At 39.9% G+C, this 144,179-nt stretch overlaps 6 protein-coding genes and 1 long non-coding RNA gene across 9 annotated transcripts in view; 2 read left to right on the plus strand and 5 right to left on the minus strand.

Moving 5' to 3' along the window:
- Nucleotides 1–13,042: 13,042 nt before the first annotated feature.
- lingo3a (leucine rich repeat and Ig domain containing 3a) lies at nt 13,043–57,609 on the minus strand. The gene is made up of 2 exons (XM_022191097.2): nt 57,040–57,609; nt 13,043–17,655 (listed from the first exon to the last, which is right to left on the minus strand). The coding sequence occupies exon 2, from the start codon at nt 17,593–17,595 to the stop codon at nt 15,763–15,765; it is 1,833 nt and encodes a 610-aa protein (XP_022046789.1). The 5' UTR covers nt 17,596–17,655; nt 57,040–57,609; the 3' UTR covers nt 13,043–15,762.
- An 11,037-nt stretch (nt 57,610–68,646) lies between these two features.
- LOC127533775 (uncharacterized) lies at nt 68,647–76,930 on the plus strand. The gene is made up of 2 exons (XR_007941651.1): nt 68,647–69,412; nt 73,446–76,930. It is a non-coding gene; the product is annotated as an uncharacterized LOC127533775 (long non-coding RNA).
- Nucleotides 76,931–98,063: 21,133 nt separating this feature from the next.
- Nucleotides 98,064–99,722, minus strand: org (oogenesis-related gene). Its single transcript, XM_022205834.2, has 6 exons — nt 99,666–99,722; nt 99,516–99,587; nt 99,215–99,434; nt 98,553–98,713; nt 98,198–98,302; nt 98,064–98,111 (listed from the first exon to the last, which is right to left on the minus strand). The coding sequence occupies exons 1-6, from the start codon at nt 99,720–99,722 to the stop codon at nt 98,064–98,066; spliced, it is 663 nt and encodes a 220-aa protein (XP_022061526.2).
- An 8,805-nt stretch (nt 99,723–108,527) lies between these two features.
- peak3 (PEAK family member 3) lies at nt 108,528–113,134 on the plus strand. Its single transcript, XM_022205821.2, has 4 exons — nt 108,528–108,797; nt 109,104–109,237; nt 109,566–110,125; nt 110,457–113,134. The coding sequence occupies exons 1-4, from the start codon at nt 108,742–108,744 to the stop codon at nt 111,432–111,434; spliced, it is 1,728 nt and encodes a 575-aa protein (XP_022061513.1). The 5' UTR covers nt 108,528–108,741; the 3' UTR covers nt 111,435–113,134.
- Nucleotides 113,135–114,438: 1,304 nt separating this feature from the next.
- On the minus strand, nt 114,439–119,700 carry oaz1a (ornithine decarboxylase antizyme 1a). The gene is given in 6 exon segments (XM_022205832.2): nt 114,439–115,076; nt 115,825–115,910; nt 116,296–116,471; nt 116,568–116,654; nt 116,656–116,722; nt 119,485–119,700. Coding segments are annotated over 6 exon segments (666 nt in total). The 5' UTR covers nt 119,604–119,700; the 3' UTR covers nt 114,439–114,945.
- Nucleotides 119,701–119,838: 138 nt separating this feature from the next.
- On the minus strand, nt 119,839–128,117 carry amh (anti-Mullerian hormone). The gene is made up of 3 exons (XM_022205830.2): nt 127,956–128,117; nt 127,457–127,872; nt 119,839–125,914 (listed from the first exon to the last, which is right to left on the minus strand). The coding sequence occupies exons 1-3, from the start codon at nt 128,087–128,089 to the stop codon at nt 125,508–125,510; spliced, it is 957 nt and encodes a 318-aa protein (XP_022061522.2). The 5' UTR covers nt 128,090–128,117; the 3' UTR covers nt 119,839–125,507.
- A 2,470-nt stretch (nt 128,118–130,587) lies between these two features.
- Nucleotides 130,588–144,179, minus strand: part of dot1l (DOT1-like histone H3K79 methyltransferase) — a 34,356-nt gene continuing 20,764 nt past the window's right edge. Inside the window, exons 27-29 of one of the 3 annotated variants that reach the window (XM_022205828.2) lie at nt 143,914–144,179; nt 142,445–143,255; nt 138,102–142,309 (exon numbers count right to left, since the gene is read on the minus strand). The exon at nt 143,914–144,179 is cut by the window's right edge and continues 418 nt beyond it. In XM_022205828.2, the coding sequence (XP_022061520.1) occupies nt 142,609–143,255; nt 143,914–144,179 (913 nt within the window). In that variant the 3' untranslated portion in view covers nt 138,102–142,309; nt 142,445–142,608. Of the gene's footprint in view, nt 130,876–138,101; nt 142,310–142,444; nt 143,256–143,913 lie in introns of those variants that run through there. The other 2 variants (XM_051947064.1, XM_022205829.2) reach the window with 2 other exon arrangements.

The raw sequence follows: 144,179 nt of genomic DNA on the forward strand, positions 1-144,179 counted from the left end.
TTCACAAACATGTTTAGGGGGAAATATTTTTGGAATAACTGTATGCTTCATTTTATAAGTATGTTTATAGTTGTTTTTTTTTTACACAAACATGCCTGCTTAAACTACTACTACTACTACATACTTTGCTTCCAAACTGCTGTGATGAAGATCGTCACAACAATTCTTAATATGAAACTTGGTGAAAACTCAACTCTTCTTTGTCTACTCAGTGTTTCCCGTCATAGTTTCTCATGTGGTTCAGACAGGTAGGAGGTGAGGTTACGTCAGGAAGAAGGGCTTGTGTGTATGAGGGTCTCGACAGAGTTTAATGAAACCAAGTTCACATTTATTACTTTTATTTCAGTAAACTGAGCACACTAAACTGTATTATGACAATGCAATTTACCACCAATAAGCTTGCTGACTTTTTGGAATTTTCTTCCCCCAAGAGCTTTTCTGACAGCTTTTGACTTTGGAAATCTACCTTTAAATCAATCACTTACACATGCAAAGAGACTGTTAGCAGCAGATTCCATTCAGAAATACGATGGTACTTTGAGTACACGCAAACCAATATACATTAAAACAAGATAAAACACAAGATCAGACATGGTTACCACTACACAAGACAGAATTACCCAAATTACTCAACTTCCCTTGCAAGATTAAATGGCAAGGTCACAACTAGGGCTGAAACGATTCCTTGAGACATTCGAGTAATTTGATTACTAAAATTCCTCGAGGCAAAGTTCTCTGAATAGAGGCTTTGTTTATTCCACTACATACTAGGTCACTAACTTGTCCAGACCCAGACTTCAACCTGAACCCGGACCTGCAATCAATAAATTATAACGGACTTTTAAATGTGATGAGAAACTTCTATTTTAACTGGTGCAGTTTTTCTAGGGTTTACGGCATTTAGCAGACCTGAGGACTGAACTCTGAAGTCAGTTTAATATAGTCAGACTTTCTTTGTTCAAGTCGGCTGGACAAAAACTAAAACCTCAGTCAGAGTTAACAGGTATGGAAGTGGTTATCAACTTTCTTTGTTAACTTGGACTTTCTGCTTCAAAATCGTCCAAACAAATAGCGGTATTTAACACATCATTTGACTCGTTTTCTGCAGAAAATGAAAAGATGGTGTTCAGGTGCTTCAGTCAACAGGTTGCTTTAAAGGAGAACAATGAGGAACATAAAAAGTATGACAGTAAAATGCTGCGATTGGAAATTAGGTAGGACAGGAATGCTGGTAGTAAACTTTTAAACATGCAAAATGTATTTATTGTACTGATCCACACGTGACAGTGGAACATTAAAACTATCAAACTTCATATATTCAAACATGATATTGCACTGAAGTGCATTTAGGCCTGACACTGTCCAATAATGAAGGAAATCCCTTTAATTTGTGGCCAAATCACAGTGAAATTAATGTTAGTGATTGAATATTCTCTCAAATAAATACTAATAAACTGATCAGTTTTCTTATTTGTGTTCTATCAGCTGCAGTACCAGCAGTTTAAATGGACCAAACATAAAAATATATCTATTAGATTTCTGCATCATCAACTAAATACAGGTGCAGACCTGCCAACCTTGGCGAAATATTTTGAGTACCACTTATTCTCTCACACGCACGCGCAAACACGCACGCACGCACACACACACACAGCTCGCGCTCAAGTCGATAGGAAAAAAAACTCTCGGTGCTTATTTCCCCGATATGACATCGTATTTTCAATGTGAAAGTAACGTTATTAACAGTACATATTTGCCAAAAGACACACACGTACACTCACACAAACACAGACACATACACCATTTTACCGTTTTAACTGCCAGCTGCTGCGGGTGGGGGCACGGGGAATGGGGAGAGAGGCGGAGGGAGGCAGAGGACAGAAGAGAGCGGGCCAACAAGGGTTCGGCAGACTCCTTATTCACCGCTACGCTATGATGATTGGTTGAAATTGCACCACTGCACTGCTGCATCGTGTTGTCAGTCATGAGTATTGCACGTCCACATTTCTAACAGCACTCACAGATGTCTGCAGCTTTTTGAGTAGTTTAATGAGGCGGAGCGTACCAGTGTATTTTGATGTCAAATTGCGTACCTGCTACACAAAATGCGTACAGGTTGGCAGGTCTGCAGGTGTGTTTAGTTGAATACCCCTGTACTATACCATACATGTACAAAACACCACAGGTTTCTGCCCGTGTTCCACCAGGATGGTTATTTGTGTTGCACACTGCGTTCACTTCCACTTTTAATGCTGTAACGCTCATGCCTAGTGTGGAATCCAATTACTCGATTAATCGCCAGAATAACTGATAGAATACTCGATAGCTGCAGCCCTAGTCATAATTGACAATTATTTTTTATAATCAACTAATTTTCCAATTGTTTTCTCAATTAAATTATTTTATCTCTACAACATCAGAAAAAGATTGCCAAATTCCCGCTATCATTTCACCAAACCCCAAAGTCTTCAAATGTTTTCTTTCATCTGATCTCATTTCAAAAACCTCCAAAATATTCATTGCTTAATAAAAGAAGACCCTCAAATCGTCACATTTAACAAACTTTCATAAAATATTCTCACATTTTCATTGTTCAAAAACAAAATGAGTGCAGATTACTTTTCTGTCAGTTGAAGGGGTGATAATTCAACTAATTGTGCAATTTTTTCCCCCCGAATTTTCAGGTCTTGGTTTATCATGGAGTCCTTATCGCTACCTTTTCATGGAGGCCACAACAGCCATGTTTTACAAGTGGAAAATGATCAGGCACGAAAAGGATCCCGTCGCAAGAGAGAGTTCATACCTGACGAGAAGAAGGATGCCCTCTACTGGGAGAAACGCCGGAAGAACAACGAGGCAGCCAAGCGGTCGAGGGAGAAAAGAAGAATGAATGACTATGTGCTGGAGACACATCTCATGGCTCTGAAAGAAGAGAACACCAGGCTTAGTGCTGAATTAATGGCTATCAAGTTCCACTTTGGCCTGGTCCACCCTGCAGTCTACACTGATCGCCAACCTAACCCACAGCAACGCAGCAGCACTCAGCCTCTTGCCGCCACCAGCGACCACTACCAAACCCTGCAGCGGAACTACTACTGGGGTGATAAGGACTCTCCTGTTGTGCCCAGCCACCAACCCTCTCACCCTTTGTTTATCCCTGCGTATGCCCTACATACCATACCGAGAGGCTATTCATACGTAAATACATCTGGTGCTACTGGCTCTGGAGTCCTTACTCCCCTTGTCCTTCCTCCAACTTTGGTGCCAACCCACTCATCTCATCCTCGAGCTCCCCTTGTGATGCCAACTCCTTCAAGAGTCGCCTCAGATGAAGAGGAGCAGCAGGTCCCAGGGCTGTTGTCCTACTCCGGCTCTGCTCCACCTCACAAATTCACCAGCAGAAGAGCCAGAAACCACTCTCCACAAAGACAATATATGTCTGATTGACAAAAACAGAGAAGTGTATCTACTGTACAGAAAATGGACTAATTGAGACATAAATTCTTAATTTCTTTTTCCTTACCGTCAAGTACTCATGTTGACAAGTTACTTTGGGAACTCTATTTCTGTGAACTGATGGTGCAATGTGCATATTGCTTTCAAAGTAATACTGTTTCGGTGCACAAAGAGTGGAAACCTCCACATGCTGCTTTTTGCATCATGGAAACCACTGACAGCTCTGTGTTGGATGTTAACTGCTCACTGTACAGCCACATACTGTATTTCATAAGCGTTCTAAATAGAATCGATTCATGCTGTTCAAGTTCACAGCACACATCACAAAAATAGAGCTTGGAGGCAGCTCTTCTGGCCATACTTTGAGCATTTCAAAACTGGGCTGACAGTTAGATATGGGTCATGAACAAGGCAACATTCTCACTATTCTCAGCTCAGTATTCTTAACTTAGAGGCCAGATAGCTATTCAAAGCATTCTTGCAAAAACATGGCTTTTTTGACATGTGTGAATGCTGACCGGTACTGTGACTGAACTGGATTGTCCAATGTCAGTTTGTGTTGAAGGATAAACAGTACATGGTGTTAGCACCCCTCTGTAAACCAGCAACTGTAGTCTTGACTAGATTAATGTAGAATCAAGCATTTTTCTCCTTTGTTATGTAATCCAGTTGCCAAAACAAACTGTGGGTTACAACCTCCCTCAAAATGGAAACAGTGAAGTATGATGATGATGATGATGTTCTCTGTTTTGCTGTGTGGGCAGAAGTAGTCATCTCCCCCTATACTGTGGCCACAGTCTGTTTGAACCTTCCAATATCATAATAAGCCTGAGGATGACATGTCAAGAATATGTTATTTAAAAAGGATTAAAGCTGTGAAATTATAGAATTGTGAACACGGTCTTAAGCTTATTTTATTTTTTACAGATCCAAACAGAACAGAGCTCACAAAAGGCCAAAAATCACTCCCTTCCTCCCTCCATATTCCAAAAGCCAATCTTTAAGTTACCATGTCGCTAACTGTTGAAATACAGAGGGGTGACCAAAGCTCTACTGTATATCGATGTCACCTTCATTATTCTACCTTGGACTACGGGCTTGAGGTTTTAGCACCAAAATTTGGCTTAAAAACTTAAAGTGTTTAATCAGAAACACGTGTTGTTACCCTCTTCTTTAGGTTGGCATCTGGTGATTCTTTCTGAGTATTTTTGAGTCAGCAGCCCTCCAGGCAGCAGCAGGTTGATGGCTCATAGCCTGACAGGGCTGATGGCAACACTGCTGCTGGCCAGGCAAGCAGCCAGTCCCACTGGCTCAAAGAAACAGTCGATGCCAACAGGAAGACAGCAGCTGACTACTGAGTTTTTGTAACATGACACTATTTTGTTTATGGCCAAGAAGGTAACAGCTTCTCAGCTGCTGTGGTTATGGCAATTAAACATAACTTATGAAGTAGTTCACAGCAGGCAAAGAGACCATAAGAAGATACAAGCAAACCGAGAGATGAGAATACAGTAAAAATGCAACATCTAGTCCCCCTTTCTTGGGAGTTTATATTTTGCCTTAGACATTTAACAATGTAAACAACTTTAAAAGATGGCTACTGGTCGAAACATACAGAACCTGTTAAAACTCACGTTATGTAAACCAAATAATTATTTATGTATGTTTTGAAAATACTACATGGTGCCCTTTTATTAACTTTCATTCAACTCACACAAGTTCAGTTGTTTGCAGGTCAAACTAAAGCTACAAACTGTTAGTAAGGCTGCCGAAGTTGACAGGCAAATTATTTTTATTCATTTGGGTTGTCAGTTTCTCTTTAATAATCTTTCCCATACAGTTTTCAGTGTAATGACAATGAATAATGAATTCGACGAATTTAGGTGCATAAGCAGTTAGCATTTAACCACCTAAATGGTGAGCAAATAGTAGCTATTTCACAGTGCTAGTTACCGGCTAGCTTGCTAACACTGGCGCAGTTTCGCTAGTTCATAACGCAAAAAACACAAACTTTTATGTATTCAACACAATAAGAGAGCAACTTATGTATTTCAGAGTGAGATATACTTACAATTGTGAAGGGGCAACGTGGCCAAGCCTGCCACGTTGGTATTCAGCTGTGAAAAAATGGAAACTAATACAAACAAACGAACAAACTAAAACGGTTAGTTGACAGATGACAACTGTCACGGAGGGATTTATTCCTGCCAGTAAACATGGCGCAAACTACGGCATCCCCCAAGGGTCACTTCGGGAATTACCTCACAGAAACTTTCAATCCACAGAGAAAGGCAGAGGTGTAATATATTACGCTATTATATTTTATACTTGACAGTTTATGGTTGTTACCACAGTGCGATTCGCTGCTGTCGCAGTTAAATAAAGAGGGACTAGTTTACTCAGCTCACTTTACACGTGTAGCATCCAATTTGGTAACTATTTTATTCCGTGACTGTAGGAGGTGCTGTTGCGTTTGGGCAGCTTTCATTCGTTCATACTGTCTATGTACAGAACATGCAGTCTTTGTATGTACAGTCTATGATACAGACACAAACAACATAGACTATAAACAAAGGCTGCAGTCTAATGATGACTCAGGCCAGGTATAGCAGGCCAAATTAACCCCCAAGAAAAACTATACCCAGGTATAATTTGGTTGAGGTAAAATTATAACCCTGGGTGTGAAATAACATAGACCAGCTTATACTCTGAGGTAAACTGTGGTTTAGGCCAAACTATACCCTCCTAATCCAGACTATGCTCACTTGTGTTTTTCATAAATAAGTCTGTATTTCAATGTTCAAAGTTTCTTTCCAGCATAAGTTTTAAAAAAACAGCATTCTACTGCAACATAGAAGATCTGCATTATTTTATAATTGGTTAATCACATAAAGGCTATTGGCAATATGGCACTTTAATCTGGGTTGTGACTTCACATGATCATAGAAAAAAAATCTTGAAATTGGACATGAGAAATTCTAAATTTGAGATTTAAATGTCAGCTTGTTGTTGAGCATATTTCCAAGACAAATGAAACTTGTTTGTTTCTGTAATGATGGGGGATTGTTTTGGAGATGATTCAGGGACTGCTTATCTGTTCAACAACAACTATATATTTTGTTTATGTTATAATTCATTGTTGTCTGTTCTTGATTAGTTTGCATTTAGGTCATTAAAATTATATTTTTGTAGATATGGTTGCATCATCAGCGTTTGAAATAAAATCCAAAACATAGTACTGCATCCTTGATTATTTTCTATGTCTGAGTGTGAGAGCCTTGGTTTTAAGTCCTCTGTGTGTCATTCAAGCAGCAGATCTACTTGCAATCACACATTTTACAGGAGTGTTTGCAAGAGAGGGCAACAGTTACAAGGCCTGTCATTATTGGCATCAATTCACTAATTCACTAAAGCAATGAAGGGAAGATTTAGGATATAAAAAGCTTTTTAAAGATAAAGGATTAAAGCAACAAGACTGGAGAAGGTGGAAGAAGAGTTATCTCATGTTGCTGCTGTTAGATACATTATTAGACATGGATATAATTTTCGGTGTCTTTTGTCAGCAACACAGACACCAGATTTACGCTGACTCTTCTTAGTTATTTTAATTCTTATGCTATGGGACTTTATGGGTTAACTCTATCCCTTCAGTGTTTTTGTGGTAGAGCAGCTTGTTCTCCATTGATAAAATGGCAGGTTTGACAGCAGGTTCCTCCTCTACAACAAGTTATTGCAAAGAAGATACAGCAGCTTGCACATTACCCAGGAATTGCTAGCTGTAGATTATCCATCCATCCATCCTCTATACACCGCTTTATCCTCATTAGGGTCGCAGGGGGTGCTGGAGCCTATCCCAGCTGACTCGGGTGAAGGCAGGGGACACCCTGGACAGGTCGCCAGTCTGTCGCAGGGCTACATACACAGACGAACAATCACACTAGCATTCACACCTACGGGCAATTTAGAGTAGCTGTAGATTATACTTTTAAAATTTTCCTTTGGGATTAATAAAGTCCTATAGTATCTTATCTTCTAATTTACCTTCATAATCAATTAGATCTCACTTGAGCTTGCCCAGAGGAAAAGAAAATTCAAAAAGAGATCTCAAAAATGTTTCATTTACTTCTCCTAGACAACTTTGAGATCTGCGTGACACCAAACTGAGACTAAGGCTTATTTCTCCTGTGTCTCATTTTTTTCTCCTGAGCAATAAGATGCACTAAATCTCAGTTTAGTCTCCTTTAAAGTTTCAGAAGAGATCTCAACAAGCTCTCATATAATTCTCAGAGTTTCTCAACTTTTGTGTCTCTTTGTGATCTCAGGCAGAGAAATCAGAGAGCTCTCTCTAAGAACTCAATCTGTTCTCATCCCAGCTTCAGTTCATGCATCTCATACTAAGCTCAGAGAGAACAAATGAAGAGATCTCCACAAGCGCTCACTGAATTCTCAGACTCAGGTCAACGTTTTGGTTGTTTTTAATCATCTATCATGTTGACTTTATTGTAATCCACAGGATATTTTTTTAAATTAATTAATAAAGATTCAGATTACTTTATTCATCCCAAAAGGGAAATTCATTTGTCTGTCAGCTCATCTGCTATTTGCTATAGAATTATAAAGCCTGATCACTGTGGGTACAAAGATCTTCTATATCTTTCCGTCCTGCAGTCCAGAGAGAGGCCCATCACAATATTATGAGTGGATGATCCGTGGTGTTTAGAATGATAAATCCAGTCAAGTGGGAGGACAGGGTGACATGATTGAAGTCACCATATATTATTATAAGTGCCTCAAGATGTTTAGACTGTATCCTGGCAACTTCTTATTTGTTGCAGCATTTATAAGGTGTGTGTGTGTGTGCAGAATAATATATGCATAGGGTGGCATAGCTCAGTGGGTAGAGTGGCTGTCTCACACCCAGAAGACTGGGGTTCAATTCTGAGTCTGTCATGCTCATGTGGAGGTATGAGTGAGTCTCACATATTGTTCCGTAGAAGCTCCACTATTGTTCATTTTCTTTTCCAGAGGAGAAATAAAGGAGCCATTAAACACACTGTATTGAGATTAGCAAGGTATCTCCCACAAGTCTCAAGTACGACTCCCTCTAATTATCCTGTCTCACCTATTTCTCCTAGTGAATTTTAGGAGAAACATATGAGAAACCTTTAGACAAAATAGAAACTAAAATGAGGCTGACATGAGAATCTCAAATTTGTCTCCTGAGTTGTAGAAGAGCAAGCTTTGAGCAGTAAAATTTTCCTCTGGGTGTAGCTAAAGTTAACAACTCTGGTGTCAGTGGTTTACAAACATTTTGGTCACGCCTATGATCCTGAAGACCATCACAAATTAGTGCATAGTCAAAGACACAATTTGAGAACCACAGGGGAAGCAAGACAGCACTAACTGGGCTGAGCACACAAAGAAAGTAAGGTGATCTTACTTTGTAGAGAGTATGGTGTTTCACATTTATACTGATTTAAAGATTTTGGGCTAAGCTAAACCACAAAGGTTTGGGTGTTATTTGAGCTAAATGAATTGGAACATTGTGCTGAAACCAAACTGCTATGCAGGCTGTCGATTGCTCATCAATCATGTCTGATAAAAGCATCACAGTGGCAAGTAGGCTAGTTACAGAGCTGAGAAATTTAGCATTAAAGATCGTATCACCACAAATGTAGCCAAAATTAGAGCAGTAATTTCAGCTTCACAGAGTCAGTGCTCACAGCGATATAATAATTATGCGTGTGTGTATATATATATATATATATATATATGTATGTATTTAAACCACATACTTTAGTGTGCACATCTTCTCCTGTTCTCATAGGCAAAGTGTAACCCCTGACAGATAGGAAGTCTTGACCCCATCTCATCTTATTTTGGCACCGCATATCATGACAAAATAAACTAGATAGTAAAGTACTGTCAATTTCAAGTTTTCTTAAAACAAAAGACAAATACTCATTGGGCTTTATTGCCTAGAACAATAACTCAGAATTATACAAGAACATGTCACTGATCCTGTTTAAACTCATATCCACTGACAGACATTTAAATGGTTTGTATGTGTCTTTTTTCTGTCTGCAGCTGGCTGATATTTAGTCCTTTGTGATGTCCCTATTCACAGGCTGCAACAGGTTTCCCATCTGCTTTAGTCAAAATGCAGATTTGATGTTCTCAGTCTAATGTGAAATTTTGTACTAAAACATCAAATTCTTTGTGATTCATATTATGACATATTCACAGTTTCATGAGCTTTGATGATGCAGGATTTTGCATTTTTGAAATAAAAGCATAACCCAGTCTTGGTGGTAAATTATCAACTCTTATAGTTCTTGGTCTTATGGTTTGTTAGCATCTCTTTTACTCTTCTGCAGCCTCCCCATCAACAGCAGGTTTATGTGACAAGAGACACTGTACAGGATCAGTCACCACTGAAACACCTGGGTAGAAACTAGTGAGCGACAAAGTTCAGAAACCAAAACTAAGCATTGTATCATAGCGATGAATTACACGACATTCAAGTCATTTTGACCCTGACTCTCTCAGTCAGAATGAGAATGAGGTAAAACTGGAGCTTCCAGTGGTCATGTTTTAGGTGATGTAACACACGATTTTAAAGTGTTAGATGAGCCTGGGGAATTGCAGAGAGAACGCATATGAATCAAAAATAAACAGAATGCCTTTTCACAGCATATATTTACTATTTTTGTAAGCAATTGTTTGCAGCTAAGCAACTGATCTACAAACACACGAAAAGAGGTGTGCGGGTTCCTTGCAGATGACCTGTTTGTTCAATAGCTTCTAACCACTACAGTCTCATTTTGATCACCACAGTGCAACACAACATTAACACAAAAAATGTGATGACTACCCACACATACAAAGACGTACACGCATGTTTTGTTATATCATTTTAGACACCCAATAAACGTTTCCATCGTATGGTTGGAAATAGCTTTGGTGAAGCAGAAGTTGAGTTTGTTCATGATACAAAAAAAATGTACTGAAATCATTTCCTCTCTGAACCAAGAGAAAGAGATACTGTAGGGGAGGGGTTTGGTTCATTTTCACACCGCTCTGCAGTCCAAGTAAACACCTTTTTCTGTGCATAACGTGCAGTCCCGACTGGTTTGGTTAATGATGTAATTTCACAGTGTGATGGTGGTGTCTAATGCTTGACTGATGACACATCTTTCTGTGGTTCCTCAGAAACATTGAGCTAATTTCTCCTCAGAGATCCCCACCTGTGTGTAGGTGTTCACAGTCAACGCTCAAAGTGTTCATGAAGTGAAATCCTTTCACAATCAAAGCCCATTTTCGACAAAGTTTTATGAGAGTTGGTCCTCATTGGGAAATCTTATCTAAGATATGCATAACAATGTGTCTTCTAATGAACATGACTGTACAAACGTGTCAATGCATGAATGCAAAGCTGCTCTTATCTGCACACAAAGTTTGTTTAGTTGCAACTGTTGTTTTGAAGAATGCACAGAAAATTGAAAATATGACATTTCTTTCACAGAATGTGCAGAATATATGTCCATGTAGAGTAGCTGTGAGAACACTGAACTGTTGCCTACATTTAAAAAAAAAAAAAATCTTTTTTAAATAACAGTTTTAAAATATAAATAGATATTTAAAAAGTATTATTTTTCTAATTTTCCACATTTTGTTAAAATACAGGTAATAACTAATAACATCACATTTAAAATTCCTAATTCACATGTTAACTGTAAACAAAAAGCAAGCCAGATTGTACATATTGATCACATTTGTTTTTAACATATAGTGAGTCATTCTTTTACAACATTCCACCCTAAAATAATTTTTTTCTATATTTAAATGAGAAAAACATAGTTATTTTACAGACATACAAGTGTGTAATTATTTGAAAGAAACATAATGTACATTAAGGATTTTGAAAAACCGGTAAATCATTTTTAACTGTTGTTTTACAGATTTTTTCACAGAAAAAAATATTAATTTACTAGTTGACTGTAAAGAAAAATGGGTTAAAATTGTACATAATGTCCAAATAAAAATTTATATTTCAAAGAGTAACTTTTTCTTTTACAATGTGTCACTGTTAAATCATACAATTTAGTTGTATTTAAATCCCGTTGAACGTCATTATTTCATATTTTCAGTTTTTGAATGATACACTGTTCCACTGCTGTTTTAATATATTTAGTATAGTGTTATGTGGATTTTTTGTACAGTATACCCAAATTCTTGTTCATTTAATCCACATGCATTTCAGATATTTCCCCTAATTTCAGAATCAAAGAGTTACTGGAAAGCAGCTATGATCTTTGCTATCTTACACATCTAAAGAAAGACCTCAATAAACGAGCGGAGAGTTATAATAAATGTAAATGCTTTGACATGGATAAAGTGTGTGAAACAGCTTTTCATGAAAACGTTTAACAGGTCCAGATGACTTTGATTTTGGATCTCGGTGACAAAAATGTAAAGATCTAAATGATGCATTATACATTCAGACACATACCGGTATATGATATCTCAGAGGTGTGAATTTCAAACCCAGACACTGTTCTACAGAGCTAATGAAAATGATTTCATCATATTAGTCATTCTTGACCATTTTCCTGGTAAGTGGAGGAGTGTAAACGTGGTAAACAGCAGCAGCGTAATACAAGTGTGAGCATGTGGTTTCCACGGTGGGGGGGTTTGGTGTCTGACTTCTGCCAGCTTGGGTCCACTTGTCTTCTGAGCTGAACGGCTCCTCTGCAAAGTTAACGTGAGCGATCACGTTTATCTTCTGATGGAACATTTCTATGCAGATGGGAGTCAGTTCTTCCAACCTGCTAATACCAGCATCCACATGGCATGATCAGTGAGACAGACATGATGTGAATTATGAAGTGAATCATCAGCCTTCATAGTGACTAAAGGAACACTTACGAGACATATTTTTGCACCATTGCGTGAGGGGAAATCTGTTCAAATGTCTAGTAGAATTCGTCATCTGTGCCAAAGTTCAGTGAGGCTGCTCTGGAGGCTCCTGATGGTGGAGCACCTTTGTAAGAATTCATGATCTCATTAGCTTACCTTTGTGTGAAAATAAAAGATATTTTAAGGATTAACTCCAGACATGACATAAAAAAAAGTCCTACAAATAGTTACCTAGTTAGAAATGAATAAAAATAACTGAACATGAAAAAAAGTTTAGCAATTAGACTGTTGATTTCCACACTAGTATTGATGTCAAAAAATCGTTTTGCACAACTTAAACTCATATTTAAAGTGAACACAGAGAAAACTCCTCCCTTCTGCAGCCCCATAAATTCAAACTAAGAGACACATTAAGGGTCAAAGGTCCTGGTGACTATAAGTAGAACATTTCTTTTAAAGCATGTGAACTTAAACAATCATAAGGAATAAATTCAAGTGTACCGGTTGTTCTAGATGTTGTCTTCCTCCTGAAGTGCATTCTGGTTTATATTTGTCTTTACCATGACCACTTACCAGTCAGAACAGAACAGTATCTATTCATTTACCTGGTTACAGTAATTCAAGTCACAGTCAGGATCTAGAAACAGACGACACATGGACGTGTGAATGCAAAGCTGCTTCTGTCTGCTCACAAAAATTTCATTTATTTTTGTAACTTTTAATGAATGCATAGAAAATGAATACTAACAACCCTTCTCATACAGTGTAACATGCTTTTTATCATGAACTGAAGTGGGTTATGACATGGATTTTTTTTATCTAAGCTGTATATGTGCAGTGTAGAGAACATCCCCATCCTTCTGAATTTAAAATATGGCAAACCTCTGGGGAAACAGACCTAAATAAAAACACAGAATTTGCAACAGAACTGTCACAGTGGGGGGGTCACAGGTCTATTGTAGACTCGATGGTTAATACACTTCTCAGACTGCCACCATAAAGACTGAGAGACCAGATAACTGCTATAAAAATGGATTCGGGGACAAGACATCATCATAGGAGATAATATCACATGCTCTATAAACAGTGTGCTTCTTTTTTTTTTAACATACAAAACAATACAATACAAAACAGTCTTGCACAATTTCCAGACACAATGGTTTCCATTTTACAGGATGAAATGAAGGACACAGAAATTACAGCTGTAACTTAATTTCTTATATATCTAAAATACAAAGAGGAAGCTTAACTGCTGTTAGGTTTGTACAGGAATATATTCACAGTTCATTATTAGTGACTTTGTTTGCAAAATTTCCTGTGCAGTGTATATCTGGGTAAACCCTAAATGAGGCAACATGGGACACTGTATTCTATTTGCATTTTTTTTAAAATAAACATTCATTTTAACTTGCAAAAGTTAAGTAGTAGAGAGGCAGGGTTTGCTGTATTACAAATGTTGAATTAATTTCCATTTCCAGCACTGCTGGATTCAGGTCAGCCATCTTTGAATGTTCACATTTGTCTGTTGGGAAATGAAAATGTTCATTAGTATTTAGTCTGCAGGTTAGTTGAGGTCAACACCATGTTTTCCTCTACAAGCAGTGGAAATTCAGTACCACTTACAGCCATAAGAGGGCAACAAAGTAACACTGTTAGAAACATAGTAGTTGAGGTTAAACAGAAAAAGGGTTTAAAATGATGGTAATGATTCTCAAGTGTGAACCCACAAATCAAGAGATACACCTCAAAGTTAGAATGCTAAGAGCAGTTTGCTTGTTTTATCACTGCCCTGATCCAAAATTAAATGTTTACATCTAATGCCACTTATTGCAATCACCTTCAGTCACTTCTGTTTCTACTACATTCTACACCTATCTTGTGTTTTCCAAAGTCAGCATGCAGTCATTTGTTCTCATACTTAGTGAGTCTTTCCTAAAATATCTCAACCTTCTCCTCACTGGTTCAGTTTCATTATGACCTCTGTGCAAGGTCTTCATCACATTTGCATTTTCCCTGCATGTCTCCAACACATTGGGGTCCTGATGAGAAACTACTTAACTCCTTCATCCGCTGGTCAGCTGAGCCTCCCCACTGTCACTCACACCCCCCAAAAATAAGTGAACTGAAACCGGATGTAAATGTCCTTTGTGATTTGTTGTGACAGCTCAGGCATGTTTCAGTACCAGATCTATATGAAGACACGATACAGAGAGACTGTAAAAGCTCTGTTTATAACTACACTGCTTTCAAAAGAGAGACTTTAACAGTTTAATTACAGTAGAACAGTAAAATCTGATTAATTACTCAACAATACTATAAAGAACCACAAGGATTTCAGTGATTACAAAATATATAATACAATCTTATACAGTATATATCCTACCTATACAAGTTTTGGGATGAATGCACCCCAACAAATGTTCAATTTACAAATACTACAAGTTATTCAAAGTAAGAAGAAGTTGACTCTGTACATGCATTCACTTTTACATACAGTTTTGTTTTTTAGAATGTAGGATTCTTGTACAGAAGTACTGAACAACAATGGAAAATCAAACTAAATGTGCATCTGCATGTACTGATTTGTCACCACACAACTGTGCATTGGGTCCGGTGAGGAGTAGCTCCTCTCTACCACGCCATTGGACTGACAGTGATATTAGATGGTGCTTTACGGTCATATTGGCAGTGTTGCAGAGTGTAGTGTCTAGGTGTAATCTATTCTATACAAATCAACTATCGGCAAAACACCTTCAAACAGAGCCTTTATCTATTTATGTCACAACGGCACTTTCAAGTCCTGACTATAAATGAGTCTAAATATGCAGTGTATAGCTGGAACTATTCGAATACATATTGGCAAGTACTTGGCATTCACTGAGCACCACCCTGTTATTACGTATTCATCGGTTTGGAGCCTGAATCATCTGAGATGAAGCAGAGAGGTGAAGTCCTTTTAAAGATGGAGAGGACAGAGTTCCTTGTACGGGGGGGAGAATGGAGTTGGCAAGAGCTTTCTAAAGGTTAAACACTGGTGGGACTCTGAGTGCTTTTGTTGCTTGGTCTTTTAACAGTCTATTGGAAATTTGGAGACATATTTGACTATAATCCGGCCTTCCTCTGCACAATAATGTGAACACACAATAAAGAGCAGTAGAAATATACCAAAGCGTCACAGATCGGATTTTTTTTTAAATACATACAATAGTTTTTCAATAGGAAAACTGTGTCTGGATAAAATGTCCTAAAAATTACTGATCTGAATTTTTTTTTATAGCATGACAGTCCGATTTATTGTCCTCTATGTCCCTTTGTGTCGTAGGTTGTGACTGCTTGTAAACAGTACCGGGGGAAAGAGTGCTAAAAAAGGAAAATAGTTCTGAATAATTAGATCATTTTCATGTTGAACTTGCGCGCTCCACCTTGTCCTCCACTGGCTGCGGGTCCATCCACTTTTCTGAAAGAATATTCTACTGAGAAATTGTTTTTGTGCTGCCCTCTGCCTCGACTCCACACAAACAGCAGAATGAAACAGAACAGGACCACTCCTAGAAACATGATACAGCCCATAGCTGTAGATATGAGGATGGTCTTGAGGTCCAGAGTAAACTTCAAGAAGACTCTGGTATCGTTCAGATTTGTGTCATTAAGATCCCCGGCATAGTAGGTACGGTTGGCCATGAGGGCTGCATCCAGCGGCAGCCCACTCACTGTAAGTGTGGCAAAATAGGTGTCGTTCCCCCCAGCATTGCTAGCAATGCAGATGTAAGTTCCACTATCCATCACCTGGGCATACCGTATTTCTAACGTGCCTTCTGGCAACACAGTTAGGCGGCCACTGCTCTTTGTGGTGATGCGGCGGCGCTGAGGAGAAATCCAGAATATTACGGGTGTCGGCTCACCTTCTGCTCTGCAAATGAAAGACACCACCTGCCCCTCTCGGGCAGATATCTGCTGCAGTTTCCTGTTGCGAATTTTGGGCTTCTGGCAAGTAAAGTGGTCAAAGAGAGCTGAGTCCGAGAACGCGTTGAGAGCCCGTCCCTGCACCTCAACAGGTGTCATGCACACTGGGGAGGCGCCGTCAAAATTAAGGGTCTTCCTGCGCTGAAGGATCCAGAGTAAGCGGCAGTCGCAGGCCAGAGGGTTTCCATCCAAACGCAGTGTCTCCAGAGTGTTGACAGACTGGAAGGCTCCCTCCTCCAGGGTCACCAGGATGTTAGTGGAAAGGTTAAGAAGGCGGATTTGTCTCAAACCACCAAGTGCGTATGGCTGCACCACGACCAGGTTAGTGTTGACTAGGTGTAGCTCTTTCAGCCGGATTAGATCTCGCAGCGCCCAGGACTCCAGCACAGAGATGGGGTTGTAGGAAAGGTTGAGGCTGGTGAGATGAGCCAGACTGCGCAGGGCAGAGGTGGGCACGGAGGTGATGTTGGTGTGCGTAATAGACAACCAAGACAAGTTGAGACCCTGCAAGCTGTGAGGGGAAATGTACTCCAAAAAGGGCCAGTTATCAATCTCAAGGCCCCTTAGGTTCCCCAACTTCCGGAAGTTCTGGTCCTCTAAGGCGGAGATACTGAGGTAGCGGAGCCGTAGAGTCACCAGGTTATGCAGGTAAGACAAAGACTGGCTGGACACTGAAGTCAGGTTGCACCTCTCAATGGTCAGCTCCCTTAGTCCCACTAGACCCAAAAAGGCCTTGTTGGAGATATAAACAAGATCATTGTCTCCAACCTCCAAGTTCTTTAGACTTTTCAAGTCCTGGAAAGTAAAGTCTAAAAGAATTACAATCTTATTTCCACTGAGGTCCAGTGACGTCAGGTTGGAGAGTCGTGAGAAAGCCCCCATGGGGACGAGTTTCAGCTGGTTACCCCTCAGTGAAAGTGACTGCAGGTTTTGGAGACTAGAAAAAGCATTTGGTTCCAGGACGCTGATCATGTTGTCACTCAGGTCCAGCTTTTCAAGACGTGGAAATGGGAGCAGGTCACCGTGCTCGACCCAGCGAAGTTTATTTCCACTCAGGTCCAGGATCCTGGTGTCGGATGGGATTCCGTCTGGCAGTGCAGATAGACGTTTGCCAAAACAGGACACAGTCTTGAGCTTGGCAATGCAATCGCAACGCTGGGGACAACTTTGGCTTTGTGTGGGCAACACTGTGATCATAAGCAACAAGAACAGGAAAGGCAGGAGCCAGCCTACATCCTGGCCCGGGCTCACCCCCATGGCCCTCCTTTCTGCCTCTCCTCTGTCACCTGTCTGGGGTTGAATCACTGGGCCAGACACCTGAGAAAAGAGAAGGACAGATAAATAAAAAAAGAATAGACAGAGAAGGGATAAGAGAACAGAAAGCAGAAAAGATGGGGACAAAAAGACAGACAGTGAGACAAATTAATTAAACCCAATTCCCTTTAAACAGCAGCGATCAAACACTCTAAATGAGCGGAATTACAATTACAAACTCTAATTGACCCGACACAGCAGTGAAATTAAAGCTAGAGCTCCAAGATAATCCTCAAAGGACTGAGTCTGTATTCAGTTGAAACAGTTTGGTCCACAATTGTCGACTGTGCCTTGTGAGCTGTCAGGTTTTAAAATCATAAGCCATTATGCCAAAAAATCCCCAAGTAGCTATGAGTCAGTTTTATATCTGATGCTTGTATTGCTCTCTAGCTGCTCTTTCTCTCTCTCGAGCTCATGCATTGTAAATGAAAACAGGGAAATAGGGAAATGAGAAGTCATTGTATTCACAGGACCTCATGTGAGACATCTTAAAATGCATGAAAACCTAAAATAATTGTGTGCTCTCAAAAGTCTTTGACAGCAAATAGCCCCATAAATGCACTCCAATGGCTCATTTTTGTATTGTGAGGAAACAAATAGACTTACTGCTTGGTAGAAGAGAATACCAGCATGTGAACGGGATGAATAAATATTGACAAATTGACACTTAACAATCGAAAGACATATAGCACAGTATGTCCAGCTCCTGTCGTGCCTTTGACAAGGTCGCTCACCACAGCAGGAGGCTACGACTCAGTGCATCACAATACCTGCATCTGCATGAGTCTCTGAGGCATGAGGCTGATCATGAGAAGAGCTTGCTGAGTCCAACCTGCCATTGGGTTTCATATGGCAAACACATGCACTATTCCTCTCTCTCCCACCCAGTGCGTGTGTCTGCAGATGGATGCAGGGTGGTAATCCCTCTATAAACCCCTCTGTGAAATGCCAAATAAGTCGGATGGAAAGCAATTCCGGAAAACATGTTCCACAATTTTATAATAGCTAAATAGCGAAGCTGACACGTGTTAAAATGCATTTCAAAGCCTCATCTCCTGCGCCTCACATAAACAAACAGATATCCACTCATAAAAAGCACACATCACCCTGTTTCGTCCCCTCCAGCTACTGCCTGTCATTTACTAAATAAGATATTCTGTTTCAAAAGGAGTGGGTAATTTAAGTTTCACAAAGTTAGGGAACAGCTTGCATAGAAACACAATCATGCACCAACTCGCTACAACCAAAACAGACGGGAAAGGTTTTGGCATTCGGAGGACTAACAGTGTTGAAGGGCTTTAACCCTCTGAACCACAAAACCTGATGGCGTGTTTGAGAGGCACGTTATCACCAAAACGACACCATTAATCAGAGTCAGAAATAGTAAAAACAGAAAGAATTGCTGGATTTTAAAACTTCATGAAGGTCATCCAACCAATCGTGTGTTATGTCTCATTAGACTGGGAAAAATAACCAGATCTAAGCCTAAAATCCTGACATTTCATCAAAAATGACTTCATTCTACATGTCTTGTTTAACAAAATAAAATTAATACTTTAAAATAAATTAATAGATAAAAATTCTGTGCTCTTCGGCTCAACTGTAGTAAAAGTGACTCGACAGACAATAGTTACATGACAAAAATGCACGGTTAAACTGGGATGAACTGCAGGCATTATTAATATCCAACAGATATTGGACAATGTAAATAAATAAAAAATGTAAATAGTTAAACATCTATCACATGTTGAGCCCTCGTTTCTTCTCTGTGGGTACAATTTCATAAAAGTTGACTCCAATTTCTGTAAAATAAGTTACAGTACACGAAATAAAGCTGTGGTTGTTATAAAAAGTCATAGAGGTGAAGAACTTTATATTACAGTGACAAATGAGCCCACCGGAGTAAAAAAAAAAAAAAAAAACCCAGAAAACTGCTTCAAGGCTCAGAAGATTAAATTCTCACCTGCTACCACAGATGATTTAACAACTCCTTTAATGTCCCTCACCTCTACACATGTTCTAATTTACATTTCAGTCTTGCTCAAAGATGAAAATCCCCATTAGCAAAGTTTCTGCTGAATAAAAATTAATTGAATCTGAAAATGTGAGCAGAACCGCTGATAGCAGGAGGACTTTAAATGAGCAGAACATTGTTAAACATGACATAAAAATTGAAAATGTCAAACTTTCGACAATCCATTAGTCATAACAACAAAGCCACTGAGGTGTCTTAGTCCCTCTCCACCTCAAACGCACACACAGATACGTACACAAAAACACACACGTCATCTCAGCCTGACACGTAGCCTTTTGCAGTCAGCCCACAAATTTTGTGTCATTCACTGTGGTTTAACAAGGCTGAACACACACTGACGCAAGAGCTCTTTCTGCACTTCAGGGAAATGCTGGGATTTCAGTTCAGGCTTTGTAACTGTGGAAAAAAAAAAAACGACAAACATGGCAGCAGTTCTGGAGGCTCTGACAAATTTCACTGTACCTCTCGCTGAAATCAATATCGAAATTTGTGGCGAGAAATTGTGACAGAATTAGGAGATTCAGCTACATTCACAATGCACTTAAAATACACAGTTGCTAAATGAGATCACTGCTCCAGCTTCCGAATATAAACTAGAACATCTTTAAAACTAATACCTCACTGTGGATCGTGTGCTCACGAGATTACAGCTTTGTGAGGTGGGTAACATTCACTGCTGGCTTTTTAATCCATGTTCTCCTTCTCTTTCTACAAGGAGAGACATCATTTACATTACATTTGCTGATGTTGCTTATAGACCGCTTCCATAGGCGCTTGTGTGGTAATTGTGCTTCTTTTTTCAATTCAGATACTCTGCAATGGATGGATGCTTTGTGCATTTCCCTATTTCATTAAATACAATGTTGAATGCACTTTGCTTGCTCAGTATTTCATAATACTGAATCAACTTTATTCTCAGAGAATTTCCTTGTTGCTGGGTGTCTGACGCAGTATTCATGTTGTCATTACATACTATGTAATTTTGCACATTCAAAGGCGATAAATTTCACACTCTGCATGATGGAAATAACTCTATTACTTCTATAATCTCTTGGATTTAATGAGTTTTGACACTTTCTCCTTATGTGTCGGGTAAAACTTGCTGTCTGCTGACATGCAACATTTGTATTTCATATTCTTCTTTTTAAAAAAATGTTCTGCTCGTTCGTGTTTACTGCAATGTACCAAAACTCAAGTCAAATTCCTCACATGTGAAAACCTACTAGGCAATAAAGCTGATTCCGTTGCTGAAATTTTATTAGCAGTTTCCATTATGAGCAGGAACCTCATTAACTGATGTAGTGGAAAAATCCATTATTAGGTGAAATTAGAAAAGATAATACCAGAATTTTACTGTGAATGACCGCCCTGCCTGCATCGGTCCAAGGACTTTCCACCTTGGCATGCATGTTCAACATTGTTAAGCCTTGACTTGACATTATATCATAAGTCTGGGTGAAAGGCATGCAGATTCCCTTAAAAACCAGCAGTAACTCACCTGCTTCTGCAAAACTTCAAGATTTTTCTCGCATAAACAGTACATGGATTGTGAGTGAAACAGCAACAACCACAAACTTCCTCCCTACCGACCCACACCCACGGCCCCCCAGCCCCTTTTTGAAATGTCTCCAGTTTCCCTGTCAGTCACATGGCCACATGGTTTTGCAAACCCATATCTGGTAGCAGTCGCTCACTAATAAGCCCAGGGGGCCCCTGCCAGCGAATGCACCACAGGTCAGCAGCAGGTGGATGGAGCAGTGTGCTCTCTACTGTACACAGAACAATCTCTCCACATACAGTAACTGCTGTCCAAGAGAGTACTGTTACCTGGTAGTAAGCTGCAGTCAAAAATAACCGGCAGAGTCACATCTCTTTGATTATGCAGCAAGATTACGATGCTGCTCTTCCCGGCTGACCTTCGGCTGATGCAGGTGACTCAGGACAGAGCAGAGGTGCTGCTCAGAGGGAAAGAGTCTGGTTCTCCTGACAGGGGACTGACTGACAACCACTTTCCCTCAGCGCTCACATTTCATTTGCACTTGTTTTGTTTTTTCTAGGGAGGATAAAATTCTTGTGGTTTCACGCTAAGTCAAGTGGCAAAACATGATCGATGGCATGCATAGTGATGATCCTGCAACAAAAGGAGGACGCAGCACTTGAGAAGCAGAATGAAAAATAGCAATTGAAGTGCAAAATAACCTACAGAGCAGCAGCACTGAAGTGGCTGGTATCACAGTTTTCATGCAGTTTGAGTCTGAAAATACCTAGGAGATAAATATATTGTTGGCTTCAGTGAAGTTCAGTTATATAAAAAAAACTCATCCGTGAAGTCAAAACCGAACTACAGCAGTGATGCCTCGCAGACAGAATCAATATGCAGCTTCTGATATGAACTGCAAAGCTCGGATCAGCTTCGAAAGGACAAAACTGTAGGTGTTCAATGTTGTCATGGTGACGGTTGGAAAGTCTCCCCCTACACTTCCTCTCCAGCTTGAAACACTTTTCCTTATCTTCTAGTTTTTTCACTCACCTGTCTGCTCGACGCCATCGGTGAGTTTCTCTGACCTCATCTGAGTGTTTGGCTCATCAGCCATTGGCACATTAGCTCATCAGTTAATATCGAGGATAACAATCAGAATATGTTGCCCAGTTGTTGTTGTTGTTGACATCTTTTCTGCCTGGAATCTGCATATAATTTCTGCCTTTCTGTGTTTACTTGTTGTATCTTGACAACTGCATTAAGATTCTGTTTTTCATTACTTGCTGCCAGAACCACAATAAAAGACAGCTGGCGGTTGTCTGTCACTGTCAAACTGAGTAACTACATATAAAAGCATTGTCAGAACATTCTGTGCAGTAGCATCAGACAACCGGTCAGTCCTTTTTATTTTACTATTTTCGTTGCTAGGCAACATTTACTCATCTAGCTATTAGAGGAAACTTCAGCGCCTGAAGTAATGTTCTATTCTGGAGGTGCCTCAATATTCATACACAGAGGGATGAATTGATTTGAAACAGCTATTTTATGTTCTGTTAAGAATGTTATGCTGCTAGCTACACCTGCTTTATATTTTTTGGGTCACTTCATTTAAAAAACAACAAAAAATGTCTTAAAGGGGCACTGGTGGATTTGTTCTGGACTTCAAATGCATGAAGGTTTAACAGTTTCTTTTTTATATAAACTTAAAAGGAATACAGTACAATCAGATTACACTGAGATGGAGGCATTTTGACTTGTTATAGCCAGAAAAACAGGTGTACCAGTGTGACAATGAGCCAGCATGCACCAAACAGAAACAGCCATAATCATTGATTGAATTACTTACACCTGCTTTTTCAACTACAACATGACATAATATGTTCTGTTATAAAGGCCTAAAGCAAAGACAATTTCTATATATGGCGCTAATAAAACTAAATTCATGTAACACTTTTTCTTAAACAGGCACCATCAGAGTAAAAGTGGCCAAAAGTAAAATTGATCTTATGTGATACTGTTTGTTGTTTATAATTACAAGAGTTTGCTTACACATTGCCAACACATAGCACTGTTTTTGGCTTTAATTGCAACATATTGTCTTTTCTGTCCCTGAGGAGATGAAACGCCCACATTGCAAAAATAAAGACAGAGTCAAACTGGGCTGCGAAAGACAGAATGCGAGTACAAATCAAAGTTTCTGGCTTCCCCTTGTCCTCCTCTGCACCGTGAGGCTTAAAACAGCAGATCTCACTGGTCAAATACTTTTTGCAACAAGAAACAAACTGTATTAACTTTACTTAGGCTCACATATCCAAGAATACTTTTGTAAAACTAAATGAAAGTCACAGCAGAATAAATTTGTGCTACTTTACAAACAGATGGTACTGAAACCCTGCTATCATTCTAACATCTAAAAGCACAAAAGTAACTTGGAATATTAACATTTCAGTGAAGAACAGAACAGCCTGTTTTATTTTTTCTAAATGCTAAAGTGCACATGAATCAAACATTGCCTCATGAAATAGTCACATTACAATATTCAGTACACGTCTGTTTAATGGCACGTCTCAGCCGTTAGCGGGTTCTACGCTGCAGCAGACTGAAAACGACTGGGAATACTGTTATTAAAATTTCATTAAAGACATTTTGGTGGAGAAGCTGTTGTTGATGCCTTCACTTTCATGATCCGTCTCACAGTAAACAACCGGCTTTTGATGCAAACAAGATGTGCATCAGCATCCATAGTGTTTCTGATTTCTCATTCTACTTTAGTTTAAACTTGACATTCTCGTGTGACTCTAACCCACATATCTGCCGTTGTTGTACCTAACTCACATTTAACTGTTATTAATACTGAGTAATTTTAGAATTGAGCAGACATCTTACAGCACAGATGTTTCTGACATCAAGTCGGTGTATATCACAGATCTTTTTTGGTTCATTTTGGCTTAAACTGAACAGTTTATACAGGTATTTATGGTTTCTACATAATATTTTCTTCAGACTTTGGTGATCTACTCACATTTCCTGTTGCACCACCATGAGGTTGTCATTTATTTTGAATATACTGTCTCTACAACTGTCAGACCGGTTGTCAAGCTTAGTATTTCATCAACAAAACAGCATATCAGCACTTTCACTGTGAGTATGTTAGCATACAAAAGTTAGCATTCAGCACAAGGCATTGCTGTGCTTCCTAACAAAGACATTAACATATACGCAGAAATAAATCTGAATTAATATTATTGCTGTTTTGATTTCTGATATTTGTGCTGTGTCTTTTAAAATGGCGTACACGGATCAGCTACAACATTAAAATCACTGACAGATTAAGTGAATGATACTGATTATAGCAGCAGCTAAAGGGAGGGAAAAGAAGTGAACATTCAGTTCTTGAAGCTGATGTGATGGAGGGAAGTCTAAGGATTTTGACCAGGGACAAATTGTGATGCCCTTTAAAAAGTAATTCAAGTGACCATAACCTTGGTGATGATTGTTTCAAAACATGTTCCATACCACAACAATAACTGTTAAGAAAGGCTTTGTAGAGCATGATACAGAGTTCAAGGTGTTGATTTGGTCTCCAAACTACCCAGATGTTTATCCAAATGAGCATCTGTGTGATGATGCAGGAGGAGGAAGTCCAAACCAGGGAGGCCTCATGTTGCAAATTCCACGAATTAAAGGATCTGCTGCTAACACCTTGGTGCCTGATACCACAAGACATCCTCCGAGGTCTTGTGGAGTTCAGGCCTCGAAGAGTCAGACCAGTTGTGGCAGCACGAGAAAGACTTACACAACATTAGACACATGGTTTTAATGTTGTAATCGGTGCAATCACGTAAAGTGCCAAACAACCCTTGGTTTGCCACTGCCCCCTCTGCAGCTACAGCCAGCATGGGTCCTCCTTAGTTCTGAGACTCTAAAGTCCAGATGACAGAGCAGGTGACCTGGAATTCATGTGCTCTTTGACTGCAGCCCAATTACCATCCAGACACTGCCAGTGACAGAAAGACGGACCAAGAGAAGTGTAGCTTTTAAGCTAAAAAAGCCAAAATCTTTATATGTAATGAACTGTCCTTTTAAAAATATATTAGAAACAACCAGAGATTAAAGTAAGTGCAATTTCAACAACACTATGACTCAGTTTAACATTTATTTGTGTGCATTACAACTGATCACAGTGATTGTACAATAGCACAGCATATTTAGTCACAGGTTTGTGGAACTTAAAAACATAGTCCTGGAATTAAAAAAAAAATCAAACTTATCAAGATATAGAAATTTTTTGAAGTCCGTTTTCCACATCTGGAAAGTAATTGTGAACACCTAAATTAACTGTGCACACCTTTAAATCTGAAGTAGCAGCTATTTTATACAGACAGTTAAGAAAGTAAAGTTGTCACCTGCCTTGTTTATGTATAAAATTTATATGTAAAATATAAATTAAAAAAACTACATGCATAACAAGGATGCATCCATTAGAAATAATATTCCATTCAACCAAACACTTTTTCAGTGAATCTGATGACCAACACTGAATTTCACAGTATTTACTACAGCAAGTTTTCATTTAGAAACTGTTTTATTTCCTAGGGCAACAATGTTTAAAGCAGCATTTTACAGGATTTATTCTTGCTTCGTATTTGCTCCTGAAACTTGACATCTTTTAGCCTGCACAAGTGTATCAGTATCAGTTTGTTTTGACCGTTTCGTGAGTTTTGTTTTATTAATGTTCATTACTGAGAAAACTTGCTCACAAAGATAGGTCGTCCCAAACGTGCACATTTTTTGCAGCCAGTGCTGTTAATGTAGGATAGCCTGGAAGGAGATGCTGATCAAATGTTTCCAAGCCCACAGAGGCAAATCTCCGCACACAGTATACATTACAAGTAATACTCTCAACCTGTGTGCGGAGGGGTCACACGCACGGTCCGTGGTCCGGTACCGGACCACCGGGGGGTCCGACCCGGCCCGTGGAATACATCTATAATATCAAAAAATATTCAAAAAATATGACCTGCATTACTACTGCATTTGTTTGGTCAGACTGCAGTGCGCACATTGTCTGCTAGGGGCGCTCCGTCTCATTCGGAGCAGACAGCGTGAGGCAGCACCGCGACTCGGCACTTACAGCAGGTGACTGCAGTAAGGAATCCGGGTCTGGAAGTGTCATTCTGTCTATTGGAGTTTTACGCAGGCGTGAACTAACCGTGACATCACCCGTTGGTTTCAACGCCGAGAAAATAAAGCCCGGATTTTGCTACTTCCTGGTCGCCATTTTGGATTTTTTGGAGCCAGTGACGTAAAAAGTGTCATCAAACAGGCTGGACCCGAGAGCAAATAGGGGCAGGACCAGTCAATTGGTTGGGCCAGACTGAAGCCAGACTGCTGAAAGCCTCGCCCTAAAGGATCTGTCAATCATTCCAGTCAAAACTGTCTATCAAGTATAGCCACGCCCCCTGGCTCCGCCAACTTTAACGATTTATTTAAAATTCAGTATTGATTTATTTTAAGATCGTCCACCTGATCTCTCATTTTGACTATGAAAACTAATGGGAAAAAAATCCTGAGCTGTAGAAAATCAGTCTATCAAATTTTATTTTTTCCATTGATGAATTGGGGTCTATGGAGCAAAAGCTTTTTGGAGCCAACCCTATCGGACGGCGTGATATTGCAAGTTTTTGACACTTGCGGGTGGGCTTCATTTTTGGAGCCAGATGCTACGTCCATCTTTATATACAGTCTATGGTTTTACCTGCTTTTCTGCTGGCCCTGACACGCTCATCAGCAAGATGTCTTTGTCAACAAAGAAAAAAGTGGACATGGAGTGTAGGATTTTCCAAGACAAATGGACCACTTACTATTTGTTGACTGAGGTGAATGACAAACCTGTGTGCTGGGTGTCTATGCAAGCAAGGAATTTAATCTTCGGCGCCACTATGAGACTCGGCATGGAGAAAAAATACAACAGCTTGCAAAGACAACTGAGAAGATAGAAGATGAATGAATTGTTGGTGGGTTCAAGGAAACGGCAATCTGTTTTCACTCGGAGCGGTGAGGTCAGCGATGCTGCAGTAAAAGCCAGCTACCTAATTGCTAGCAAAACAGTATTAGCATCAAAGCCGTACTCTGAGGGGGAGTTCGTTAAAACTTGAGGGCTGAAGGCTGCAGCTATCGTAAGGGGTGTTAAACTCAATTGCAGGAGAGGCCAAAACTCAAAGCACACTTTAGGCTGTGGGCCGAACAGGAAAAACATTTATTGAACACACTAAAAGTAAATGTTTTTGGAACATAAATAAGAATAAAACAGACAGGAATATTTTTCCACAATAAATAAACTTAAACTTTATATAACTGAAATACTTTGTTCTCTATCAAAATGTCTCTTGTCAAAATTATAAAAGTTACAACTATGAACATGCTGCAAAAAAAAAAACATGAAAAAATGAAATAAAAATGATGCTTTTCCACAAAAGTAAAAATAACAAATCAAAACATTCAGTTTTCTTTGCTCTTGGGCCATTTTATAAAAATAAACTTTTTAAATATCTATAAATATTTCCTTAAAGTTATTTTTAAGGACCTTCAGCAAAGAGCCAAGAGCACACAGTGTTTCCTGATGGATGATGCAGTGATATGCTGTCAACTCTCCAGTACACTTCTCCTCCTGCATCTTTACTCGCATCATCCCCACTTTTTTCACCACACTTTGCCGGTGTTCATCTGTTGTAAGTCCAACAAGTTTGTCCCAGGGGAGTTTCATATCGGTTACACTTGAACATACATTTTCAAAAATGTCTTTTCCTGTCGTTGTCCCATGCATCGATTTAATGTCCAATATTTCCTCTGTAACGCTCAAATCGGAGTCCACTCCACGGATGAAGACGACTAGCTGTGCAGTGTCCATCATGTCACTACTTTTATCAACAGTAAGAGAGTATGCAATAAACTCTTTGCTTCTTTCAGTCAACCGTGTTCTTAAATCAGTGGCCATCTGACAAACCCAATCAGCAACTGTATTTCTGCTCAGGCTTACATTTGCCAACATCTGCTTTTTGTCTGGCACCTTCAGCATACAGTTCTTCAGAAACTCTCCCTTGGTAAATGGCCTGATTTGGCTATCTCTTCTGCCACAATAAAGCTTGCTTTCACAGCAGCTTCACTTTGTGTTTTCGCTCTGGTGAAAAACATCTGCTGAGATGTCAGATTCTTCTTTAACTCTTCTACTTTCTGTAGCTTCTGGTCTGCATACAGGTTTTTCAGCTTGTCCTGATGTTTTGTCTCAAAGTTCCGTCTTAGATTAAATTCCTTAATTACAGCCACATTAGCTCCACAAATAAGACACACGGCTTTACCGGCATTGTCAACATACATAAACTCAGCCTCCCATCGCTTTGAAAGGCTCTGATTTCAGAATCAACTTTTCTTTTCGCCATTGTTAAGGGCTAGCTTTGACATTACAGACAACAACAGACGCTTGATTTAAATGACGCGGAAATGTTCCCAGGTAACCTATCATTCGGCAAGGCAGCTGTTGTGCTGCATTATGGGATCTGTAGTTTGTGTGTTATCAGCGCTTCATATCGTCGGGCCATTAATAGCAATAATAATAAATCAATGTAAAATGATCTCGCGGGCCGGATATGGTCCGCGGGCCTTGAGTTTGACACGTGATTTAATCTGTTCCTACCTTTACTCCTGTCTCGACTCCTCTACTGTCTCTGTTATGTTTAAATGGAAGCTATTAGGGCTTGAAAGACAGCAAATTAAGCTAATGGGTCTTATGCAAACGCTGCCCTTCATGGCAATTTCAAAATAATAGATTGTGAGGCGTCCACATGTTTTAACATGAGGACATTAGGATGGGATCAGACTGAGGGCAGTGCTGATGCTTCACTGGATCTTACGCATTAAACACGCACACATCCCATTAACGTATTCATGAAGCTTCTATGATTAGTCTGTCTTTCTATCTAAGTGTGTGTGTGTGTGTGTGTGTGTGTGTGTGTGTGTGTGTGTGTGTGTGTGTGTGTGTGTGTGTGTTATCTGTGGCAAAGGGCTGAATCAAAATCAGCTGCAGCAAAACAGAGGAAGAGACTGCCAGACCGATAATCATGCTGCAGGTGTAGGACACAGCTGACAAATGAGCAGGAAGCGTGTTGGAGAGTGTGTAGGTGTAGCCAACCACTCTCCAGAAAGGCATACAGGCCGAGGCATAACATCCACAAAAGCTCTTCAAATGGCTGCACTCACTGATTTTTACCGTGCCCACTCATGGTGCTTTATATAAGCATAATTCTCTTAGAGTGTGTGCGTGTATACAAGTGTGTGTTTGTGGTATGTGTTGAAGTGTCCCCCAGAGAAAACACATTAGTCATTTACACTGAGGGAAGCCATCATCACTGTCCATCAATCTATGCAGGGAAACCCTGGAGCCCATGGCGGTGCATGGTCCAGGGAACACACACATACAAACAGGCCATTACACACACTCACTTGATAAGAGAAAAAGAGCCCAGAGATAGAAGTGACTGAATTGCTTGTTCCCTTTTATGTCCCTGTAACATCTACCTTGCAGCACGGTGATGGATTGTTGTTACTGGCAGGGTCACGCCACCACCACAGGCAAGGACACCCAGTTGCTGGGTAATAGAGAGGAAGCTGGAGGTGCTGGTGTAGAAAATGAGCACCTGCGTTGTATGCATATGTGAATCTGTGTAGTTACGTAATTAGGAAGAAGAATTAGAGGGAACGTACGCGAGTGTATTAGGGATCAACTAATATGTTTTTCTTCAGGGCCAATACCAATTGCTGGTGCTCAAATCAGACTGTTAACCGATAATTGGTACCAATATACATTAAATGTTGTATATTAACAGAATCTGGTAGCAGAGAACCTATCATTCATAACCAAGCGTCTTCAATAATGGCAATTACTGTAACTGAATATGTACAATGGCAATAGAGGCAATGGTGTCAGAGTGTCAAGTGATGCTAGGATGTTCTCCTCTGTTTACTGTGAAACCGATTGAACAGTTTGTCTCAAGCTATTCTTCTGCTTTTTCATAATTTTTCATTGTTTAATTGTCCACTAAGGCCTACACATGAAAGCATTATTTGTTATTGTTCTCCAGACAGTGTTTCAGGGCAATCTGTGGCTGCCTTCTAACTTAGTCGCTAGCTATTAGCATAGCCTCAGTGACTGTACAAGAAGCTAACTTCCTGATTTTAGCAATGGCTTCTACTTGTGGTTGACCTTTTGTCGGAGTTACATCCTCTCCAATTAAAGCAGATTGCTAGTATGAATTGTACTTTAGAAAGATGCTACAGGCTTATCACAGGCCTGACAGCAAACCTCTTTGTGACAGCCTTAGCCGAACACTGTCAGTAAGATAAGTTCCAGTTCCACTGACATCAATTAGTGAATTATATGGGAACTTTTAGCCTAACAGGGAAACTGGCCGTGCTTGGGTGAGACTGCAATGTTTAGTGCGACTTCTGCAATATCTGTGACCTCACCTTCGAAAAACTGTTCCGCTTTGTGTTCGTCTGTCCCTGTCTGTAAACAGTAGCTTTCAGCAAAGATTGGCTAACCTATCAGGGGACAAACCATTGCTTGAGATCACAGTGTGACTACAGAGAGAGAAAACGTGGCTGTGTCAAAGCACATTTAATATATTTTATCAGTTGATAAAAAATAGAGATACCGATAATCTGCGAAAAGTCTGATATCAGCCCCAATAATCGTTCAGGTCAATAGTAAGCCTGTCCTTAGAGTTTATGCTGTACGTCTATGTGTTTGACCACACATGGGTTCTTTCAGCAGCTGAGGACGCTGAGGTGACAGGAGAAGTCAGGAGAAGATGGATGAGGGTCATCATGTGCAAACAGTCCAGTTATTTAAAGTGGTTTTATCCTGGGGCCCGGCATAGTAAAACTGCTGCAGTTAACTGATCTGATATGTCTAAAATTTCCATTAGACCTCAGCACCGCATGCAGATTGATATGAAACACTAGTTTAAATGTGCCAAATGGGATTCTCATTATAATAATGGATTATGGTGAGATTCTTAAATTGCATTTCTGTCCTATGCAAAGCATGAACAGTGAAACCAAAGGACACAAAGGGGTGATTAAGAATGTGTCTTGCCATGTGCCATGAATGTTTAATAAGAGAGAACTGTTTCAGGGCTTATGGGTGTAAAGGCTTCTACGAACAGGAGCTAAATAATAGATGACGTTATGCTGCGTGGTCATGACCCACTGACATGGAGACTTTGACCTTACCTGGAGCTGCAATAGCCACATATCCAAAGATGTAGAAAAAAACCCAACAAAAAACACGATATTCCCGAAAAAGCAGAAGTACTTATAATATGCACTTACTGATTTTCCATTTGAGCTGCTATAAAACTATTGTGTAAACTTCAATGCAACATCTTAGCTTCAACAAGGTCTCAAAAAAAAATTTGATAATAGCCTGCCTTTCTCAGTTAATTCATACAAGTAAATACTCAGGCCTGTGAGCTGAGTTTCCTCTCTCTTCTCAGCTCCTAAGAAGTCCATTGTGAAGATAAATCATGTGAGCTGCAAAATATCTCTGTGATTACCAGCCGTGACAGTGTGATTGAAGTCGTTTTCACTTTGTGAGTGTCATCAGCTGCAGCGAGAGCTACCACAGAAGTGGGTTTGAATACTTGCCAGGTGCTTGTGTGTTTATTTGGATGTCTGTGGACAGATTTTGCCAGCACGACAACGCTACAACAGTGCAAGATGCAGACAGGGAACTTGACAGGTGTCTAGATTCTATTGTTAATCAAGTTGTCGTTTTTTAAAATCTAGTCATGGCTTCACCTTTGCATTCCTGTCTATATGGTTCATATGTCGGTCCTTGTCATGCCTTCATGCTGCTGTATTTGCTTGTTACTATCGTTGTTTCTTCACTTTCTCGTAGGTTATGCTTCGTCCTCCCTGCACGTCTCTCAGATTTTTCTGGTTCTGGAGCTGCACAGGTCTGATGTATGAGTCTCCTTGTCCTGCTGATTGGTTCCCTTGTTTATTATCTCATTGTCTCTGTTTTCCTGTTTCCTCTTCCTCCTTCACTTTCACCTCAACTGGTCGAGGCAGACAGCTGCCCTCCCTGAACCTGGTTCTGCTGGAGGTCTCTCTCTGTTACTAGGGTGTTGCTTCTTTCCTGTCTCAAATAAATATAACGATAAAATATTATAAAATAAAACAACTGAAAACTGAAAACAAAGCTGCTTTGCCGGTAAAGTTATAAGTTGTAGTATTAATATGATATTTTGTGTGTGGTGGCTCTTTCTAAGAATTTTGAGCATTAAGTAGGATTTGTGAGACACTGAGAGTGCAGCTTATAAGTGCCTTCAAGGGGGTTCGTAGTTTTATTGCAAAATGCAATATGAGCGGCCGACAGATATCCCTTTTGTTGTGGAGGCTCAAAAAATTTGCCTCTTTTTATGGTGTCTGTGCAGATTCTCTGTCATCCAGGTCATGACCCAGATAGCAAACGATGGGTGAATCAATGTTGAATCTATGTTGAGACCTAACGTCGAAATTATACAGAAAGCGCAAGATTGATAAAATGTTGAGTCAACGTTTGCTTACATAGATTACATGTTTGCAAACATAGATTCAACATTAATTAAACATTGACCTGTCAAACATTTTAATTAAACCAAAATGCAATGTAAATTCAATGGCATCTTTTAAACACAAACTTCAATGTTGACAAAATGTTGTTGAATCAACGTTGATCCAACCATCAGTCTTCAACCGTAACCACAATTCAACCTTCTTAACCCTAATTCAACATTGATTTAACATCTTTTGCTATCTGGGTAAAGTGTGATTTATGGTTGAAAAGCAAACGTTGACTCAACATTTTATCAACCTTGCGCTTTCTGTATAATTTCGACGTTAGGTCTCAACATAGATTCAACATTGATTCACCCATAGTTTGCTATCTGGGGATAGTCCTAGAAGATTCAGTAGAAGGACGCTGGATTTCTTTTTTGGTTCTTGAAGATGTTTCACTTCTCTTCCAAGAAGCTCTTTGAATCCTAAAGTCAACTGCCCTTTACTGAAGCTCTGGACTGGTCTTCTGATGGTCTGTGGGTACTGACCAGACATTATGTAGTAATGACCACTGTGTACTCTAGGGTCAGAATCTCAACATGGTGACGGGCATCACAGATGGTGTCATCGCAAGATGGTCTCTAGTTATTCGTGTGATAGATGAGGCAATTAATCATAGTAATTAATGAGAAACTCAAGGCGGCTGTTTTTATGACCATTTCGTCGTTTTGAGTTCAAAACACAGGAAATAGTAATGCAAAAACATATTAGGCAATGTGAAAGAGTCTGTGGTGTTTTTGTCTGTTTCTGCTGTTCTTGGTTTCTTTCTTTCAATTCAAACTGCCTATGAATAAAAAGTCTTGCAGAACTAGATTTCTCAATGCCGGCATGATAGTTTCCCCATCTAAGGTTCAGAAATTTAATTTGAATTATAAATTGCCTGTATCTAGCATTTCAGACTGGTGGAGTCTGTAAAACAGATTACTAACATTATTAAAATCTAATGAAAACTAATGAAAAATTTAAACTCCTACTACACCATCTTCAAATATTGCTCATTCTACAGTGTTAAAAGTTGTTTTTGTTAAGGGTTTTAAACCATAAATACTTAAAGGAATAAGAGATTTTAGTGCCATCACCAAAGAAAAGTATTCCAACAACTTTATTTTAGATCAGTTTGAGAAATAAGATCTGTAACATGTGATATCCTGTGATAAACCTCATTCAGGTTTTAAGTTCCCTGAGAAGAACAGAGTTATACTATACTATTGTCACTGTGCAGTCAAACAGAGGCAAAATCATTTTACAGGATTCTGTTTAGCAACACTGACCCCAATACACCAGAATGTTATGCATCATGGAGATGTGTTCTCATTCTGGGAAGTCAAATAGATCAATAAATGATTCATACGGCTGCAGCGAACACATGGACACCCAAAAGAATACTATAATAAATCCTGGCATCATCTTGACACCAAAATTATCACCTCACCTTATAGAAGAAATACATTGTGGGAGGAAGATAGATAAATTACTCTTGCTCAATTCAATGTTTTCACTGAAATTTTATTCATGGAATTCATCCAGTGCAAACACAAGGACAGGTGGGGATGTAATGCCTCGCTATCATGAGAAGATCTGACCGGCTTTTCTTTTTTTATCAATTTGTAAAGAGGCGTGTTCACAGCTGTAGGTCAAAACAAATATCAAGGGTCAAAAGCAAACCTTCCCACACAATCTGAGCCCTCCAAGCACAGTCACTTCGAGTTAGCACGAAGGGATCTGTGGCTCCAAAGAACATTAAGTCTGATGCCACACTCGGAGAGGCCACAGCCTGTCACTGTAATGCAGTGTGAAACGTCTTCCTGCTACACAATCCACGATGCCAGTCAAAGCTTATGGAACAATCAGCAGTGTTGTCCTAACAATACACAACCCAACACACTTTCATTAGCAGCGTTCTGTAACAGTAATTCATTACTGTGCTCCATTAGTTTAGGCCTATTATAGGGGTGGCAGACTTATTTATCCTCTGCTTGTTTATTTCATGGTCTCATGAGACTTGGAAGCCCACAGAGAATAGACAAATAAAGATTAAAAATCCAATTACGGTCATTAATTATTCAAATGTCTCACTCGGTGTTTAAGCATTAAATGTTTCCTCTTTACATGAGAGCAATTCTTTATCGACAAAAGAGAAAACTGATGGAATCGATTCTCAAAAAAAAACTTTTTTGCAATTTGATCAAATCTGTGCAAATGCTCCCTGTGGAGCCAACAGATGGTTAACTTAGCTTAGCATAAAGAGCAGAAACAGAGCTAATCTGGTTCTGTCCAAAGCTAAAACATACATCAGCATTTGCAAAGCTCCCTTCTTTACACATCGCATCTTATTTTTAAAAAAATATTTATCCTGTAGTTAGTGACTGCTGCTCTCTGTAGAACTACAACTTGTCATTTGTGCACTTCAAATTTTGCACAGATTTACCAAACAAAATACAGCATAATGTGGTATTTAGGGGTGTTTTTGGTTTTGAAATCCATTGGACAGCTTGTTTCACTCTTTGCGCTAAGCTAAGCTACTGGCCTTCTGGCTCCAAATTCATATTTAACAGACAGACATGGCTGTGCTGTTAATCTTCGCATCTGACTCTCAACAATCAAGCAAATAAATGTTTGCTTAGCAATCTCCTAATATATCATAGTGTTCCTTGAAGTCACCTCCTGTGCCATTTAAAACCACAATTATGCTTTTATTTTGTGTCAGCAGTCATTTTTATATGTCAGCAGTAACATTCTGGCACAAAACCGGAAAAATGATTGGCAATATAGAGGCATCTGGAACCCTTAAAGGTCTGCTGGTCTTCACTTATGGACACAACGACACGGGCGTCACAGCAGAACAACAACACCAGTCAGTCACCAGTCCGTCTTTTCAGCGAGCTTCCATGTGGACAAGCTGCTGCCAGCAGCGAGCCTATTAAATGACCATCCTCTCTTTAAGCCCCCATGATCAGAGTGTGCCAGTCAAGCAGCAGTCCTCCCTCCTCCAGCAGCTTCTCAGGCGACTTACACGACTGCAGCAGGGATGAGAAGTGACAGACCACCAGAAAAGAGACGACATAATTGGGGAACTGGGAGAACAGACGGATTTTTTGTGCTCAGTGACCAGATCACAAATTTTCATTTGTCCTTGTTCAGAGCTTTTGTTTTTTATCTTAAAAAAGGAAAATAAAATATTGTTTGTTATTAGGTCAATGGCCTGACTTTCTGGCAATTACTGATAAGTTGATAGAATCTAGTTTTTCCATGTCAGGGGCCGCTTAACTATGAGATTCGTGCCCTTGAAAGCTCCCTGATCAAATACCGAATGTAATGACTAGGAAACATCCATTACTTTGTGGCTCTCCACAACTCCAGAGCAAATGGCTCGCTGTCAGCTCATCCGCTTTGATTGCTCAGTATGCATGGCACCTGTTCAACCTATTACTGTATAACAATCTCTTCTACTTCCATTATGCTGGAGAAACAGAGAGCCGGAGCCAATATAACACTGAACGCATTTGCTGTTTTCCCCTATTTACCAATTTATTCAGACCCCCTTGGTTGTAAATTTGCACAAACAGTGACAATTCATCATCTGACCTCTTTGCTTACAGCAAAAATATACAAATCCTGGTAATTTCAGAGCAGTTATATTTTGAAAATAAGTAAGAAGTGATAAATCACGACGCTGGCCCCAGTACAAAGCAAAATTAACCACTGGGAGAGGATTTTGAACACAATCCCAGGTCAAAGGATAATAATTGTCACAAGCTACTATGTTAGCAGCAGAGTTTAACCATGACCCCACAAATGCACACAGCTTTTAATCTGTATCGCAGAAGCACTTTGCAGCTTGTACTTGGATAGATTGCAAAGAGACAAGGGCCAGAAAGACAAAGTCATCAAGAGGTGGAGGTGAGTGTGATCTCTATCTCTGTTGGCATCTATTTCCTGCCTGGCTGGCCTGTCTGCCATGTCACCAGCCATCACTTCAACCCAGGCTCTTTCCATGCCAGTTGGCTCGGCCCTTCATCGCTCTCACACTCCCCGCCACATCCAGAGCGGAGAGGCAGAGATGAGGCGCATTAGTCCGGCATCACGCATCACACGCTTTCGGTACTTTGCACTCCACGTCATCACACACACATGCACAGATTTACATTGTTTCGATTTACACGTGAAAAATGGCGCAGAGGTGCAGATATAAGAGAGACAGGCATGCATATTCACACACTCTGGCTGCCCTCAATTTGCAGAGGAATGTGTGTGAGTTGTATTTTCAAAGGTTATTGTCTTGGGGACACTGACCTTTAAAAAGAATTCCTGTTTACAACATCTCTGAATTAAAGCAAGGCAGAGGAGGGGATATCTACAGCACAGCGCATCACTGTAATAAATGTAAACTCTCATTATATATTCGGACTCCAACACTTTCCTTTGCCTTTCTTCCCCTCAGGTTCGAGAGACTTGTGGAAGCATCAAAAGGCAAAATCTGCTGGAGCCTGCTCTAATCCTTCTTGACGCCCGGAGGCTCTCCATGTCCTTCTCATTGGCTTCATTTAAAGGATCCCTGTCCTTTCTACTTCCCTTTCACTGCCTGCTGCCTGCTCATCAACTGGGCCAATTACAAGCGGTTATCAGGAGTCAACAAGTATCTGAGAGAGGGGTCACACATGCAGCTTCCTCTTCCTTGCAGATGGAAAGTGAGAAATGTTATCTACGTGTAAGAAACAGTGCAATGCATGTAGAAGAGGCAGCGTGCATTGTGTAACTATATACGGCGCATTGAGCATCCATAGAGCTTCATTTCTTAAACTTTTTACTCGATTGGCGTGGGTTAGAGTTTCAGGTTGTAATCTAATACTCCCCTGGAGGTCCCTTGAGAAAGAAGTCTGACTAACAGCGCGAGGCAGCGAGGGAGTAAAGGGAGCAGTGTGCAAATTGAAAGTAATCCTCAGGCCTGGCTGGCAGTGCCTGCTGGATTCACATCCATTCATAATTCATCACTCAACAGCAGTGAGGTGGAGAAAGTTCTGTCTGTGTAATAAACCAAGAAGAGACATCTCTGAAAGGCGCTGATGGAATCGGGCAGATCAGCCTTTCGTAGGTCCCAGGTGAGAACGGCACTTGTTATTAGCAGAAAGACTGACGGAGCAGATAGCTGCGAGTGTCCGGCGTTCGCATCATATTAGATCCTACAGCTGTCCGTCCACAAAGTTCAAGAGGAGATAAGCTGACTGAGCCACTGTCAGGATAACAAGAACTGTCAAAAGCCTAATTAGACAGCTTCCAAGTGCTGCTCACTCAGACTTTTATAGCTGAGACACTGGTTTCCTCCAATTGGAGCCATTTAAGCTTTTACCCGCAGGGGAGTACAAACGCTCAGTCCTCTGGCAAGTGCATTCACCAAACCAAATGTAAGAGACAGAAAGAGCTGCAAAAGCTTAAACAAGCAACAAGTTATGGTTTAGTCTTCTTGGGGGCATCAGAAACAAGCTTCAACACAAACTGATATTCAGCTTTTGGGTTGATATTGTGAAATGATTGGTTAATTTAGCTTTATTTTTCATTTTCTGTAATTTTGGAGAAAAATCTCCAACAATTTAGCTACAAAATGCTTACGTTAAACTATATTCACTAGCTAGTGTAGTCAGTGAAGTTCCCTGTATGCTGCTGGATATAAAATAAATAAAAAGCCTCCATCAGGACCCAGAGGACTAAAGTGTGGTGTTATAATTCTTTGTGGATTCTTCGCTTAAAGAAACCGCTTTATACATTTTCATGCTTCATTTGATGCTTTGATGCCTTGTTATTATAAAAACATAAGTCATCCCTTTCATCCTTGTAAAGCCAGCACAACGGAATAAGTTTATCTCAGTAATATCCAAAAAATGGCACTTTTCCTGGAGCTGCGTCTGTGACAAACTCCAAAAAACAAATTGATTCATTCATTATTTTAAATTAGTTCTGAATCATGAGCATAACTGGAGCTGAAAGTGTGACTCGCTCGTGGGACGCAAGGATGCAGAAGTTCTTTGGCAGCTCGATGCTGACATTTTTGGAAGACAGCAACATAGTGATGAGAATTCATGGCATCAGCTCCAATCCACTGACACAGACATGAGGAAAAATGACTCCAAAAAGTTCACAAAAGAAGAGAAAGTATCGCGTTTGAGAAATCTATGCATCACCCTTGAAGTGGGTACGTTCAAGGGGAGTCGAGGCTTCACCTTGAAGGCACATGTTCACAAGTACACAAGTTCAGCTAAATGTCTTCATATTGAAACACGCACAGCTTGCCTGGTGACAACACAGAATCTAGACTGTGGAGGTGACTTTGGCTGTCAGGGGTTTTGGCTGGTCCTGCAACAGACTGGCCCCCCGAAGTTATGACACCAGACTGACCCGAAGCTGAGGAGAAACCAGTGAAAGTGAATATGAGGAAATAGGAGGAAACTCTGGAAGGTGAAAGAGCCAATGTAGGGTTAAAATTTAAAGCAACAGCCAAAAATATTAGTAAATATTACTTTGCATTTTTGCAAAATATGCTTTCTTGCCAAGACTTGGCTGAAAGCGTTGATACCACTGTCATGTTTGTAGGGTAAATATGAAGCTACGGCGGGAATGACTCGGCCAAATAAAATCTGCCAGCCAACACTTCCAGCTAATTAATAAGCTACAGTATATCTAGTCTATTTAATCTACAATGGCAACAAACTGTTTTTCTTCATCAAATCGTATCAAATTAAATGCCGTACATGTTATAAGACAAGCAACAAAAATGTGCACAAAAAAAACCAAGACAGGACCCAGGATAAAGACCTACAAAATCCATTTGAAGAACAAAATTAAATGAATATAGAATGATGGAAAATAAGGCAATACGTGGTAGCAATTTGTAAGATCAAATTCGAAACATAAAATACTAAAATATTAACACCACTAAGGGCGACTAAAAGCAATTTAAAACTTGTCTTGGGATTCTTCTTGAAAGTGTCAATGGAGGACGATCATTTCACCAGAATATGTAGTCAATTTCAAAGTTTTGTAGCTGCTACTGAGAAAGTGATTTATCCCCTACCAACTGTCCTTGATTGTGGAATAGTTAACAGCAGGTATGTTCAGGATCTAAAAGTCCTGGAGTTTTAGTAGAGGGAGAGGAGTCGTGAAATGCATTCAGGTTCAAAAACATGCATGACTTTATCTACAAAGTTGTTTGCAGACATGCACCTTTTTCCACTAATGGGATGGTATTGGATTTATGCCTTCATGAGAAGCCCATTTTCTCATGTAATTTTAAACACAGCACAAGTCTGATCTGTATGCCGTCACATTAATGGAGCAGGAAGCACAAGCAAGAGTACTTCAAGTTGTGTGAAGCAATTTTGGGAAGGTTTATTTTTTCCACATTTCAGCACCAGTGTTGTTCGAAAAACATCCCAGATGTGCCAAAGAGAGTTTGCTGCCAGAACACCTTTCTCGTTCACTTTGTCCTTTTAAAATCTTATTATAGACATAACATTAAGGGATAATAAAAACAAAACAAAACACTGAGCTTAAAAAAAAAGCAGAAAAAAAAACAGAGCATGGGCAGGCAATATTGAAAATGGTTCTTCATGTAAAATATGGATGAAAGTTCTGTGGCTGGCTGAGCACAACACATGCATAACATATGCATAACTGAAATAACTCCAGCAATCACTTTGTAACGTTTGTCTTGGAGGATTTTAATGCACACACTCAACAGCTTAAAGCAGACCACATCAGCCAACTAAACAAAAGTGCTAAAGCAAAAACAAAACATATCTTCATAACTTAAATTATCCATTCACTGAACAGAATTACAATCAGACACTAAACTCTCTATTAAATGTCAAAACAATACATGTGATTCTAAAAACTCAACAGTTGTACAAACTCTAAGTCTAAACTCTCCACAAGGATCCAAAATAAGCTGGACTTCTGCATGAGAGCTTTAGTTATTCTTCATCTACTTCCTGAAAAGTTTGGTCAACAAAAAAAGACAAAAACTAATATTTTCAGCTGAACTATACAGAGCCCCCGAGGAGACATATTTTATATGTTGGTTTATTTCTCCGTGTTGTATTTTCTCTCCTTCATGTTTGTGTTTTATTCCCCCGTGTTTATTGTTTAAGGAACACTTTTGTCATTTTTGCTGTTGACAAGTTGTTGTTCAAACACGTATTTCGTCTTTGGCCCGAGCAGTCTTACTCGGTCAGTCTGTTGGGCGTGCAGCAGGGGAGTCAGAGGGCGGATTCCTACGTTACTACTTCCTGTCCAAACTTAGTTTGGAAGTTTGTTTTGCTTGGCAGACCGGCTGATCATCACCCTGGAACATTACACACCAAACGGTAAATAATTATTTTAATGAATACCGCAGTGCTTCGTCTATTGTTCTGAACTCTGCTTATCTCAAGTCACATTAGCCCTTTCTGTATTTATAGCAGTTGCTTCGGTTTGCACGCTAGCATGAAGATACCACACGTTGCACGTTCTAGCATTACTAAAAGGAGCGCTCGTTTTTGTTCACCGTTTCTACTGACCAAACCGCGACCGTTTCTCTGAATGTATAAAAAGCGCACCGCCCCGCGCGCGGTCCCACTGAACAAAAACGAGCGCTCCTTTTAGTAATGCTAGCCCGTGAACTGGATTTCCCCAAAGGTTACATATTCCCATACCAGCAAAGTGGAACTATTTTTTTTCCCCGTGTGATATTTGGAGTGTGGTGTGAGATCGTGTGAAGGGAATGAGTTGCGTGTGTCTCACGGCCAAAGCGTGAGAGTTGGCAGCCCTGTATTAAGCATACAGACATGGCAAGCGCTTGTTTCCTAAAATGTTACGTCTTTCTTTCGAGAAAAAAGTGTGAAGTTCAAGGTGAAAATCTTATTTGGCAGCAGTGAGGCACAATTGCAAGAGGGAAGCATTATTATGGCAAGGACTGTTGAGGTCAAAGAAAAAAGTGAAGCCATACAGTAAATATTCAGATGCAGTATATCAGTACTTGTTAGAGCTTACTGCAACATGTGCATGATCAGCTCCTTGAGGAAATGTTAATTACATCTAATATCAGCTAGTCAGGAGGCTGAAATAGGTCATGTGATATACGACATTAAACCCTCACATGAGCAGAAATTACAAATACAAAGCAGGCTTTTTACTCTGCCGTTCCTGATCCCTTCCTCATTTTCTTCCCTTTTTTCACACTCTGAACTGCACAAGCTCATTATTTTTATCTAAAAAGGAAGGAATCGATGGTGTTGTTATTTAGTACCATAACTTTTCATGTAGTAACTCTCATTAAAACTCTCCTACATCAGAGTTTAGGTCTAAAAATCTCATCTATCTCAGCTGCTCACAACTCACATCTGCTACAACATGAACTTGAAAAATCTCAGTTTCTGCTAATTTGGATATTTTCAATATTGCCATGCTTTCACAGTAGCCTACACAGTGCCGGAATATCTGCACTTTCTCATTTAAATGGCAAAACAAGCAGAACCAAAAGTGCTGCTTTGAATATGTTTCCTGTCTCGTTCTGCCGAATAGACCATTAAATTGGGCCAAGCTCGGAAGGTGTAAGAAGTCAGCATGAGTTCATCCACTTTAATGATGATCTCTTTCTTTAATTATCCTTTTGTGTTCCACATGCTTTTACATATTCAAAATATGATTTGCTTGCTCCAGTTTCACACCCACAATTTACAATGAGGAATCTCGCAAAATCCAGGAACACACATCAGTCACTCCTGTCTTGTATTTCTATAATGAATACAACCAGTGATGCGAAAACAGAATGTTCTCAACCTGGCTGTAAAACAAGAAAAATCTATCAAAAGATCGGTGACATTTCCAGAGCAGCTATCTGTCAGACTCATTTTTCAATCACATACCAGACATGAGCTTAAACAAATCTTACACCAAAATAGGGCACATCAAAGTCTTGTGATTCTGCAACAAGGTGAAAGCAGCAATATCCACAAGTGTCCCTAAGCAATAATTATCCCTGTCTGACACACATGCAGTCAAAATCGTGGCTGCCCTGGATTACAGCATAATGACGTCCTGATGAAATGTACGGGGCAATCCAGCTCTTGTCTATGTTATGGTCTGTTGTCCATATTTCAGCTGAGCCTATTTGTATGGCCTACTTCACTGTCCCATCCTCTAATCCTGCCACACCGCCCGGTCCACTTCCCGTCTCTCCTCCGCTCAGCTTTAATCTCGCTGCAGCCAAGACAGCAAGCTCCGAATTAGGGACGGCTGACGGTCGGAAACCATAATGGCAAAAATGCAGCCGCAGTTGTAACTAACAAATTAACAAAACAAAGTTAAATCTATGAAAACACAAGACTTATTGTGCAGTATGTACTCAATCAAACTTGCTGCATGTCTTGTGAGAACAGAGCAGGCTGGGATTCTGGTGTAATTATCCAATAGTGTTAATTACAGGAAGAATTCTGAGGCAATTATAGGATCTCGAGCAACAGCGCTGGCACTGAATCTCCCCTCATGGCACAGAGACACAGAAAGAGTCTCGCAGCAGCTAACTGTTGATTAATCTTCAAACTTTAAGATCACACTCAAGGCTCTGCATCCCTCACAAATCACCGTGGACATAATCTCTCATTTGTTAATTCACAAATTCATTAATTCAGTCCTTATTTCCTTGTTGCACCGTTTAAATAATGAGGGGGTGTTCTGTCGGGAAGTGCAGCTCTCGTTTATAGCTTTGAGCTATTTAAGAAGAAGAAATAGTAGGTTCTGTATCTGTGCCATGTCTTCTGAGAGATTAGCAAATGCAACAAAGAGAAGTCAAGCGTTTGAGGAGAGGAAGAGGTGGCAGAAACAAGAGGCATGGATGAGGGTGCTGCTGACTACGTTAAAAAAAAGGAGTAAACAAAACAGAGATTAGACACAAGAAAGCAGCAGAGGATGCAACATTAAATTCTAGATAGAAATAAAAAGAGATGTACAGTTTTTTTTTCCCAGAATGACAGATGAAAACAGAAAGCAGAGTTGTGGGATGGTTTTGGGACGGTGATGAGGGATTATACACCCTGACAGAGCCATGGAAGTGAAGGAGCCTTAGTAATGGATTTGACGAAAGCGCGGCACTTCAGAGGAACATGGTCTGCAATGTGTGTGTGTGCGTGTGTGTGTATGTGTTTGTGTGATCGGTTGGGTAGTTGACAGCCACACTCTCTTATCTTTCTGGCGTAAATCTCAACTGAAGAGAGATTCCATCACCAAATGTGCTGCTGCTGCCGCCACCATTCGTGCAACAACTCTGACTAATAGGAAAAGCCTAATAGAGCACATGCATGCTGACAGTGAAATTGCAAACATGCACGTGTAGATCCTGCTGAACTGGAGAAAAAACAAAACGCATGCATGCCCTGAACTGAGGCTCTGTGGGGAGTTAACTTGGGCAAATGACACAGGCTGTCAGCTCCTGCGATGAAGGCTCAGTGAGGGAAAACAGAAGGAAGGTGGAGGAAAGAGGAGGAGCAGGAGCAGATTGAGGATGAAGAGAGGGAGAGAGAGTGACTCAGCTGCTCTCCCTAAAGGCCTCCAGGAGGAAGAGGGATGAAGATGCACTAAAGAGGAGGGCTGCTCCCTCTGCACAGGGACCTAAAATAACTCTTCAGGGGGGAAATTTACCCCAAAGCAAACAAACAAATGTCCGCGATGCAAGTGTGAGGCATGAGCAATTTGTGTCCTTAAAGGAGATCACCATGCCACGCCATCTCGCCGTGCAAGTCGGAGGCGGATTACGACACTGTGGCATTTTTATGTGGCATGCGAAGTCTCTTTAAAGTCTCTAGGTACAGCTATAGGCACAGAGTAATCGGGCCCTTCCTGCGCATTAAACATAGATCTGTTCTGACATCACACAAGAGCTCGGCACTGGATGTGCTGCGATGAAACAGCATTCTGGATGGAGTAAGAAGCAACACGCTGCACCACACCAAAAACAAAGGAAACAAAACAACAGGAAAAAGCCTCGGCCATGCAAACAGACACAACCGCAGCTACAGTTTGACGTAGAAATGTATTCAGGTTCTTCTGAAACTGTTTACTCTGGCATGCAGACGCTGCCTTCCTCATGCTGAGACAGTCGAGACATCCATTGAAAGTGGTTCTGATGATTCTGAGACAAAAGTGAGACACAGAGGGAACGTAAGAAGGGAATTCTTGGAAAGAGAGCCACAGTATGGGTGTATACAACAAGGGACAGAAGGAAAAGGAAAGAAGGCGGGGCTGCCTTTGAAAGAGAGTCTATCAGAGCGTTCTCATACAGGCTGATCCCTCATTCTGTGATCAATTTTTTGTTTTTAGAAAGGACAAAAAAAGAAAAAGCACGAATAATTCATCTTGAAGCGATGACAGGCTTGTGAAGACGAGTGAAGCGGCAGCCCCATGCAACACTGTCTCTCTGCAACATTTCTGGCTCCCATGATAAATTCATAACATTCCCCTTACGTCCACAAGTGTCTCATCCTCTTCACCCCAAAGTGGCAACAAATCAGAAAGTACACCTGTCAAACTGAGGAAATGTTGGTATGAAATAGCGTGTTTGTGTACATTTGCATGTGCACAGTCACATAGAGATTTATTTATAGCCGCACAGATCTACAGATTGTGATCTATACTGACAAACGTAACCCTATACTTCTCAGAGGCAGCATGCAGTCCGCCTCCGCGTATAAAAATGGACACAGAGTGCTCCTGCTATTCTATGAAGCAGAGTAAAGCCTCTATACAGTATCGGCCTAAACAACAAAAGGAGAAACTCGCCACAGCTGCGAGCGAGTTCAAAGCAAAGATCCTCAGTAGACTACTTCTGATCAAGCACGCCTGACAGGCAACTGAATCCGCACGTTCCCGTAGAGAAAGGGAGGAAGACGAGAGCGAGAGAAAGCGAGGGAGGAAGAGGAAGCACAGTCTGTTAAGCACAATCACATCACACCCATTTGTCACGGTTACACATGGACGTGTACAGCTGCACATTCATTAGTTCAAATCATGCAGAAACCAAACAAGGCAGAGATTTTTTTTTCCGAGCTTTGACGTCTTTTCGAATGACAGGCAAGAAGAAAATGTTTTGCCTAAAATATACATTGTCCCCCTCTCTGGTGCTGAGTGAAAAAAATGGACTTGCATCTCACACGGTACATGCACAAACAAAAACATGCATTAGGTTTCCTTTATTAGCCCAACATTCTGTGAGTTAGGCTCTCTGTTCTAAGCTGCTTAAAGTGAACTGATATTGTTGCTGCAATCAAAATTAAAGTAAAAACACGTCTCCTTCTCGTCAAACTAAAAGGTCACTCGAAAATAGCAGATCAGCTCGAATTAACAGCCCCATAATTAAGTCATGTATTACACTCTTTGTCAGCTGGCACACGGTCTTAACACCTTCAAGCTACGAGCTCAAAAGTACTAATGAACACAGCGACTACGACAGGACACTTGTGACCTCAGCGCAACCTCGTCATCATTAGGCCGCATATCAAGGAGGAACAAAATGTAATCCCTCTGGCGGTCAGAATCACCCATGATAAAGCAAAAGCCTCCTGAGTGCATTTACACAGCGAGCATTTATTTCATTGGCTGAGCAGAAAATGGAGAACCCAGCAAAGAAGAAGAGAAAAGCTCTTTTTACATATAATCCAAATTTCTTCCACTGGAATCCTGCAGGGGCATTTGCTTAAAGTGATAGTTCCACATTTTGGGGGGAAAGGCTTATTTGCTTTCTTGAGGAGAATACAAAGAGAAGACTGATTGCTGTCCACAGTGATTACAGTATGTAGCTGGAGGCAGCTCCTAGTTAGCTTAGCATAAAAACTGGAAACAGGGAGAGACAGCTGAGCTGGTCGTAAGAGTTTCAGTAGGAGGCAACCAGATTTTTTGTTTTTGGTTCTTGAAGAAGTTTTACCTTTCATCCAAGAGGCTTATTTGATTAATCAAATTCCCATTTTTAATGTAACCATTAAGCTAAAGTTCTTTCCAGCAGAGAAATAAACTGGAGTTGAGTATTTATCCAACAAGTTTATATATAGACATTAAGACCCTAAAGTGTTATTTATGAGTGGATTTTATTTGAGAAAGTTAGATTTTAGGATTACAACCAAATAAAATTATAAAAAATACAAATTTGCCTGAATAAATTAGCTGACTGTTCGGGAGTCATCCTCAAAAGCATATGGCCAATGACCTTCCAACCTCATCCAAGACTTGCACGCTTCATGCTGTGAACAGTTTTATGGTTATTAGAAAAACACTGCATAACATTTCTCAAACCTTTCTCTTTACATCTCTTTACTCTTCTACATGAATCTAGACTTTTTGCAATAAGAGTTAGTGATTAACCTTTCAAGAAAATGACTTCTACAGATTCTTATGCCTCAATGTGTTAATGATAAAATGTTCTGAACTCCAGACTGCATGAAAAGTACCTGATAAGTGATGCCAAAGACCTCCTCTTCTGTTTTAGAGATGTCTGTTCCAGGTTAAAATAAACAGCTTCTTTTCTTCTTCCTTTCAAACATCTACCTTTTCAGTCCAGAAAGTGAACATTGCTGTCTTCAAAGGAATTTCTCTTATCGCTTAGATACAGGTGGACATCCACCTGACTGAGAATGTACACAGGCACGCAGCTTGGTTGCCTTTGTTTGACTGTATAAAAGTCTACCAAGCTACCAATTGGACTCCAGGTAGGGCTGAAAGCTTTTGGGAAAATATCTAATAAATCTGTCCAATTTTTCACAAATTGCAATTTGATTTGTGATACTTTTTTTTTTAAAATCAAGCCTCAGTTAAGCATTAACTGTGTATTAGTCTTGAAACATGCTGATTGTCACATGAAATACCATCAAAACAGTGAGTGTCACACAAGTAGGATGGCTAAGGAGGAGGACACAGCAGTTTAAAACCGAGGTTAGATGTGCTGCGTAACATCTGTCCTAAAATGCAGGCCTGGCCATTTCTTAATTGTAAGGTTTCAAACTGGCAATTTCACTTTGAAATCGATTAAGGGTTTAGCTTTTATTTCAGGAAATTATTGCTCCCAGCTAGAAATAGACTGACACATAACCTTTTGTTATGTAGCTTTTTTTTTTTTACATCTCAGAGTGCTGATATCAAGAACAGAGGATTGAAGTGAACTAGCCATAATAACTATAATATTATAACCATAATAAAATAAGTTTCTGGTTAGCTAGCTGTTAGCTATGCACTTATATCCTTTAAACAGTAAAGATCACTGACTCGGAATCACAGATGGACAAGGTTTAAATCCTACAGCTTACATTCACATTTCTCATCTCACCAGGAAGCAAACGAAAGTGACAGGACTGTGCACATGCACGCTTGAAAAAATACAGAACCAAAGAAGCAACAAATAAAATGAAAAAAAGCAAGGCAATTGAAGCGAAGATAAATACAGAGAGAAGCCTGACTGAGCAGTTCAATCTCATCCCCCTGTTCTACTGATCTCCACTTCAGGAAAATGATGTGATCAACTGATTATCTGATTCATGTTCAACGGCTGAAGAGGAGATAAAAGTCGGCTTTAGTTCTGACAGTGTGATCCACATAGGAGACAGAGAGGAAAACTGGAGGTTACGGACTGATACGAAGATGCGAAGAGACATGAGTCTTTAATCTTCATTTGTACAGATGGTTCACTGGGATATTTAAAATAGGTTTAGCGGGTTCAGAGACCAATTTCCTAATGACGATGACTAGAGGAGGGAAGCAGACAAAAGAGCTCCTCTAGCCAAAATGCTGCATAGCTCACATGCAGGAACATTCATTTTTTTTGCACAACAAATCTTGATATAAATGCATCATCATCACCTCAGCTGCAGCTCAGCTGAGTACAACACACTGTTAGCTGTGGACCCATTTGATGAATGATTAATTAAAGCACTGCTTAATACCTTGGCAGAGTGTTAATTGTGTCTGACCACAGCACATAAAGCTCTCATTAGAGTTGAAGTCATTAGCAGGTTCAAGATTGAGGGGATGCTATGACAAAAAAAATGCTACTTTTGATCAGGAAGCACTTAGAAATCAGTTAAGAGAAGTCGAAGACAAGATGAGTGCATATGTGTGTGTCTAGGTAAAGATATACTTCAGCTACAGGCGTCTGAATTTAATTAAGTGTTTTGATCTAATCATATAATGCCACAAAGGTTTTAAGACAGATCCAAAGGAAAAATGGAAAAGTGTGTGGTGCACGTCAGCAGACTCTGCATGTACACTTATATAATTGAAGAGAGCTGATTACAAAGAGGGCTGTGCAGTGCCTCGGTGGTTAGCGCTGTCGCCTCACAGCTCAAAGATCCAGAGTTTGCGTTTGGGCCTGGAATCTTTCTGTGTAGAGTTTACATGTTCTCCCTGTGCATGCGTGGATTTTCTCTGGCTTCTCTGGAATCCTCCTACAGTCCTAAAACATGCTGAGGTTAATTGGTAATTCTAAATTTTCCGTAGATGTGAATGCGAGTGTGTTTGTTTGTGCAGCCCTGGCGATTCGTCCAGGTGTCCCCTGCCTTCCCCCTAAGTCAGATGGGATAGGCTCCAACCCGCCCGTGACCCTAATGAGAATGAAGTGGTGTATAGATAATGACTGGATGGATAGATGGACGGATGATTACAAAGAGATCTCATGTGCAGGGAACTCGATATGAAAGATGTATGTTCCTCGACTCAATCCAGGGGACACAGCTGGCTCAACAAAGTGGTTCCACGCACAGTAAACCGCGAGCCTGGCTCAGCTGCTGCAAATGTGGTTAATAGCCGACCTAGAAGGACCGAGAATCCTTCGAGCCTTCAGTAATGTCATCTCTGGAATCTATCACTTCGTTATGCAAAGTAGAAAAGGTAAAATTACGAGAGCAATTGATAAAAGGCTACTTTTAAAACAAACTGTGTTCAGCATGCTGGCATCAATCACAGTCGGTCTGGCTGCTTTTTCATTTGACGAAGCAAAACCTCTCAAAAACCGTCTGAAAAAAAGGAGACAAATAAGAATTGTGAGGATGAAAACAACCAAATTAGAGCTTAGTGTTTACAATATTTAAAGCTCTGAACTGAGGTAAGGTTATATCTTCTAATTTCTACACCTGATTTAAGCTCTGAAGGACAGATGACATGGAGCAAAAGAAACAATCATGCATGTTCACACACACACAGCCAGTTTGACATCATCGGTTAACCCAGCATGATTATGCAGACACTGGGAAAACATGTAAACTTTACACAGAAAGGCCCCGACCCTGAGAATCGAAGGCAGGACCTTCAAGATGCTTGCAAAGCTAATATCGAGAACATTTTCTTATAGATCGAGAGCCAAGGAAGATGATGGACGTTGTGGAGATCATCAGGGCTAATAGATAGTATGTAGTGCAGTAAAGGTGACATTTGCTCTACTTATTTGCTTCTTTTAGCTCGCAGTGCATCCGATAATCACTGCTAGCCGGACTGCTGCATGAATACTGTGGGCATCTTGAGCTGAAAAGGACAGTTAAGGGCAAATCAGAAGGGCATAGCAAGAGCATTAGCTGGAGAACACAGCGCTTTAGTGCACTGGACAGTTTTACATCAAAGCTGCATTCATTTTAACACTTCATTTGAGACTGAAATTAGCAATTAGCAGAAATAAATGCTGTTTTCATTCACACAAATTAATACCCACAGGGCCGGGAAATGTTCAAATGTTTATGTTTAATTGGACAAATTTATTTGTAGATTGTTTCTAAATTATCAATACTATAGGGTGTGAAATGTATGTCCTTCTGTTTAAATCATGTCTTATGCTTTTAAGGATAGCAGAATCCTAAAGAAAGCCCCTGGCAGCAGCCCAGAACTCCATTTTCTTCAGCAATCTCAGCCATGATGGCCGATCCATATTGAAGAATATTGTTTTATGGCTGTCCACTCACAGCACTTCAAGCTGCCAGCAGCAATAGAAATACATAAAATGAAATGAGGCAGTGAGTTTGACAAGTATATAAACTCCCCAGATACCCTGCTCATTGTGCCATAACGCAACTCAATGTCGGAGACGCTTAAAGATGGGCAACTTCAAAGTACCAGCACACTGTTTCCAGAGGTTTAAAATGCGGATTTTGAACTTATAAGGTGTTTTACACGATTAAATTTGTGGTGAGGTGTGAAAGGATCAAAGTTTTCAGACAAAAAAACCCCCATTAAGTGCAATATCATGAGGAGTGACTTCATGCGCAAAGTAAAAGATGTAGTGCGATCTCTGATCTCCATTTAAGTCTGTAAGCATCTACACTCAGGAGATTCCTTTTGCTTCCTTTTAAGCGCTTATGTGATCCTACGGCCATCTCATCGCACATTATTTCATCCAGAGACCTCAGAACACATCAAATATTCAGCATGCAAAGAGCAAAAAACACTTCTTTTTCACCTCATCACTTCCTCTCTGGATCTAATCTGTGCCGTGGCTCCAGTCTGACTGAGCCGGTCCAACAAAGTCACACAGGACCTATCGTCGGTTAAATGAGCCGTTTTTGTTTAGAAATAATCTCTATAAAATACACAGATAGAGCAAACTGCATTCAAGAAGCAAGAAGTCAATTAGGAAAGTGGTTTACCTAAATGACAGCTGAGGAGGAGACCTTGGATAAGTGCTTGTAGTCAATGATGCTGCTATTATAAATAGTTTCTGTATAAAATAGAAAATATGTAAGCTCATTTGGTTTTAAACTGCAGACTAATATATTTTCTAGAGGGCTTCTGTATTGTGCTATACTTGATGCATTACTTTAGCTTTGTTGGCTTTAAAACACATAACAAAAGCCTCTGTCGTTACAAGTGGCTCCATTAGAGTCATAGAAATAAATGGCACTGCGATGACAAACTGCAGTATGTGGCGCTTCATTACTGCACCAACTTAAGAATTTGTCTCAGAGCCTCAGACTATTTTCCACAGGTCAGATTACACAAGTCTGAATAAAAAATACATTTGGCCTCAATTAAGCCTTGGTTAAAAATAAATAATGAAACAAATCCACAAAGTAAACCTAAAGGTCATTTAGAGAGATGAATTAAATATCACTCAGAAAGGTCATTCAGTAAGGACATTTTTTAAGGCAGTTGTTGCCGACTAGGGACACTTGTACCCGATGGGCGTTTCTGCAGCTGCCAAAGAAGACACGTAAAAACCACAGAGCTGCTTAAGTAATATTTATACAGTTAGATATCCACCAGGACCAAGCAGTCTTCTTTATGCTTATTATTAGTACTGTTTTTAATTCTATCCATCTATCGATCTAATACGCAAACAGCTGAAATAGTTTGATAAATAAACAATAAATACATAGAGGTGGCAAATGGATGGATTGGATAAACACATTCCCAAATTGTGTCATTGTTTCAAAAAGTCTTTGTTTTTACCTGATCAGGAAAATTTACAAAAAACCCCTACATATTCAGAAGTCTCCGTTTTATGGCCAATGAAAGGCACACCAACCTGCCGTAACGACACATCCTACAGTCTCTCATCCAGCAGAAGCAAAGTCTAGAAAATCTTTGTGTCCAGACAGGAGCTCCCCGATAATCTCACCACTCTCCAGTGGACACCTCTGGAATAGACTCTATCTGTTCTGGCTCAGTTTGAAGCATTAACCCAAAAAGTGAGCTCCTCTGATGCTTTGGGATCAAACATGAATCTTGCTGTGACGGTGCTTCAAAGACTTCTGACCAAATAAACAGACGATAAGGCTATAATCCAAACTTGGTACACACTTGTAAGTACATACACACGTGGACAAAATTGTTGGTACCCCTCAGTTAAAGAAGGAAAAACCCACAATTCTCACTGAAATCACTTGAAACTCACAAAAGTAACAATAAATAAAAATTTATTGAAAATTAAATAATCAAAATCAGCCATCACTTTTGAATTGTTGATTAACATAATTATTTAAAAAAACAAACTAATGAAATAGGGCTGGACAAAAATGATGGTACCCATAACTTAATATTTTGCTGCACAACCTTTTGAGGCAATCACTGCAATTAAATGATTTCTGTATTTGTCAATGAGCGTTCTGCAGCTGTCAACAGGTATTTTGGCCCACTCCTCATGAGCAAACAGCTCCAGTTGTCTCAGGTTTGATGGGTGTCTTCTCCAAATGGCATGTTTCAGCTCCTTCCACATATGTTCAATGGGATTCAGATCTGGGCTCGTAGAAGGCCACTTTAGAATAGTCCAACGCTTTTCTCTCAGCCATTCTTGGGTGTTTTTGGCTGTGTGTTTTGGATCGTTGTCCTGTTGGAAGACCCATGACCTGCGACTGAGACCAAGCTTTCTGACACTAGGCAGCACATTTCTCTCCAGAATGCCTTGATAGTCTTCAGATTTCATCGTACCTTGCACACTTTCAAGACACCCTGTGCCAGATGCAGCAAAGCAGCCCCAAAACATTACTGAGCCTCCTCCATGTTTCACCGTAGGGACAGTGTTCTTTTCTTCGTATGCTTGGTTTTTGAGTCTATGAACATAGAGTTGATGTGCCTTACCAAAAAGCTCCAGTTTGGTCTCATCTGTCCAAAGGACATTCTCCCAGAAGCTTTGTGGCTTGTCAACATGCATTTTTGCAAATTCCAGTCTCGCTTTTTTATGAGTTTTTTTCAGCAGTGGTGTCCTCCTTGGTCGTCTCCCATGAAGTCCACTTTGGCTCAAACAACGACGAATGGTGCGATCTGACACTGATGTACCTTGGCCTTGGAGTTCACCTTTAATTTCTTTGGAGGTTGCTCTGGGCTCTTTGGATACAATTCCAACGATCCGTCTCTTCAATTTGTCATCAATTTTCCTCTTGCGGCCACGTCCAGGGAGGTTGGCTACTGTCCCGTGGGTCTTGAACTTCTGAATAATATGAGCCACTGTTGTCACAGGAACTTCAAGCTGTTTAGAGATGGTCTTATAGCCTTTACCTTTAAGATGTTTGTCTATAATTTTTTTTCGGATGTCCTGGGACAATTCTCTCCTTCGCTTTCTGTTGTCCATGTTCAGTGTGGTACACACCTTTTCACCAAACAGCAGGGTGACTACTTGTCTCCCTTTAAATAGGCAGACTGACTGATTATGAGTTTGGAAACACCTGTGATGTCCATTAAATGACACACCTGAGTTAATCATGTCACTCTGGTCAAATAGTTTTCAATCTTTTATAGAGGTACCATCATTTTTGTCCAGGCCTGTTTCATTAGTTTGTTTTTTTTAAATAATTATGTTAATCAACAATTCAAAAGTAATGGCTGTTTTTGATTATTTAATTTTCAATAATTTTTTATTTATTGTTACTTTTGTGAGTTTCAAGTGATTTCAGTGACAATTGTGGGTTTTTCCTTCATTAACTGAGGGGTACCAACAATTTTGTCCACGTGTGTACATTGCACTTGATCTGACAAAAAAGTGGCATCAATGCATCCTCAATTATAGAACTGTACATATCTACATGTAAATTCATTTTGAATGTGAAAATTGTATGTCATCTTTATTATATGCATTTTTATCCTTATTGTGCTTTTGTTTTTCTTGTCTTATTACCATGCCTTGTCTGTATCTAGTGGCTGTAACATGTAAATATCCCCAGTGAGAGATCAATACAGTTTTATCTTATCTTATCTTAACAAACCGATGACATTGCTAAAGCTGATGGATACACAGTTTGATAGAATAAGCTTAAAACAGCAGACAAATGGTTGAAATATCCACTTTGTGCCACCAAAATTACAAGCAGAATGAGTGCCAATTTAAACGAACTGTTTGTCATTAATGGTTCATTTTAAATCAATTCGGGGAGACACTTGGATTCATCCGACAGGGCTGCTGGGAGCCACTGCTCAGAGGTATCGAGGTCAGCCGGGCGCCGTCGCCACTGCAAATGTCAAATGAAGCAATCATGTTTGGAAATAAAGAGACTTGTAAGGCCCAGATGCTCCCTGAGCTCTGCATTAAGGTTACATCCCCATCTGAACATCTATAATGGCATTACAGGAGTCTGCGAGTGGGAGGACGGCCAGCGCACGCAGACTCGCCATCCTTCCAGCTGGACATCTTAGCGGCGACAGCTGCCGTATCAGCGTGCCTGCAGGTATCGGACAGCCACTCACAGGAGCACTCTCTCCTTTCCAGTCCCTTCCTTACTTTTTCTCTCTATCCTCCGCCATAAGAGCAGCGGTGCCCTCGTCTCGCTGATGGCAGATGCGTCTCTCCTTTAGTGTCCTCATAAATACTCCAGAGTTGAAAACAATGAGGCCAACTGTGCAGCTGAGGTAATGTCACTATTGAGCTCCAATGACAGCTTTATGCGCAACAGAAAGGATCAAAATGAGAAGGTAAGTGTGGGCGTCGTAATGGACAAGACGAAGAGGCCCCCGTTCAACAATGCACTCCGAGGGACTTATAGAGCTGTCAGCAGTTATTTCATTACTGGCACATAAATCTGTCAAATAAGGAGGCTAAGTGGCATCTTGGGTACCATTAAGTGCTGTTGGATAATTGCATTCAATTCAGTGCTTTAGTGGTTTTTCCTCTTGGTTTCTAGGCAGTAAACGCTTTTAACAAGCAGGTAGGAATCCATCAGTTGACACGTGGAGAAAGGCAAGAAGTAAACAGTAGAAATGGCTTTAATGTGAGCTTAATCTGACAGTACAAAAAGTGGCAAATGGATCGCACCTGTAGCAGACAAAGTGCTGCGGCTCATTAATTAACCCACACATCTCATAAAACAGCCTTGTTGGCCATCGCAAACATTCTATGGTTCAGTTATTCAAGGGCATTTCAGCGGCAGAAAAAGGAGCTGGTGGTGACTGAACAAACAGCTCCAAATCTGCAATTAAAAGGAACCTGCTTTGCCTCCTGGGCCACAGATTCCCAAACACAAGACATGAATTTTGTGTGCCTATTACACTTCACTGCAAGACACTTTCACTGGGAAAAAAGTCTAATTCTTCAGTCACAGCACATAAGAAGCGGGCGACATGGTGTGGTTGGTAGTAGTTTTGACAGTTCTGTAGGAATGTGCCAGCAATTAAAACACTAAAAGATTCACAAGCATGTGGATCTCTACACTGCTGTTACTGGTTTCACACCGAGTAATTAATTGGGGCAAACATGCAGTGGCATCGGTGAAAATCTTTGCCAGGACCAGTGGCAGACCACAGGAATCAATACAGTAAAAGTGCTGCCTGCGGCTGAGAGATGTGGAAGTCGAGGTTTATAAACTGGGTGGCCTGATAGTCTGAGGGCTTTAGTTCTTCCATGGATTGCTGTTGCATGTCATTATTCTCAGCTGTCAATTTTTTCATAAAGGCACAAAAATACATTACAAAACCCCAGTGAAGACTGAGGCCATCATCAAGTGTATTTCTTTTCTTTATGCTCATAAAAACAGGTCATAAGTGCAGTCTCATAACTGTGACAGCCAGTTGCATGCTTTAATAATGTATGAAATGTATGGAAGAATTTCTGGGACATTGGGGTAAATCACAGCCCATGACAGACGAGGAATGAGATTAAAGCAAAACTGCACTCAGACCTTCCTTGGAATAATCATCTGATTTCCGGGAGCTGCACTAAGAACTGAACAGAGGCACTATAAAGGCAGGAGCAGAGCCGAGAGAAGGCTGAGCAAACACAGACAGAGGCTTAGATATGCCATGCGAACGACAGCCACCGAGTCTCTCGCCCTGAGATGACTGCAGGGATCGATCAAAGGCTGCCTTCCCCTTTCCTACCCCACATTTAGATCATTAAAACCTAATTGAGAACTGGTAAGCGAAGACACACACACACACACACACACTCACACAGAGTGGCTGCATGGGTGCACAAACACCACCATCTCAAGGATGACAATAGAAAGGCACAGGCAGAGTGAGATAATAAGACCTGATGTCCATCTGAGTTAGAGAGCAAATCGATCAGCCGGGACTGCACCACAACAGTGTGAGAGGAGGCTGAGGGGATAATAGTGTGAACAGGGTGAATCTCTCGTCCATCAGGTCGTTCAGGTGACAGTTGAATATAGCAAACTGGATGAAGGGGGGGAAGACACAGGCAGCAGAAGAGAGGGACATAATGGGTAAACACTAGAATAGAGAGGTGTGAAGAGTGGCATATCAGCAATGAGTGGGAGGAAAAGACGGGAAGTTGACTTACCCAGGAGAACAACTTGCACAGTGCTCCTTCCACATCTATAAGCCTGGAGGTGCTCTGGTCACTGCTGGCTATCTGCTTTGGATGGGTTTGTGCAGGGAAATGTTGCTCCTCCAGCCTCTCCAGACGCTGAGCTTCCTCCTCCTCTTCCTCCTCCTCCTCCTCCAGCAGCAGCAACAGCAACAGCAGCTGGACTGGAAAGCGTTCACTCACCTTCCCTCCTTTGCTGCTGAATTATCTACCGCCTCCCTAATGAAGTCCCCGGCTCTCCCCTCTCCTCTCTCACCTCCTTTGTGCTATGAAGGCAGCAGGAGCGGCTCCTCTCCCAGCGGGTTGCCGGCTTTGTGTCGCGGAGAAGCAGCGGTGAGGGGCTGCCACCGGCGGCGGCAGGCAGCTCGGACTGATGGTGCTCTGCTGATTGGGTTGCATGTGCATGAGTGTCCTGGCATTTGTGTGTGGAGTGTGGAGTGAGTGTTTGTTTGAAAGAAGACCCGGCTGCTGTTCATTGGGGCTCATCTGCGCTGTTGCCTCCCTCTCTCTCTCTGTCTTCCTCTCTCTCTCTTGTTTTGTGTTGCATTCAGGTCCTGTGGGGGAAAAACAGCTCAGAAATTCAGCCCACTCCAGTTTCCAGTGAGTGGGTATAATACAAAAAATAAAAAATAAAATAAAAATACAGGACAGTCGGAATTGTATGGAAATCCACATGGGACAAAATGAAAAAAAAATACGGCATTGTTGCATCATAAAAATGGGCTATGAATAAATACACTGAAATGTATAAATGCATATATACATAAACAGACTGCAGCTTAAAACTAAGATTTTAAATCTCGAAATGAGGCATCGAGAAGATGATTTTTATTAACTTTTTATTCAAATTTGGATGTTGCTCAGGCTTCAACTGCAGCATACATGTACATATAATAGATATTGTTTTTGTCATTATCATCTCAACAGAGTATTTTGTGCTGCATTCAGGTCCTGTGGGGGAAAAATGTCTGAGAAATTCAGCCCACTACAGTTTTCAGTGAGTATAGTACCATACGATACAGTACAGCAGGAATTGTATGGAAATCCACAAAATTGAATATCAAAAGCACTTTCATATAAAAAAATATGGGCATTGAAATGTATAAATTCACATATATTCACACAGACACACACACACACACACACATATATATATATATATATATATATATATATATATATATATATATATATATATATATAAACAGATCGTAGCTTTTTTTTAAATTACAAATCTAAAGTGCAAAATCCTGAAAAGGGCCATCCAGAAGAGGATTTTGATAAACTTTATTTTCGAATCTTGATGTTGCACGGACTTTAATTGCAGTATACATGTACATATAATAGATTTTTTTTTTGTCATCATCATCTCATCAGAGTATTTTGTGCTGCGTTCAGGTCCTGTGGGGGAAAAATGGCTCAGAAATTTGGCCCGCTACAGTTTTCAGTGAGTGGGTGTAGTACAATAAGATACAGCACAGCAGGAATTGCATGGGAATCCATGTGGGACAAAATTAGATAAAAAAAACATTTTTTAATAGATATGGACAATGAATAAATACATTAAAATGTATATATAGCATATAAATATATATAGGTAGTATGTGAGCAAACACCAAGACGATATGCAACTTGATAAATCAACCAGTAAAACAAAACAGAGGAAAGCAACTTGTAAGATCAACTTCTAAAATGAACATGAAATGTTAGGACCATTAATAGCAGCCAAAAGCCACTGGAAACTTTGTTTTCCTTGAAAATATCAACAGTGCAGAAACGTTTGATTGAAAGTCAAAGGCTGTTTCAAAGCTATGCTGAGCTGAACAAATTTAGAGGGTAATTAAATCAAAACAAACTGCAGCTTGTTATTATAAAACTAAATAGAAAATCTTTAAACATTTTCCTTTCAACACTTGTTTTGATTGACTTTATTTTTCAAAATTTTGATGCTGTCTGACTCTTAAACATAAATGCACGCATTATATACATATACAAAAACAGAAATTATTTAGGATTTTTTAAAACAGTTTCTTAAATTAAATGAATTACCAACATTATTATGTTAAAACTATTCATCAAAACAATAATGTTGGTTACTTTTATACATACACACACACACACACACACACACACACACACACACACACACACACATATATATATATATATATATATCTTGCTACCATGTATTTAAGTGTCTACTTTGACATTTTCACATATAATTTTTTTTAAATCATTTTTGTTCAAACTACTGGATAATGCCCATGAAGAAACTAACGTTCACAGTTTGTGTATGTATATTCTTGTAAAATGAAAGCAAAGAGGCTTATTTTGTCTTGTCAAAATGTTGCAGTACAATATTTTCTAATGCTACCACATCAGAATCTTCAGGGAAATCTAAATAAAGAACAATATACGACTGAAAAAGATATTTGAATGAGAGAAAGAAAAGCAGAGGAGAATCTGATTCTAAAAGAAGAAAGCAATGAAAACTGATAAAAGATCTTATCATTTACATAATTTAGTACCAGCACACCATGGACCAGGAACAGGTTGTAGTGAAGTACAATAAATGTGTTCCTTCTAAAAACCCTTTGCTTAATAGACCACAGATCAATTTATGAAAGGAATAGGAAGAGAACAGAATCTACCAAAACAGAAGAGGAAATAGAATGAGAGGCATCTTCCTCAGAGACACTAGCAGATGCTGGAGTGGTGCCTTTACTTCAGGTAAAATAATTGGACATTCCTGCTGTTCGTGTCTCAGGTGTGTTATTACAGGTACTGTGGTGCTATTTCCTTATTTTGAGTTTTTTTGGGGGGAAGCAATGAAGTGAAAAATCATCACACTCCTGCAAGTGAATGAACGAATGAGGGCACAGTTTCTGACTACTCGTCTGTTGAATATGACCACAGGAAATGCTCTTATTATTATCAGAGCAATTGTGTCCTCCTGTTTGAATGAAACAGACATGTTTGGATGGATTTTCTGACACTATGTCATCTAAATCCAGCCAGATACAAAGATATTTGTAGTCAGTGATCTGTCCACGCTGAGCGGTGATGTGCGAACTGTCAGCCACAATATCTGTCTCTAGAGAAGAGCATATGTTTATACGATCACAAAGAAAAGGCTTCCCTTCTGATGTTTGTGTGGATGCGGAGTCGAAGAAAGGAGCCAAGGGATTGAGACAGAAATGACTTTACTGAAAAAGATTTTATCAAAAATTTCATGTCAGAGGCCACTTTTATTCACATCTGTCAGCGGCACTTCACAAGGCTCTCGGGGCAAAGCATTGAGCTCAGGTGAGAAACAGAAGTTGTAGAAATTCTAATATACCTGTTCGGACTGAAGTAGAGTTGCATCTGATTTAGGACGACATATAGAACATGTACCAATCAGAAGTGAAAGATCAGATTCAATGTGAGTTGTTGAAATAGTCTGCACTTATATCACACCATCAGAACCTAAAACCAAACTCTACAAAGTGCTTTAGAACACACCACTTACAGCAGAGCATCAGTGAAATCCGTTATGAAAAAACTGATCTGAGTTACATATGAGTGACCACATTGTCCCAAAAAGCCAACCCTTAGAGAAAATAGGTTTTCATGTACTGAATTTACAGATTGATATCAACATGTTGTCAGTTAAATCAAGCAGACTTTTAAGAGTCCATATAGTCAAGTCAAATGTATTTCAATTTAAGAAATGGATAGAAGTCAGACGGTGAAGGTTGGATTAGGAAGGTGCTTGAAGCAACAGTTCAAAGCCACATCTGGCCTACTTCTGCCACATCTGGCTGCTTCTGCCGCCTGATCTGTGTGGACGAGCACATTGTCCTGGAGCAACAACAGCCAGCTTGAAGATTTCCTCTTCTTTATTTTTTGATTGCTTCAAACATTTTAGATTTTGTGGATGGTGATATAAGTCTTTATAGTACACAATCATGCCCCAAACAGGAGTTGCACCTCTTGTTTCTTGCTCCAGAACAAAACAAAGCTGGCGATCAAATCACAATCTCCACAGGTAACCACCAACCTACTATTCCAGCAGAGCAACAGCTGCAGCACTCTTGTAATACTGAGACACCAGGTGGTTGAAACTCCAGGAAAGCATTAAGGGAAACATTGTGTTTTGGATTTGGTGATGAGTGCAGAATGAAACTCTTCAAATCTCAACAGGACTGATGTCAAAACAGGATGTTGAACATCTCTGAAAAGAAATGACAATTGAAAGTCGGTCATAATGTACCTTTGCCAGGAAACATTGTGAACCAGTGAACATGGTGAAATGTTACAAATGTCGTCCTATCTGGGAAACTAAATTATTCTTTCTCTGCTGCTCTAGTATCCAAAATATTACTTTGAAAAAAGCATTGACGTATGATTTGACACACAAAATGCATCACTGCGACTCATTACCATGTTATGTAGGTCTGAAGATTCACAGTTTACACAGCTTGGGTGCCTTCCCCACCCCACTCATTCCTATCTAAAACACTAGGAGACCCATTTTACTATTCAATGGACCCGGATGCCGACAAGACTTGCATTCTTCCTTCAGGCGTCCTCACACATCTTTTACATTTCACTGCCGCCTTTTAACAGAGCATAAATCGGAGCCTGAGGCGGCGCAGGAGTGTCATATCCAGGTGAAAATGGAGGCTGTGCCATGTTTCATTCTATCTGCAGTGTGCATTGCTGTCCTCAGAAGGCGCAACGGGAGCTTTTCCTGAGCTGGTTTCATCTGTGCTGCAGGCTCAGAGCATGTGTGGGCTCTGAACGCTACTATTCATACTGTACGGTGGAAAACAGGAAGAACACACGGGAGTATTTGCATTTCTTTGCAGAATCTGAACGTGTTCTCTGCATCTTTAAGTCAGAACTTCTGCACCACAGCAGCCTGGCGTCCGGTGCCCTTCATGAATGTCATTTCCCCCCCGAAACCCTTTCCTTGGGCCGCTTATGGTAAAAGCTTTGCTGAGAGGTGGAGGATACTGTGTCACTTGGCTGAGCGCTCTGGAGCAGCTTTACCATAATCACGGCACAGTAATAATCACCTCCCACATGCTTTAAACCTCGGGGCACTCGTGAAATCAAGTCTGCTCCGGGTTTCAGGGGCTTTTCTGGCTGGATATTTTTGACAGTTTCTGCCGTACTCGAGTACTGAGGGGGTGAGTGTTGATAAATACGTTATGCATAAAACATGAACCTGCCTACTGTGCGGGTTGAAAGGCTGCACATCAGCTCTAGGACTTTACTCTCATTTGTCAAATTGAAAGCACTGCTTACCCTCTCTTTCTCTGTGCGGTTGTGTGCGGCTCAGCTACCAGAAGATCACAGTTATGGTCCTTGAATCCAAACGGTGCCATAAAGATATAAAGCAATTGAATACATCTATATGCAGTGAAAAGCACATATGTAGAGTTTTGGAGTGTCTCAGTCGTTTTACTCCGCTTTCAGATGGAAATACTGCAAAAAAAGCAGGACATACGTTGGCTTCCAATCAGGTGCGTGTGTCAGCTTTAGAGACCGACAATTACTTTTAATGTTGGTCACCGATGCAGCAGAAGGGAACACGCAGAGGTGGAAAGTGGCCAAATAGCTGCTTGATGATGCCGTCTCAGGCTGAGTCACGGACATTTTGTTTTAGGGTTTTTTTTTCTTCATTGTTCTCGAAAAGAAACTTTGTCTACCTGAAAAAAAATCAAATGAATGAGTAATTTAACCCTGACTTCAACAGCATATGGGCCAATAGAAGCCTTAAAAAAAAGCTGTTATCAGTTCCGGTACGCCACCAACAATGGCACAGTCAAGGAGGAAGGAATCTCATGTGTGGACTGATTCTGACTAACAGGGTCAACTGGTTAAGGAAAGACTTTCTTTCTCCAAGCTGTGATTCAGCGAGGCTAGACAAAGACAGATGGCATGAAAAAGCTTTGTTTTGTCATCAGCGGCTGGACTATTTGACTATTACATTTAGGTTTCATATCTCTTATATGTGATTTTACTACAACTGAAGGACAAAAAAACCCAAAACTACCAGTATCACTTATTGACTAGTAGCATAATACCAGATTACTGATACAAATTAAATAGTTCTCATTAGATTTTTTAAAGGATTTTGTGTGTGTTGTGTAATTAATCACCAAAACCATGAATACAAGTTTTAAAGTTGACAAAAATTTCTAAAAAAAAAAAAAAGAAGTTGCTCCAATACATCTTCTTCTGTAGTTTTTGTTTGTCATGTTTTTGTTCATGCAGCAACTTTCAAGAAAAAAACAAATGAATTCAAAAACAATGTTGGTGCTAATTACCTTTTGCCCTGACTTTTTTGAACTGCAATTATGTATTTCAACACACAATATTTAAATCTTGAAACACACAAACTTAAATCACCCCACAATTTATAAAAGCACGTGAAAAATTAAACTTTATGGTTTTTACCCACTAGTATGTTGAACTGAAGGATAGAGCAGCCAAATTTTACCACTAAATATGAGTCCACTGTTAGTCATGCTGCAAAATATTCCCAAATTCATGACTGTCTGAAACTGTCAAGGCATGTTTAGAGGAGGAGACTTGAATTCCTGAACTCAAGGTGAAGAAAATTTAAGATTTCGAACCAATTTCATGAAGTTACAACAACTTGAATTTAACTAACGCCGAAATTTGACTTCAAATTACGCACAAGTTGATGAGCAATTACCAATCCAGCTTGAATGTTTTTTTTTTGTTTGTTATTCTAAAAACATTCGGAGGAAGTTCTGCAAACTTTTAATGATGTTTTTCAGCTGAAAGTTTTCTTTCAGTTCCCAGAATATTCTTCTTACTGGCCGGATAAAGTTTGCTCTAAAAATGTCCCGAAAACAAATGTTGCAATGAGAATGTCCTTCCTTTGTTGCTGTGTAACATTGCAGGAACATTTTATAGAAGCAACAGCAGCAACATCCACAAAACATCCAGAGACTATTGCGTGCAAAATGTCGATCAGATTACAGGAACATTCTTCTGTGGCCTGGAGCCTTGGTAACAGCTTGAAAATGTTTTTTTTGAATCTTGGGTTGAGAGCACTGTCTTTTTTTTTTTTTTTTTAAGATGGAAGATAATCTGACAACATCCTCCAAACATCCTCTCAATGTTAGTTCACTTTTAACCTCATGGCAACATTATTTGAACTTGTAAATATCCTTAAAAGCTTCTTTGAACATTAGATTAAAATGTTTTCTTTCAGAACTAGTAGATATGTTGCCCTAAAACAATAATAAAATCATCTAAATCAACCAATTGGAGTCTTTATCTTGCAATTGTACATTTGATTGGTCTCTTGGATGACTTTTTAGAGTGTAATCACCCCGAAACCCTGGAACTAAGTCTCCCTGGATCCATCTCCAACCACTTTTATTCCTCATCTCCTTTCCAGTTTTGCTTCCCCAGTGCTGCTCTGCCTCGAGGACTCTGTTCTGCCTGGTTCCACTGAATTGACCCACTGCTCCGCCACGTTCAGCTTCATCTGAGCTCCAGCTCCCAGCCTGATCCTGCCCCTCAGCCTGCACATCCACATCCAACTACAACAAATTACCTTCTAAATTCTCCCTGTAAGCCTCGCACAGCTTCACCAACACCGACTCAAAGACACAGATGCAATGTTTGCTGAACAACACCCCAAACCACAAAGCTGCTATTTACTAAGTCAGTATTTCTCTCAGCTTTAAAGATCTACGACCGCGATTCACCTTGACTGGAGGCCGCGAGCAAAAGACTCACCAAGATTCATATTATTAAAACTCGCACACGCATATAAACAAGCAGCTAATGACCTTGGGCAAATTAAAGCAGTTTTGCCCATTAATGCACTCCCACTCACTCAAAACTAAATACATAACAAAGTGGAAAAGTGCAGATTTTGGTGAATGGAGGGCAGAGAAAAGCACAGCAGTGGGATGAGGCGCTGGCATACTTAACGTTTTCCTGAAATGCAAAGTAGGCGTATATATATATAAATATATAAATATATATACATACACATTTATTTATTTATATTACTTTTCCCCATTAGCTTTGCAACTATTTGAAGAAGTTTAGATTTTGACCTGATGCCACTATGAAAAGAAAAACAATCAGCAAAGAGATTTTAGAATTTGTCCTTAAGGGGAGGCATTAATGTCAGAAGATTAATAAGTCTGCAGGATTCATCATCTGGGTACCAAAAAGTAAATGTTGCTGCAATCTGATGCTTGAGGAGATATTTCAGTCTGAATCAAAGTGGTGGACTAACAGACAGGCACTGGCAACATCCCAAGAGAAGCTATAAAGAAGTTTTAATGAAAAGCCAGACAAAAATGTACATATATTACACAGTAAAATATGTAACATAGGTAAAATCTGTACATTTCACAGTAAATTGTTTTAGAAGCTACAGGTAAAAGCTAAAATGACATCAATAAAAATATTAATGAAGAAGGAGTTACCATTCATTAAAATACGGATTTTAATGTGGATTTTGATATATTTGACCTGTTTTTATTTTATTTAATTTTACTAGTTAATATCTGTAATTTTACAAAAACAGTAACAACTGCAAATTTCACAGTAAATTATTTCAGAATTTACAGGTTGAAACTTAAAAAAAACAACGCAAACAAGAATTAATTATCATTCAGAAAAATACTGATTTTTAATGTGGACATTGTTGTCGTATTTGGACTGTATTTGGACAAGTATTAAAAATCCGTGATTTTACTAGATAGTACTTGTAATTTTACAAAACAAGTAAAATCTATAAATTTCAGCGTAAGTTATTTTAGAATTTATAGGTTAAAAACTTATAAAAACATAAAACACATAAGGAATAAACTATCATTCATTAAAATACAAAATACAGATTTTTAATGTAGACATTACTGACGCATTTAGCCTTTTTTATATTATCTCGGAATTTTACTAAGCAAGCAAAGTCTGTAAAAAATTTCACAATAAATTGTTTTAGAAGTTACAGGCAAAAATTTATAAAAACATAAAATGTTGGCCTGTTTAATATGGTCATTTAGTACATTTAAAAAAAATCTGTGATTTTATTCATTAATATCTGTAATTTTACACAACAAAACTAATCAAAACTCATAAAAGAATAAATAGAATAAATAAATTCATAAAAATACTGATTCTTAAAATGGACATTATTGACATTTTAGGCTTTTTTTTTTACAGTAAACAGTAAATTAATAGATTATTTTACAAGCTGTTATCTGTATTGTAATCTCTAATGTTTAATGAAATAATAAATAGTTTTAGAAATGACAAAAACTCATTTAAAAAACTTTTTGCAGTGCACCGGATACTATAAACAGTATTTACACTACAGTATATGACTGTAGGCAGATGAGTGTGCATGAGGCATCATATTTCTGTTCATGTATGTCCCACCAGGCTTGCATGCACACCAGTGCATGTTCAGGAGTTTATTCCTGCGGCCGTACAGTCAGTGTCGTGCAGAGCCCATCTGGCCTCTGGCTGCCGTTAGCCTCATCCACCACCGTGACGCTGACGAGGAGAGCAGCAGCAGTACTACAGGAGCTGCATCAGCGTGAGAGTCTCCATGCAAGCACAGCGTCACATCTTCAGTGCAGCTGTGAAAAGGGCTGCATGAGTAATCGCTGCTGCTCCGCTTGTCTCTTCGCCTCGGACTCCCTGCGGGTGAGTCGAGCTCAGAGGTGGCACATGTACTTCACTGACGGCGCCGACATGCATCCATCACACCTTCAGCATGGATGTGAACAGATTCACACGCAGACAAAATGGCAGGAAACAAAAAAACCCTCGTCCCTGCTGGTGTGAGCTGCACATTCCTCCTCTGCTCTACCTGAGGTGTGATTAGGTGGACAGATGTGAGGACAGAAATGACAAAAGCTGAGTGGCAATGCTGCAAAAATGACACCAGATTCAACTACAAGCAAAAACAAGTTGAGGGAAGCTGGAAAATAATGAAAAGTGAGGGCTATAAATTAATGCTTCATTAAAATTTCTACTAAATTTAAAAAAACCCTCTGTTGAAAGTCAAGTTTCTTAGCTTTTTAACGTGTCTATATGGCATTTGAGATCATGAGGAAAGTAAGCAGTAAATGGCACGGCTGAACATTTCCACCGTGCAATGCAACAAGCTGATGAAACTTTAAAGAACATGGAATTCAGACTTGCCGGGCTTCTATCTAAAAATTTAAGAAACCAATTCTGTCAGCTTGTCAGGAGAAGCTTTCTGAGTTATTCCATCTCAAATCGTCCGGCTCCTTCTGCTCAACCATCTCTGATTTGCTTTAATCATAAGCTATGAATATTTACAAAGGTATCTGTGAAATCTTAGAGTAATATATCAAGTATTTTCAAAATAACACTGGTTAAAATGTGGTTTCTGAGTTTAAAAATGAGCTCCTCAATACACTTTCAGCGTTTTTTTTTCAAATTAATTTGCAATAGTTTTGTTTTTTGTGGCACAACTTGTTTAATCAGTTATGAAAGTTCAGCAAAAACAACTTCTTTTGCCATTTTTGTAAACAAAAATTCCATATTAAAAGGTATTCAGTATCTTTTGCTTTGTATTATTGCGACATGCAGCAACATATGATTCAGAAAATATCACTAGTGAATTTCTGCGTTGCATTTTATTTCTGTTTAAATACTTCAACATATTCATTCTCAGACATTATTTGATCTACTTGTTCAATGTTGCAGATTCCAAATGAATGATATGGTGCAAAATAACAGAAAATATCAGGTTTTTATCTTCATTGGTTCGTGAGATAGTCATTCCAGCAAATTTTAATGTGCGAAAAAATGTGTTGAAAGTGGGTAGATGTTTTTTTTTAAATGATCTCAGAAAATATGTGACACGTCGATCAAAATTTTTATGGACACCATTTAGAAATATCCATAAGTCACAATGAAAAAGTTTTAAGAAAACCAGAGATGGGAAAGCAGAGATCAACCCAAAAGCGACGGATGATTGGAGATGGAGCAATGCTTATTCCTCTGCAGAATCAGTTTCCAGTTTAAATATGCATGGTTGAATTATTCCAATATTAACTGGCCATTATGGGGCGGTTTTACAGTGTTTGAACAAATTTTAGGTGAGGTGGTGTGCTTGAGCTTTATACATCTGCACATTCTGGAAGAAGCAGTGGTGTAGCATTACATTTAGGCCATTTGAGGGTTGAAAGGGATTACTGTCATAGACAAAACTTCAGAATGTGCAGCTTTTTATACATTCAAATTACTTTTTAATCAGTGACCACAGAGCGAGTTCAACATTTATCTTTAAAACTGCGTCTTTATCATTGCTCTGAACTTCCAAGCCTTTGATTTAATATCCTTATTCTGGTCCCTGCATTGCACACAGCTCAGGGTTTTTGACTTTTTATTTAAAATATGATGTGATGTATTAAAATAAGGACGTCCATGCTGCAGCCGTGCAGAGGCAGGATGAGTAATATGCTGGCGTTTCAGTGTTTGTGTGCGTAGGCTGCACGGTCCCACACCCGCCGGCTTGGACAAAGGTTGGTGAGTCACCAGAGCTCAGCTGAAGCAGGAAGGAAAACAAAGTGATACGGAGAAGGAAGGCACAGGACTGGATTAGCGGTGGAGAAGAGAGGAGAATGGGAAGAGATGGAGGTCTACAGGGAGTCAGAAAACCCTAAGGGAGTTGGAAAATGTGCAAGGAGAGTAGAGAGAGAGATGGAGACGAAGAGGAGACATCTGCTTCCCCCTGAAGTCTGACCTATGGGGAGTAAGGATGAAGGAGTAAATAAAGAAAAGAGAAACCAAAAGGGGGAGGATCAGCAGCACCCACTGGGACTCTCAAGGAAGCTGCAAGGAGAAAGAGAGGAGACAGCTTGGAGGAACCCTGGAGACTGCAGACACACTGAAACTCCTCGTGGATGTGGGCAGAAGACCATATTTGCTCGAGTAAATACAGAGACGACTGGGAGGCTCAGTGAATGTGTGCCTGTGTGTGTCTGATTACACACTTTCCTTTCTTACAACAGTGTTTACATAAACAGGAACCGGGGACTGCATGCGGTGGCTTTGGGCCTCGAGCAGCTTCTGACTCCTCGCGTTGCGTCAGGCTGCTTTGCAAATCGTCGCAGTCGGAACTAGACGAGAAGGGTCACAGCTTAACTGTTTCCACTGGGAATACCCGGTGATTAAAAGCCGACTTCTCCTTCCTCTGCTTTATCTGCTGTGGAACATCCTCTTAAAGACACTCTGTGGAGTTTTTGACCTCTAGTGATGCTTAAAAGTAGACTTTTGATGAGATGATGGAGGTAGTGAATATCAACAGCTGGAGACTGTAAGTTCACATGAGGTACACAAGAAGTCATTCATTACAGAGCCTTTAAACAGTAGCCACCCCCTTGGATTTTTCCCCCATTTATTATATTTAAACATTGAATTGTAGTCAAATTAATTCTGCATTTATGACTAAAAAATTCCTGAAAAAAGACTCTTTCGTGCCAAAGTGAAAACAGATTTCTACCAAAGAACGTAAATTAGTTAAAATTATAAAAGGAATGTATTCACCCCCTTTAAAGTGACTCACCTAATCCAACATGTGCAGTCAACTAATGCTAGAAGTCACACAATCAGGAAAATATAGATCATCTGAGTGCAGATAATGTGTCTTATGTAGTTGTAATATTAAGAAATCAGCATCTGGAAGGTCCAGTCACTGCTGAATCAGTACTCTTGGATAGAACCACACCGTGAAGACACTTCAAGCAACTCTGTGAAAGGTTACTGAAAAGAGAAGTCAGGGAGAGGATACAAGAAAATGCCTAAATCACTAGACATCCCCCAATAATAAATTCATCAGTAGAAAATTGGAGGGATATGGCACATGTAAATCTGAATGGAACATATCATCCTCAAAAACTGTCTGTGCAGCAGAGAGGCCACCAAGACACCAATGACTCCTGAAGGAGTTACAAGATTCAGCAGCAGACATGGGGAGACTGTACACACAACAACTGATGCATGTTCTTTATCAAAAGCGTTATGCAGGAGTGAGACACTCTTGAAAAAAGATCATATTAAATCTCAATTAGAGTCCTACAGACATGTAAGAGACTGAAGTCAACTAGAAGAAGCTTCTTTGGTCCAATGAGACCAAAATTCAGTCTTTTAGTCCTCAGACTAGATGCTAAGTTTGGTGGGCGAAGAACGTGGCACACATGTAAACCTACCAAAAGCAGATTGTCCTCAAAAAGTGAGAGATTGTGCAAGAAAGAGACAAGTGAGGGAGGCCACCTAACCTGGCAATAGCCAGATTAATAATTGTGTAGTACTTGATAGTACCCCACAATATCAATCTGGGACCGCTCCATGTAAATCTGTTCGGAGGAAAGAGGCACGGATTGGACAATGCAACAGTATGTCCTGTCTCTGACAGGTTTGTTTTTAGCCAATCGCGGGATCTTCACAACGAGCGGAGCCAATTGGTAGATTAAACTCTTACCAAAACCCCTTGGTAAAAAAGCACAAACATCTTTACCATTTAGAAATGCGCAAAGCGCCTCTCGTTGTTCTTCCTTCAAAGAAGCGATAGGAGATTCAGCTAAAACTGACTTAATAGCAGCATTTACACGATCGTTGTCCTCCGTTGCCGTGTTTGTTTTGATCTACTGGCGCTTGGTGTCGTCGTCACACCCGGATATCCCGCCCCACACACGAATACTGCTGCGTGATTGGCCCGAACCAACTTGGTGCTGTACGAAAAGTGAAGGCGGGAGCGGAGCAAGATGGTTTCTTGAGAGATTTGTGAACTCACAAATATCGCGAGAAATCAACTTGCTGGCAAGGTTAGAGGCCACCATGAGTCTTATAAAGGAGCTACAAGCTTCAGCAGCAGAGATGGGAGAAACTATATATACAACTGTTCTTTACTGTTTTAAAGCTTTATGGGAGCATGGCACAAAGAAAGTCACTGTTGAAAAAAGTTCATATTAAATCTCAACTACAGTTCTCCAGAAGGCATGTAGGAAACTGAGGTCAACAGCAAGAAGGTTCTTGGTCCATTGAGACCAAAATTTACTGCTTTAGTCTTCAGACTAGACGCTAAGTTTGGTGGACAAGGAATTAGAATATGGTAAATGTGTAAATCTGCCTAGAGCAGACCTTCTTCAATGCTAACATGATACAAACAATATTCCTCATGTCAATATGAGCCCAGAGGTGATCTATTCTTAACACCTAAGTGAGAGGAGAAGAAGAATGCTTAGTTACGAGGAGGCTTATAGAACAAAATACTGCTGAACACATTTTTCCACAAAAAAAGATGCCGATAATAAGGTTTAGTGAGAAACCACATATATAAAAGAATGTGTTTAGAATGAAAACTCTGCTTCAACGTTTACATCTTAAATTACAATCAATGCAAAAAGTTTTCACTTTTTAGAACAAACTCAGACTGCAAACAGTATGTAGAAGAAGAAACACAGGAACTGCAGTTACATCTTTATCGTTACTGTCAAATGGCCTATTTGGAAGCTACAATTTTGAAATCGATTGATCTTTTCTTCATTTCTTTATTGTAAAAAGTTTGTTAAAATGTGTCTTGCACTGGCACAAAAAAATCAATGCAAACTAAGAACACTTCAGATGAAAAAGTTTGAAAGTATAGAAGTATAAATGCAGGCTGCTATGTTTATGAGAGCAGTTCAATATTCCATCCACGGTCTGAAAAAAAAAAAGCACTGACAAGCAAAACTACATGAAAATGCTTCAAAAACAGTACTAAAGGCATACAAGCGTGGTTTAGTTTGCCCACTAGATGGAACATTAAGTTTAGCAGAGACAGTTTAAAAGTGTCCACATTTAGGACATCTAATAAGGTGGAGGAAGACAAGTCTAGACCTTTAATGAAGGCTGGTGAAGGTCATGCCTGAGATTTTGATCACAGCATTGTGAGTGGTAGATATGTTCGGTTGCTGCGCCTTATTAAAAAGTTCCTTTTTATAACTATATGCTTCCAATCATTTCAGATCCTGACTTGGATCCTAAAAACTGTGGAGCAGCATCTAATGTGCTAATGAGCTTTAAGTCTCCTATGAACCGCTTAGAAATGAATGAATGTTTCACTGAAGCAGACCTGAATGCCTTTTAGAGTAAGGTGAGGTGAAGTAAGAAATGTTATCTTGCAGCAAAACTATAAACACCTAAAATGTTGAAGCCACATTAAGAGTCTACCACAAGAAAGGAAAAGCACATCCTCCATCAAGGCCAATTCTTGCTCTTACATTTTCAACAAAAGTGATCCTTATCTTCACTAAAATGACACTGATTCACACTGAGGAACATTTTAGTCCATCTTCTGCTGTCAGAATGGCATGAAGACTGTGACAACAGCATTCATTTCCTCGAGGCCAGATTACTCTAACTCTCTGTACCTGAGAATCAGTCAGTCCTCTCAGCCTCATCTGCAGCTGCTGAGAGACTTTAAAGTGGTACTAAAAGAAAATCAAAGATTTACTCCTGCATCCCTGCACTAGATACCATTTAAATGCAGCCTTTATTTATAACGGCTCCTTTAATTTGCTTCTAAAATCATGCATTAGTTAGCACCTGGGTACATTTCTGAAATTTTCTGTCCCTACACTGTTAAAAATGAACATTTTTTGACTGTATTTTTTTAAGAGTTTGTTGTTGTTTTACAGATTGGGCCTGTTTTGTTAAATTAGAAATAATATCTCGGAAAATTCCAGAAAAACAACAAAAAAGGCTAACAGTTAGATAACATAACATCCAATTCCAAAATCTGTATTTTTTGCAAATGGTAATTTCAACTTGAAAAATGTTTTTTTAACTGTATTAAATCAGCAGAAAAAAGTCACAATTGAATAATTTTTTTGACATTTTTCCACAGTTTTTAATGTTTCTGAGGGGAAAATATTCTACATTTTTGACATATATTTTTTTGGTGACGCCTCCTGCTACATTTTACAGTTTTTTAAGGAATTTTTATTGCATTAATATTTTAGAATTATAATTCATTTTGAATATATTCTTTAAAATGTATCATACAAATTACCATCCAGTTTTCTCTTGACTTTCACTTTGAAACTATTTAATTTCATTTCACAAATTGATTTCAGGGCTCCACAGTGGTGTGGTGGTTAGCTCTTTTGCCTTGCAGCTAGAAGATCCCTGGTTCCCCGCCTTCACAGGATCTTTCTGTGTGGAGTTCCCATGTTCTCCCTGTGCATGCGTGGGTTTTCTCCGGGTACTCCGGCTTCCTCCCACAGCCCAAAAACATGCTGAGGTTAATTGATTATTCTAAATTGCCTGTAGGTGTGAATGTGAGAGTGACTGTTTGTCTGTTTTTGTAGCTCTGCAACAGACCAGGCGTAAACTAACCGTGACGTCACCCGTTGGTTTCAACGCCGAGAAAATGAAGCGAGGATTTTGCTACTTCCTGGTCGCCGTTTTGGATTTTTTTGGAGCCAGTGACGTAAAAAGCGTCAAACAGACTGGACCGGAGAGCAACTAGGGGCAGGATTGGCTGAGGACTCTCTTATCCCGCCCACATTTTACCGCAGAGGCTTCTGTTGCTGTCTATCAAATATAGCCATGCCCCCTGGCTCCGCGAACTTTCACGATTTATTTAAAATTCAGTATTGATTTATTTTAAGATCGGCCACCTGATCTCTCATTTTGAGAATGAAAACTAACAGGGAAAAAATCCTGAGCTGTAGAAAATCAGTCTATCAAATTTTATTTTTTCCAAAAATGAATTGGGGTCTATGGAGAAAAAGCTTTTTGGAGCCAACCCTAGCGGACGGCGTGATATTGCAAGTTTTTGACACTTCCGGGTTGGCTTCAATTCTGGAGCCAGATGCTACATCCACTATATATACAGTCTATGCAACAGACTGATAACCTGTCCGGCGCGTGTCCTGCCTTTGCCCCAAGTCAGCTGGGATAGGCTCCAGCCCCTACGCGACCCTAATGAGGATTGAGCCGTGTAGAAATAATGGATGGATGGAAATTGATTTCACAAGCTGTCTTGCTTTTTGTTCATATTTTTGTTTCTGCCTGACTGATGATATGTACAACACTTTGGTCAATTCAGGTCATTTTAAATGCCCAATATACATCAACTTGATTTCAGTGGGTCTTTCTGTGCATCTCCACAAAGTTGCATGAAATTTAGCTTGTTCGTTTTTGGGTTATCTTCATAACAGAGGAGGCAAATAGAAAAATTGCACTGATCCTTCTGCAGCAGCTCTCGCCTTGGCGGAGAAACCATAAATAAAACAGAATTAGAAACCGACTCTACAAAAGCTACATGCATTATATATGGGATTTAATACGGAGCTGAGCAAATATATGCATCACAAACTCAGTCAGGCATTAATATCATCTCATGCAGCGTGTCGGCAAGTCAAGATACCCGTCTAACCCCCTTTCTGCTCTTTCAGATTTTCTATCCATCAAACCTGCAAGGAAGGAAAACCAGAAACCCTTCAAGGATGAAACGTGACCAAAAATAATAATATTAGAGCAAACACACCAAAGCAGAGAAATAAAAGTGACTGCAGGCTGCGTGTTTCTGAGTCAATGTCAGTCTTGTTACAGTGAGAGGTTAGCGCTGCACTTGAGAGACGGTCCCTAGCCTTTAGTGTTGAGGGTCAGTGACTCCCAAAAGGGACGTGGAACATCTCCCCAACTCTGCACACATCACTGCGTCACATGAATAACCCCGGCAGCTTCCTGCCAATGTCAGGGACACACGGGGCATATAGACGCCCACAGCGACAGCAGGGAGAAGAAGCGAGTGGAGGCGAGGACACATTTGTGACAGATCTCTCATTAAACACAGACATACAAATATTGTGTTTAGTTTGCTTGCTGTCTGTTTTTTTTTCTGCTTAAGTACACGAGTCTGTGTAGTTGACAGCGGGACTTGGAGCTGAGCTTGACAGATCCAGCACCATGCAGGCAGCTTCAATGAAATGCTAAATAATTGATTGTTGCCTGGCAAGAAGAAAGTAGCAGGTGTATGTGTGCTGCTGATAGTATATGACTCCGACTCACGCAGCGTATGAATTCATTAATTAACTCGAGGATAAACCAAACCCCGTAGACGAGAGCGAATTCCCCTGCTAGGTTCGCTAATTAAATCACAGCAATTATTTATAACGGCAGCCATAAAGTTAAATTAATGTTTAATTTTTAAACAAATACAGAGAGGGGGGTGTGTTCATGAAAGAAAGTGGAGGAACTATGAGTTGCAGAGTGAGTTAAGGGAAACAAAATACCAATGAAAGTCTGCTCTGCTGCAGGTGACAGAAGCACAAATGGAATGAAATGGCACACAGAACAGCTCAAATGGAGAATGCAACGGCTGAGATCATCCATCAAACGGAAGCTTTTAGCCGTACGGACGAGCTGAGGCAGCAGGCAAAAGGTGCAGGTGAAAAATCAGTCACGTATTTGTGCTTGGATAAAGCTGAGGCAGGCAGAAATCAAATGAGTGAGTGAGGGGAACAGCTGCAGAAGGAAAAAGCATAGCAGTAGCTCGCAGGAATATTATGAAAGCAACAGAATAAACAGCCCCAGTAAAGAGCACATTCAATTATATTTAATTACAGGATGTCAAAAGGGGTTTGTCCAGTTTCTGCAACAGACTGGCAGCTCCAGGCCTTCACATCTCATATCATCACATCTTATACTCTCTCAAGTCTGAGCAGTCAGCTGTGGCATTTATATGCGTTAAAAAATGACTCTGATTATTGCACAGGTATGAGAAAGGCCCAAACAAATGATCTTCTGCTCGACACTGACTCGTGTGAACACATTTCACCAAACGATGCAAAGCTGGATGTTTTTTTCTGAGCTCGGATGAAATCGTGGATCACAATAAATCAGAGGGGCGGAGCTTTCACTTTAATCTCACACTGACTCCAGCATTGTCGGAGCTCAGCGGCTGCTTGGAGTGGAAGAAATGCAGCGTATGCACGGGGGAAATGACAGCAAAATGCTTATTAGGGGTGCAGTCATCAGGAGTCACCTTTAATTGCTTCTTTTTTTAGCATGGTGTGCACATTTTGCACCAAATGCATGAAACAATGAATATTTTGGTTGTAATCGAAGCAAGAAGTTTGGCATTAAAGCTACACGGGACTGGAGCAGTGTGGTGTGTTTCTGCAGCCTACAGTTATTGAATATTAAAGGTTGAAGCTGGCAGGAGAAGCATCGAATGCAAATGAAGCGTCGGTTACAGTTTCTTATGGCTGTTTTTGCCTACAGCTCCTCTACATCTTGCCTGGTGACCTCTGCTTTTTTTTTTTTTTACAAAACGACATGAAATTGAGGTGTTCGTTGTCCTCTGAATGCAAATGTAAACAAGCCATCGCTGTATTGTTATTTGCACCATCTGCTCTTGCTGATACACAGGCCTTCCACAGAGATTTGCGCTCCACCTCTGCAGCTGAATACACACTATAATTACACCCGGCATTTCTAACCCCAGCAGACTCTGCGTCCATCCAGAGCAGAAAGATGTCAAGTCAATTTCTTTTCTTTCTGCGCCAAAATCATGCAAACTGTCGGCGCTGAGCTTATTAGAGATGTATTATTTCCACTTGGCCTGTCCCCCATCTGAATTTCTTTTGTTGTGACAAAATGCTTATTCTAATTCTGGTTTTATTGTCATTTGCATTCTGCGGATCTGGTTTTTATAAATTATTTATGTGACTAATGTTTGGCTCCTCTACCACACAAATAAAACAGATTCACTTTATGAATCTGATGATTTATGAAGGTCCATGACTGAAATTTGCATTTCTAATAAAGTCAGCAGTGAGACAGAGCAAGAGTTCATCTTTGTCTTTAGCGTGATTGATGAGCTTTGAAATTACCTGTTTGTTTGTTTCAAAGGACTTTACAGTCTCTACATGCAGATTACATCCTTAGAGCTTTGATTTGGCCAAAGAAAACCACCGAAAACACCAACTTTAAGAGAAAACAGAGGAATAAATCTCAGGAACAAACAAGAGATCTTGGCTCCAGGAAATGCAAGCATGAAGCAACAGTTGTATATTGTGGAGAAAAAAAATCAGAAATGTAACTTAAAATTCTGCTGTATTATTTTACATATTTTTATGTATTTTTGAAACACATTAAAACATAGAAAAGTAGGCTGATAATTTACGCATGTAATGTAAAGTCACATTTAAACGCTATAGCTGTGTATGCACAAAACATATTTTTAACAGAAAATAGCGCTTTTTGACATAACAGTGTTAGGGCTGGTTTGTAACTAATATTTCCTATTTATTAATTACATGAAGCTGTTAAATGTAAGCTTAATACTGTATTTATAAAATTAAAAGAATATTATGGAAATTTCAGGCAAAAAAATGTTTTTTCAGTATGAAAATGTACTTTCATGGGACGGGTGTTACCTTTTGTCGTTTTTTTTACAGTGTGTGCAGTACAAATAGCCAATAGTAACAGATGTACAGTGGTCCTTTGCCACATTGCAGTTCTCTTTTCACAGTCTCACTGTATCACGGATTTTTAAATTGTATTTCGTTTTTCGCTATATTGCGGGACTTTGCGGTATATAGTTGTTTTTTTTTACATATTTATCATTTTCATTATTTTTGAGGTAAAATAAGCATTTTCTAGTCTTAAAAGTTGAAAAACATACAAAAAATCTATACAAAATAGTAATTAAAACATATTAAAGGAATATTAAATGGAAATAAAAGGCGTGGCGTACAGTGCTGGTCGATGACTGGCTCAGCGGTCGTAGCAACAGTCTCTTCAGTGTATAGCAGCGTTCAGCATCTTGTCCATTTTCACTGTGCGGTACATTCATCTCATTATTATCAGTACTGCACAGCTAATTCATCATCGTCGTCATCTTTCAAGTTGTAGTACATTCACTGGTGAGTACCCATACAGAATTTTATATGTTGTTAAAATTACGCAGGTTTCAGAGTGTAGAAAGTGTTTAAGAGCATAGGAAGTGTATACAAGAGTGTCAAAAAGGTTTAAGGCTTTTAAAAAGTGCGGGGAGGGTTTATAAAATCTTAAAATATATATAAATAATGAAAAGAATATGGTCGCTACATTGTCGATTTTCGTCTATCGCAGGGGCACAGAACGCAACCCCCACGATAGACGAGGGACCAGCGTATATCTGAATTCTGAGTTTTATTTCTGTCTTCCAGTGCAAACTGTTCAGTTTAAAAAGTACAGCTTAAAAAGATGAGATTTTATGGCCAAACACTGTAAAAAAAAACTACGTAAAACTGTAAAAAGCAGTGAAAATAATAACAAATATATGCAAAATAATATTTTTAGCGAATTTCAATGCAGTAAAGTTTTGAACATTTTATGGCTATACATCGCAATGAAGCAAATTACAAAATGTAAGAATATAGATGTGATTTCAATTTCGGCCTTATTTTTTCCCGTGATTTTCTTGTTTTAAAGCGTTGATAAAACGTAGAAAATCTGTCACATAGCAGCAAATTCTTCAAAACATTAAAAAAAATGTTGACCCAAAAAAAAAAAAAAACACTTCTACAGTGTAACGACACAGAGGATTGTGCTTCAGAATGATCACAAAAATACGTTGGCTGGCATAATCTGACTGGATTAGTGGTATTTTTGGCACACTGGGACATGCTAAACCTTTATCTCACCTACCGTATAGGATGGTGGTACAGATATTCAAACTGCTTTAAAAAAGGAAAGCCTATTCGTACGGCTGTGGGCTCAAGGACACCTTTCCAGGAGTGTATGAACATGTCGAACACATGCAGGAGCCTCAGAGCATTGTGGCCTGTGAGCCACCGGGGCAGCTAATGAGCAATGTGAAGTCCAGCCAAGTTCTCGATCTCCTGCCCACAACATCACGACAGACCCGGTCTGGGCACGAAGCCAGAACTGGAACAAAGTGGAGGACTGTCACGGACACCCTGAGTGGATGAGCTGTGTGGCTGCAGGCTACGGGTGGGCTTCATGCTATTCCTGTACAGGAGACATCTGGGCGTGTTCGGGCTTCAGGTTGGAGTGTTCTGAGGTAATCGGTTTTCTATTGAACACTGAGCAAACAACACAGAGGGAGGTATTGATTACTTTTCAGGTCATTTTTTTGGGTTTCGACGCTGGTGCCCTTTAAGTGTGCGTGCGACTCTGTGTGTTCAGCCATCTGTTCCACTCTATAGATTTAATGTACTATCCACTCTTTTTGACAACATGGGAGTCTTACAAGATTCGCTATTGCGAAGTTAAATTATGTGCAGCCGTGCCAGTAAAACTAACAGAATTTAATTTAGGAGGGTCGAACTGGGAGAACGAGTGGACGTTTGCCAAGTGCTTATACAATAACTCGCATAAATCTGTAAGTGATTCTTCCCAGAGGCTTCTCTTTGCTTAGATCTAAACCCCTTTACCCGACGCGTACAAACATGATTTTTCCCAGACAAACAGCCCATGAGCCTTTGCTCCCATCTCATCAGATGGTAATGACAGAACTGTCTGTAGCTTGTCACCCAGAGAAACACACAGACCTTGATTAATCCACCTCCTTTCTCCTCTTTTCCCCCTAATCCAAGTCCTCTCTGTCTTTTTTTTTTGTCTTCAATCCTGACAAATGGACTGTCCAGTCCAGCAAGAGACAGAGAATGAGGTTGGAAGACTCGCAGAAAATAAAAAAACAACGTCAGGGTCGGCTATTGATGAATCCCTGAGGGCAGCGAGTGAGCCAGAGGAAAAGAGAGATATCAGGAGGGGAAGGCAGGGAGAGAAAACAAGAAACGAAAAAAAAAAAAACCCTCCCTTCGCCGGTGTAAAGCCCTGAAAGTGAGCGTGGCTGAGGAACGGTGTGGAAAATGTGATCACAGTTTCAATTTGAAGCTGTCAGGAGTAAATAAGAAGTGTGTGGCTGGAAGGCACAGAGGGCAGGATTACTGAGCCCCGCTCGGCTGCAGCTCATTTCCACCTTTACTACAAAAAAAAAAAACCTTAAAGAGTAAGACACTTTAAACTGCTTAATGCCAGCAGGCAGGAGGATAAGCCAACACAAATATATAGATCCGGTATATAAAACTGCAAATGCATCACGGTGAAAACTCAGCAGCCAAATGTGGATTATTACGAGGAGAATCCTGCGTCTCCTTCAAGCTCGTGCATCTGCCTTTTTCTTATAGCAGAGAAAAACAGCTGCAGATGTGATGTCACTCCCTGCAATTTCTTAGCCAAGACAAAAATAACTTGAATTCGGATGTGAAATATGCAACTCGTGGAACGTGTCAGAGGGGATCATGGTCGTTTGGTCACAGCGATTTGGAGCAGTAAAGTTAGAAATCATTGGACGAATGAGGTCAAAGTTGAGGAGTTAACTTTGGTCTCCCCTCTCAGCACTTCTAAGCCTTATAGTGTGACATATAAATGCACGTTCAGGGAGCTGGATGCAACAATTTGCTCTTCAATTCGCCTCTGAGCTGACATCTATTTATGCTTCAAAATAAAAGCTAACTGCCTCCAAACTAAACCATACAACACCAGCATCCCCAGAGCATCCTCACACTCTCACTGCATTTTCCTCAACTACACTTATTTCCTGTTTATTGGAAACATTTAAATGCAAAACAACGAACTGTAGGCTGTAAAAACATGTTAAACATGTCGAAATCTCTCCTTCATTTGGGACTTTTATTCAGATCCAGCTCCGGTACCTTTATTAAAGGATAAGTGGGTATGCATGCGAGGTGTGTGCGCGCTGCCCATATTTAATGTGGCATCAGATCAGCGAGTTCACACAATAGCCTCCCACATCGTATGCAGATTGGAGCAGAGCAGAGGATAGTGGGTGGATTAGAAAGCTCTGGGGTTATGTTTCTCTTTCACTGTGGTTTTCTAGCTGGCTTTAACAGCTCAGACAAGAAGAATCCAAATCAGTGCAGATGATATAAGCGAACGAACCAGGGTGAGCACAATAAAAACCAATTAGATGTGCACAAAAGGAGATATTTTCCATGCTGGAGTGATGGGTTGGGGGGGGGGGTTGGGGGGGGGCTGTTATCAGTAAGTGTACATTTCAGAAATTGGATTTTTAAGAAAGCAGAGAGCTCATGTTCTCTCTTTGGCCTCTGCTGCTTTACTTTGCACTGCTGCAGCCGGTTGAAGTTGGAAATATTTACTCAACCGCACAATGGAATCTGTGAGCCTCCTTCATCTGCATACCACACAGCACATCACAGCACCAGCAGGAGGTGGAAACAGCGCTGATGTGTTTCTTGCTGACCACTGCTCCGTTTTTCGCTTTAAGCTTGTTAGAGCTCGGGCCAGGAGAGCCGATTAGGACGCGAGGCCGGTAAGCCGAGCGGCCGCAATGCACACGGCTCAAATTTAACACTGCAAATGTCAGGAAGTGAGTGGAGGGGAGGGCTGGGAGAGATGGGAGGGTGGGGAGGAGTGGAAATAGACTGGAAACCCACCACTATAAATCAAAGTTATGCAATCCCTGAAGGTACAATAGAAGCCAACACAGCGGCCTCCTGTGACAAACTCAGCCGGATGAGTCAACAGGAGCAGCAGCTCTTGGCCGTGGAATACAAAACCAAAAAAAACAAACAAAAGGTATTCCCATTGTTCCCACTCCCTCTCGCTGTCACCACATTGTTCTCATCTCCTGATTATTTTTAGGTCTGTCAAATAGCCTCTGCTTTACTGCCTGCAGGTATCAGAGGAGCCCGGCGGTTCATCAGTTTTGCTCGCATGCCTCTGGCTACTCTCTTTATTTACGTTATGTAAGGAGGCTGGAGCGAAGCAGCACATCTACAGTTGCCAGGTTGTGTGGCTTCTACTAATGCTGCAAAGCTACTCTGACGCCGCTCTCATCTCAGCGCCGTTTCTCTTCCTCAGATTTTAAAAGCGCACACTCACCCCCTAACAAGTGTCGGCTCACTCTGCAGGCTTCGGGCTTTTCTGCAGCCTCACTTTCTGTCTTCAGCATTCAAATTCAAATAATAAACATGGGGGCGAGTCTTTTCTAAAGCTCCATCCGAGTGGCTGCACAAGCTGTGAAGAGGCCAAATGGTCTATTGCCCTTCATGGCCCATCACGGTTAAATCAAAGTGAAAAACCTTTTTGAAGGATCGGAGGCATAAACTCATGGAAACTCATAACCAGTGGCCAGACAGCCAAGGTGAGGAGAAATGAAAACCTATTAAACGCTCCAGACTGTACAGTTTCCAAAGAAATATGTCACCAAAAATAAAAATAAAAATACAGCAGCCTGTGTGGAAACGTTATTTTCTGAAGCCTGCGGCTCTTTGAGTTCTCTCAGAGGCTAAAAGGTGTTTCCTCCTGGTTTAATTTCCTGCTGCCTCACCAATCAGAGATGTCATCAGAGCCTGAGGAGGGTAGAAGGACGCAATAATACAACACCTAAATCAATAACTACCAGACACACGCACACACAAGTGAATGTAGCTGAAGGTCTCTGCATCTATTCATTCAAATCAAGATCAAAAATCAAGGCTGTCTTATCTCAAAATTCTGCACTGCGTTGCTGAATGAATATTTAAAAATGAGCTCAATTACTGATAGGAAGTCTTTCAACAAACTACACAGGCTGCACGAAGAAGGCTGTGTGTGTGTGTGCGTGCGTGCGTGAATGTGCATGTGTGTGTGTGTGCATGTAGAAATACACACAAACACTGAACAAGGACTGTAGTAATTCTGTCTGAAAAGATGACAAATCTCATTAGTGCCAGTGGCCACATCAAAGATGCAGGTTTTGGATTTGACTCGCTCTAGCTGTGTGTGTGTGTGTGTGTGTGTGTGTGTGTGTGTGTGTGTGTGTGTGTGTGTGTGTGTGTGTGTGTGTACGTGTGTGTATGGCTGTGTGTGTGTATGTGTGAGGTCTCCCTGTGACTAAGAGGAAGCTTAACATTCACTCTGCATGTTATCACTACTGTCACTCCGCTGTGTCTGGCACATTCTCAAAAAGCACAGGACTACACAGAGCTGCGGGGAAAAACATAATGACAAACAAAACGTTAGCAGACAGAGAACCGCCGCGAACAGCATCCCAGAACAGCCTCGACATCTCGGAGACGCACAACACACACACACACACACACACACACACACACACACACGCAAAATAAATAAATATGTAAATTCCTCCAAAGATGCATCAGGTTATCTAACCACAGAATAAATACTATTTTAAAAAGCCAGACGAAATGGGAAGCTCCAGTAAAAAAATAAAAAATAAATCCTCTGATGTTGCAAACTTAAATGTTTACCACCACATTTTCATCTGTCTGCTTGCTTCAACCATCGATATAAAATGCCGCAACAGAAAACGGGTTCACCACAAGAAGCAAGAGCAAAATAATATATGGGTTAATTAGACAGCTGGTAATTGGAGCGTATTGGTCTCTTTGCTGCCACAGACTCAGTCAGTGGGAACAGGAAAGTGGGGCATTTGTCGACAGCCCAAAAAGAACAACACACTGGTGAGGTGGAGAGCGAAACATATGAATTGTGGCCTTCAACAATGTGGGAACAACGCCACAATCCAAACAGCGCATCAAACCACCAGCTGGTCTCTGCTCTTGTCTTTGTTGTGAACAGAAACTGGATGTCACTGTCAAACTGATTTAAACATCAGAGATCACAGACGCTCGGTTTCAGTGCTGGGGATTTAAATACGTCCTTCCAAGGCTGTCTCAGGATGTTGGATGGTTCAGCAGACAAGTATTTAAACACTAAATGAGTTTCTGTATGCTCCAGAACAATAGTTCATTATCTCTAATTACTTCTTCAATAGCCTTCTTATTTTTCTGTCTTATAAAGCATTGCAAAGATGCATATAGTTTGATATTATTTATTTATTGCTCTAATATCATTTGATTTCTCTACTTATTCATGTATTTATCAATCAGTTAAAGTTTATTTGCCCTTTACAACAGCCCAGAGGGTGACCAAAGTGCTTCACAGTAAAAAAACAAGAAAAAAAAATTAAAAACAATAAAGTAACTTCAAACAGGACGAATAATCACGCTCGCACTCACACCGCAAATTTAGAATAATCAGTTAACCTCAGCATATTTTTTGACATGTTGTAATGGTGATTTTATTTCCCAGTTTTCATGAAATTTGCCTTCTAGTTTGTCCTTTACCTATCCATCATCCATGTTTTTATTATGGATGTTATATTTACAGTTAACAGCGTGCCTTTTCTGTAGCTGTGGAATAAGCTTGTTAGCCTAAAGCTACAATGACTGGAAGGTATTTTTGGCCTCTTGGAGTCAGTAGAAACGAGCTGTGAAAACAAAACTGACATATCAGCTTCTGAAAATGATACTACAACAGAACTGAGAGTAAAACAAAATAGTAAATTTGCAGCCCGAACATGAAAAGTGACAAACACACAAACAAATTAAAAAGGTCCCTTCAAGGATCAGCGTGTAAAATTTCAGGGAATCCATTAGCAGAAATGGAATCTGTTATTTACCAACATGTTTTCATCCGGATAAAATAACCTGTAACTATGAATCAGTGTGCTTTCATTGGCTTTGAATAACCCGTTTACACCAACACAGGAATCAGGTTTCATTCAGCAGCTCAAACAGACAAACACTCATTTTAGAAGGTATTTTGCCATTTTACATAAAAGTCGGTCTCATGTAGTTTCTCATACACACTCGTAAAGAGACCGGTGAGTAATGGCTCGGTATTCAATAAATTGCATTCTGCAGCTTCACCACTAGATGTCACTAATCTCTACATGGTGGTCCTTTAAGGTGAGGGCCGCACTTCATTGCTATGGTCGACATGTCGCATTGTCACACTGTTGTCTAATTGTCATTTGCCACATTACTCCAAAAAAATATAAGTTACAGCTGCTTTACGGGCTGCACTTCAGTACAATTTTAAAATAGTTGCACTATATTTGAGCATTTTTAATTAATGCTGCTTTAAACTCACACTCTGCTTCATTACAGACAAAAATAATATGAACATTTTACTCCACAACATTTATAGGGCAACTACTTTTTTGAGAAGACTTATAAAATACTCTACACACTCTACATAATAGAAAACTCTGCTTTAGATATCTGCAAACATGTAAAGTCCCTCTCTAGCCATTAATTTCACTCCTAAAAATTCACATCTGTGCATCAGACTTACATATTTATATATTTACATATTGCCTTTGCATTAAAAAAAAAACATCCTCACTGCCGTAAAATGACTTTGGCATTTCTCTAAACTCTTGCTTCTTCTAGGATGTGCAGATCTATAAAGTCTCCATGGATCTCACCACTCATCTTTGCACTGCTTGCTGCAGCTCAAGCACACCAGCTCACATTCAACTCTGCTCAAAAACCAGAAAGCTAAACCGCACAATGTGAGCCACATGTAGGAACCAGAAACTAATGCTGACAAAGAAGAAGACCAGTAGTGACGTCTGCAAGTACATACGACGAAAATATTTTCATCTGCTTCTACAATTCTACAATTTCATTTAGCAGATGCTTTTGTCCAAAGCGACGTACAACACAAGCAAGAAGGAGAAGAAGCAGCTTAAGTACATAAAAGTGCACACAGACCCCTCTACGGATATTTATGTGCTTCCACCAAGCGGACTAAGAAGTAAGACAATATAGCGACCACATGGTGCCTGAATACATGCCAACAGGCTCACAAAATTCTGTCCCACACAACTAAATCGGATTGTCAGTTTTGTTTGGGGAGATATATTTTCTGCCACATTTTTGTAACTTATAGACACATTTCTAATCAATGCGTCTTTTCCATTTATCTTACGGCTTTACTGTCACTGTCACCCAGAAAGCGCAGGAAAGGCTTTGAACGTGTCAAGAAAGGGTCAGACTTTATAAGAAAACATGATATTGTTCCGAACCTAAACACAGTAATTCTGGTGCCTGACCTTAACCAAATATTAACATGTAAAGCCGATATTTTCCTAAGCCTGAGCACGTGGTGTTAGTTCCCAAATCACACCAGAAATCGAAAGGAAACAGAAGAAAGCAATGGAAGAAAACTGAACTTAAGCTTGAGACTCTTTCTTCCATCACAGGGCGTAAACTCTGCTCTTCAAGGTGAAAGTCCAGACTCAGATTTACGCCTCCATCCTTCTTTCATGCCTCCTAACTCCAACTCTGTCGCTCTTTTAAACTGGTCGCCTTTCCTACAACTTCACACAATCTTTGGTTATTTCCAAACAAAATTGCAACCCCCATTTTGTGGAGACTGGATAGCAGCAGGGAAGTGTAATAATTACTCGACATTGACATTTGTTCCTTAGGTTTGTGAAGTATGAAACTCTGCTCGTCTGAATCTATATTCTTGAGATTGTCATCTGTACACTGCAGTTTCAAGGCTAAACTACTCAACTGTGGCTTTGACTGCCTATTTTGTCCATGGAATGGCCTCTAGAAAATAAAAAAACAGCACTTGGACATGTTAACAAGGTTAAAAAATAGATATTCACCAGAGAGGGGTCGGTAAATAACATTTGGAAGATTCTATTTTGTAGGTATCGCTGCATAATCTGCTGTTGCGTTTCTTTTATGCGTGAAAAACTGGAGTTTGCATGTATCAGAGCTGACGTTTGTTCCAGTAACACTGCAAAACATTATGCAGCACTCCAGTAACACTGCATAACATTTTCTCTAATTAATTTATTGCTCTAAGCAGCACATTTGAATCATCTAACCGCTGGTTAATAAACACACATCTTGTCATTAGCTAATAAACTGTGGTGGGATTAGCTAAAAGCAACAGTTAAAATCCTCTGCGTGCACAAACATGTGAACAGGTGGGCGCACTGTTGGCGACATCGGAGGAAGCAGCTGCCTCTTGTCGCCACTTGAAGAATATAAATCCCCCTGTGTCTGTTTCTTGAAACCAGGAAAAGGCCACCGCCATGGTTGACTGGCAGTGCTGCACCGAACTCACAGAGGGAGAGCAGTCACAGAGTCGACGCTGCATGGAAGTACGGCAAAGAAGCACTCACTTTACCGCCACAAATACAGAAAAAAAAAATCACCCAAGTTCACTCTGGAGCAGCTATTTCTCTCAAGTGTTTGTCACCAACCCACTATTTCTGCTGTGAACAAGGGAAATCTGCCTCTAAAGCCCCTCCTTTTAAAAGCTCAGTGGGTCCTTCAGCGAAGCGAGCAGGTGTTAGCGCTTCAAATCCGCTGAAGGATGGGAAGTTTAGAAGCTAAGCGCACATGTGAAGGCACGACCTTCGCTGAAGATAACAGGAGGTGGAAAAAGTGCCAAAGTGTCTTTATTCAAGAGCTGCACCTTCTGTCAGTTTAGTTTTGAGTTGCTGACACTTAGATTTCTTTTTTTTTTTTTTGCAGGTTGGAAGGTTTTCTACTCAAGTTTTGACTTTGAAAGAGTTTCTCACTGTCACTTCTGACGTGTTGAGCATTCGATAGTTTTAAGTCCTTCACAGTGCAGTTTCTGGCAAATTTAGATACTTTATATCCCCCATCACACATTATAGCATCAATATTTTAATCAATACTTTTGATAAACCCATCAACACTTCTTATTTGCTTCGAAGTCTGGATAGAAATGAGGACAAACTCGATGGGAGCTGCCAGAAACACAAAATCAAACACATTTCTTCACTGCGGAGAAAAAAAAACCTAACTTCATGAAATAAAACATCTGCTGTCTAAAATAGTTTATTATTAATTCAAATATTCAGTATTTTGCAGAACTTGGCAGACGCTCTCAACCGAAGCAGCTTACAGAGCTGCTCAGAATTAATGATGAAGACGCCGACAGATCAAGAGAGCGCGAGTCATCCGAGTCCAACTTCAAGAGTTAAACTTGTGGACTAACGTGCTGCAAGTACGTCTGTAGTCCACATTTACATTTAAATCTAATTTTTAGTCCATTTCATTTTCAGGCTTTAAATCCGGAGCCAAAATATTTTTAATCTCCATCTACAGTAAATGATAAAATAGGAAACCCAGCACATTCATTGCATTTGGACATTTACTTCTCTGAGTTTTCCTTTTGTTTGCAACACATTTACTGTCCTTGGTGCCAATAAAGTTTGTTTTAAACATTTACTGAACACCATGTCTGCAAACGGACCGAACTGAAATCAACATCATACACAATATACAGAAATATCTCTATAAAAAGACCTGCATAGCCGTATATTTGAAACATTTTTTTCATGCTTATTTCCATTTTCAAATTACATTGTTGTTAGTTGATGTTGTTGTTGTCGTGTCTTTGTTTGTTATTTGTTTGTTCAGAAAGATCGCAATGAGTATGCCAGTATAGAACAAATCAGAGACAAAAACATAACCTTACTTTACTTTTCGTGCAGTTTTACAGAAATGTGAAAGATAAACAAAGTAAAATTGATCCTGAAAATTTGCTTTTATCATAGATGATTTTTGTAATTTAAGAAAAAGAGTTAATATTATTGTAGGTACAAAAAAATCTAAAATTTATTGTAGGAATACTCATGACAAAACGTGTCTTTATTTACAATAAAATAATCAAATTTGTTTAGTTCTTTGAATTTGCGAGGTCCGTACTTATTACTAAGCCAAACGCTAAGATGACATGTTGTGAATTTCTGCTACACGAATAAAATTTAATGGAAGTGAATTACATTTTTTATCCCCCACTGGTCGTAGGCACGGAGGGGGTATTGGCGTGGGCACGTCCGTCCGTATGTCCGTCCGTCCGAAAGTACGTACGTACGTACGTCCACATTTCGTTTCCGGAGCATATCTCTGAAACTACTTGAGGGTTTTCATTCATATTGTACTCAGGCCATCTCTATATAGTATAGATGTGCATTTTGGGGTGCATAACCTTGACCTCATTTTCAAGGTCATGGTGAGGCACTTCAAATATTTTTTGATTCTGTTTCTGGAGCATATGTCAGAAACTACCTGAAGGACTTCATGCATATTGCACCAACGCCACCTGTGCATAATGTAGATCTGCCTTTTTTTGGTGTATGACCTTGACCTGATTGTTTTTATTGTAGTGAAGATGTATCATTTTGTAGATGTATCGTCCAGTATATATTATTATTTCTTGCACTTAGAGGCACTATATATAAGGCGGGGGATGTTTTAAGCGGAGCGTGTTTATCTAAATCTTTTTTTAATACAAGACAGTTGAGTCAGCATATGACATCTTTTGGGTTTAAATACCATTTTCATTTTTTATACTGTAGGTGCAATCTTAAATAACATTAAATAAAAATAAACACCGTTATTTATGATAGGTGTGCACTTAAATATTTGCAAAAAGCCCATTTTTTATTTTTTATTATAGATACAATTTTAAAATACAGAAAATCTACTTTTTTTTTTCTTACCGTTGACACACTGTCAACACAGAAAACCTTTTTTTTTTTTTTTACCAGAACAGTATCAGTTTATTGATCTGCCAGTGGTTTTTCTGGTATTTTACAGATACTTTACCCTCTATAACACTTCCAAGTTTTGTGACGTATAATAAGCAGCTAGTTTCTAATCATTTTTTCTCCACCAGAGGGCAGCAATGTCAGCTTTAGTTAGCCATTTATCAATTTAACTGCAAGCCGACTCCTGAAAAACCCCCTTTCAAAGCACAAATGACCTCCTACAGGTTTCATTTCATGATTCTCACAGCATTGATTTATTTCAATAGCTTTTTTGTTATGAACTCCTGGATGAGATTTGACATTTGACCCACTCGGCTAATGTCCAGAAAGCGTTGAGATTCCTCCAGCTGGTGTGAACAAATTGCATAAAAGAGAGTCAAAGGTCAGAGAACTCAGAGGAGGAATCCAACTGCACTGCAGCTCCTGAATGTGAATCAACATGTACAAGCTGAACTGACAGAATCTTTCTCCGTCTGTCCGCGAGCTGCCAGTTCTTTGGCGTCTCGCTGGTCTCGGGGCTCAGAATAGCTCCTAAACGTGTGAATGGATTTGCTCACTGGCATCAGCGGGGCCGACATCACACACTTTGAGGGCCTCTGCACAGTTTGCCGGTTTATCTGAGCTGTGACTCAGAGGTGTAAGCGACCTCCGAGCAGACAAGGACAATCACGACACAGAGAGCAGCAAAGCCTTTAAATCCTGCTGGATTGATCAAGGAGCATGAGGAGACATGAAATACACTGATCCAGATGAGAAGCTGAGGTGATGCTGAGCTCTGCTCCTGGATAAGCTGCCCTGTGATAGTTACAGATGTGACATTATCATATTAAACTATTTGAGCGGATAAAACCACCATTAAGGAGGTGAGAAGCGTCTCTCATGCTACATTTTCTTTGCAACAAATCTGCTGGATTGTGTCTCGTTCCAAAGACTTGACTTGATTTCGAGAGACAGTAGAGACAGTGCCCTGAAGGAAGCTGTTCATCCATCAGCGCTCACTCAGCAGCACACAGATCAACATCAATTACACAAAATCTGCAGCTTTTTCTTTTCACTCAAACTTTTCAGAGCCCTCGCTGTCCTCCGCTTCAAAGCGTCTGACTAACTGAGGGCTGCGTCTGTCTGCATCGGTTTTCATGCCTCCTCCAGTGCTCTACTTCTCCCAGAATGATGGATGCCCTCGAAATCTACGGGGACAGCTGGTCATTAGGCTGGAGGTGAAGTGATTCAAGCTGCATGACTGTGAAGTTGAAGGGCCAGTAAAGAACGTTACAGTGGAAAAGTAAGAGGCAGGGGAGGCGAGCTGGAGCGCTTTTGTTGGCTGACATTACAGAGTCACATTGTAATGCAGCAGATAATAGCCTGCAGGTCAGACTGGGGAGCCGTCGGCACCTGCCTCCATTCATTCAAGGTGACAATAAGCCGATGTCACCAAGTCCCGGTTGTGGCTCTGCAGTGGTCTGCCTCTGGGTGTGAGTTTGCCGGGGAGGTTTTATAACCATCTGTGCTGCATCAACACGAATCAGGTAAAAAGCAATAAAAAGAATGAACCTGTGACATAATACGAAAGCCCCCGCCGCCTGCAACATAACCACCCTACATTTACGCTGATCACCTCCTTAAATCACTCTGCACGCAGCCTCCCATTACAGTACAAGATCACCACAACAGCCTCTGCATGACGGCAAAAAGCCTTTTTGTTCCAGAGAGCATTTGGAAACACACGTTGCCCCTTCCAGACGCTCTGTTTTCACCTTGCAGTTGAAAAGCAAAGACAGAGCCTTTGGTTTAAAAGCAGGTCTCCAGCTGGCTGCAAACACCAGAGATGGAGGTCGATGCTCTCTATCGCTGCCTGCGCAGAGCGGTCTACCCTTCAAACGTTCAGACAGCCATGAGAACCCCCCAGAGACCATCAGTTCCTGTTCTGTATCCAGCTCTCACTGCTGCTGCCCTTCCCACAAACACACAAACATCAAGCGTTTAATTCATACCAGTGTGCTCTGCCCTGCTTCAGTAAGGCTGCCTTCGCACACGAGCATCAAGAGGTAAAAAAAAACATCCCTGAGGAGAAGAAAAAGAGGAAGTTCAGCGTCAAAAACAACCTCAAGTGTTTTCAGGAATTAATTGAAGGCAGCTGGATGTTGGTGTCAACGACTGAATTACTCTCCATTTAACTGGATCTGGTGTTAAACTAAGAGTTGGTGGAATCAATCGGTTCACACATTGATCGGACAAATAATCACAGACCCCTACGGCGCAGTAGCTGTGCGGTAAAGTTTAATGAAACTGAAAATGTTTGCTGAGAGGGGTGTTGACTTTCCTGCTTTTGGCACAGCTATTTTTGTTACAGATGTGGTGTCGTTTTAAACATCCGTTTACTGTGCAGCTCTGTAAAGCCTTTTATTGTGATGATCTTTTTTATTTTTTTACAACCAACACAATCACATAAAAACAGCAGCTATGCACATGAAAGGAGAAATTAGTCATATGCACTCCAAAATAGGAAGAATTATGACAACACACACATGTAAGCCTTTTAAAAGCGAATAAAAGTCTTTCTAATAGCCAGAATAAAAGTTACAAAGAAGATTTTTCATATTTATACAGGCCACTGTTGACCTTTTAAGACAGACAAAACAGATGACAAGTCCTTAAATTTCCCTAAAAATGATTAAATATTAATTCCAAGACAACTGTGCAAACTCGATCTGCTGAAGAAGATCATGTGATAAGACTGAAAGCTCCAGAACAGCTGCAAAATGAATCTTGAGGTAAGCTAATATGTCAGCTGCGGGATAATTGTCTTTAAGGGGTATTCTAAGGATTTAAAGTTGCAGAGCCTCTGTGGGGGGATTTAATAAAGTACAGGCATTTAAAACGTGTGTATGCATAGTTTAAACACACATGTAGAAATATAAATGCTCAGATGCAATGATGGCATAAAAAAGAAGGTTGAAAAGGTAGAAGAAAAGAAAGGAACAGAGTGTTTTGACTGAACTGTGAACTGTCAGAGGAAGATTAGTAACAGATAAAACCTTTCACACAGCCTCCTTGAAATATAAACTTTTCGGTCATAAGAGAAGCAGAATCACGGTGTTACACTGAAAACAGGAGTTGCTGGATCAATTTAACTAAATTGTTTCAATATGGTAACGAACAACTGACTTAAGTTCATCTAAATTAAATTAATGAGTAATAATAACACCACTGGTTTAAGGTAGACGTAATTAAATCATTTGATTCGCCTAAAATAAACATTTTGCATTGCTGCAACTTAATTTTAAAGGGAATCAATTTGGACTTTGTGCTTTTTTTCAAGCTAAGTATTTATTTTATACAAATGTAAAATATAAAGCATGATTTTTGTCATGAGATTTACGTTTTTTTCACTCTCTAGTTGCAGCAGAAACATCTGAACAAATGTGGACATCAGACGCTAAACGAGGAGCAAGCCTAATTTAAAGGGTAAAATAATGATTTCAAGTTGATAGAATTTACCAAAACCTGTCTTCAACAAAGCAGAAAGACAAACAAGATGTATTCATGCACAAGTCAAATACACTTTTTCTACAGAATACAAGGTTGCTGCAGGACTTGTAAAATCAGGACAAATAGAATGTATGAACAGCTCCTCACATGGACTGATATTAAACTTTATGTACACAATGGGCAGATTGAGAGCTGTATTTAAGCTATTGCACATCTTTATCTTATCTTGAAATCAACACTATTTGTTGTGATCTCTGTGCAGTTTACAATGAACTTAGAAGTGGACAAAAGACCTCATTTCCTGCACAAATGTGTTCTGGGTCAAAAACAAAGCGAGATTACCTAAATTTTAAAGCTGCAGCACAAGTTAAGCTCTGAAAACAGTGGATGCTTCATACACTGCAACCGGTAGAGCTTCTTTCCCAGAAGAAATTCTCAGAATCTTTTAACCTCTACACTTTGAAGCTTTTTTGTCCTCTACAGCAGACTTAAAGTTCTGAAAAACTCCCATTTCCCCAGGCTGACTACACCTTATGACTAATAAACTGACCTTTATAAATAAAACAGGTGGAGTTCCTCTTTACAGTTCCTGCATAACAACACCTCAACACAGTGTTACTCAGATAAGTGCCGCCTGAGGCCTCATCTGAATTCAAACCTGGGAAAATGTTTTTTTAAAAAAAGAAAAAAAGCCAGACACAAGGATAAAACATTAGCTCATCTGGAACATCGATCTGTTCTGCTCTGCCGTCTCTAGTGCTGGAAAGGGAGCAAGCGGTAACACCTCATGTACTGTGTGGGAGAGCCGGTGCTGATTGTTGGACAAGGATGAGCACCGGTTCAGCCATTTTCAAGAGGTTCGCGAGGCTCTTCCCGGCAAATCTGCCACCTACTCCCACAAATACAGCTCACGCTCAGCGGTGAGCAGACGCACTGTGTGTGTGCAGATGGATTGGAGGGGTAAGACTCTGTGGGTAGCAGAAAATTACACTTGACAGCCTCTCTAACGCCGTCATCAGAGAGCCACACAGCAGCAGTAACAGCATCCTTGCCCCTCACCTGCAGCAGAGAGCCAATGAGATGTGAGAGCTGCGATAACACTCATTTTCTGCTCGGATGAACACGGGTCAAACAACCGAAAATCACATGTCTACATTCAAAAATAGCCTGTGGCGGTTTAAAGTCAACACGCATGAAGAGGATTTATCCTGCAGTGAGTCATACAGAGGTGACAAAAGTGACCTTTAGAAATTATGTGGCATAGATCAACATTTTTCTGCATTTTTAAGTGGATTCATTGCATTTTTTGGAAGGATCTAAAGTTTCTTAGTTCAAATTTTTCAATTTCTGTGGCGCAAGTGGAAATTTGCCTCACTCCATCACAAAGACCAAACTCCATTGTTTCAGCAGGAACCATTTTTGGACCAAAAGTTTTGTACCAATCGGCAGACAGAGCACATAACTTTGACACAAAACTGGCAAAAATACTTTCTATGCACTTGTAAAAGAAATGATAGACAATTTTTGAAACGTGTCACATCTTATGGGTAAATGTAATCGTAATGTTGCACTCTTTGACCTGATATTATTGTCATGCAACACAGAGATGGTCTCATTACTCAAAGACTGTCAGATTCAGTATTTATGTACATTAGAATCAACTGCTTCACTTCTCTGGCTTTTACAGAAACTGCAAGTCAGGCCTCCAGTGTTTATTAAGTTTATTTAACAGTAGATGTTCATTCAAAGAGCTTTACAATAGAGAAAAAAGATTACAAATTTGCCCAACAAGTTTAAATTTTAAAGTTCTTAAATTACACATTTATTTGCCTATTTATCTCTTATATAGTACAACATTTAATGACCAAATTAAATGTTAAGATTAAGACCTGACAACATTTTATACTGTAGAAATTTACACACTGTGTCCCAAAAGAGCTTTCTCCCCACTGGACGACAAGCTTGATTATTTGTCACCAAAATGGGGTACACCTGGTCAGTCAGGTACTGTTTGGTTGTTTGTCTGGTCAAGCTGTCAGGTCCCAGTGTATACATTTCTTGCTAATGACACTCACAACCAAATTTTGCAAGCGTTGTTTTCATAGCCAGGAGTAAGGGTGGAAGAGCCACTCTTCGAAATGCAGGAAAAACTTGTCAGCAGGAAGCTCAAGCCCTTGGCAGGAGCATCTGCTGGGAGCAGAATTGGTGACAAAAGTACAACAAAGGAGGATCCTTCAAAGACTTGCCTCGCTCATGATCCCTGTTTGGCCGAACTGCCAGAGCCGAGGATCTGATGAGAAAGGCTGAGGGTAAAAGGCACTGTCGTGGTTTCTCTCAGATGTGCCGGGGTTGAATAACACGTCCGGTTACACTGTTGCTTTTAATATCATTTTATTATAAAAAAGACAGCATCTGAACAGGCCCCATGGTTTGCCTCTGAGGTTCACGGCCAATACGAACATCTCTCAGAATGATGGGCTTGTGGTCATTTTATATCCTTCTGGTGAAGGATATGAGCTCAACATCTGACAACTTTGGTAAAAACAGGATGCACCCCAAAATCAACATAACACAGAGTTTCTCTTCTAGGATAACAGAAGGCACTCACTGATATTGGTCCATACATGGTAACCTAACATAACATATGGTTTCCCTTCAATGACAGGCCCCACGTCACTTTACGATCTCCCAGGCAGGCACAGAAGCCACTTTAACATAAACAGTCCCAAACCAAAACAGAAATGTACATCTCAGGTCAGAGACCACCTGCTTACATAGGGAAAAAGGAAATGTATGTTTTCCCACAAGTTACTGGTCAGATACTACAATAGACAAAACAGATTCCATTTTACTAACTTATTAATACATGTCTCAGATCAGATACTTCAGCACCAGTCATGCCGGTGACTCAGAGGCTGAATAAAATCTTGGAGAAGGCATTTATAAGAGCACTGTGCATCGATATCTAACAAACATTGGGGCTGAAAGCTTAAAAGAGGCAACGTACCCCACAATTCACCAAACTGACAAAAGAGAGGAGACTGGCTTTCACAAAGAAGTCCATAACTCTGACTCCAAAAGACTGGGAGAACTGGATTTTCTCTGATGAATGCTCTCTGTTTCCGACACCCAACAGCCAAAACAATCGTATCTATACAGATGACTGTAAAAAAAAATAAAAATTAAAAAAATGTACCATTTTCTGAGCAAGTGAAATTCACTGCCCATAGTATGGTTTGCAGGGCTATGTCCTCTTCAAATCAAATCAATAATCAAATATCTTTGTCATTGGGCATATGTACAACTAAATTTTGAGTGCATCTCCTCCGTGGGATGAAACGATAACAGCTAAAGATAAAATATATAAAATAAAAAAATATATCTATTCTATATGACAAATCAATATAAATAAATATTTCACAAACCCACCCAAAACTGCACTGCCCATGCTAAAGGTACAGGTTCAAGAGTTATTGCACTGGTTCAGGTGCAATAAATAGTCACATTGTGCCTCAAGGTACCACTGTTAACACACATTATACCAATAACATTCTAGATAAGGCACTACTTTCAGTTTTGGCCAGGAGGAAAAAGATCAAGGCCTGTAACTGAAGGAAAATGTTTAATAGACGTTCAGAATTACTGTTTATGCAAGACGATGCCCCTGCTCACACTGCCCGTATGACTCAGCAATGGTGTTCTGAGCATCTACCTGGCTTAGTGTATAAGGAGAAACGGCCACCAAACTGCCCTGAAAACCCAACTGAAAACTGTTGGAGAATCCTGAACAGTCACAGCTTTACCAGTCCATCACAGACCACCATGAAACAGTTCAACTCTTGGGCTGTGTGGGAGTGGGGAAAGATAGGACCATCCATACCCAAGAACCTCGTACGTTCCATGCATGAAAGACTGCAGGCTGTGATTAAATTTAAAGAGAAATATTGGCTATTAAATTGATTATATATCAGTTTGAGCTTTGTTTTTCTGGAGAGAAGAAACCTTTGAGACACGGTTAAAAATTTACCGACTAGTTTAAACAATATAACTGTACAATATACACTAAAAACTTATTTAGAGCAAGACCCTATATTATTTACACCAAATGTCAAATATATACCAAGGTTGCACAATTCAGATTTACCAGACTTTAAAAATACTGCTTAAATTTACATTTAATAGGTTAAAATCCAATTAACTTACCAGTTGAAATTGTGTGAAATATTGAAACACCCCATGATATGTCCCTTTGAGCAGCATATATGAGAGAACACCTCATTAAACAGCAGAATCTTCAATGTTAATTTCTAAGCACAGAGTGAATTCCAGTCCAGCTCAGTTACATTATACTTTATTGGGTCTGACACTAGGCTTTTAAAACCATCTGAGCACTGATCATGCTAACAATAGTCATTCAATTTGGATTAAAGCAAAGTCCAAATTTGCATACATCCTGGCTGATGCATGATCCCTGAGCTTTAATTCTCACATGTAGCCGCAGTTTCCCCAAAACCAGAGCTCAAAATAGACACCATTGTTCAACTAATCACAGTAATTTATTGAAGGGAGGAAGAATTTGCATTCTGATTCTTGTGGAGCAGTAATCAGCTGCAGAGATTTAATCATCCCAGCACCAATCAAGCCTGATGCTCAACATCATTTCTGCAACTAAGCCAGCAAATTACACACCTGGAAATCAGCTATGAGCTGCTTACAAGACTGACTGCACAGTTCAACACGACACTGACAACATGGAAGCTGTAAGCCTCCTTTACATTATAAGCCAACCTATACAAAATGACTGCACCTAAACAAATAACTTCTGGTTTTAAACTAATTCAATGTCTCACTTGTGCAACACAGACGGCATTTTGCAAGTTTCTTTTGTACTCAGCTCTTTGAAATGAATACAAACAGCATTACTGCCATCTAGTGGAAGTCACAACCACATCAAGGCAAAAGTACAGTTTTATTGAATTCCCAGATATATTTACATACAAAAACATTGAAACATACATACTGTCAATATGACACATTAAACAGCAGGAACAGAGTCTTCAGCCGACGTAGAAACTTCAGCGTCCTGTAGATACAGACACCGTCAAGTTCATGTCATTCAAAACAGTCCAAAAATGAAAATGGTTAGTTTACAAGAAGCAGTGATCTCACCGTCTTCACATCCTCAATAACAATGCCTTTCCCTGGAACCTCGAAGTCGCTTTCGGTGTCGTTGTGCAAGTTGTATTCTTCAGTATCCGTTTCTATAGTACTGGGCTGAGAAAGTGCAACTGTTCAGATAACTTAGGTTTCCCCTGAAGTCAATATTCTTCAGGATACAGCTGAACATGTCGAGAACAAAGCGTCGTTGCCTTGGTGCATTTACAGCTGCACATTTAGCAGACATTGAGCATGCGGTGTTGAAACCTCAAACTAAATCAAGCCAGTGTTTTTTTTGGCACATCCTGCCATGTTGACATGCCACATTCACACCTCAGGATCAAACTGAAAAAACAAAATGACCAACCTCAAAGTCAGGATCCACGTCGGGGCCTTCGTCATCGGCGAGGTCCTGACTGAGCGCCTCCACCCAGGTCGGCTGCTCCTCTTCGTCTTCATCCTCGTCCAACTCATCCTGCTTCCTCTTGCTGCCTTTTCCACAAGGTTTTGTAGGAGAGCCTCTGATTTCTGTTGGGAAACAAGTTCGTGAGACGGAAGCACACGAACAAAACAACAGGTTTTCTACCACAGAGAAAAACAGTCTTGCTCTGATGAACATATCCGAGTATCTGACGTTTGTTTTCAGCCGGGGCTCAACAAGGATGCACTAGTTGACAGATTGAAAGTTGCAAACGAACACTTTGGGGAAAGAAACAAGGTACAAATGAGTTCCATTTAATGAACTGCTGTACATGACAGACAAAAGCAATCTGACACCATTTCCCCAATGTTCCAACATTGCATTCTGAAGCTTTACTACATACAGTGTAAAGATTATGCAGCATCACTGTGGATTTTCCTTCTGGGCATGCCATTTTAGTTGCAACACCACTAAACTGATGCTTCAAATCAGAATCAGAATTGTCTGCTAAAACTCTCCACTCGTCACTTTAAAGTTATGAAACTAAACGGCGTTTTGCCGTAACATAAAACCACAGGTGTATTCCAACGCTAAAGAGATTCTATTACCTGGGGACAAGGAGAGGCCGATGCGGCTGGCCACCGGGTAGCCCAAGAAGCCCTGCACACACCAGGGTAGGATGGACAGCAGCAAGCGGGTGATCCGACGGAGACGCTTCCGGCCGGTGAGGCTGTGCCGTGAGGGGCTTTGAACCACGGGGGTGACGACGACTATCTCTTGGGGTTGCCGGTAGCCCAACATCCACCAAAACCCGCGGTATCCACGTACCTGCAGGACAGAGAGCCGCTTTGAGTTCGTGTCTAAAGCGGGCAACAGTGAGCCAAACGCCACGCTGAGAGTTTTACGAACCAGGATGCGTAAAGGCCAGAGGAGACCTCTGAGCACGGAGCGCAGCACGCCGTCTGTCCTCACAACTCTGTCCTGTAGGAGAGGAGACCAAACCGGTGAGAAAAACCCGTCTTTGTGCTCATGGAAGCTGGTCTAAACAGATCACATTACCTCCTCCTGCTGCTGCTGCTGCTGCTCCACGGCGTCTTCATGGACTTCAGTCGTCATCCTGCCGCTGGTCCAAACCTACACCTGACGGGCTGCAACGAGGAGGACAAGACCAAGGATTACAGCATGGAGACTGAAATGCACCCTGAATGATTGGTGTAGCCAATCACAGCAGACCAACGCACCTGGCGCAATCAGCTCCGACCAATCAGCAAATCCCTGCAATTACCCTGATTCAGGCCAAGAGAAGGCCATGAGAGCCTGAACCTTCAGGAGATCTATTAAACTAGAAACGGATACAGTAAAACAGTATAATTTTACAGTCACACATATATGCAGTTTTGCCCTGTTTTTTCCCAGTCAGTATGCAAATTATTATATTTTTCTGTAATTTTCCTAAATTTTATCTATTTATTTAACAAAACTGTAATTTTTACAAACACATCCAAAAACAAATATCTGTAAAGTAATTGTTTTTCAATCCTTCATATACACACATTGTCTTTAAATAGCAGCAAATATATGTAAAATTGCAGTTTTTTTATTTCAAAATAATTAAAATAGTGTAATTTTACTGTCAAAAGGAGCAAAACAGAAACTGATCATTAATCAAATTATTGATTTCATAATAAAGGCCTGTTCTTATAGGTAATGTGTAAATTATTGTTTTTTTTCTGGGATTTTACAAGTTATTATCTGTAATTTAATAAAATTATGAAAATTTAAAAAGTAACAGGAAATTGTTTTAAAAAGGTTTTTTTCTTATTCTTCAGCACCCTCAGTGGAACAAAAATGATTGTGGAGAGACTTCATCTATGAGGCTCAATCAGTCTGTAATGATACTGTCGTTGGTTGATTTTCTAATTTGACCTTTTGCTATTCTGGATTCTTAAATACTTGAATTAAAGAGAAAAATATGAAGCATAGTAGTCAAGTTGGTAGCCAGGGTACATAATTACATAAACATGAACACACTGTGTATTTTCATATTCAGTAACTTGGCACATCATTCCAGAAACCCTCAGGCTCCTGCTCTTTGCTTGGCATCTAGAAACACTTACAATATTTCCAAATTAGCCTGCAGTTTTGGGACTAACTCGTGTTAGTCGTGCAGATTAACACACAATAATGAAGCTTCCCTTTGGAAGCTTTCTTCTTTCAATGCTTTCCAAAGCTGAATACTGCCTTTCCAACATGAATTTAAAGAAAACAAAAAAGCTCCTTCTGTTAAAATTACAACTGATGTATTTTTTGTAAATATTTTAAAAACATAAAATGCAAAATAAATGAATCCATAACCCTGTGTGGATGGAACTTGATCAGTCTTGCGCATCGGGACACTCTGATTTTACTCCATTATTCTTAGCAAAACCGCTTCCGCTCTGCAAGGTAACCACAGGGTTTCTGAGCAAACAGCCCTTTTCAAGTCCAGCCAAACAATAGTAATTGGACTGAAGTCTAAGTCTTAGTCTCAGCAGCTCTGGAGCATTCCCCTTGTTTTTTTACATTTTGCATTTATGCTAAGACTGTTTCAACTTCTGTTTATATTTACAGGACATTGTTTACTTCTCATGCTACATTTTAGGTCATATTTTTCTCCTCATATTTATTTTTTTAGCTCATATTTTGTACTGGTATTTATCTATATATTTCATACTGTTTATATTTGTGACTTTGGATGGGAGCAACTGTAGCATAAACTGTTTCCTCTCAGGGAAAGTATTTCTGATTCAGATTGTTGTCTTTAAACCATTTCTGTATTGCATTGGCTGTATGCTTCAGGTTATTGTCTTGCTGGAAAACAAATCTTCTCCCATGCTGCAGTTCTCCTGCAAACTGCATCCTGTTGTCCTCCAGGATTCCCCTATACTTTGCTGCATTCATTTTGCCTTATATTTTTTATAAACCTTCCAGAACCTACTGGTAAGAAGCATCCCCACATCATGATGCTGCCACCGCCATGCTTCATGGTGGGGATGTTTGTGAACATATGCAGTGTTTGGTGTTTGCCAAACATAGTGATTAATCTGATTGCCTAATAGTTCAGTTTTGGTCTCATCAGACCAAAGAATCTTCTTCTAGTTGACTTCAGTCTCACATATGCCTTCTAGTGAATTCTAGTTGAGATTTACTATGAGCCTTTTTCAACAGTAGCTTTCTCTTTGCCATTCTACCGTAATGTTTTCAGTGGTGACGTAGTCTCTCCATCTCAGCTATTGAACCTTGTAACTATTTCAGAGAAGTCATAAGTGTCTTGGTGGTGTTCTTCATTCATTTTTCACTTTGATATGAAATACTCTTTTTTTAAAAATCAAAAATTTTGTGAAAAAAGCCAAATTAAATTGACTGTGATTATTCAGTGTTGGAACGCAAACACAGGAAGTCCTTGGTTTACGACATCCTAGACCTACAGCATTTCGTCATTACATTGGAACTGGTTACGTGGAACTAGTTGGTGAGCTGAGTGGACGAACATGTCGTCAACGCGGCGCTATAAGACAGTTTTGCCCTTCACTATGGCTCCCAAGCATAGGTCAGACTCTTCTGATGGCAGTGCTTTGAAGAAAAGGAAAGCCATCTCCATGGAAATGAAATTAGATCAAACTAGAGGAGCCCTCAGTAGAGGGCAGAACCACGCCCTCTACTGGCGAAAACCCTGTCCTCCCTATACAAATAATGCAATATGTATCAATTTTGATCATCCCACGTATCTCCCTTCCTACTTGATCTGCTGACCTGTAATTCCACAACTGAGCAGGGGACCTTAGACTGATCTTCAGTGCCAAGTTTGATTATCCTGACTTCAGCACTTGCAGAGATATCTGAATGGACATAGCCACATACATACATACATACATACATACATACTTAACCAGTCAGATACCGCACCGAATGCAGTAACCCCGCTGACGTTCGTCAGGCGTAGTTGATAAAACATTCAAGTTGTAAAAACAGTGCAACATATTCTGTTACCTTTTTGCAAAATGACTCATACATGCATGAAAGTCGTTGGTATTCATGACTTTTACAAAGAACTGATCATATCGTGATGCACGTAACGGTTTTGTTTTGTTGGAGGGGGATTAAAATCTTGTAATCATAAAAATATAAATCCTCGTCTCCTGAAAATGAGTTGTGATTTAATTTCAGACTATACATCCTCCATGCAATTTCTCTTTGGAGATTAATAATGTATCTCTCTATCTATCTATCTATCTCAATCATCAGGCTCTCTAAGAGGCACAAGATGCTGCCGTTCTGTCTGTACATTTGCATATGAATGAGGTTTAATAAAGAGGACAATCATTATTTCCTTATTTATTTGACAAGCTCCCTAGTTGGCAATCATTTCCGGCACCGGTTTTCGTCACATTTACGTGTATGCAGATGCATTTGGTGGAAGACGACAGTATAAAAGCTGCCTGTCACACCTCTCTTGCCAAACTACAACCAATCCTGAGTGCAAAGAGAGTGGAAAACTTCTTCAAAATGGACAAGAATGAAGTCATGAGAACGTTCAGCATTGGAGCTATTTGTAGCAGAACCAAAGCTTCAGAAGATTTCTCTTTATCACGCAGACACAGCAGTGCAGGGATCTGTGCACTCCTGTGGGCGACCAGCAACACAAAGTCGTTTGGATGTTCTACAGACTCTCAGATGAGCCGTGAGAACATATTTCCAAACATCCTGACGCCTGACAGCATCCCACAGTTCACTATACCGAGTTTATCTGTGCAGACCAGTCTGAGATCACTGGACAAGGAGACAGAGGAAAATGATGCACAATCAGAAGGAAGCTCGCAGAGTTCTGGGACAGATCTGGAGTCATCTGTTTCTTGCTGCGCCAGCATCTCATCGTCTACATCAGCCTCCGGCCTCAGCTTGGTTGTGTTGGAGCGCAAAGCTGAGCCAAGTGTCTCAGACCCTTTAACCAAGAGGAAACCTCTTCTTCAGAGGGAGATGCATTATCCCTCCTCCTACAAAGATGCCCAGCATTGCCTGGACCCAGTGAGCAGAGCCGCCCTCTCCCTTCCACATCTGACTAAAGTCACCACACCATACGGCTTCGTCACCTTAAGCCAGAGCCCCCAGGTGGTGAGCGAGGAGGCACTTCTCTGCCAAGCTGGGCTATGCCGCTTAAACAAAGATGATGAGACTCCACGCAAAGCTCCGAGCACGAACACAGAAGACATCAGAGAAAAGCTCTCCCATCTGTCAGGAGTCAAGAAGAAACTATCCAAAGACTCAACTGACTCACAGACTAAAGACAGATCAGTAAAGAGAGAAGTTTCTCCTGCCTCCTTCAGCAATGCCTCATCTCCATCCTCCTCTACACCAAGACACCCAGATGCCAAGCTTAAACACCGCTTCTGTGAGCTCATAAGGAAACACTTCATCTCCCGCCATCAGAAATGAACTTGTGTGGCTTAAATTATGCATTTATTCATTTGAAAACTTACCTTATGAAATGTTTTATTCTGATGTAAAAAGACAATCACTTGACTCTGATTAAACTGTGAGAACTCGACAAACATACTACTACTGCATTATTTTCTGAATCATGTTTGAGTCTTTTGTGATGATATTTCATATCAAAGTATCTGTTTCTTCTTCGCTATGACTAAAACAGGCTTTTTTTTGCAACAAAATTAATCATTATGTTCAGGGAAATACTCCATTTGTTTGGGCTTAATGAATTCCTCCATCACTTTCATGATCCTGAATGTCATCCCATCCCAGGCTTCCTGCTCCTATTCACTCTCTTGTTGGATACCTTTTTATAGTTTCCACAGTCGGCCTGAACACTGAGTCCTGCAGCTCTGAATGTGTCCCTCAGCACTTGCTCTTTAGCATATGAAGAGGTGCAGCTGAGAGGCCCTTCATGATGGTCTCCGAATGCATCCCTGCAGCCGGCGTCTTTAACTCTCCCACTCACTGAAATGTACTTGGTAAATATCATTATGATGCAGAGAGGAAAATACAACAGTGAGTCCTTGAATGCAAGAAAAGATTAAGGAGATCTAAATTTCTAATCACTCACCATGTCTTTGGTTTATGTGCATGATGATGAATGCTTTAAGGCAAATATGGGTTTAAGCTTTAATTAAATGTAGTCTCTTTAAAGCCTTCTTGAAACAATGCATGCTAATTGAGTTAAGGTTGATTTTGCAGAGTAGTGTGAGAGTGAGTTTCAAAATAAAGAAAGTTTAAGAACTTCTGTTTAATACACCACAGTTCATCCCTGAATTTAATTGCAATGTGTTTTTTTTCCTTTAGTATATTCAGTATTTTAAAAAAATAATAAACACAACTCAGTATACAATAAAAATACAATTCAATCACCAACTACAGCTTCCATAAGCTTAACATCTCTTTTAACAGTTTCCACAAGCGCTGATTATTATGACATTTACATTTATTGCAGAATATTTTTAATAATGTGACATGTTCTTCCATTACCAGTAAAAGAAAGAGTCTCATTTTTCCTTTTACCTTTGAAATAAAGTCCAGCCAGCCAAAAGCTCATGTGGAATAAAGTACATTAAGTTGAATATACAGTTATGAACAACAAAAGTAAAAAAATATTAGAGATATTCTGCAAATATGACAGAATCACTTGAGTCAAAAATATGTCAACATTAACAAAACTGATATGAATTATCAATTTTGGTGATGTAGAAAGCTGTGTTAATCAAATTTTCTTAGTGGCATGGCCTCCTAACTTCTTGTATTTACGACTGACTACAGCTGGTGAGTCCTCGGAGGCAATTTAAAAAGGCCCCAATTAGACTCAGCCACTAACACAACAATGGGAAAGTCTGAGGAGCTCGGCAAAGATCTGAAAAAGCAAATCATTCATTTGGACAAGTCAGGAAAGTCACTTAGGCCATTTCAAAGATGTTACGTATTCCTGAATCCTCTGTACAAGCAATTGTTGGTAAGTATAAAGTGCATGGTACAGTTTTGCCACTACCACAATCAGGAAGAAAACACAGACTATCACCTGCTGCTGAGAGAGAAAAGATCAGCCAAAAATCACCAAACAACAGATCTGCAATGAATAAGAGGCTGCTGGACTACAGCTTTCAGTGTCCACAATATTTGACATCACCATGAGCTGAGAGCCAGCAGTGCAAGAAGGAAGCTCGACTGAAGCTTGCTGCTGATCACATAGACAAAGAAAAGTTCTTCTGGAGGAAAGTTCTGTGGTCAGATGAAACAAAAACTGAGTTATTTGGTCATAATGAGTAGAAATGAGTTTAGAGGAAGAAGATGAGGCTTTTAACTCCAAAAATTATGCCGACAGTCAAGCATGGCGGTGGCGGTATTATGCCCTGGGCCTGTTTTGCTGCCAGCGGAACTGGTGCTTTACTAAAGAAAATGGAATAACGAAGAAGGAGGATCACCTTCACTTTCTTCATGAAAACCTATTATCAAGCAAAAGGTGGATGAGGTTGGGTTTTCCAACAAGATAATGACCCTAAACAGACACCTAAAGTGTTAAAGAAATGGCTAAATAAGGCTAGAATAAAGGTTTAATTCTGGCCTCCCTCCAAAGTCCAAACTTAAACCGGATTGAGTACCTGTGAACTACGCTAAAAAAAACAAGTCTGTGTCAGAAAGCCAGTAAATTTAGCTGAACGTCACCAGTTCTGTCAAAAGGAGGGTCAAAGATGAAATCAGAAGCTTGTAAGCAACAAACAAAAGTGTCCAGTTGAGGTGAAAATGGCCAAAGTATGCTTAACCAAATATGAGAACTGAATCAAAGAAGTTTATATTTGGACTCAGCAGATTTTGTAATATTTTCAGAAGAGCTGAAATAAACACTTGAAGGAATCAAAATGTATGACTGTTTTTTGTTAAGAATGCCTTTCAGTGATTCCATCATAGAAAATGAAGAGTTATAGGAGTCACTGGAAACTCAAGACTGCTGTGATACGCATGGTGTTTACTCATGTATGTCAACTTTTGTTCTCAACTGTATATGGTGTGAAACAGGTAACCAATGTGAGCCTCTGATGTTTGCATTCTTCTCTGTTTCTGTTCTCAGATGGAAGTGAAAATTCTGAAGAAGTTTTGCCTTCAGTGAAGAAACAGAAAAGTTGACGAGATTTAACTCTGACTTGCTGCTTAAACACCAAACAGACACCTAAGCATGAATGATCTATTGGAAAACACACACGGTTAGTGCTGCCACATCATGCTTTTCACATATTTTCATTGTGCTCTTCAGTGGGACGGACGCTGGTTGTGGTTTAACAGACATAGAAAAACAGAGAGACAACAGGCCTTTAACCAAGAGGATGTGTGAGTCATTCTGCAATGGGGGCACTTCAGCAGCATATGAATACGCTCAAAGTAGCACGACAGCCCAGATAATGACAGACATTAGAATATCATAAACAGATATGGATGAGTGGGAGTTGCAGATGCATCACTGACATCACACAAGTATTGTTGCACCCATCAGGATATCCAGAACTGGCCTCTATAATCAATCGTTTATCCACTTGTGCCTTCTTACACTGACAGTCTATAAGCGAACAATATGCAATTATTTATATTTAAGTTGTTTTGTGGCCTATATTTACCCCACAGCATCACCATTTATAATATCTACACCAGCCGCATGGCCTTTTTGAAAGAATTAATTTTGGACATTCACGTTAGCATCCTGATGATAGCTTTTAGCTCGGTTATAGGCTGACAGATTGGTTACACGATCAAATAAAAAATAAGAAAATATTATCAAAAGAAAAAAAGAAAGAAAAACAGAGGAAATATGACAGCGAGAGTGTCAGGAAAAAATACATTATCGATGAGGGAATGCTGTATTGTTCAAAAACAGTAAAAGCGTTGACGATAACATCAACTATCGGGAAAATAATGGTGTTTTTAGCACATTTAAATACAGTAAAACAGTGCAGTGTTGCAATGACACATTGTATAATAACTTTCAATGTACAGTCCACATGTCAATTAAGATTTTTTTCTCTGACTTTAATTGGAATTGTCTGTAATTTAACAAAACAGTTTTAAGTTTTAAGAAATGTGTGTAAAATAACTTATTTTGCAGAAAATTTGTCAATGAACAAATTGATATTTATAAAAATGCAGATTTTTTTTAAAAATTAACATGTAAATTAGTATTTTTTCTGTGATTTTTGAGTCTCTATCTGCATTTTCACAAAATAGGGACATCTGTGAAATAACAGCATTTTTTATATTACATTTTTACAGTGTATAATGTAGCTCTACATTCTTCGTCTTATTTAGTTATAAAAAATTCAGGTTTGAAAAGAAACATTTGAATTCACTGCAAACAGAAATGGTTTATAAGTTGGATTAATTTTTCATGAATCTTGTAAAAAAAAAAAAAACTGATTCTCCAGTCTTGCTGCAGACATTCACGAGAAAACCATAAAGGAAATACTGAACAGTTGTTCCTCAATACTCAAGACCCTTTCAGCAGACAGTTACTTGCTCTTACACCTGTCTTTATCTGCTTGAATATTTTCCTTCCCTTTAAAGTCAGTAAAAGCAAAAGCAACCACATGAAAGCCCCGACCTTCTGAGAAGGTATTGCACACATAAAGGCTCAAACTGCATCATCCAAAGGAGACAAACTGCATACTGAAGCTACACATGGCGAATGCAGATCGACTGAGTAAAAGAAAGGAGAAAACGATTGCAAATGGAAGGGGCTCAGCTGTAACTGCTGTTCCCCATTCTGTCAAGTTGAGGTTAAGTCAGAAAGCAGTTTTGCCCTCAGAACAGACTCAAGTTTTCCGGTGCCAACCTCAACATCAGACTGAAAACGATTAGAACAAAAGATAGGCAGAGCAACGGTGAGAAAAACAACAAACTCAGTATAAAATATGCGAGTACGAGGATGAGTTGGTAAGAGGCAGACATAAAGTGACATAGGGAGTAACTGAGACAGACAGGAAGTCTTTCAGCAGAAGTTAGCCACCTCACACACACACACACACACACACACACAGAGCGCTCAGTGACAGGAGTGAAGTGTGTTAGAGGTGGAGGAGCCGGTAGACTGCTTCAACTTTGTAGATACCTGATGGCGTCTGGCAGAGCGGAGGAACAGCCACCAGCTCTACCTGTCAAACAGCACAGGTAAGACCAACAAACTAAATATTTTATCTGTCTTTTCTTGGTTTTGAGTGTTTTACAGAATCTCTTATTGGCTCTTAAATTAAATTCCTATTTAAGCATGCCAATTAGAATTTAAATGCAGATTGCAGAGCTCTCCTTTTATGCAATTTGTATGTGCAGTGTATGCATGTACATATAATGTGCAGTGCAGACAACAAACTGGAACCTATTTTTTATGACGTTTCACCAATAACTTTTTACAGACACAAACTTTCCAGCAGCAGTCTGTTTGTGCAGATATTCACTGTTATTCTGTGCATCCCTCAGACGTTCCAGTGCTGAGTCTGACTGCGCATTGCTCAGCCCTGTTGGACTCCAGCATCAAAACTATGCATACAATGATGTCTTCCCTGAACCCACCGACTGTCACGCAGCCCAGTGCCCCATACACCAGCGCTACGGTAGGTTTAAAGACGGAAGAAGTGACTTTAAAGAGGGGCAGAGGCCGCATACAGCAAATATCAGTTCATTTACTACATCACCACCTGTTTGTCGGCGTGATGGGGAAAAAAAACATGGCCTAGTACAACATGTGGTTGATTCTTTTCAGTTCATCTTTCAGTTCGTGAGAACTGAAGAGAGGAAGTCACCTTCTTTAACTTTTACTTTCAGCAAAATACTTGTGATGTTTATATAGTGACTTGCAGATTCTAGGGATTCTTGTTATTCATGTGATACTGTCTCTTCATTGTTCACTGTTTTATTCTAACGTAAATCCGTCTTGACCAGATCCCTCCAGACACCTGCTGAGATTTTTCTCCGATGGCATCCCGCCGCCTGTCCCAAAGAAGAGGTTTGCTCGGACCCTCTCCCATCCCGGCATAAATGTGCCTTCAGTGTCACCTCTGTCTCCCTTCTCGCCTCTGCAAAGACACCCTCAAAACTTTGACAACCCCCTGTACATGATGGCACCCATACCTGCCACCTATTTCCAAGAGGAGACTGAAGAGACTGAAGCAGCGAGAAGGAGCCCTGTCCCCTCACTGTCCATCTCCCAGCTGTCTTTTGACACTCCAGACGAACACCTGCCCTTCCTCTTCAGCAGCTTCACCGACCACAGGGTTGTTTCTCAGGGGATTCAGCACCGCCAGCTACTCTTTCTCAGAAGTATGGCACAGAGCGTGGAGGCTGGGAGCCTGCTGCAGGGAGAGGCCTCAGGCAGGGACGTTGGCTCATACCAGCCTCAGGATTTCCTGCTGTGTGAGGGCAGCATGCCAAAGCAGGTTGGAGACACAATTTACTACAACCTGCACAGCCCCAAGTTCCCAGGGAGACTGCTCAGCTTGAGGGTAATGTTGCATCTTTTTATCCACTCCACAGAGTTTAAAACATGTCCTATATGCTGTATATTAGAATTTGTAGATCTACGAATGCCACTTACAGTTTCACTGCATGTGAAACTGAATGTAAAAAAAGTGCACATGGCATCCAGTAACGATAACATGATCCTTATCAACTTTAACAACTGTTACTTTGACGTGCGGTCCCCACAGCACTTCCTCTAAACTGTCATCAGGTGTTACAGCTGCAGCACAATGTCTTCCTTTTATATTCATTACTAAGTACTGCTGCAGGGGAAGAGATAATATGTTTATTTTCTCATATTTTTATTCTATGCAGGTACACAAACAGACTGAGGCCTCAACTTGCACCAAACATCATCCATTGCATGTCAACGTGCAAGATGTTATTGCCTCTTTTCAACCCAGTAAAAACAATGCTGGCACTTTGCAAACTGAGGATCCAAGAGCAGCCTCTTCTGCTAAACCACCAGGTGGAAGTAGCACAGAGTCTGTGAATGCAAAGGCCCACACAGTTCAGGTTTTCCTACAGAAAGGTCACACTGTGAGCGTTGAGAGAGACCTGCCACAAGCCACTCTAAAGGACTTTGTTCAGCTGCAGAGCTCCGAGTGTTTGGATTATGACAGACAGGTTTGTGTTCTGCTGCTGCAGATTTTAATGGGCTCACACCATCTGTACCACAACAGCGCCACAGCAGCTGAGCTCAGGCCCCAGGAGATCCTCCTGGTGTGGCCCAGCAGGGAGAAGGACAAGGGGGAGAAAAGGGAAATGGAGTGGGAAGTGACAGAAGAACCATGTAGGATCCAGGTGTCGAGGACACGTGGTTCTCCTCGTGTGGTGCTGAGGCCACAGTCTTCTCCTCTTTCTCTACCTCAACCCCTTACTGCCATTAAACTCCAGATTGCAGCGCTAATTCAGTTCTGCCTTCATCCACAAGAGAGCCAAGCATCTCAGGGTTCAGCTCTGTCCTCATATCGAGTGGGTCTTCTTCTCGTGTCATCTCTGCTGCAGAGTGACAGCGGGCCCCAGATGTTAGACATAGCGGCCATGCTTCAGGTGCTCCTCTGGGGGCCACGCGTCCCCCTCTTCAGTCAGCGAGGCTCCACCACCACCGCCGTGCACAACTGGCTGACCATCAAACGAGCCCTGCTGGTGATGAAGTTGGCAGAAAGAGGACTGATCCAGGATCAGTCTCTTCTGGACTGGGAGGACTGCTTGTGTCTGCAGTATCTGTCATTTACGGACTCAGAAGCAATCGTGAGCGTGACCAGTCAGTTGTGGAACTCTGAACACTGACGGAAACTTACGGTCAACACGTAAGTAACTGCTGTAAATGAAATTATTCCTTTGATGATGTAAACTTTTAATCTATGTAAAAAAAATATTTCCATCCTTTTCTGAAACCCCAGCTTCACATTCCTCTTTACAATGTGAAATCTGTTTGATGAAATGCATCTCTGGTCAACAATTACTTTCTCAATCAGCTTCTTGCTACAAGTGATCAAATTGTAAAACTGTTTTCTGAGTTTTATTAAATTTTCCATACATCATCTTTTTGTGCACCTCTCACTGGTTTGCAGAAAATTATGTCTTTTTATGTATTAATCAAGATTTCAAGAAAACTGCTTAAAAATAACACACACATTCCACGGAAAACTCATTTTTTGCCACCTTAGGATACATTTCCTTTCAAAATTATGCTATCACTGAATATCCTTTACAACAAGTGTAATGATCAAGCTAGCTAGCAGCATCTGAAAGGCTTTTTCCCACAGCCTAGTAGCAGTGTGTTTTCCAAAATGGATAATCCCACACTCACACCCACTTTACACAGTGGGACAGGTGCACAGAGGTGTGAAAGTAATGCCTTTAAAAAGGTGTATCCTACGTCCGACATCCCAATTTATCACATCAAGAACACAAAGAAAATTCTTGGGAGAGATTAGGATCATACGGGGGGTTACGGTGGAGATTAAAAGCTTAGAATTTTCTCTATTTCTGCATGAATGTGACAAGAACATTATCAGATGTTTACACAGGTGCTAAAAGTAGATAGAGAACGCAATTAAACAATATGAGACAAAAATGATATGCATGTAATTTGTTTTGGTAATAAAAATGACCTAATATTACATAATTGTGAGGGGTAAAAGTACGTAAGCCTCTTAGAGTCGCAGTTAATTTAAGGTTAAGCTGGAGTCAAGTATTTTAATCAAAATAAGGACAAACTGGTGTGAGTTGGAGCTTCACAGTATAAGTTTGTTGAAGTGTATCATGGCAGACTTCTTGGTTTCTTGAAATGTATTGTTGATGCTCGTTAGGTAGAAAAAGTTACAAAACTATCAGTGAAGACTTTCGACTCCATCAATCCACAGCCACATCGTGCACAAATGGAGCAAATTCAAAGCAAATGTTACCCTTAACAGAAGTGGTCGGCCTACAAATTCACCCCAAAAGCAGAAGGGTCATTCCAGAAACGGAGGAGATTTTACGTCCCACCCATCACATTTCAAATATGAAATACTAAAACATGCAGCTTGTTGGTAAATTCACCTGTCCTGAAATCCAATCAAAAAAACTAGAAGAAACGAATTTTTGAAAATATTTTTAAAATACCAAAGAAGTCTGGAGTCCCACCCAAAATGACATTTTTGTCTTGTCCCATCCTTGTGATGACCGAACTCAATCTCAAATTAAAACCGTTAAAAAGAAATTTAAATCTCCTTTTTTTGGTATTGTTTTTTCATTGATGTCTCTTGTAATGTGGAAACATTGTTTTTAATCAACCTTTTTTAAAAAGTAATTAATGCGCATGGAACATGTATCCCACAGCATGTTAGCGTAACTTTTTTAGCTGGTAGAAGAAGAAGAAAAAAAACAGCGAATCACATGAAACACTGGAATTAACATCAGTTTTCCAAAACAATGAGTAGAGCACAGCTATGTCCTCCTTTCTGTTTTTCATATTTTCATAACATTGTCAGCCTTAATTTAAATGACCCACTCCACCTCAAGCAAGCCTGTTATGCAGATTATCAGGAAAAAAATAATTCTTTTCACTTTTTTCCATCAGTGAGTTTGTCCTCTTGGTCAGCAGTAACAGCGAGCTAAATATGTATCTTCTACTCCTGAGAAAAGCTAACATTAGCATGGATTAACAAACAACATTATGCATCAATAAAACAATAATAATAATAACATTGATGTGTAAGCTGAGCCAATCAAGCCTTTGATAGTTAATTACCTATTATTGATGAATATGTTGCAGAAAATTGCAAAATTCTGAAATAACTCAAAATGTGGAATAGCATAGTCAGGAAGGAACCCACAGGCACTTCTGAGCAGCTAAAGGCCTCTCTCACATCTGCTAAAGATAATATTTATGAGTCCACCATCAGGGAAACAGCAATGGCAGGGCTGCTGCTCTCCAAAAAGAACATTGCTGCCTGTCTGCAGATTACTAAAGATCACGTGAAGAACATAGAAGGCTGTTGGAAAAACATTTTGAGGACAGATGAGACTAAAACTGAAGCGTTATGTTTGGAAAAATATGAGCAATGTACTGCAGCATTAAGGACCCCATGTATATAGCATGGAGGTGGCATCATCATGGTTTGGGTCCGTTTTTGGTCATCTGGAACAAAGAGTTCTAAATTAAACCAGTGAAAGGACAAAGTTAGCACATCTGTCCATGAACTAATCCCCCACAAAAAGTAAATCATGCAGCAAGAAAACCGCCCTCAGCACAAATTATTCTACTGAAGAACGGTTAAATAAAAACAAAGTTAATGTTTAGGAAGTGCCAAGTCAAAGTCCTGACTGTAGTCAAACAAACATCGAAGGAAGTGAAGCAAACAGTGCATGTGAGGAAACATCTCAGAGTTCAAGCTGTTCTGTATGAATAAATGGGACTGATCAACAATTAATGTTTCATTTAAGACACCAGACACTGAAAACAAAGGCTTACATACAGCTCATGGATATGTTCAGCTGGATTATTCTTCCCATGAATATGGTACTTTTTATCTGTTTCAGTTTAATTAGGTTGCCTTTTTCTACTTACTGAGCTTTTTAAAAGGAAGATATGACCATGCCTCACATCATATTTATGCAGAAATGTAGATTCAAAGGCTGTCATGATCAAAGGTATAAAACATAACAGCTACCTGCTCTGGCTTTGAATGTGGCCAACAGGTGTGAACATTTTTCTATCTTCAGATGCAAACAAGCAGCACACTGCACTACCAGATACTTTCACTCTTAAAAGCTGAATGTCTGCATGAATCACAACATCACTCTCTGAGGTGAGCACTTTTATTTAGTACAGTTACAACATGCAGATTTCTATCAAGTGGATCAAAACAAAAAATCATGCACACATTAAAAAAATCTATATTAACAGGAGAATCAATTGATAATTACTACGAAAACACATCTACTTACATGAGTAAGATTTTCAATTTATCATAAATATACTGTGGAGATGATCAGGGTTCAGGAAGGGTGAACACAGAGTCAGCACTACACATCATGGAGAGTAATACAGTGGTGAGGATGCATCGCCCAGGTATTATGTGGGCGTTTGCTTTACATTCCTGGCATATTAACATCTTACCCTAGTGCAAATCTCATTGAAACACAGCACACGGTAGGTAAAACAAAAGATAAAAAAGGAGCCTCTGACAGGACACCTCGACCATACTAACCTTGGATAATATATTCATTTCCAGAAATTATAAAGATGTGTGGGTGTGGATCGAAAAAAAAACAAATAGAACAACAAACATCTGTAACTGCTCAGCGTCATTTAATCGTCATCGGAGGAGTCTCGCTCGATGCTGTAAGCCATGAAGAAAGCGTCAGGGCGGGAGGGGACGAGGGGATGACCCGGTCTCACAATCTCAAAGCCCAGGAAACTGAATGTACGCAGCAGGGATGCTGAGAGGAGATGAGATTTGAAGAGTTGAGCATCAGTAAGACTGTGGCACTGACAGAGAAGCTACATTCTGACCAACAATCATAAGAGGCTGTGTGTTTGAATGCACAGATTCAGAAAACACCCAATAAAATATCACTAATTACTTTATTGTAGCTTTTAAATACAACTACATGGAGCCATGAATTGTAGAAGATAGTGGTTTTACAGCCGCTAATGGAGATTTAGATAAACAAAAACGCAGATAAGACGAGCTCACACTGATTATTGTTCATTATTATTACAATTCTGTATACCGTACATTTGATAAAGGCGTAACAGAAAAAGGTAACCATCATATCACATAAGCAGATCTACAAACTAGCTTGTACTTATTTACATGAAGTTCCAATCATAATGTCGCACCACAAATCAAGACAACAACAGACAGAGTGTAAGAAAACACACTTTTACACGTATAAAGTAAGCATCTTATCTGCTAAGATAAAGCTAATTAAATTCATAAAAATTTCCCCTTTATCTGAACACAAAAATATTATAATCTAAAAAGAATAATCTGTTCCCTCTGTCTGTTGAGAAGCATGAGAAAACAGTCTAGTCAAAAGAAAATGAATGGAATTATAAATGTGGGAAATAAGTGTTGCTATTAAAAGGTTGCAAATAAATAAATTCTAATTACTCATGCTGTGTCAGAGTTTATATATCAAGCATTAACAGTTTAAGAAACCCAGGTAAAGAATGCAGTCTCACCTCGATCGTCACGGCTCTTATGAAAACAGATGAACACGTGATCAACCCGCAGCTGCTCTTCTGCAAATTCCAGCAGAAGCGCAAAGCTGTAAAGAAAAACACAACAGCAGACAAAAAGCGTTAATGTTTCATTGGAAGGTTGTTAATGATTTCAGAAGAAAACGACATGGATGTGATGGCTGAGGCGCATTTCTATGAAGAAAATGCAGATCTAAGCAGCAATGTTGCCCCAAAGCTCTTGTCCTGCAACTTCATGTGAGTCGCGTATTTTGTCAATCAGGCTTTAACACTGTTCTATTTCCTGTCTTACTATTATTATCTACATTTACACACAAGCTTTATTTTCATACTGTCAGTTCGTAACTTTGGCATTTTGTTTGCTTTTAAAAATGTAGATTTAGTTTCATTTCAAGGAAAACATGACTAAAGATTGCCTTTTTTAATCACTGACAAAAAGGTTTTACTACTGACCCGTCTTTGCTGCCCTCGGGCAAAGCTCCAGGAGGGATTTCAACGTAAAGGTTTCCCCCTTTCAGCGCCGCCCTCCAGACACAGTGCTTGCCTTCGGATCGACGGGGCTCAAAGAGCAAGAATCGCACTCTGCTGTTGGCAGGTGGAGGCTCCTCAAGAACCAGCAACTGAGCATCCTGGGAGGGCAGACAGGAAAAGAGTGACACATTCAGTTTTGATGACAGTAAGAATAAAGTCCGTTTAAAAAAATATTAAAAAGTTGATCCACTTACAGAATAGAATAGCTTAGCTGAAAGATTGTGATCCCGCTGGTCATTCCCTCGCCCACCTGGGATCTTCAGGGGTGGGAGAGGGGCATCAGGAGCACCACAGAGGCCCCGGACACGGGTTACTGCAACAGCGGGAGCACCTCCTGGGACTGGAGATACTAGAAGGCGACACAAATGCACACACAGACGGAGCCATTGTAAGTGGAATATTCACTGGAGGTTCTGCTACAAAACACAAACCAACCCCGAATATAACCAGCGGGCCTGGCACACATTACACCGAGGAGAGATTTGTCATGGAAGGACAGTAAAACATTTGCTAAAGTTGAGTGAGTCTTTAGACACAAATGCAACTCTGGGGGGCAAAATCCAATCAGTAACGGTTCCCATTTTTGGCAGACATTTTTACAGACGTCATGTGCATTGACTTAGACGGGAAGCAGGAGCAGTTTACGTGACACTACCGCATGAACACTGACTCACTGAAAACAAAATTTCACAATGTATTGAGTCAGCTTTCAATCAAATGTTGACAACAGGAACTTGAGAAACATTTTGTTTTCATCTGACAAACACACATCAAAATCCTCACTGCCTTCTCATAAAGAAAACACCCTCATTCATGTATGAAGCACATTTAACTCTCAATATTTTGCATGTCTTAGTGTCATCAGGGTTAATTTAAGCTTGTTGTAGGGCAGGAAGCCAGCTAGTACACCAGGCTATGTTTGTCTAACCATTAGCCTACTTCAGCCCTTCACCAACCATGTCGCTCCAGTTTACAACACACGGACAAACACCATTCAGCAGCCATTTTAATTCAGGCCTCTGTCAAAGCACTCCATAGATTTAGCTCAGGCTTGCTGGCGCAGATGTCTGTGTGTGTAGCTGCATACATTTACAGTGTTGGGAGCAGGCCTATTCTCAGAGCTCCTATTGGGAACAAAACCCATTAGAAGCAGCACAGCGATGCAAATGCTCTGAGGCACACAGATGCTCTCTTGCGCAAACGTCACTGCTGTGCTATATGTGGAACAGATGTGTGAAAACCAAATGAGAAACCGTGTCAGTCACATAACTAACCACTCCAATACGTAATATACAGCTTACTGCCCAATTCTTGCACGGCAATACAGAATTAAAACTTACACAGTTCCTCCCTAAATCAGATTATCAGATTAAGAAACGCATCCAATTACTATCTTTCCACAAACCCTCAACGTCACTCCTCCTTGCATGACATACAACGCAAGGCCTTTTTCTGATTTAAAAGTCCATTCAACATTCTACAAAATTAGCTTCTGTTTGCCAGAATGTAATGTAAAGGACCACTACACATTGTAATTTAAATATTATTGTGGGGAAATGAGGCTTCTTATTAGGCAGCTTGTGATTACACCAACCTCTTTTCAAAATAGAGCACAGAATCTGTACCAGTGAGTCAGTCTATGTGTGAAGGAACCTGCTGGTGTCTTAAAAATGCAAAGAGAAAAATGCATGTAAATCTCAGTATGTATTATCCTCGGTTTCTATCATAGGAGTGTGACACAACTGCATTTATGCTCTTTCCCATAAATACCCAAAATCATTAGAGCAAACAATAACAACAATCAAACACCCAATAAACAAGCTTCTTTATACAATATGTCATCGCTGTACTCATGTTTGCCCATACCACCCCCCTTCGCAGTGCAGTGGAAATTTCCTATGAGTGCTTCACAACACTATAGAACACAGCGTCGACCAAAAAAAAATCCTGTCAGGACACGACTGAGGTATCAACATCCCTGAGCCGAAAATTATCATTAATACTTCCAGGTATCAAACACTACAGAGGTTTCCTTCCAGTCAGTCAGCACTTAAATTAAAAACAGACGATCAATCCTCGGAGTCCTTCAGCGGCCCACGCACTGATTAATACAGTAACAAATTACACTAAAGCTCACTACAATGGTTGTTTTAGACGTTGATTAACTACCGAGCCAAACTATCCAGTAACAAACCAAACTGGGTCAGATAATTCCTGTTCGGGAAGTTACACAATGTCTTAGTGCGAGCTAGCACCTGAGCCCGAGGGCCAAATGGAAAAAAACAAGGCATGAAGCAACAAATCATCAATTCAGCCATCATTTCAACTACGTCGGTTAGCATCGAGCTAACTTTTACATAACGTTACAGAAATATTTCAGCGGCCCGTACAATACGCACAAGAAAAAAATTAAAATCTGCGTGAAACAGAATACTGGCAACCTGGTGACTGCCTTCTGATAATGATCGGTGCAGCAAAGAAAACATGAAAACATCCGCGTTTAACCAAACTGACGTTACAGCGCTAGCTAATAGCTAAAGTAGCTAATAGCTTCTCGACACTGACATTTATGTAAAGTTGTGCGAACGCACTGCAGATGACCGAAAAATAGAGTTATTAAGCGTTTATACACTCGGCCTTAGTGTTTTGACGTTTCTGGAAATATGGCAAACCACTGTCAATGGCTATGTCGAAGCACTTAGTTAGCTAGCTGTCTAGTAGCTTAGCATTTAGCCAACACATTTCTGTGGCGTTTCACATATTAGCTTATGCGCTAGTGTTAGCTTAGCTAGCTGGTTGGGGAAAATGAACAGCGGTCTATTTCTTGGATTCCGATGTTCTGCTAATGTTTATAATTCAGATACAGTGCTGTATTCTTAAGGAATTTTATAAATATGTTTTCATGAAGTTGTAACAAACCAAATGCGGTTCAAAGTATGATTTAGATTCGCCAACTGACATAAGCGCTGCTGTTATGTAAACAACAAACATGAAGAATTGTGTTAGCGGCTGCAGGAAATACACCGAGCACCACGGCTAGGCCGCGGTTTTTAAACTTAGCTTAGCTCGCCAAGTTCACTCATAAACAAGCTGACAGTGACCACAACGTACCTTTCACTTTCAGGTTTATTACTGGACTGCTCGATAACGGGCATTTCGGATAAGTTTCTCTCTTTTTCTCTAACAAAACAATGACTATTCAAAATCGTCTGTAGGTTAGATTTAACCATCCGGCCAGCGTCCACACCAGCTCCTCGCTCTGTCCTCTCCTCGTCGCCTAATGCTGGGCTGCCTGAGCGGAGAGCTGCGGAGCTTCAGGGGGGAGGATCCTGACGTTTACTGCCGACAAATGACGCGGTTAATGAGGCTTTACATCCAGAACTTCAGGTTTAAGCCTCCTGTTGTGTTACACGGATTGTATAACAAAGTTAGTACATTTATTCATACATTTAAAGGACACCTAAACACGTTAAAAAACATTTATTAAGTATCTATATAGCATCTAATACACAGGGGTTAGGGCTTTACAGGCAAAGGCAAAAAGAAACATGTTTAAATAAAAGAAAAAAAAATTAAAAACAGCAAAGTAAAATTAATTTTTGTTCTGTTTTTGTTACATTAAGATTTTAGATATGCAAGTCAATTTGGACATTCTGTTTTTAAAAAAAATCTTTGCAAATGACATGTTTTCTATACTATAATTTGTACATTATCTATCTATCTATCTATCTATCTATCTATCTATCTATCTATCTATCTATCTATCTATCTATCTTAATTTTTAAATTCATTGAGATACCAGTCTTCATACAAAATAAAATGGATGAAATAAAAACAGCGGGGAAAAACAACAACTTACTTTAGTATACTTTCAAAATTAATAGAAAATTTTGGGCCTAGACTGTGCAGAGATGTGTATAACCAATAAGTTGGGTCTTAAACAATAAATTCAGTCAATTAAAAATGTAATTACTCATCCAGGTGCACTGGATTGAAGGTAAATCCTGAGTACCAGCATTCCTAACAGAATTATTTCAGGCTTACCTTTATTTAGTTAAAGTTTTGTTGCATCCAGTTGTTTACATCCTCGAGATAACCTGATAACTTGACTACTTTTTCTGAGGTATTTTTGATACTTTAAGCCCATTTTGGTACTACATTACATACTCTGTCAGTGCTGGATTTTTGCTTACAGTAGCTCAGGCTCATTATCAGATCAAAAACACTGCAGCCTCCTTCAACAGATGCACTGTCAAGGTGATCTTAAGTCACTAATTAGCTCTTAATTGCTGCGATGGATCTGTCTGCCAGGTATCTGTTTAGACCTTCTCCTCTGAGGCAAGTCTAGTAAGTATAATTATCTTTATCCCATCTGGCACCTAATGTTTCCCACCAGTGAAATGCAGTATAATGCTGGTAATTCTCACCAAACTACAGGCCAGTTGCTCAAAAGAACAGTGTTCGTACACTCTATGAACGTCATTTTCCTTTTTTTCCACACCTCACATCTGTGGATGTCAATCAAACAGCAAAGCAGGGTGTATTTAACCCCGTCTCTGGTTCTTCACGTCATAAATCAGCAGCGACACAACTCTATTAACACTCGTTTATTTAGTGAGTCACGACTAACGGGGCAAATCAGGTAAGTTTATCTTTTTTCCCCTGCAGAATTTCATATAAAACTCAACTCAGCAGCTGAGAATCATATTTGTGTTTCTCGAGGAGCTGCAGCTGTCTATTTTAAGCCGCCTTCTTACAGTGCAGTTTGAAAGACTGTGCAGTAGAGACACCTATAATTAGCAAAATGTACTGTACAAAAACTGAAATTTTCACGTTGCAGCTTCAGTTTGGATCCAGGTCACAACTCAAACCTGCTTTCGAAGCTGGAATTGGACCATCTGAAACACAAGTAAGACAAATATTAACCCTAAAAAACTATAAGAATGAGCTCTGTGGAAACTACAGTCAGTACATGAGGTTTGTTTGCGTCTTTTTCAAGTGTCTTATGACCGGATTCTGTCAATCGAAAGCTTGAGCGATGTTCCAAATCCATGGAAGGGATTCACGATGAACCGCTGCATAGTTCTGGCTCTGGTTGTTCTGCTGGTGAGCTCCGGAGTTAATGAAGTCCATGGTGAGTTCTGCTTCTCATGTTCAGTCACTTTACCTGCAGGAAAGCAAATAAATGCAATAAATGATTATTATATAGATTAAAGAAAGTTTTACTGCAGTAATATGCAGCATACACAATACAAAGATCCTGTGCTTCTGCTTGTAAGAGTGATTTTAGCTTTTTTGTAATATTTTCATTATCGCTTTTATTCTCATTTTAACTCTCCCTTCTATGTTTAATCAATCAGGCCTTCAGATTATTTAAGATTGTTTTTTTCTAGAAGCTCTGGATGCCTTTGTTGAGGAGACGGGTATCAGGTCGTTCGTAAGAAGCCTGCAGGAAGGTTCATTACCTCAGGTATTGTCTGTCCTTGTTTAACTTACCCGTTCGGTTTTTGTACTGAGTCCTTTAAAGGTTTAATTTCAAGGAGGTTTTTGTGGCACAGTTATTTTAGTGCACCGAGTAGATTTATTTCACCATATTTGCCTCATTTGCCTCATATTAAACAATCAAACTCTAAAGAACATCATGTCAATATAAGGAAATAAGTCGATCCATTTGTTCGGCTGAGAATTTACAAATATCCACTTTCAATCAACTCACAAATGACGACCATAAACTGGCACCATCGTTACTTTATTGTAATTTTCCTGATTTAAACAACAGTTTTTGCGTTCACAGTGCCTTTGAAAGCTTGAATAATTTCACCTACTTTCTCCCGCTTGACAAAACTGAGGTTAAGTCGTGCAAATTAACAAAAGTGTAACAAACTGCACGAGGTGGTTTAAGGTGCTGCTATTTCCATGGAGCAGAGACTCGAATGGTGAATAGAAAGTGACTGATTTGTGATCTAAATGAAGATATTAGGTTATACGTCACTGCAAGTGTGGTTATATTTACTTCCATAAAACTTATTATGAGCCTCTGTAGGCCACTGACCCTGCAGTGGTGATGAAAGAGTAACCGGGCGATGCTCTGCCGTTTGTTAAAATGTAAATTAAAAAACCTAAAGGAGGTAAATTGCAAAAGGAAAGCACAGCCATGAGAGCTGCAGTAGCGAACGGCAGGGAACGTTCCCACAACACTGAATAGAAATGCCTGCAGGTTCTAATGATTAATGTTTGGATCAAATTTCAAATTCAGAGGATGTTGTTAGAAACACAGATGATGTTCCACATTGATGAAAGAGGAGCATACTCAAACCAACGTTCAGTAAAATGTTCTCCAGATGTTTTAGAGGCCTCACTGACAGAATGCTCCTCTGATGTGACACATTAAAGGTGCAACATTTAGTTTTCTTTTGTCGAGGGATCACGCTATAGAACGTTCTTCTCTGAAACATTTCCACTATGACAGCAAAGGAAGCATGTTCCCCAGTTTGCAGGATGTTTTTGAGATGTCAGATGACAGAACGTTCTTCATGAGACGTTCCTGTGCTTGGACATGTGAACAACGGTGGAACATTCTGGCTGCAATGATCTGAGCATGCTGTGGAGGGAACACAGTGTAGAATTTGTAGAACGTTCGCACAATCTTCTACTATACTACATGATGATGAAAGAAGGATGTTTTCAGTGTAACATTCAGTTTTAAAGACATCAGGACAAAAGGGTCAAACAATCTTACCACCAAACGTTTTTAGAACGTCTTCTCCCTATTTTACCTTTAAGAAGAACATTTTGGGAACTAAAAGAAAACATTAGTAACTCTCTCAGACATTTTTGGAACAGGAAAATTGTAAGTGGGGAATGCAAACCTTTAATCCTCAACTTGTCATATAAATATTTTATATTGTGTTTGTTTAGAATTCCCTGTTTACAAAGAAATAAGAGCATCAATGTGCTTTCTTGTAAATCACATGCAGAAGGATTATTCAGTTGTTTAAGCGTCGGTTTAATTTCAAGTTCAACAGAACAATTCAGCAAATATAAATGTATTAAAAGAAGCAGAATTGTGTTTCCTACTGTGTGCATTTGGGTCATTTCTGTGTGAATCAGTCTCTGCGTTTGTTCTGTTTTCCGCCTCCAGATTTCCTTGTGGGACACGTTCATGTGGTGGTGGGGATCTGAAGAAGTCGGAGCGATAAGAAGAAGGAAAAAGCCGATGGGCAGCAAAGTGATCCTGAAACCCAAAGCTAAAGAATAAACCATGAAAGAGCCTGAAGGGCCACAAACAGATGCAGATAAAGAAGGTCTTAAGTTTATTTCAGAATGCTAGATTTTATCCATTATTTGTATAGCTGAGAACAATGTTTGTCTGTCAGGAGATGGCTTGTGAAAAAGCATTTATAATATTTAATAAATATTTTAAAATGAGGCGCGTTGCTTTGGTGTCACCAGTTTTTAAATGTCATGTACCTGCACTTTGTGAAATAGTTTTACTTGGTCAGCAGCGTTTTAGAGGGCAATAATTTCATTGATAGTGGAAATGTTAAGTGACTTTGTAGCAGAGAAAAGGTTGGCTTTGACCAGATAAAGAGCTTTTATTCAAATACTTCACTTCAGTTATATGCGTAGTTAGTTAGTACATGTGCCTCATATTTTATTTCACTAAATATTTACATGGTGTGGAAGATGATAAAACCTACAATCTCATTATATCTTTACTCTTGGAACACAGTTCTTATTGGCTTCAGTAAACATGATTATTTCTAAGTGTGAGAAACGATTTATTCTGTACATCACGCATTGTTTATCTATACAAAAGTAAACTGTAATATTGTGAATTTACAACTAATGTAAAAAGATTGCATGCAGCAAATAAATGGAACTGAAGTAACATTTGTCCTCCAGCAAAACATGCAGATATGATTTCATTTGTCTCATGGGACATGCATTTTTTAAATTATCCAGTCAAATATTCTTTATAGCATCCCTAATTTTGTAATGCCATCTATCAACACGTTGCAAAATTGTCTTTTTATAGACATCAGCATAAATCTTTAACTTACAGGGCAACATGTTCAGTAATAATGGTCATCTTAAGTGGCTTTGTCACAGATTAAAAAGGTTTGCTTTGATTAAATGATGACTTTTTATTCAAATATTTAATTGAAATTACATTAATAGTTAGTACACGTGCCCGATAATAATTATTTCATTTCACAAAATATTTACATAGAGTGAAAGATGATAAAACTCGCATTTAACCTCTTTCTTGGATAATAATTCTTCTTTGCTTCAGTAAAAATGATTATTTCTAAGTGTGAGAAACACTTTGATCTGTGCATCACGTGAAAGTAAACTGTGAATAATGTGCATTTACGGCTAGTTTATAAATACTGCATGCAACAAATGACTCTTCCACCAAAACATGCAAATACGATTTAATTTGTCTCTCTGGACTTGTACTTTTTGCTTTGGTTTTAAGAAATATTTATCTTATGTAGTGAATATTTAAAAATGATTAAATGAAATCTTGATTTTAGCATCATTAATTTTAAATATATATATACCCAAACAGTGTAAAACAGTCTAATATTGTCAGTATCAACTTTTTAAATAAAACTTTTAAGGGAAACTTTTAAGGAATTTTTGAAATTTTCTTCCTGAAGATTTTGCTAATTTTTTAAAAATAAATTTGGGGAATTTTTTTTGCTGAATTTTTGTCAGGAACAATATTTTTTTCTGCCCGTAAATGAGGACAACAGGAGGGTTAAAGTTACATTAATGATTAGTACAAGCGCCTTATAAGGAATTATTTTATTTCATAGAATATTTGCATAGAGTGGAAGATGATAAAAACTGTTTGTTTGACAATTTATCTCTTTATTTATGATATATTATTATGAGAAACACTCTATTCTGTGCATCATCTATCTCTGTGACAGTAAACTGTGAATAATGTGCATTTAGAGCTAGTGTCTAAATACTGCATGCAACACATAAACGACAGTGAGGTGACAGAGGTCAGTGAGTGTTCAACTAAACTAGTAAAATCTAATATATATATACATATATATATATATATATATATATATATATATATATATATATATATATATATATATATATAGACTGTCTCAGCGACATCCACACTCCTTGGCTATCATATCCTGTTTAATGGACAGGTAGGTTCCCTGTTCGTTCCAGTCCATGACCTCCAGAGCTTCGTAGGCCACAGGAACACAGCACGGCGCCCGTTCGTCCACGCTGCTGCTCTCGATGTGGGAGTTGAGCAGGACGGCGTGGTTGTTGGCGTTGGTCAGGGGGAAAGCACAGGAGCCGTAGCAGTTGTTGATGTTGGCGGTGTGCGGGCCGACCAGGTGCCTTTCCAGGGACACGGTGAGGCTCCTCAGCCCGCAGACGCTGACCCCCGCTGGGTTGTTTCGGCCCTTTCTGCCGGCTCTCAGTCGTCTCTGCATGTCGTAGGAAAAGGTCACTGAATGGAGGGCCTTCAGCAGGAGAAACGCTCGGAACTGAGTCTCTCCTGTTGGATGGAGGAGAGGAAGCAGAAGCATCAGCTACACATAAAGGATCTTTATACCAAAGAATTATACATTTAGGTCAGGATAATGCAGACAGACGTAAACAGTGCTTTTGCTGATATATTTTGCTCAGTGTTCAAGATAAATAGACAGATGTTTGAATGAATTAGCTGAAAATAATGTACAAACAGTAGACTTAAAGAATCAAAAAATAATGGGCTAATGCTTGAATTATTCAGCTTAAAATAATGTAAATGGTTGAACATACTTAGTTTAGTACTTAATAATAGTGTATATGTAGTTGAACAGGAAAGCTGAAAATAAAGGTACAGGTAACTCCGTGTACCTGTACAGTATGATTTCTTTCTTTTTATTTCCACATGGGAACAGTTGTGTTTGCATGTACAGAAAATAGTCCTAAACTTTGTTTCTATAAAACAGAAAAACATCTAAGTATGATATAAACTATTTAAAGTTAAATTAGTCAGATTGAAATGATTTATAAATGGCTGAAATAATCAACGAACAAAATAAAATTCAGCTTACAATAATGAATAAATATCTAAATAATCTGATTAAAAGTACGGATAAATGGTTAAATCAATTCAATAAAAAATAATGAATAAACCGTTTAATTAGTTTGAAAAAAAACTATAAATGGCTTCATTAATTAGGTAAAATTAACTGATAAACAGCTGAATAATCAGCTTAAAATAATGAACAAACAGCTGAGTAATCAGCTTACAGAAATGGATAAAAAATATATAAATAGTTGAAATAATTAGTTTGAAATGATATATAAATGGTTAAATTAATAAGCAAAAAACCAGATAAATGGTTGAATTAATAAGAGAAAACTAATGTATAAATGTATAAAATCAGCTTAGAGTAATGGATAAAAAATGGAGAAATAGCTGAATTAATTACTTTGAAATTATGTGTAAATGGTGAAATTAATTTGCAAATAATAATAGATAAATGGTTGAATTAATTAGCTAAAAATAAGAGATAAATCACTGAACATTCTGCTTACAATCATGGACAAATAGTTGAATAATGAGCAAAAAAAAAAAAGATGGAAAAAGGGTTGAATAATTAATTCAGGCCAAAAAACTGGAACATTTTCGAAATAACAGGCTAAAAGAAATAAATGAATGAATGAGACACTCATCTTCTGACACTCCAGAGCATAGATGCACACTTAGACCAAGCTGAACCCTAAGTTTAGTTTAAAATAGTTTTAGTGGCTTAATATTTTAAAATGCGTATATTTGGAACGGGAGAAATGCTGTCGAAAGGCCTTTTTTTCTCAGTAGTTTCTGGTGCTATGCAGCATTCCAGATGGTTTGGGTATTTTGTTCAGGTTTTGCAGGTTCATTCATCAGTAACATGTTTAAAATAAACTCTCAATTTCTCTATTTTCAGAACCAGTGGCCGAAAACACACAGAATTAACACCTGAATGCCCTGGTGTCATCACAGAGATGTCTGAGTCCATGTGAGATATATGGGGGATGCTTTAAGAGACTCTTTTCTTTCCATCACCTGACGCAGCTTCCTTCAACTGAATCTCACTGACTTCTCTGAGCCTCTCCAGCCTCTCCACGGCTCCATCAGCTACCTTCTCCTCCCGTATTATCTCCGATATCCGAGCCACAGTCTGCTCCAGCCTCCCCCTGAGCTCCTCCAACAGAGCAGGAGACAAGGCCAGCTCTCCATGTTTGACCGGAAGCGCCGAGCCCCGCTTAGCGAAGGAGAGGATGGTGGGAGCCGAGGACCTGATCGTTCCTGCCAGCAGGGTCTCGCTGGAGGTCAAGCCGAGCTTCAGGGGAGGCAGCGACATCAAAGAGTCCAGCTGGAGCAGAGGAGCCTCGGGGTGCTGGCGAGGCAGGACGGCACCCAGGAAACGCTTCAGCTGGCAGAGGAAGGAGGTCTGCGAGGAACCTGAAACATGAGCGTGGCTGGAAAAGAGACGGAGAAACTGTTACCGACCGCTGCCGTGACATCAGCGGACGTCAACGGGGAACATGAAAACCAAGGCAACCTGGTATCGGTTCCTGTTTCCCCGGAGAAAAGCAGAAGTGGGGTGGTGCTGATGTTTTTTCCTGATTTTCCACCAATGAGGATGTCTTTTAGGTTTTGCTCTGCAACGAGAGGAAACGTAAGGAGGCTGGACATGAGAAAGGGAAATAAAAAAAAACATGAGAAGAAGGTTTCCCACTCATGTCGGGGGATTTTGTCCGAGCAGAGACCCTCCATTTCTGGGGAACGCTGCCTTCTGATGATCTTCCTGTTAGCAGTAGGTACTGTGTTTCTCCTGAGATGCATACAGACTAGGAAATAAAAATAAAAAACTGGCGTCAGTGTATGCTTTCTTCCCTTTTCCTACATTTGTTCATGCTTAAAAGACCCCCTTTATCACAATTCAAATTCATCTATTAACCCTCGTGTTGTCCTGTGGGTCAAATTGACCCGTTTTAAAGTTTGAAAATGTGGAGAAAAATATATATTTTCACAGTAAAACTTCTGATGTGCACATTTTCAACATATTTTGGTGGAAATAAAGAAATGTTAAAAATGTTTCTTTAAGAACATTCACAAAAAATCAACCAAAATCCAGCGAAATTCGCTGGATTTTGGTTGATTTTTTGTGAATGTTCTTAAAGAAAATATTAGAAGTCACTTTAGATAATTTTAGGATTTTTTGGAAGATTTTTACTCATTTTTTGAAAATATTTCCAAGAATTTTTTTTGGCCATGTTTGCATTTTTTTAAAACAAAACTTTTAAGGGAAACTTTTAAGGAATTATTGGAATTTTCTTCCTTCCTGAAGGTTTTGCAAATTTTCAGAAATTTGGGGAATATTTTTGCTGAATTTTTGGAATTTTTTCAGACCAGGAAACAATATTTTTTGGTGCCTGTAAATGAAGACAGCAGGAGGGTTAAAACAAAATTTGCAATATCTCAGAAATTCTCACATAAAAACAACAGATTTAAGAGCTCAACTCATGCAGCATTCCTTCTGGGCCTTTCTTCACCTGTGCATTCGGCTGCAGAGACTGACTAGTAAAGGTGACGTCCAGATCTTCTCCTGTAACCGGACTTTCAAACGCCAAAAGCAGCACAGGCTTCAGCGTCAGTAAAGGAGATTGTGGGAAGTCAAAGGTGAACATGAGACTTCCTCGCTCCTCGTCTTCTGAAACAAGCGCTAATAGAGAAAAGAAAGCATGCAGCTGCAAATGAAATAAAAACACATATTCAAGCAAAAAGTGACACTGCAGTCAGAGGGGATTGTTACCTGCAGTTGGATACAAAACCTTCAGTCCGTCTCTCTGGTTTCTTCTTATCTCCTGAGCGAGTTCTGCTAAGACTGAGCCTGATGAATTATCAGACAGCGAGCAGACTCCAAACAAAGCCAAAGTGCTGTTTGTGAGTTCACCGTCGGTCCCTGAATCTTCACGCAGCGCTGCGAAAATGTCGTCCACGAAACACGGAGAGACCGATGGGAAGGTGTGCTCTGAATCAGAAAAGGCAAGAGCATTATTAATAAACATAGCATGGTTTGAAAACAAATGGACACAATGCTTTACAATAACAACAACAAATGCATGAAAATTCTAATTAATTAGACCCCAGACCCCCAGATTAAATAGTTGCAACAAAAACCATCAATTAAGACAAAGATATGACAAAAGTGAGTCTTAAGAAGAGATTTGAAAGAGCACACTGAGATTGTCTGTCTGAGATCTTTGGAACCAGCAGTAGGAACTCAGGCAGTCATCAATCAGCAAAAAAGTAAGCATATATTTTGGAAATAATAAGCAAAAAATAATGGATAAATAGATAAGATAATAAACAAAAAATAATGGATAATTAGCTGAATTAAACAGTCAAATGTTCTGGGTGCATCATTGAATTATTAGCTAAAAAAATAATGTATAAATAGCTTAATTAGCTAAAAAAAATTGATACCTTTTTCTCATTTTCCAAAAAACAAACAAACAGACAAATGTTGAAATTAATTAGGTAAAAAAAAGTATGGATAAACGGTTAAATTATTTAGTTAAAAACTAAAAATAGCTAAAAAAATAGCAGAGTTTACATTAATGAATTTATGGATGAAAAATCTGCTTACAAAAATGTAGAAAAAAATGGATAAATGTTTGAATTAATTGGCTCAAAAAATCATAGATAAATCGATAATTAGCCAAAACTAACTGATAAACAACTGAATAATCCACTTACAATAATGAATAAAAGCAATGCATAATTGAATTCATTAGGTTGAAATTGATACATAAACAGCTAAATTATTTACCTAAAAATAATTGCTAAATGATCTAAATAAAAAAGTTACCAATAATGGACGAATAACCAATTACAATAATGGATAAATTGCTTAAATAATTTGGTAAAACTAATGAGTAAAATGTGAAATGAATGAATTAAAAATGGATAAATGGCTGCACTATTTACCTCAAAAAGGAGTCAAAAACAACCCCCGATTCAGGGGCCTCCGAGATAATGCACCCAAATTATGAAATTAAAATCAGAACCACGTGCAAAACACACCAATAAACAAGCTCCAAAAACGACCCCACAACATAAAATGCACTCATTCCGATATTTTCAGTCTGACCTGTCACTGTGGAGCCTTGGATCAGCTGCTGTCCATCTGAAACCTGCAGAACCATGAAGACTCTGGTCCAGCAGAGCATCAAGGCTCCGCTGAAGACGACATCCGCTGCCAGCATGCTTCTGTCTCTGTTTGTTCGCTGTGTGGTCAGACCTTCTCGCTCGCTGGTTTTATACGGGTGAAGGTCCAGAGGACAGGAGTCGCATCCTCCCGCCTTCCCTTCTCACTAACTGACATAAATACTGTGTCCTTGATGATGAGCACTCAGGGTTCTGTTTCAGATGTTTGCTGCACTGAACCTCCAGGGAGCGGGCTGAATCCAAACAACCTGAAAGAATTCATAGCAAACAGAAAAAGACAGTTTTTACTTGTGAAATATGTTTCCCTGTTTGAAAGAAATGACCCAAACAGCTGGAAAATGCGAGACGTGGTTGTAATACTTCATGTTTTTAATGCTTTTTGTCGTAAAAACGCCTCCAAAAGTAAAACCAGCTAAATTTTTAAAAAAACAACTAAATCAACCATATTAATAAAAATACACATTAAAAGCACAGAACTAGAACTAGCAAAGGACATTTCAGTTTGCTGGTCAAGTGAAATCTCTTTCAGAATACACTGTTATGATGCTGCTTTGTTTTCTTTCATACATTCTATATTTGAACTCAGAAAACACTGAGGTTTGGAGCAAGAAATAAAAGAAGGAGGAGCATAAATAAGCAACTTGGATGCAGATAACAATTAAAAATGAAATGAGAATAAAAAAAGCAACATCACATAGAGCATTTAAGGTTTTAAAACAAATTAATTAACCCTCCTGTTGTCCTCATGTACCAGCACCAAAAAAATACTGTTTCCTTGTCTGAAAAAAATCCAAAAATTCAGCAAAAAAAATGCCCCAAATTTCTGAAAATTCGCAAAACCTTCAGGAAGAACATTCCAATAATTCTTTAACAGTTTATTTAAGAAAAAAAACCCAACTTTGGCAAGAAAATTCTTGTAAATATTTTCAAAAAAATGAGTAAAAATTTTCCAAAAAATTCTAAAAATATCCAAAGTGATTACATATATATCAGCAAAATGTCTGTTATTTTCCTTGAGAAATTTCACAAAAAAATCTACCAAAATCCAGTGAAATTCGCTTTGTGAATGTTCTTAAGAAACATTTTTAACTTTTTTTTTCCATCAAAAATGTTTTCAGATTTCTCAAACATGTTGAAAATGTGGACATCAGAAGTTTCTCTGTGAAATTTTATTTATTTTTTCCACATTTTCAAACTTTAAGACGGGTCAATTTTGACCCGCAGGACAGCATGAAGGTTGACGTAAACAAGAGCAGCTAAAAGATAAAATTAAGGGCCTGAATTGCCGTGAGGTTGAAGATGAGTCCAGTTTTTGGTTGTTCTGTGGGTTATTCCAGGTTTCAGGTGCACAAGCTTGGATTTTCCAAGCTTCCAAGCGTAATCCAATCTTTTCAGCGAGTATTAAAAAACAATAAATAAACGATGGAAGAACCTGAAAACAAATATAATCTAGTGTCTGTCGACCACAGTGATGCATATTATGAATGCCAAAACCAATAATAAGTTGTAATTCAGAGTAAGAGGAGCTTAAAAGTGAGAGCCAATGGATGCATGTACAAAACAAAAAGCGTTCCGTCTTCAAAAGAGGTTTAAAGTCAAACGGATGAAGAGACAAGAAGCATGGACAGATGGAATAAAGAGGGCAGCTGGAAATGGAGTATTAATAAGAGAGAAACAGAAGGATGGATGACGAGGGAAACGAAATGTGGAAGAACGGATGGAAAAGAAACAAGAAGTTTGCCAAACTTGGACCGCCCGGCGACAAAGATGACCCCTGTGACCTTGAAAATGAGGTCACGGTCACCAAATGCGAACTTGACCTGTGTCTTATTATGGTACACCTGTGTACCAAATATGATGAGGCTACATCAATATTTTATCGAGTTATCGCGCGGAAACCAAATTGTTACAGACAAACAAGCAAGACCATGCAGCTGAAAACAATACCTTCCGGAAAACGCAGTTTTGACGGGCGGTAACAAAGAAAGAAATGGAGGGGGAGGAAGGACGAAGGGAGGCAAACAAAAAGAAAGGCGGATATAGGTAAAAAGTGATGGAAGGATGGAAGAAAGAAATGAGCTGTCAGGCAGCAATGATGGAAAAGAGATGAAGGAGTGATGAAGAGGGGAATGGAGAAGAAAGCTGGTAAATCTTTAAATATTAGAAATTAACACCTTCCTTCTGATCTATCTAATCCATACATATTTCTAACCAGGCAATAGCCAGATTAATAATTGTGTAGTACTTGATAGTACCCCACAATATCAATCTGGGACCGCTCCATGTAAATCCGTTCGGAGGAAAGAGGCACGGATTGGACAATGCAACAGTATGTCCCGCCTCTGACAGGTTTGTTTTTAGCCAATCGCGGGATCTTCACAACGAGCAGAGCCAATTGGTAGATTAAACTCTTACCAAAACCCCTAGGTAAAAAAGCACAAACATCTTTACCATCCAGAAATGTGCAAAGCGCCTCTCGTTGTTCTTCCTTCAAAGAAGCGATAGGAGATTCAGCTAAAACTGACTTAATAGCAGCATTTACACGATCGTTGTCCTCCATTGCCATGTTTGTTTTGATCTACTGGCGCTTGGTGTCGTCGTCACACCCGGATATCCCGCCCCACACACGAATACTGCTGCGTGATTGGCCCGAACCAACTTGGCTCTGTACGAACAGTGAAAGCGGGAGCGGAGCAAGATGTTTCTTGAGAGATTTGTGAACTCACAAATATCGCGAGAAATCAACTGGCTGGCAAGGTTAATATATTTCCATTTTTGCCCAAATACACTGAGAAGAACACAACAGCTTAACAAGTCAAGAGTCCAGTAAGCTGCTGCATGTTACCAGGAAATAGTCTGGTCCATAACATCTGTCAGCACTGCAGCCTTTTTATACTTTGACATTTGTAAGATTGAAGAAAAAAAGAGTGTTAATTAGTGAGCTTTAGTAGTTGTTTTCCCCTTTAGATACTGTTAAGCTTCTGTTTCTGCATCCATTATTAAAAGGCAGGTGTGAGAGATTTCTTAATCTAGAAAGAAAGCGAGGTTCAAACCATTTCTTTCGTAGACGGATTTAGTTGTAATGAGTCAGTCATTAGTGACTTTAGTCTTTTAAAGAGCTCTTCTAAGAATAGACCCTTTAATGACCCACGTCACGAATGACGTCACAGCTTTAGCTGGAGGCAAAAGAGGCAGCCTGCGGCCGTGACCGAAAGGCGAAAGACTGAAGGACTAGGCTCTATCAACTTTTCTAAAATGTCGTCCTGCTGTGTTTTTGGATGCCAGAATAGGAGGAATGACATTGGCGAACGCAAATTAAAGTTTTATAGGATTCCACCGAACACTCGTGCTCAGAGGGAACGAAGACAGTTGTGGTTAAATGCACTGAGGCGAAAAGACTGGACAGAGACGATCAGCTGCAGTCAATTCCAGCATTTTCAGTACAAAAAATCGCTGATATTCTATTTGTAAATAAAAAATATTCAATTCAATTCAGTTCAGCTTTATTCCAGACACTGGGTCCAAATACACACACCATAAGAACAAGGACACAACAAGACACAGAAAAAAATACAATCAAAAACAATAACCCGTTAAATGTGACAAGAAATACAGGGAATATTGGACGCGCATCGCGAGGTGCATTTCCTTGAAAACGACCGTTTCGTGGATTTTATACCGACTTCAAGACATGTTTTGGACAAAATAGTTTACTGGCTTGTTTCGTCTGGATGTCCAAGGTTGGATTATGGCCGTTTTTTGTGGAATATTTTCATCTGTGTGTAATAATGAACCCGGAAATGTGAGTCGCGCTGTGTACGCTGAAGCCGTGTATAGAGAACGAATGGATGGATATTCGTTGTTTGTCAGACAAATGTGTTTATATTACCCGCTGTGGTAATCACATCTGAAAGTGGTTTACACCGGCGGATTCATGAGAATCTAAGCTTTCCATCGGCGTTTAATGTTTATATAATCGCGTTTGCAGCCTTCGGACATTCTTTAAATTCCTATGCAAATTAGTAAGTGTACCGCCGGCGGTACACTGAAGTTTTACGGGTTAAAAATGCTCGAGTTTGCGCTGCAAACTCCCAGCGCAAACTATATACTCCCAGTCCCGCTTGACTTCTAGCTCCGCTTTTGCCTCCAGCATAAGCCCCGCCCACAAAAACGTCACAATGTTTGTAAACAAATAAAGGGTCTATTAAGAGACATTTTTTAACGACAACAGCACAACTGATACATCAATCAGCTGATGTTATCCTGATATTAGCCTGTCACAGACATTTCACTACTTCAGACACGAAAACTTTCTTTTACACGACAGCCTACAGAAAAAGATGCTCGAGATCATTTAAAATTGGTGCCGTACAGATGTAGTTTATGCAGCAGAGCGACTCCAACGTCACTGCTGATGACATTTTGTGCAGCACATGCAGCAGAGCACGAGTCACAGCCGAGCAGACGGTGAAGAAGAGTCAAACTTCTAGCTCATTTGACCTGGAAAGTGGACGAGAGGAGAAGCAAAAAGAGTCAAAAGTCAGTTTGTTTCCAGCAGCCTTCAGTCTGTACAGAAGCTTAAAGGAACAGTGAGATTCATTAAAATGTTCTCCGACACACATATGAGTTCATACAGTCAATTCTGACAGAGCAGCCTTTTGAAATGCTGTAAAAGTGATCTGTGATCTCTCTTTCATCTCCATTTTACATGAATTCTCACACGTAAGTAACTCATATGTCCAAATCTGACCCTCTGAAACTACACGAATAAAGAGTAGTTTTAGAAGTAGTCAAATACAGCAGATACAAAGAAGGAAAACAGCTTTTATTACTGGACCGCCAGATATTCAGACTGTCAGGGTCATTTTAACAATCCTCACATGCCTTATTAGGAGTTTTGGTGTTGCTAAATACTTCAACCCTCGTGTTGTCTTCAGGGTCAAAAATGACCTGAGCCTCAAAAATAGAGCAGCTTAAATGAATTTTACATGAAGAAACAACCTGTCCTGCATCACACACTTGGTGAATGTCTGGTTTTTCCTCTTCAGAAGGCAGAAAGACTGTATTTACTCGTTTTTATTACATCACGTTATAATTGTTTTCTTTACTAAATTTGAGTTTTTTTTTTATCACTATTATTGCCGCTAAACGTACTGCACAGGTGTAAACATTATTTGTTTAGCAACAGATAGTACTTCTGTATCTTAAGAAAGAAGCAGAAATGTGCAGAAAGCAGCTTAAAATGCATTTTTGAAGGAAAACAACAGTGTACTGTAGACTGTAAAGACTGTACAATACACAGCATGGGAAAGTCATCGAATTTCAAGTTGAAACAAGGTAATTTAGGGCTTGTTTTCAATGCTATTCATCTTGAGCCAAAGACAACACTAGGGTTAAGAATTTAATCAGACCAATGCCAATATAACCTATAGATATATACAGTATGCAGTTAATGTGCGTAATCTAAATGTATTTGGGCTCTCTGACTGATAAACGTTGACCACACATGCAGAATAAACCTTTACAATCAAACAAATACAATTAAAATTCCTGTAAATCAGCTAAAATTAATCAGATTTCACGTTGTTGATTCAACATCTAAACCAACCAGGTGAGACGTTTCCCATCATGACTTTGAATGAACCTTACGTCTTCCAAACAGTTCGTTAAATTCATAAACAACAAACCCTGCAATCATTTTAACTTCTACCTAATCTGCCTTAAAAATTCAGCATGGCTCGAGTTCTTTGACAGCAACGGTAATATTTCTTCTTTGTGGGTGCTAATTATTCTGTCCACACCAAAACAAACAGATCATTCATGTTTGTCTCTGTGAGGAACAGCTTCTATAAACTAAGCAGCATTTAGACGAACTTCAGGGCCGTGATAAGAGCTGAAAGCGGAAGTTTTATTCAGAGCAGGTTCTCCAAACGAATGCGCTCAGGTTATCTGCCGTCATTCACACAAGAAGACGGGGAGTCGCTGAACGAAATCTTGTTCTCAGGAAGCAGAAGTCTGATTCTTTTCAAAGAGCCATCACTCCCCTCACTATTCTCACAGCTGCCGTCGTGTTTTGCAGACAGTCAAGGTCTCGGAGCTGTTTAGCGGCCGTCTATCCCAAGAGATAAAGCCGAGGTGGATACTTGTACATCACAAATCTTTAGTGAAGAATGACAGGAATTGTCCTGTGTGTTCTCTAATAGCTACAATTTATTATCAGCGCAGTGTTTGGAGAACATTTCTTGGCAGGTACTCATGCCTACTTCTTACAGGCAGCATATATTTCAATCTATTACAACACTTTAAAAACACTTATTTGGGCATAGTTCTCCTCTATTAGTGGTCGTCTCTGTTATCATTGTTTACATGCTGTTTTCTGTTGGGCTAACTCAACCCCAATGGTGCCTTATAAATGGATCCAGGTGCAAAGCTTCACTCTCCAGGCTTGTTAGGAGCTTTTCTCTGAGATAATACAAGCATTTTGGAACAAAACAAGGTCACCCTTCTAGGAACTGTAATATCAGGAGGCTTTCTCACAAACAAATATTCATTTTAATTAAGCTCCACTAGCTACATCAGCATGAGGCATTTTAATGCTCAAAATGCATCAAATTAAAGCTCATTCTGACCAGTTTTGACATGTACACCCGCTGTCAAAAGTTTTAGGACACTTTCTCATTCAAATAAAGTAGAACCTGTCCTACAACTTTTGACAGGGGGTGTATCTACCAAATTTGGTACACATATGCAGCACATCAGGCTGAACAAAAAAGTCAGTGACAGCAACATTCCAAACCGAACAGGAAGTGAGCTATAATGTCAGATTTTGCCCATTTTTCATTTTTTTCTAGAGCGAACTCCTCCTCAGGGGAAACTCCAATTCACCTCAAATTCAGCCAGTACATACAGGAGGCCTTAATGATCCAAAGTTATTTAAATCTTTTTCCAAAGTCAAAGGGCGTGTCCGTGGCGGCCTCTGGAATTTTGATCCTTTGCCATGAAATTTCAAATGCTGTGTAAATGCCGTGAACATGCTCCAATCTGCCTGAAACTTTACATGTATGATCAGAGTCCTGCCCTGATCACATCCATATGATGAAATACACCCCCTGTCAAAGGTTGTAGGACAGGTTCTACTTTATTTGAATGAGACAGTGTCCTTAAACTTTTGACAGGGGGTGTAGTGTACATTTGTTTCTTCATAATTACAGGTATTATTTTCTGAGTATTGTACCTAAAGAAAATTAGAAAAAACAAAAAAGAATACAAATATAGAGAATAATGAACACATATGTAGAAAAAACATATAGAATAATATTTAAAAAAGAAGACTGATGATTTCTGTGACAGTTGGTTTAAAAGGGTTAAGGCAGGAAGGGATTATTTATAGGTAAACAAACATAAATATGTAAGTCTGACACACAGAGTTGATTTTGAGCTTTACGGAAAACAACAAAAAGTCACGGAAAATTAATTCAATATTATAGGAAACATTTTTTTTTTATTAATGATCATAAAACGCAGAAAAAAAACATTAATTCCATTTGTTTCATTATAACATCTTAGGATAAAAGCACCAACATCAAACAGTAACAAGTTTTCCATGAAAAACCCAGGGCCTTTTGGAAAGTAGGTTTGCCATTATTGCACCTCAAACCTGCCCTGGCTTCACCAATCAGAGATCTACTGTACACATACTGTCGGTCACATCTGCCCCTTTAACATCCCCGCACAATGAAGGAGGTGTTTATAAAGGACAGCGGACCTCCTTAGATACACAAATCTAGACAGAGGCATTTGTGAGATGAGGAAGATGCTGAAAGTCGTAGCCATTTCACAGCTTCTCGAGATCAGATCGACTCATAAAGCTTCACTGAAGAGGCCCGATGTATGTGCCAGTAGGAGCGAATCTAAGGAGACGTGACAAAATTTTTCACCTTGAAATAAGCTTACTGAGGGGTGATCCTGGTCCTGAGTTGGAGGAGAGGGACTTCATCATGCCACAAGATGGTTAATGAATGCGACATGCAGTAGCTGATAGAAAAATTGTTAAAATCATTGCAAGCAATCTGGGAAGTTCCTGAGTTAAGACCTTTGGCAGGATTTAGAGTAAACAGCCTCGACTGCAAAGCTCTCACAGATTATCTACCAATATTGTACCAGGACGCAGTATGCCGGAGAGAACTGCATAGAAGCTCTGAATTCAAATCATGCTCGTACACCAAAGGACCGTTAATGACAAAATCCCTTTGACTGATCCCAGAAGCAAATAGAAAAGGAGTTTCCACAAAGCACTCGTACTTGCACATACACCGCAACGTGCCTCCAGATTAGAGAAAGTTCCAAAGGTTAAACTGGACCATCAGAAAAGCCACCAGGCGAGCTTGTGTTTGGAAACTATAAAACCCTGCAGCACAACAGGAGAAGAGTAGTATTTATCAATAGCTGCAATTTCCTTGTTTAAAGTGAAGGAGAGCACCGTGCTGTCTGTCTGACTAGTAGTATTAAAAACTGACAGGAATCTGAAGACACAGTCAAAAGCATAACATGGAACTGAAATTGTATCAAACACCAAGAATAAGAAATCAAAACAGCATCAACAGTAATTACAAAATACCTCTCAGTGCTGGTAACAAATGGACTAGTCTCTAATTACGCTCTAAAATGACTTTTCTTCTTTTTTTTTTCCACTTGAACACTCACAGACGGAGTGCACAGGACAGGAGTTTTCACTATAAAGCTTTGATTATTAGTCTAATCTTCCCTTAGATATGCACCGGCAAGTGGAAAAAATACAAGCACGCACACAAACTGAGCTTAAGTGTATTCCCACTACCAGAGAAAAAAAGGAAGCTTGGCTGCTCGCACTCACACACACTAAGACGAGTGTTTCACATCAGCATGTCTCCTGCAGTTACACAATACGCGCACGTGACGAGGTTCGGCCTCGTTAGTGAGACATCTAAGGACAGACAGTGTGTGTAACGACGCGTAGTTCAGTATGCACCACTGGAGATCTAACTTGTAAAATGTGAAGTGCCGTTGTTTGGAAACAGAAGCACCATTTTTCTTGCAGGATCTGGGTTGGTAAATTAAAAAAAAACAAAAAACGAAACAAGCAGAAACAAAGACGTGGAAACATCTGGTAAAAGTGATAACAGTTCTAGTGCTGAAATCTAGTTGTGTTCGAGTCACAGCACCTCTGCGTGTTAAAAAACACACAGCTTCTGAGTTTCTACATGGGGTGTGTGTATATCACAAGGATTCAGGTGCTGTTGTGGTGTTCCGCGTCGTCTATTAAGGTCCTGTGGTGGCAATGCTTTGCTCTGCTCGGCTTCTAGCCTCCTGTTTAACAGGTTGGATTTAAGGGTCACAATGCCAGCACCAAAACACCCCTTCTCACTTATATATATACTCATATATATTTATATATATTTATATATATAGACTGTATATAGATACATATTTTATATACCTTTTTGTTTATGATGAAGACGTACAATGAAAAACAATAAAACTTATGTACAAAAACAGTGTGTCTTGTTCACGAACAGATGAGCGGCTCACTCTGAGAGCAGAGCCGGCTGACGTATGTCTAAAACTGCTGCTTGAGAAACATCAACATGAGGCCCTCATACCTATTTACTCAAACTATGAGCCAGCTGTTGGAGAGCATTTCCATCGAAACGTGGTGTCTACAGTTGTACACTAGGCATCGAAAGAACGAGACAATAGCATATTAAATATGAGAAAAGGAAAAGCCCAAAAATGGCTTTACAAATGTCCCTGTGTAAAGCACCAAGTATTCGACTTGTTTTCGATGTTTTCATTATAGAATAAATAAGGTCAGGCACAGTCCAAACTTAGCACCATTGTTTTCAGACTGTGAGTCAAGTACACACACTATTGCATTCTACAATCTCAACACAATTTAGGATTTAAAAAAAAAAAAAAGCAAAAACAAAAAACAAATACCAAGGCAAATGGAGAGACTGACAGCATAAATATAATAATCTAAATTATCCACAACTATACAGTCAGAGAATGAATCACATTCACAGTACAAACATTGTTTACAAAAAATTACACAATTAAAAAGCAAACAAAAAGGTGTGAAGAGAGTCCAGTAGTTTGTTGTGGTTATGGTTCATTACGTTCTTCCCAGTGTGTGAGGATTTGCATGCATGACTGTGTATGTGTGCGTGTTTGTGTCAACTAAATGCAGGAAAATTTCACATACACGTGTGTGTCCACATTGGCTTAAACCTGCATTTCCCAACAGCAAAGACAAATATGAATAATTTCAGCTTAAGAAGACTAAAAATTCTGCTGTCAGAGTATTTCGGCTGCGGGCCCGGTAGTAGTGTGATTTACCAAACTGACAGAGGAAGAGAATGTTAATAAATACAGAATCTAGTTGAATTTTTTTGTTGATTCACTGTAAAGTTCTTCTACACCTGCTTTGTTAAACTTTAACAACAACGTCTACACAGAGCACCATTTCATAAATTAATTTAATTCGGGGGATATTAAAAAAAAAAAAAAAAGATGCACCCAGCTCTGCTCAGGATAACTGGCACCCCTGAAAATGTTATTAATTCACTTTATTCTCACAATTAGGCTGACATGAAAACATTCCTATGTAATGATGTCCTGTATTCTTTTTCCTTTGGTGAACTGATTCAGAGAATGTAAAATATGTTGGATCACCAACATAAAACGCAAAAAGTTTTAACATTTGAAGAAAACATTCACTGATGAGTTAAATATTTGAGCACTGAAACACTCTACAGTTCAAGATTTAGATGAAAACTGAATTGTTAGTAGCAAAGGAAAGGAGACACTGGATTGTGAGCCAAGACCAGGCAGAACAAGCTAAAGAAAAACAAATCTGATTTATGTATTTTTCATTTCTTAAATATGAAAATAAAGCAAATTACAAACAAAACAGGGGTGTCAACTAACCAGTCAGGACATGGACATATTCTGCTACAAGAGTGACGAAACCTTACAATCCAGTGTGAAGTTAGATACTGAGTTCCTCATTTAGTTTCATGGTCAAACGTGTTGCAACAAATATCGAATTTCACCGAGGGACGAAAACAGAGATAAGGCGGCATGCATGTAGAAGGAAAGGACACACACACAGCCATCAGAGGAAACGTGACACCTGATGAGATTCAGCTCAAAAAGGTGCACCGTGTGCTTCGCTTTCGTGTCAAATGAGAAATTAAACAATCAAATTTTATGAAATAATTTTTGCTGAACACTAGTTGGCATAACAAAATAAAAAAAATCATGTTGCAGAGCACCGTAAAGTTAGACATGATATGATAATTCAGTTCATTCAGTGCCAGACGAAAGCCAGATTGTAAAAATTCTGAAGCAAGATTTTAATGTCACACATAAACATGACCAGCACTGATGAATTCTGCTCAAGGTGACCATAGTGGTGGTTAGTGTGTTTGTGTGTGTGTGTGTGTGTGTGTGTGTGTGTGTGTGTGTGTGTGTTTGAGGGTGTGTGTTCATGTGTGTGTGTAAAGATCCCAGTACAGAAGCCGGTCTTGGAGGCGGTTGGGTAGTGCAGACGGTTTGAAGCACCAGTGAATGAGGAGAGTGCCTTGGTCCACACCTGGACATTTGCATAGTTTATTTAATGTTGAGGTAGCTTTCATCAATTACCTGAAACATTCAAAGACAAGAAAAGACACCATGAGTGATTCGAAAGCTTCCAGATTTAACACAGTAGCAGCACAGAACATCCTGACACTTTTAAAACAGTTTTATTCTTTAGATCTAAAACCCAAACAATCTTACCTTGTTCAATCTGAACAACAGCTTGCAGAAGCACAGGGAAAACAGGTATCCTGTCTCTCTCACTCCCTACCAGTCTCTCTTTCTCCCTCATTCTCTCCCTCTATCCACCCCCTGATTGCCCTCCACCCTCTCCATTCTCCCCTCTTTCCCCATCACCCCAAACCCTATCTAGGTCGGGAGCCGGGGAGCTGGGAGGTGGTGTAGGCACCATGCATGCCCTGAGTCCTCCACATGCTCCCGCCACCACCCGAGCTGCCGGCCGGTGATGGAGGGGGCAGCCGAGGGGAGTAGTGCACTGCGAATGGACGAGACGAGGAGGAGGTTGACAGGGAGGAGGAGGGGGAGGCAGAAGCAGCGGCAGCGGTAGAGACAGAAGCGGCAGAGGTGGAGGCGGAGATGGACAGAGAGAGGGATGACTGTGCTCTCTGGTGGTGGAGAGAGGAGTGCGACAGACGCGAGGAGTGAAGGGAGTCTGATCGGGAGGATGGTGGAGGGTCGGAGTGCGTGGATGCTGAGGAGGAAGGGACGCTGTGCAGGGGAGGTGGGGGAGGCAGGGAGAGCGTGGGAGGAGAGGGGCTGTGAAGCACCGATTGGGTGCGGCTGTGCTGGGCCTGGGAGAGGGAGAGGGGCAGGGGTGAGGACACGGAGGTCAGGCGAGTGGAGGCTGGCTGGGGGGTGGTGTGCTGCTGGGTTTGGGAGGAGGTAGAGGAAGAGGAGGAGAGACTGAGCAGAGAGCTGAGGCCTCCAGAGGTGGGCAGCGCCGCCCCAAACTGATGGGAGGACACTGAGGGAACCACGTGGTGAAATATACCTGCAAATCATACAGCAGAAATGGAGGGAGGGGGCAAGAGTCGAGATAGAGGAAGAGAGGCCAGACAATAGTGCGAGAAAAGGGGGAGGGGGTGGGACAAAGAGAGAAGCAAGGACTGAGCCAGGTTGTGCATAGCGCCAAGCAAGTCTGAGACAAGCACACAGAAAGCAAACAGAGTCAGTCCACTGTAACAGCAAAACACTCAACTAAACCATTGTGGCCAATTTAGTACTGCAGCAAAATGAGATTTGATTTCTGGAAATATTTTGGCGTACAAGTGAAATGACTCTGACATACAAGTCCAACAGAGACACCCAGAGAAAATGTCAAAAGCAACATCGGTCATTGTCTCAATAAATCCAGAGATTTCAGATTGGCATAATTCCTTCATTTGTTCATTCTGTTAAAGATGTGACATTTTCCAAGGGTGTTTCCAACTGCATCACTCAAGCAGCCAGCCCATGTCAAAGCAAGGCAGCACACAGAGTCAAACTGTCTGTGAGGCGAACATGAAGACAGCAGCACTGGGCCTCCACTTACCTTGCTCTTTCTTTCGTACTAATCGTTATCATGATGACCCCAGAATAAACCTAAGACCTTATTCTGACTGTTCAGCGATGCCTAATTAAAACCTGATATGCTCATCGGTGAAGCTCACCTCCTGCCGCTCCTCCTGCCAGTCCAGCGCTGGAGAAACTTCCCAGGGCAGAGTGTCCGTTGACAAGGCGAGGGGTCCCACTCACCGTGGATCCGCCTGTCTGGGCTCCGAACAAGGACTGTAAGACTGAAGTCCCTCCAAGTGGGAACTGCGGCCCCAGATACTGTCCCACAGATGAGCCTGTGGTTGAGGAAACTGCTACAGGGCTTCCTCCCACCTTCCCACTCAGAATGCCACCTCCACTGCTGGCAGCAGCAGAAATGAAG

The sequence above is a fragment of the Acanthochromis polyacanthus genome, chromosome 4 (genome assembly GCF_021347895.1).
Source record: "Acanthochromis polyacanthus isolate Apoly-LR-REF ecotype Palm Island chromosome 4, KAUST_Apoly_ChrSc, whole genome shotgun sequence".
NCBI lineage: Eukaryota > Metazoa > Chordata > Actinopteri > Pomacentridae > Acanthochromis > Acanthochromis polyacanthus.

What these genes read in the sequence shown, in the direction of transcription:
- lingo3a (XM_022191097.2), bottom strand. Translation starts at nt 17,595, where the DNA reads ATGGGGGTGAGCCCGGGCCAGGATGTAGGCTGGCTCCTGCCTTTCCTG.
- org (XM_022205834.2), bottom strand. Translation starts at nt 99,722, where the DNA reads ATGACGACTGAAGTCCATGAAGACGCCGTGGAGCAGCAGCAGCAGCAG. An exon ending in CGGCCTCTCCTTGTCCCCAG is followed by an intron (nt 98,714 to 99,214) that starts GTAATAGAATCT and finishes GTTTCCCAACAG; the next exon opens with AAATCAGAGGCTCTCCTACA. An exon ending in ACGTGGATCCTGACTTTGAG is followed by an intron (nt 98,303 to 98,552) that starts GTTGGTCATTTT and finishes GCACTTTCTCAG; the next exon opens with CCCAGTACTATAGAAACGGA.
- peak3 (XM_022205821.2), top strand. Translation starts at nt 108,742, where the DNA reads ATGGCGTCTGGCAGAGCGGAGGAACAGCCACCAGCTCTACCTGTCAAA. An exon ending in CTACCTGTCAAACAGCACAG is followed by an intron (nt 108,798 to 109,103) that starts GTAAGACCAACA and finishes TGCATCCCTCAG; the next exon opens with ACGTTCCAGTGCTGAGTCTG. An exon ending in CCCCATACACCAGCGCTACG is followed by an intron (nt 109,238 to 109,565) that starts GTAGGTTTAAAG and finishes CGTCTTGACCAG; the next exon opens with ATCCCTCCAGACACCTGCTG.
- amh (XM_022205830.2), bottom strand. Translation starts at nt 128,089, where the DNA reads ATGTCCAGCCTCCTTACGTTTCCTCTCGTTGCAGAGCAAAACCTAAAA. An exon ending in GAAACAGGAACCGATACCAG is followed by an intron (nt 127,873 to 127,955) that starts GTTGCCTTGGTT and finishes TCTCTTTTCCAG; the next exon opens with CCACGCTCATGTTTCAGGTT. An exon ending in GTTGAAGGAAGCTGCGTCAG is followed by an intron (nt 125,915 to 127,456) that starts GTGATGGAAAGA and finishes TCCATCCAACAG; the next exon opens with GAGAGACTCAGTTCCGAGCG.